The sequence below is a fragment of the Lactuca virosa genome, chromosome 3 (assembly GCF_052849685.1).
Source record: "Lactuca virosa cultivar CGN04683 chromosome 3, Lactuca_virosa_CGN04683_v6, whole genome shotgun sequence".
NCBI lineage: Eukaryota > Viridiplantae > Streptophyta > Magnoliopsida > Asterales > Asteraceae > Lactuca > Lactuca virosa.
Genome location: NC_136428.1, coordinates 54,299,756 through 54,443,934, shown reverse-complemented (window position 1 = coordinate 54,443,934; position 144,179 = coordinate 54,299,756). Strand labels below are relative to the sequence as shown.

Below are 144,179 nucleotides of genomic sequence, written 5' to 3'. Positions count from 1 at the left end.
TTCCCCATATTGGGTATTGAAGATTCTGCTTCCCGTAAGTGGGTTTGCTTTGCTTCCTTTTTTTTGTCGAATAATTCGGGTTTGTTTTAGGCTGGCGTTTACTCGAATTGGGGGAAAAAGTCGAAGATGACCGTCTTTCTAGGGTTCTGAGAGTTAAGGTAACTGATTTGTCAAATTGCAATGATTTCTTCATATCAAATGTGGTACATGTCAAATTCAAAACCGATTAGCATTTCAATGCAAAATTTACACAAACTTTATTGTGTTTGTTACACCGTTTATAAAAGACTGATTCAGCTGGCAAATATTTCTGCAAAAAATTTCGAAACCAGTATCAATTATTCGAGTTGTTCGACTTCTCGACTCAAAGGAAGTAGATAAGAGCAGATGATGCTAATCAGCTGATCTTTTCATGGTTTTTCTGATTGTGTATAGTTGAATTTTCAAAGGGTGAAGAGGAAGATGAAGAGGGGGGTAGATGAGAACAATAAGGGACCCATGTTTCCAAGACTCCATGTAAATGATACCGAAAAAGGAGGACCACGAGCTCCTCCAAGGAACAAGATGGCGCTATATGAACAGCTTAGTATACCCTCACAAAGGCTCAGTGGTGGTGGACTTTTGCCAGTTAAACCCACCTCAACTGCCAATTATCCCCTGCCACCATCATCTTCTTCCCAAGTGAGTTAAAAATAACTCCATAACTTATAACATCTCTTTAATCGTCTAATCTAAGTGATTATTGTATGATTGTAGGGTGGAGTGAGTGGAAGGGGTTCGTTTTTCCCACTTCATCAAACTCCTTTGCCACATGTAGCTGATAAAATTAACATTAATCGGTATTCTGACTTAAACAATCAACTTGTGCAACAAGAGCAGAGAAAGAAACTAGAAGATGATGACTTTAGGGTCCCGATCTTTGTTCAACAATCTGGAATAAACCCTGATTGTAGTGGGAATCATCAAAACAAAGACAATGAAGGTCTCTCCCCCTTCAGTGCAGCCTTTTCAGGTCGTTTCACAAACATCCAAAGAAATAACTCTCAAGATTTACCCAAATCTGCCTTAAATCAATCATCCAAACCAGTTCAATTAAAGGAAACAAATGGTTCTTCAAGTTTTGATCACAAAAACGCTTTAAATAATTCTATCAGATTACAAAGTAATGGGAATTCACGGGAAGCTGACAACAATAACAGTGTCTCAGTTGAGACTATTAGGGCTGTGGGATATGGGAATTCTTTGTTGCCCATAAGGGATGTTCAACAAGAAATGCTGAGAAGTCCTAATGATCTTATCAATGGTGATGCTATTTCTGAGACTTCAATGGTTGATTCTGTATCTGGAGCTGATATTTCTCCTGATGATGTTGTTGGAGTTATTGGCCAGAAGCATTTTTGGAAGGCAAGAAAAGCTATAGTCAAGTAAGTGTTTTTCTCTTTCTCTTTTTCTTTCTCTTTCCCTATTCCTGTTTGTTATTTAAATCTTATTAAAATAAGATCATCTAGGTTTTATCTGTTCTCTCTTTGATGTACTAGACATGTTGAGGTTCTACATATACATATGAAACAATGGAAGAAAAGTATTCCTTTATCTTGATGTTAAAGATTTCAATATATATAGTTATTATATACACATGTATTGTTAACTTACATTTACAGAAAAATCATGGATATCGTATAAACATGTCAAAATACCTTTCAAGATGGAATTTGAATTACATTCATCTAATGAGTTTTGCACTTTTTGTATCGTGTGGTATTTGCAGCCAACAAAGATTATTTGCTGTTCAACTGTTTGAGCTGCATAGGTTGATAAAGGTACATACATACATACGATCATATACTCATACATTAGCAATTTAGCAGTGTTGAGGGTTTTGACTGTTGGTCAGGAAGTTGACCATATAATGTAATGCCAACAGGTTCAGAAACTAATTGCAGGATTACCCCAGCCAATGGTTGAAGACGATACATTTATAGGAAAACCACAAAAAGTTTCTCCAATTCCTATAGACCATGTCCTGAAATCATCCACACACATAATAATACCAAAGGTCAAAGATTACCATGAAAAGTCAAAGGAGGACACGAGGGAATTCTCAGCTGAAAATGGTTTTGAGGAGACACACACACAGGCATCTCTTTCTTCTGTCCAGAACAACAGTGGGCCCGGGCCCATGTTTTCAGGGTACCACCCGTTACCACCATCTGACCCAAGAATGGGTCCATGGGGCCTGACTCATCAACATCATCCACCTGGACATCAATGGCTAATTCCCGTTATGTCCCCCTCTGAAGGACTTATTTACAAACCTTATTACCCTGGAGCACCACCACCCATGTTTGGTAACTATCTATTTATAAAAAAATAATTAATCTTATCTTTTTTACTTTTTCTAAAAAAAAAATCTTAAATATATGTTGATAGCAGGTCATAACATGGTCAACCATGGGGTCCCACAGCAGCCTCATTACCAATGGCCCACCGGGTTCGTTCCTCCGCCGGCACATGGTTACTTCCCGCCTTATGGCATGACAACCATGAACACATCTGGATCTGGTGGTGGGGATATGGATATGAATATGAATATGAACCACCCCCAGCCAAGGTACAAGTCAGTAGATGCGTGTAACAATAATAGTGAGGTACAAGTGAGTAATGCAAGCAGTTTTTCAAGTGATAGAGTAGAAAAGCGAGATGTGCTTCCTCTTTTCCCCATGTGTTCTCCAGCAGTTGAGGGGGAGGGGAGTCGGGTTATAAGAGTTGTACCCCGTAATGCACAGTTGGCGAATGAGTCGGTGGCCCGCATTTTTCAGTCTATACAGGATGAGAGAAAGAGACAGGATCCGGTTTAAACTTTAAAGTGGTTTTGGAATTTGGATGGATGTTGTTCTACTTTTGCTTTGGATTTGGTACATGTTTTCAATGCAGTTTTGGAGTTACATATATATACACGATACATGTTAATTGTTAAAGGTTATATTACGTGAGGTGATAGAGGTTAAATGATGGAGATGAATGTTATGTGTCATTTGTTTTAGGGTAATTAATGAGTTATGACATTTTACAATCTGTGTAATGGGGAAAAATAGATGAATACATGATTGTATGCAAAATGGTTTGCAGATGTTATTGTTATACTTTCATAAGCATAGCAACTGTTTATTTTATTTATTTATTTATTTATTTTTGTGTATAGTTTTGTTAATTTGAAACATGTTTGGCCAACGACTTGTAGACTTGGTTCCTTTATGTATATGAGTTGATAATTGATAGATATAAATCAAAAACTTTTTACGTGACCATAGGACAAGATCAGACAACGAAAAGTTTTAGATATAAAAAAAATTCTTGAAGACAATCTCCAATATTTTGTGTGTTAAGTATGACTATCTTTATATGGTAAATTCTAAAATATAATTAATTTTTGTGAGATCAAAATTATGATATTTAATTATATTTATATGATGATAAATCTTTGAAACGCTTCAATTCTTATTGGGTTTAAGATACCGATCCAATTCGAACGGATCAATTCAGTTACAAACAGATCAACTATATTTGATATCTAATCACAATTTGATTGGATCTGTTTTGAAATTTCAAAATTCAAGTGGACTAGATCAGTTTTTTGATAATCCTGAAAATCAGTAATCAAACCGATCTCACGTTCACCAAACTGGATATCCAATATTATCATCCAATATTCAATTATCATCCAACGTTATATACAACTAATATTATTTAATAAATATCCAATCATCATCCAATTGAACTTTAAAGGTTAAACGGTTTTTTTTCTACAATATTTTAATCTAACTTTGAACATTGGTAATTGAAATTGAAGTGTCATTTACTAGTCTTATTTAGCATAATTGTGTATGGTTTTAGTTTTATTTATCATAATTATATTTGAATGTTATCGAATAGAAATTGGATTATAATTGGTTGAATAATGGATAAAACCAATTCAATCTAATATCTAATTGGATTGGTTCTGTTGTATATAACGAACTAGATTGGATATGTTGCCAAATTATCATCCAATGGATAATTGGATTTGGATCGGTTCCATCAATATTCAATGGATTTCAACCGATGAATACCTCTAATTTATGACATAAATAAGTAACAAATTATCTTAAATCTTTTTGAAATTACCATTCAACTAAATACACATTGTCGGAAGGTAACAACTTTTATTTTTGTTTTTAAAAAACCATTGTAACATGGAATGGTAGATTTTCCCGACTACAATGGTCATTTACAAATAAAAAAAATAAAAGTTTGTTAACTTCTGAAAACTTTTAGTTAGATTTTATTTTTAAAATGATTTAGATAATTTGTTACCTCGTTAAGTCTTTATCCCTAAATCATATTTAGATGTTTTCGTGTGAGGAAATGAATCATAATAAAAACTAATATATCAATTTCATTAACACACACACACACACAAAGTCATATTATTTAATTGGTATTGATCAAAAATTAATTTTTGATGATACGATTCTCAAGGGCGAACTCAAATAAGGAGGGGCCCCACCAGTCATAGTGTTCACTCTTCCCCATAAGAATAAGAACAAAATTCATGGGGTTTTTTATTCCTTAGTAGCTTTGACAACATTTGTCTCTGTGTGAGCCCTCGTCTCATGCTCCTACTACCTCTTAACTTCAAGTGGGAGTGATGGACGAGTGAAGATCGCCAACTCTTTCTTCCCCGTGAATTTACTTCAATTGAAATCGGACGGACCGAATTCTCCCTTTGAGCATAGCATGCTTTTGGGGAGTAAGTCACTTAATATAGTATATTATGTGAGAATCGATTCTTACATCACATCAAAATAGCATGTCTATATACTTATCTACAGGCAGTTCTTCTTTTTTACCTTCCATTCATTTTGAAAGAGAAAGTTTCCTCTCACCTAAAGAATGGATCAGAGAACGACGGCCTACGCATTGCAGCCACAACTTTACTGGCCAAACTAGTATAGATTTCGGAAACTCCGGATCCCCCCAGTTGAAGACTATCACCCACAATTAGAACCGTCTAAAATAACGTCTATGATGGATCGATTACGAATGTCTCGTCCCAGAAGACTATCACTCAGGTTTCACTAATCGAGCAACGCGGTTATTTCGCGGAATAGAGATTTTTTTTTTTTTTTTTTTTTTTTTGTGATCCTCCATGGTTGAAAGAAGAAAGTATAATATGGTGTACCATGGGTTTTCAAATCCAAATCCTAAATAGGTCTTACCGAAGCTTGTGAACAATTAATACAAACACTATTTAGATGATAGGCATAGAAGATGTGTAATGTATCAAGATTTAGTTGTCTATATTTATTTATTAGATTAGATGTCCATATAACCAAACAATTTTATTTTCACACAACGTACGTTATACATTTAAGTGTAGTATTATATATAAGAGTGTTAAGTTATCTACTTTTATATCGATTAAGAAAAAAAAACAGTCCAAAACCAAGGTTCTGATTTTCAAGTAACGATTATCAAGTAAAAAAGTTAATTAAGAATAAAAAACTGAGAGAAAATAAAATTTCTATTTTTCCAAATGGGTTCGAAAATAGGCTTGATCTAGCCCACTTCAGTTTGGGCTTAAAGCCTGTTCCAATGAATACCCTAATTATATAACCGTTTCATCAATGCAATTGCATTCTCGATGCGACTTCGCCAGCAGCAGCAGAACAGCGATTGTGGTGAGTATTTTGTGTATCTTGTCTCCGATCTAGGGTTTTCAGGTTCTGCTTCCTTTATTGCTTCATATTCTGATTTGATTAATTTTTGCTGGTAGTGAAGATTAAATTACGTTTAGGTGAAAACCAAGTTTTCTGTAAAATTGCCCAATGAACTAGTACTACACATAGGTATAAAAAATTACCTTCCTTTATAGTGGAAGCTTGATTTACATTACAAGTCGATAGAAACTAAGTTATCAATCTGATGAATACAATAGTAAACCCTAAGTTTTTAATTGTAAATTCATTGTAATTTGCATTTTCAACAGGATTTTGCAAGGAGACGTGAGTTTTCTTCATCCCATTTACACTACCAACGAAAATGGCAACCCAAATGAGCAAAAAGCGAAAGGTTGGTCTCATTAATCACTGTCAGAATTTGAAATTATATATATTTTTCGTAGATTTTTGAGTGATCTGTTTTTGTAAACCAGTTTGTAGCTGATGGCGTGTTCTTCGCTGAACTGAATGAGGTCCTAACAAGGGAACTTGCAGAGGATGGTTACTCTGGTGTTGAGGTTAGGGTTACCCCTATGCGCACAGAGATCATCATCAGAGCCACTCGCACTCAAAACGTTCTTGGTAAAGTTCTAATCACGTTACTTTTAATCTATCTGCACATTTACATGATAAATATAGTGTGATGGCTATATGCTTATTGAATATTGAACCTCATTTTTCAGGCGAGAAAGGAAGAAGAATAAGGGAGTTGACCTCACTTGTTCAAAAGCGATTCAAGTTCCCAGAAAACAGTGTGGAGCTTTATGCTGAAAGAGTTAACAACAGAGGGCTTTGTGCCATTGCCCAGGCTGAATCTTTGCGTTACAAGCTTCTTGGAGGACTTGCTGTCCGCAGGTTTGTGCACATTATAAAGATTCAAACTTGTTCCACTTATGCTGCATTTCTGTTTCTCATATGCTAATTCAACTGTTTTCAGAGCTTGCTATGGTGTTCTGAGATTTGTGATGGAAAATGGGGCAAAGGGTTGTGAGGTATGTAAACTTTTTGTTAGTTTCATAGTTTCAGTTTTAACACGGTTAACCACTTTCAGGTGATTGTGAGTGGGAAACTTAGGGCTCAGCGTGCTAAATCAATGAAGTTCAAAGATGGATACATGGTGTCATCTGGTCAACCTGTGAAGGAGTACATTGACTCTGCTGTAAGACACGTGCTTCTAAGACAGGTAAGAGACTGCAAAAGACATGGATGCCTTTGTGATTCATCATACATTACATTGTAGATACCATTAAATAAGTTGTAGTAATTATTGTGTTTGTGTTGACAGGGTGTTCTTGGTATCAAAGTGAAGATCATGCTTGACTGGGATCCTACTGGAAAGCTTGGGCCAAAGACACCTTTACCTGATAATGTTATAATTCACATGCCTAAGGATGATGTTGTTGTCCATCCACCAAAAGAGGTGGAGGAATACAGGCCACCACTTGTGATTGCTGATGAGCCCATTCCAATGTCTGTTCCCGTTGGTGTTTAAAGCAGCATGAGATGATTAGAGAGAGTTGTATGTTTGAGCAGATACAGACGGTATCTGAAACTTTTGCTAAGATATTTTTTCTTTCTAGTTTTCATATGTTTTGAGGTTGATGGAATTCTCATATCTATTCAAATTTTGTACTCTTCTTCAAATGACCTTTTTACTTTCTAGTGTATTGTGATTAACTGATTACTAATGCATATATGGCCATATGGGTGAACAAAAGACCTAGGCATGACCTATAATGGGCTAAATCAATCAGCGCCATTGTATCAGCTATTCCAGTTTCATCTATAATGGGCTACTTCTAAATTAGATTTGTTATTAATATAATTAGCCCAATACTTATTGGTTATAATAAGCCCAAATACCCAATAAACCATATATAAAACCTAATTAGAAAGTAAAAAAGCCGTTGTTTTCTTTCTTCATCGCTCTTTCTGTTTTGCTTTATTTCTTTTATGTTGTGCATATTTGGACCAATTTGTGTTTTAATCATTTTTGGAAGCAATCTGGTGGAACCATTTTAGTTTGTTTGAGTAGACGTATTTAGTCGTACGGGTTTTCAATTTTGTCTAATTTTATGGTGAAAGTGCCATTGGCAATTAATTACGTGATAAGTTTCACTAAATTGTGTTTTTGAATATGGATTATTAGGCTCGGGGGAGTGGGTGCGGTAGAGGGTGCACTCTCTTGCCACATCAGCTTGGAATACCGACCACAAACTACGGTTTTGGTGCGGTAGAGACCGCACTGTGGCACTCCAAGAGAGCGCTCCTCTTTTCTTATTGCCATTCCAATTGACCGTTGAATGGTCAGATTTTTTTAAAAAAATATTTTTTCTTTTCTTTTTAAACCTTTTAAATTGAGTGTGGCACCATTCATTGGGTGTGACATCAAACCATATTTTTATGGTAAATGCTGACGTATCGCCTATGTGGCACTGCAGTTTCATAAGGGAGTGTGACACCATTCACTCCGGCCTTAGTTAATTTGTTAGCATGTTAGGAATTAAGCTGTAATGTGAATTTATGATCTTACGTCTTGTGAAATTAATCTGTTAATTTGTGTCCATTTTTATGAGTTTTTAGTTTTTATGATATTGATTCTATACATATTAATAGTATTAATACTCTAATATATATATATATATATATATATATATATATATATATATATATATAAAAGAAAAGTTCAATAGAGAACCATAATTATTGGTTCTTCAAGGAACCAAATTTTTTTTTTTCAATTTCTAGAGCTTATTCTTTATCGAAAAAAAAAATCTAAAAATATCTAAATTCATATATTAACATTGTGAATGTGAAAAATATTTTTCGGATTCACCATGTGAATCCGGATTCACATTGTGAATTTTCAAAGATTCACAATGTGAATTTGACGTAAAAACAAAAAAAAAATCGAATTTGATATCATTGGAAAAAGGATAAAAAGTTATGAATTTTTGTATTTTTAGTTTTTTTTTGATAAAAAATAAGTTTTAAAAGTTGAAAAAAAGATTGGTTCCTTGGTTAATTATGGTTCTCTATTGAACCTCACCCTATATATATATATATATATATATATATATATATATATATATATATATATATATATATATATATATATATATATATATATGTCACCGTTGTAAAAATTCCGACTAGGTCCCGATTAATCCCTAGACGCTACCCGTCCGATTAGAGGGCGCCTAGCGATTAATCTTTGCCTATAAATTGAGTGAAGCAGTAGAAAACGATAAAATTTTAATACTTTGAAGAAGTTCTATCTCAATAGAAATCGTTTAAGGAATGATTAGTATTGTAATAATCATATTAACCTATTTTATTATAATATTAGTGATATTTATGAACTTTGTTATGACATTAATCATATTTAATTTTTCAACATCGAATTAGTAATTAATGGTCCCCGATGAATCCTCCGATTAATCCCCGTCTAGCCGATTAATCTTTTATCCCCAGTCCAACGACTAGCTAACTTCGAACGTTACGGCTATACCACAGTTATAACCGCGATTTCAAATAGCGATCTGTGACCGTTAGTAAAATTTTGACCGTGATAACTGTTTAGAGCATGACCCATGACTGGTTTAAACCTTAAAACAGCCCCAACCAAATCTTAGTTCTTGTTTGGTTGCCTCTTAATTGAAAAATTAAGTGGCATGCTCTTTATTTTTCAAATATAGATTGTTTGGTAGCCTCTTAATCTTTTCGGTGACTCTTAAGAATTCAAATATATAGGCATATATTTGAATTAAACCAAAAGACATTTGACTCCAAAGAAACCATAACATGGGATCCCTTTTTTTAGATAAGATACCCATATATATTTTGAGACCTTTGGATATTGACATTTCTTTATGCTTAAATCATATATGGTTTTCTGAGCTGCATGTATGTGTTGTTTTTTAGACTGTTGCTGATGTTTTCATTTGCTGGTGATTTGAATAAGACATGATTTTGGTTTTTGGTTATTGGTTTTTTATGGTTAAAAGTCAACTGTTAAAGTCAAGGTCAACAGTCAAAGGTCTCACAACCGATCGCCACAGTGTGGTTAGGCTTCTGCCACGTCGTGGTAACCTCGCGATGCCGCCCCTCACCACATCGTGGAGGTCCGTCCTCCACGTCGTGGGAGCTGCTCTGGCCAACTTAATTCATTAAGTTCTTAATCCTTTAACTCACCCATCTATACTTTCCAAAAGTCTTTCTTACACCAAAAGAATCATAAAAATTGATGATATATAGATATGCATGTCCTATGAAAGTCTTGAGCTCAAGTTAGGGCACAAATGGTGAAAAAGATGTCAAAACCTTATGCATGAGTTCAAAACTCTACCGAACTTTAGATCTAACATCTCTAACCACAAAGGGACCCTAAAGATCCATAAAATTGCCAATTTTATGGAATCTCAACACTTCAAGTAGTCTAAACATGGAGAAAAATGCATGAAAGTCTAGATCTAGGCACATAGAATCATAAAGCTTGGAGCTTGAATACTCACAGAGGTCCAAAGTATGTGCTAGAAGATGATGATGTGGCTTGCAAGTTGGATCTATGCACCAAAAGCTCTTCCTTCATCTTTAAGACACCAAAAACACCCCACAAGCTCACAAATGTCAAAATGGAGGCTAGGGTTTTCTTGAGGGTGAAAGGAAGGTGATGGATGCTGAGGGTGTGCAAACCCTAGCCTTCATTTCCCTTAAATATGGTCATAAACCCCGAAATTAGGGCTTAGCATAAAATGGTCGTCACGTCATGGCCAATATATTGTCACGTCGTGGTGCACAATCAAACAACGCGTTTCCATCGATTAATGCCACGTCGTGGTACTATTATCACCCGACGTAGCCATCAAATATCCTTTCTTTTAAGCTTGAAATCCATAACAAAAAAAGAAGTATATACCTTGAACTTGGTGTTACATAAGTAGTCCAATCCACAATACAGTTAAAAGTTAAAACTCTTGCATACTATCCCAAAACCAACTTAAGTATGATCTTGGGGCCTGGGGCTCACTGATACTTGTATATAGGCATAGATGTTAGGGTCTTAGGAAGGTTGTGGTCGAGATATGGATTCCTACTGGATCGCACAAGTTTGCTTCCCAAACTGATATTTCTACCATATGTCCGGGTTACAAGAAATCTAGTCCAGAAAATCCAAATGGACACTTACGAATCTAGGCACAAAAATATAAGCCAAATTGCAAATTCTAAGATTGCTTGAGAAGGAGAGTCGAACGGTGTGTCACGACTCAAAGAGAAGAGTCGTATTCATATTTCTCACACCCCCGAACCAGACGGCGGAAACGTCCGAGGGCTCGCGTGACTTAAATTCAAATATCATCACAATGAATATACATGAAACATAACACATTCATCACCAAACATTACATAGTACAACTGGCATTGTTTACATCAAGTACATGTTTTACATTACATGATCCCAAAATATAAAGTGTTTGGTGATTAGCAACTACAAAAGAAACTTTCAACACACTGGATGCTTCCTCGTTCTAACGATTACCTGAGAATACAAGTTATTTTGAAAACGGTCAACATATATAATGTTGGTGAGTTCATAAGTGTGTCTGATGTAAAATAGTTTATATCGTTCGTAAAACCCAGAAAATCCGATATTTTCTGTAATAAAACTTGTCATGAAAATGTGTGTGATGATCCTGTAAGTATATGCGTGAATGATTTCAAAACGTGTACAAATGAGAAGTTTTGCATTAGAGTTTTTGAAAGTACGAATGAGTAAGATTGGTTTCCCCGGAAAACCCGATGTTTTCCGATAAAAGTTATGATTGCTTTGTATTATTGTATCGTCACATCGAATGAATATGATTTCCCTTGATTTCTTAAATGATATCGGATTTCTATGTGAGTCGTTATAACCATGCATGATAATGACTAGTTCGTCTGTCTTGGCATTCTAATGAACACCGAAATTGATCTTAAGATTTTGTCACCCTAGACCGGCCGAGTCTAACTGTAACGAACAATTTATGTGTGGGGGAGTCACCCCCGTATAGATCTATACACAAACTCTCGCTCTCCCTCCAGGAGACTTTGATTACAACTACAGACTACGACCGACACTTATTGGTGTCACCCGTTATTACTCACTTAATCCACATAAATTTGATTAACCTTGATTAATGACCTGATTTCAGTTTACTTGAAGTGAAGGTAAGCCTAACAGACGAGGAGAATAGGACTACTAGGCCCTACTAATTTCGTATGTTATTTAAGGCTGTCGAGTATACAAAAGGCGCGTTGGCCCATTTCGCATGTGATTTATTTGGACCTTACTAGTAATGCTAATGGGCCACTGAGGCCCAATAGCATGTAAAAACGATTGAGGGTCCCTTAAGCATGTAATTGGGTCACAGGAGGCCCAATAACATGTATTATTTATGTTGGGCCCAAAAGTCATGTTAATGGGTCACGAAGGCCCAATAAGCATGATTAGAATCTCTCAAGCCCAACTATTAGAATGTTTACTTGTTTTATGTAGTATTTGGTTGCGAAGTTGTTTAATCGATATGTCGTAAAAATCACGAATTTGTTTTATAACGATTCATAGATTTATAAAAATAGTTATTTTTCTATTTAAAACCCATAAGTTATAAAGTTTTGTATATTTTGACCCAATTATTTTATTATTAACATAATTGACCAAAAATATTAGTTTGACCTATTCAGCCCTTATTTTGGTAAAGTTGGCGCTTTTTAGCCCTTTTATGAAAAATGACATATTAGGTCCTTGAACTCTTTTTCTTGACATTTTTGGCCTAAATACTTAATTAAATAATGTTTTAAGCCCAAAGTTTTATTTTTGGACAGTTTTAGCCCCTTAGTTAAAAGATTTGCATTTAAATCCACACTTTTCGCAATTTTTACACTTTTTACCCAAAATCCAAAAACTTTACATTTTTAATCCTTTTTGGCAAATAAGGTCATTTTAACCCCTGAAATAGATTTATTTACTTTTCTACCCACTATTTTGAGAAATTCACCATTTCAGCCCCTTAAAACCATATTTTTCGCAAATTTGGGCCTATGGGTCGAAAAGCCTAAAATTTTAGCCCAATAGGCTACAATTTACATTTTTAGTCCTTTGAAAAGCATAATGTTCATAAAAACTTCTATTTTAACTGTTTTGACCTTTTGAGCCTTGTAAAAACCGTAAATGACAACTTTTTCCCCCAACTTTTGTTTATTTGACAAAAATAGTCCAATAATGAGTTTTATGTTGTAACATGCTTATTATAAACCTTATATGGTAGTTTTTCTTAGCTTGTTAAGTGTAATACATCCTAGATCACATATTTTTCCTTCTTGAACTATAGATCTCGAAATATCTTTCATTTTTGGCACATATTTACCACATAAACACAAGAAATCACACATAACATACAAATACACATAGATCTACACATTTTACTTGTATTCTCCCCCATAAAACATGTGAAAACCGAAAATAGAGGGGTATGAACTCACCTTGCTTAGTTGTTTCGGTTTTTGAAGAAGATAAGAAGAAGACTTTTGGTCCTAGCAACACCTTGACGTGAATCTCGAACTTGAGGTGATTCTAGGAGTATGATTACCACAAATGTTTAAGAGAAGGGATCTAATCATGAGAAAAGAGTTATATAATCCTTGGATATGTATAACTTACCAAGAAGTGATGATATTCTCTTGAAATCCTCTTGACGCACAAGCAAAATTTCGAGATTTTGGAGTGGGAAGGAGGAGAATACTTGAGAGAGTTTGGAAGAAGTTTGATGTTGTGAGTGTGTGTGTTCCTTGTGCTCTCGGCCGAAGAAGAAAAGGAGAAGGGAAGAGAGAGGTGATGAAATGACTATCATGGATATATGTTGGATCTTTGCATGGAGATATGGGGTGTAATAAGGAGGTGGCACCTCCAAGGTCAACCCTCCCTAATTACATCTTTTTCCCTTTTTTTTGTTTTCTACTTGGGCCGAGAGAGAGAGAAGGAAGAGAAAAGATTTGGGCCTTAGTGTTTGAGTTTCGTAATGTGAAGCCCAAATTGATAGTTTTCGGCCCATTGGGCCTTTGGAGTGGATTACGGCCCAATCTTGCATGAAAGAATGGATTTGTGGCTCTTTAGGGCTTATTGGATTGTTATGGCCCAATAAGGCCCATTAAAGGTAAACTAGTCCATTTTAGACTTATAAAGCCCAAAAAGGTTAAGTCTCATGAAAATGGGTCCAATGAGAGCCCATTTAAGATTTCTGAGCCCAAAATAGTCAAATTGGAAGTTTATTGGCCCATTAGACCCAATAAGGAAATCCTAGTCCATGTTGGACTTAAACCGGGACTTCTAGGGTTTTCAACTTTACTTGATGAATCTAGGTTTGAATGTGCTTCCATAGGTTGAACTTCAAGCATAACATGAATTAGGGTTTACGAGTTTACAGTAGATAATGTTTACAAGAGTACAGAATTTCCTAGCTAGAATGCTAGTTGTGACATCATCCATAGAGGGAATTTCGTCCCGAAATTCTCTTTTGAAGCTAGAGTTGAGAACCCGAGAATAGGTGACTTTTGCTTCATCTGGTCTTCGCGTTCCCATGTGAATTCCGGTCCACGTTTCGTGTTCCACCGAACCTTCACTATTGGAATGCGACTTTGCTTAGTACGCTTCACCTCCCTGTCCATGATTTCAACTGGTTCCTCGATGAACAGGAGATTCTCGTTGATTTCGATTTCTTCTAACGGGATGACGAGAGTCTCGTCGGATAAGAACTTTTTCAAATTCGAAACATGGAACACGGGGTGTATGCTGCTGAGCTCGGTAGGTAGCTGCAGTCTATAAGCCACTGGACCAATTCGGGCAAGAATCTCGAATGGTCCAATGTACCGTGGGTTTAGTTTTCCCCGTTTCCCTAAACGGATCACCCCTTTCCAGGGAGAGACCTTTAGTAACACCCGATCCCCGACTTGAAACTCCAAGAGCTTTCGCCGTTTATCAGCATAGCTCTTCTGTCGGTCTCGTGATGCTTGAAGTCGAGCTCTGATTTGAACTATCTTCTCTGTCATTTCACGTATGATTTCTGGTCCTGTTAATGCATTGTTTGGTGTATGTCCTCTTTCTAGCTGAGTGTCGCCTACCTCAGCCCAACACAACGGTGATCTACATTTACGACCATATAATGCTTCGAAAGGAGCAACTTTGATGCTTGTGTGATAACTGTTTGTTGTACGAAAACTCAATTAAAGGTAAGTGGGTATCCCACGACCTTCCAAAGTCCATCACACATGCTCGAAGCATGTCCTCAAGCGTTTGAATGGTTCGCTCACTTTGACCATCCGTCTGTGGGTGGTAAGCAGTGCTCATGTCGAGTTGTGTTCCCATAGCTTTTTGAAGTGACTGCCAAAAGCGTGAAGTAAATGTACTATCCTGATCTGAGATGATAGATATTGGCACTCCATGGAGTCTCATAATATCCTTGATGTAGATTCTAGTTAATCGCTTCATCTTGTATGTCTCCTTTATTGGCAGGAAATGGGCGGATTTTGTCAACCTATCGACTATTACCCATATGGCATCCATTCCATCATTTGTCTTGGGTAATTTGGTCACAAAGTCCATGGTAATCATTTCCCATTTCCACTCGGGTATTACCGGTTGTTGTAACAGTCCCGAAGGGCTTTTGATACTCTACCTTCACTTTAGCACAAGTGAGGCACTTGCTAACGTAAGTGGCAATCTCTGCCTTCATGTTAGGCCACCAATAATATTGCTTAATATCCAGGTACATCTTATCTGATCCCGGGTGGATGGTGTATCGTGTCTTATGAGCCTCATTCATGACTACTTCTCTGAATCCCCCAAGTTTAGGGACCCAAATTCGGTTCATGAAACAATATGTTCCGTCCTCCTTGACTTCGAAGTTCTTTTCCATTCCACGTAACGCTTCGCTTGTTCTGTTTTCTGTCTTCATGGCATCGGACTGGGCTGCTTTGATTTGCGAGGACAGATGGGATTGAATGGTTATTGAAAGAGTTTTCACACGATGATTTGAGTATTCTTTCCGACTCAAGGCATCAGCTACCACGTTAGCCTTGCCTGGGTGGTACTTGATTTCGCACTCATAATCGTTTAGCAGCTCAACCCATCTTCGTTGCCTCATGTTTAACTCCTTTTGATTTAAAATGTGTTGGAGACTCTTGTGGTCAGTGAAAATAGTGCACTTCGTACCATAAAGGTAGTGCCTCCAGATCTTCAAAGCAAAGACCACGGCTCCTAATTCGAGATCATGGGTGGTATAATTCACCTCATGTGTCTTTAGTTGTCGGGATGCATAAGCTATCACCTTCCCACGCTGCATGAGTACACAGCCTAAACCCTGATTCGAAGCATCGCAGTAAACTACGAAGTCCTCAGTTCCCTCTGGTAAGGATAGTACTGGTGCACTACAAAGAGCTTGCTTTAGAGTTCGGAAGGCAACCTCCTGCTTTTCTGTCCATTCAAATGGTACGCCCTTCTGTGTAAGCAGGGTAAGTGGCTTGGCTGTTCTGGAGAAGTTCTGAATGAATCTTCTGTAATAGCCTGCGAGACCTAAAAATTGACGAATCTTTGTGGGTGTCGTTGGGACCGCCCATCCTTCTATGGCCTTTGACCTTAGAAGGGTCCACATGTATCCCTTCTTGGCTGACAACATGACCTAAAAAGTTTACGCTTCGGAGCCAGAACTCACACTTAGAGAGTTTTGCATATAACTTTTCGGTTCGTAGGGTTTCAAAGATTTGCCGGAGATGTCGACTATGCTCCTCTTCGCTTCGAGAATAGACCAGGATATCGTCGATGAAAACGATGACAAAGTTGTCGAGGAATGGTCGCCAGACTCGATTCATCAGGTCCATGAATGCGGCAGGGGCATTCGTTATACCGAAGGGCCTTACAACGAATTCATAATGTCCATAGCGGGTTCGGAAAGCGGTTTTGGGAATATCCTCTTCCCGGACCTTGAGCTGGTGGTAGCCGAACCGCACATCTATCTTAGAGAAGTAATTTGCTCCCTGGAGCTGGTCGAATAGATCGTCGATTCGTGGAAGCGGATTGCAATTTTTGATAGTGAGCTTATTCAGCTCTTTATAATCGATACACATCCTAAAGGATCCGTCCTTCTTCTTGACAAAAAGGACCGGAGCTCCCCAGGGTGAGAAGCTAGGTCGGATGAATCCTTTACTCAAAAGCTTGCTGAGTTGGCTTGACAGTTCTTGTATCTCCGCAGGAGCCAACCTATAGGGTGATTTGTCAATGGGCGTAGCTCCCGGCACCAGGTCAATTCGGAACTCGACTTGTCTTTCTGGGGGTATCCCCGGAAGATCTTCAGGAAAGACGTCCGGGAAGTCGCAAGCCACTGGGATGTCTCGAATATTGACCTCTTCCTTGGACTTATCCACTATGTGTGCCAGAAACGCCAAGTCATTCTTTTGTAGATACTTATGTGCCTTAATGCACGAGATAAGACGAAGGTTCGTATTGGGTTTATCTCTGTATATAATTAGGGTTTCGTGGTTAGGGAGACGAAGGCGAACGGCCTTCTCGCAACACATAATTTCGGCATGATGGGGGCTCAACCAATCCATGCCGACAATCACATCAAAACTCCTAATAGTTACAGGCATCAAGTTTATTTGAAAGGCATGTTGATTTAAAGTTAGGGTACATCCTACATAGATTTCCCCAGCTGATTCTGTTTTCTCATTAGCCATTTCCACCGTAAAGGTTTCATTAAGCTTTTGGGGTTGTTGTTTTAGCAAGTGTTCGAATTTATGACTCACAAAGCTTCGCTCTGCCCCGGTATCAAACAGAATGCATGCATATGAGTGGTTAACGAGAAACGTACCGGTGACGACAGCGGGATCCTGAACCGCTTCTCCTTGTCCCATAGTCAGCACTCTTCCTGCTGCTCCTGTCACCTAGGTGCTTGCATTTGGACAATTCCGCCTGAAATGTCCGGTCTTCCCACACCTATAACAGGTATAAGTGGCTCCATCCTTTGTGTTGTTGTTGTTGTTGTTGTTGTTGTTGTTGGGCATCTGGTTTTGTGGAAACTGGGTCCTACAATACTTTGCTGTATGACCCTTCCGGTTGCATCTTGTGCACATCATCTCTCTGCATTCCCCGTAGTGATGGTAGTTACATTTGTTACACTTGGGAAGATTCCCTGTGTACTGTTTCGGAGTATTCGACGTGGATGAGGCTGGAGCATGTGGTGCTGTGGTAGCCTGGGTTGCTGCATGGGCAGTCACTGTCTGTTGCTTCTTGGATGATTCTGAGTTCTGTTTACCTCTTCTTTTGTTGTTCTTCCCTTTCTTACTCTCTTCTTCCTTCTTAACATCCGCTTCCACAATCTTAACACTCTTCTTGCTGCCATGATCATACAGTTTCTTGGCCAATCTTTTAGTGCTATCAAACGTCTCAGGGTTTGCCGCAATGACATTCCCTTGGATAGGTGCAGTCAATCCCCAGATGAACCTCTCAATCTATTTCCCTTCCGAGGTGATCATACTCGGACACAGAAGGGATAGCTCGCTAAACCTGGATATGTATGCGTCGATATTAGAGTTTTGAACTGTCAAGTTCCACAATTCTTTTTCCATCTTTTGTATCTCGCCTCTAGGGCAGTATTCTGCCAACATCATTTCCTTCAGTTCTTCCCAGGGCATCGCGTTTGCCACTGGAAGGGTCATGGATTCGATGTGACCGTTCCACCAGGAAAAAGCTTGATCAACAAAGGTACATGCTGCGAACTTGACTTTGCACCCATCTGGACACCTGCAAATTTCAAAGACGGATTCGATTTTCTCAATCCACCTCTTTAGGGCTATGACACCTCCCGTTCCGTTAAAGGTTCGTGGCTTGGCGTTGGTAAAGTCTTTGTAAGAGCAGGTCTTGGTAGATCCTTGATTTATTCCGTTGTTTGAACTTCCAGCTCTGCCCGTTTCCTCCACCATTGTTCCCTTGGTGGATTTGCGCCATGGCTGCTGTGACTGCAACAGATACAGTTGCTTGAAACGCAGCTGAGTTGACTTCCGGTGGTGTCGGTGGTTGGTTATTTCCGCGGTTTGGCCTTTGAGGCATCTTGCTGTTACGGAACAGAAAGATGTTGAGTATGTACTGTTTTTAAGTTGGGAATTTCGTGAATCGGTTTGCGCATCTAAGTGTTTCGATCATTTACACTAAGCAATAAGAACACATAACAGATAACAACATCACAAATAAACACATAATATTTTCCACTAATATTATCCGCACTTTGATACATGAAAATTTGTTCGAGAGAGGATACATAGAATTCAGCAGCATAACGACTCTATGAGTAGTGTAATCACTTAAACATAGCGTCGATAGTACATAACAAACATAAGAGAACATAGCACTAGTAGGGTAAAGCTGGTCCTAACACACTAGGAAGCGCCCAACGGTGGCAGCGAGATCATATACCGAAGTGTTGTGCCAACAATTGGGCCATCTCAGTCATCTCTCCAATGACTTCATCTCTTTCCTGTTCGGCCTGCACCGCTCGTGCTTCCATGGCGAATAACTGTTGTCGTAGTGCGGCAGCCTCAGCCTCCGGAGAACGATTCTCTCTCACGGGATTTCCTGATGGGGCAGGGTGGTTCTGCTGTGTCTCGCCAGTAGGTGGTGTGTCTGAGGCTTCGTCTGTGCCTCTTTCTTCCTCCATATCGTCATCAGTCCCATCAAACTCGTAGTCGGTGTCCGTGTACTCGTCGGGTCCAACACCGTGCGCTCCCCCTTGCTCTTCCTCAGGGTCGTCCTCAATCATACCGTGGTTCACCAAGACTTGGTGAAACTGAATGCCCTGATGCTCCTATTCCATGGTGACTGTGAGGGGGAACACGTAAGGGGGGGGGGGTAAATAATCTATTATTAATCCTAGAATATTTTTAGTTGTTATAAAAATTGGGTAGATGCATTCTTCTTGTTCAACAATAGGGTATGCCTTAGGTTTACTGACCATCGCGATCGTTCCAGGGCATGTGATAGTTGTACTACGAAGAAATCTAGTTGATCAGGCTACATTCATCCCTAATACAACTGTGAACAATCCTGGCTTAACTGAGATGTCAGGTTCTCCCAATCATCTTATTTGATTTGTTATTATGTTCATTTTTCTAAGTCGCACAAATAAGAGTGTTTATTAGCACATTTTATTTGTTTTGTTCAGAGTTATTTAGTCCCTCTTTGGGTATATAGTTGCATATCAATGTGTGGTTATATGTGCTAGTTCACTATAAACAGAGCTCTGATACCAACCTGTCACACCCCCGAACCAGACGGCGGAAACGTCCGAGGGCTCGCGTGACTTAAATTGAAATATCATCACAATGAATATACATGAAACATAACACATTCATCACCAAACATTACATAGTACAACAGGCATTGTTTACATCAAGTACATGTTTTACATTATATGATCCCAAAATATAAAGTGTTTGGTGATTAGCAACTACAAAAGAAACTTTCAACACACTGGATGCTTCCTCGTTCTAACGATTACCTGAGAATACAAGTTATTTTGAAAACGGTCAACATATATAATGTTGGTGAGTTCATAAGTGTGTCTGATGTAAAATAGTTTATATCGTTCGTAAAACCCAGAAAATCCGATATTTTCTGTAATAAAACTTGTCATGAAAATGTGTGTGATGATCCTGTAAGTATATGCGTGAATGATTTCAAAACGTGTACAAATGAGAAGTTTTGCATTAGAGTTTTTGAAAGTACGAATGAGTAAGATTGGTTTCCCTGGAAAACCCGATGTTTTCCGATAAAAGTTATGATTGCTTTGTATTATTGTATCGTCACATCGAATGAATATGATTTCCCTTGATTTCTTAAATGATATCGGATTTCTACGTGAGTCGTTATAACCATGCATGATAATGACTAGTTCGTCTGTCTTGGCATTCTAATGAACACCGAAATTGATCTTAAGATTTTGTCACCCTAGACCGGCCGAGTCTAACTGTAGCGAACAACTTATGTGTGGGGGAGTCACCCCCGTATAGATCTATACACAAACTCTCGCTCTCCCTCCAGGAGACTTTGATTACAACTACAGACTACGACCGACACTTATTGGTGTCACCCGTTATTACTCACTTAATCCACATGAATTTGATTAACCTTGATTAATGACCTGATTTCAGTTTACTTGAAGTGAAGGTAAGTCTAACAGACGAGGAGAAGAGGACTACTAGGCCCTACTAATTTCGTATGTTATTTAAGGCTGTCGAGTATACGAAAGGCGCGTTGGCCCATTTCGCATCTGATTTATTTGGACCTTACTAGTAATGCTAATGGGCCACTGAGGCCCAATAGCATGTAAAAACCATTGAAGGTCCCTTAAGCATGTAATTGGGTCACAGGAGGCCCAATAACATGTATTATTTATGTTGGGCCCAAAAGTCATGTTAATGGGTCACGAAGGCCCAATAAGCATGATTAGAATCTCTCAAGCCCAACCATTAGAATGTTTACTTGTTTTATGTAGTATTTGGTTGCGAAGTTGTTTAATCGATATGTCGTAAAAATCACGAATTTGTTTTATAACGATTCATAGATTTATAAAAATAGTTATTTTTCTATTTAAAACCCATAAGTTATAAAGTTTTGTATATTTTGACCAAATTATTTTATTATTAACATAATTGACCAAAAATATTAGTTTGACCTATTCAGCCCTTATTTTGGTAAAGTTGGCGCTTTTTAGCCCTTCTATGAAAAATGACATATTAGGTCCTTGAACTCTTTTTCTTGACATTTTTGGCCTAAATACTTAATTAAATAATGTTTTAAGCCCAAAGTTTTATTTTTGGACAGTTTCAGCCCCTTAGTTAAAAGATTTGCATTTAAATCCACACTTTTCGCAATTTTTACACTTTTTACCCAAAATCCAAAAACTTTACATTTTTAATCCTTTTTGGCAAATAAGGTCATTTTAACCCCTGAAATAGATTTATTTACTTTTCTACCCATTGTTTTGAGAAATTCACCATTTCAGCCCCTTAAAACCATATTTTTCGCAAATTTGGGCCTATGGGTCGAAAAGCCCAAAATTTTAGCCCAATAGGCTACAATTTACATTTTTTAGTCCTTTGAAAAGCATAATGTTCATAAAAACTTCTATTTTAATTGTTTTGACCTTTTGAGCCTTGTAAAAACCGTAAATGATAACTTTTTCCCCAACTTTTGTTTATTTGACAAAAATAGTCCAATAATGAGTTTTATGTTGTAACATGCTTATTATAAACCTTATATGGTAGTTTTTCTTAACTTGTTAAGTGTAATACATCCTAGATCACATATTTTTCCTTCTTGAACTATAGATCTCGAAATATCTTTCATTTTTGGCACATATTTACCACATAAACACAAGAAATCACACATAACATACAAATACACATAGATCTACACATTTTACTTGTATTCTCCCCCATAAAACATGTGAAAACCGAAAATAGAGGGGTATGAACTCACCTTGCTTAGTTGTTTCGGTTTTTGAAGAAGATAAGAAGAAGACTTTTGGTCCTAGCAACACCTTGACGTGAATCTCGAACTTGAGGTGATTCTAGGAGTATGATTACCACAAATGTTTAAGAGAAGGGATCTAATCATGAGAAAAGAGTTATATAATCCTTGGATATGTATAACTTACCAAGAAGTGATGATATTCTCTTGAAATCCTCTTGACGCACAAGTAAAATTTCGAGATTTTGGAGTGGGAAGGAGGAGAATACTTGAGAGAGTTTGGAAGAAGTTTGATGTTGTGAGTGTGTGTGTTCCTTGTGCTCTCGGCCGAAGAAGAAAAAGAGAAGGGAAGAGAGAGGTGATGAAATGACTATCATGGATATATGTTGGATCTTTGCATGGAGACATGGGGTGTAATAAGGAGGTGGCACCTCCAAGGTCAACCCTCCCTAATTACATCATTTTCCCTTTTTTTTTGTTTTCTACTTGGGCCGAGAGAGAGAGAAGGAAGAGAAAAGATTTGGGCCTTAGTGTTTGAGTTTCGTAATGTGAAGCCCAAATTGATAGTTTTCGGCCCATTGGGCCTTTGGAGTTGATTACAGCCCAATCTTGCATGAAAGAATGGATTTGTGGCTCTTTAGGGCTTATTGGATTATTATGGCCCAATAAGGTGCATTAAAGGTAAACTAGTCTATTTTAGACTTATAAAGCCCAAAAAGGTTAAGTCTCATGAAAGTGGGTCCAATGAGAGCCCATTTAAGAGTTTTGAGCCCAAAATAGTCAAATTGGAAGTTTATTGGCCCATTAGGCCCAATAAGGAAATCCTAGTCCATGTTGGACTTAAACCGGGATTTCTAGGGTTTTCAACTTTACTTGATGAATCTAGGTTTGAATGTGCTTCCATAGGTTGAACTTCAAGCATAACATGAATTAGGGTTTACGAGTTTACAGTAGATAATGTTTACAAGAGTACAAAATTTCCTAGCTAGAATGCTAGTTGTGACAATATTTGACAATTAGGGTTTCCGTCTTTAGAATTAGTTAAGTAAATCCCATAAATAAATGCATGATAAATGGTTTCTAAAACTAATGATATTTGTCAAGCTTACCATAATTACCCACTATTAAGGGATCTACCCCTTAGACTCCGCCAGAGGTGCTGCCCCTAGGACCCTGCAAGGGGGCACGATCCCCTTGACCCTCCATCATTTTATCGTATCGGCTTATAATTTGATCTTATATATGTGCACTCCACACTGTAACATCCCATTTAAAATAGAATAATTAAAATAATAAACCCGGAACCCCGAGAAGTAATTTTACTATTATTTTATGTTATTATTGTCCAAAATCAGATAATAATTAGTGGGGTAAAGTGTAGGTCCGGGACTTATTTTGTAAGGATTTTTGAAGAAAGGGGTTGTTTGGTAAATGTTGGGTTTAGATTGAAAAGATTTTGGAAGCTGGGGGCTGAAAGGTAAACTTTGGACCTATGTTGGAAAGATTTTGTAAAAGGAGGGGGCTGTTGGGTAAATTGCGGATTCAATTTGAAAGGAATTTCTGGAGTTAGGGTAGAAATGGTAACATTTGGATTAAATTTGAAAGAAACGGAGATGGAGGGGCTGATCTTGTTATTATGGAAAAATGTCTAAGAGGGACGGGGTATTTAAACATTACCCACCCGGTAACCCTAACCCTATATGCTTTAAACCTCCAGCCACCACCTTAAGCTTCAGCGTCCATTGTCGCTACCTTCCTTCGTTGTCAAAGTCGTGAACCACCACAACGATGCCACCACGGTGGATACCGACGAAACCAAGATCGTTAAAGACCGACGTCTTGAAGACCGTGTGAACCGAGGGAGAACCGTCGAAGATCGGGGATGGAATTGTAAACCGTTGCTGCTTCTGTTGAAGAAGACGGTGCCGTCGGTGATGTCGTGAACAACCAAGATCGTTGCAAGGGTCACCGAAAGACTGTGAGGCGAGGTTGTTGCCACTGTAATCGGTGGTTCTTGCACCACCATCCTTCTCCTTCTTCTTTTCGTTCCACCAGCCGCCGATAGTCGCTGCCGCTGCCTGTTTTACGGTGATGTTACCGTCGCCACCCACCACAGGTGGGTGTTGGTTTTATTTTCCGGGCAAGGATGTGCGTGTACTGCTGTTGTATGGTGTTAACTCCGTGTGTGTGTGTCGTGTGTGGGTGGTTGTCTCAGTCGGATTTCACAAGAGGGCCACCACCACCACCGTGAGGTAGTGGCTAGCACCTCCGACCACCACCTTCCGCCACATTGCGGCCGTGTGTGTGTGTGTTATTTATGTGTGTGTAGCTTAGTGTGTGTGTGTTTGGATATGGTGTTGTAACATTGTAATCGATCGGAATAGTAAGAAAGCTCTAAACCACCACCGTAAGGTAGTGGTTGCCGCCTCCTGCCGCCACCAGCCGCCGTGTTGGGTGGCGGTGTGCCTAGCTTGCGTATTGACCCTTGGGATGCTTGGACAGAATGGGCCTAACAAAACCCTAGTGGGCCCAAAGTGACCTAAAAGCCCAACCAATTGACTAATGGGCTAGTATTGGGTTGGAAAACCCTAATTAGGGTTTGGAAAACCCTAATGACATAAAACCCTAATTTTTGGGAATTAATCGGGACACACACGGGAATTATTTAATAAACTTGAAATATTAAATAATAATCATTGGCAAATTAACCTAAGGCAATATTGGACTTAATGGATTAAGTCCTTAATGGGTTAAGTAAGAAACATTTAACCCTAATCGTCATTTCATGTGAAAACCCTAATTTCACTTAGGCCTTGATTTGGGCCTTCCTATTGGGCCTTGGTGGTTGGACTATTGATGGGCTATCCAAGAACAAGTAAATGGACCAAAATAATTGGATGAGTTTTAGGGTAAGGCCCATGTAAAGGACTTGGACCCAATTTGGAAAATTGGGCCATAACTGGGCCTTTATGATTATGAGATATTGGGTCATTAGTATACCAATAGTTTGGACTAGAATTAATGGATGAGCCTTAAGGAAAGACCATGTAGAGGTCTGGGCCCAATTTGGAAAATTGGGCCATATTGTGACAACCCGAAATTTCTATTCTGTATAACATATCAAGTCAATAGAAGTCAAAACAATTACTGTTAAATTTTCAGACTTTTTGGAATGAGTTTGAGTATTTTAGGATTTACACTTTAGGAGATATTAGGAGAGAGGATGCCTTAGGGTTATAGTGCAACACTGTTATTCCTAAACTCCAAGAAATTGGAGTTTACTGCCTGAATAAAATATTTACAGCCAAAAACCCTAAAATTGAGAGAATATATATGACACTTAGTCATTTTATATCATTTTTCCAAATTCTCAAGAACAAATATCAAATCCTCTCAAGTATCATCCAAGTTTTATTCAAGATCTTCAATCTAGTAAGTGTTTCTAGCCCTTTTAAGTTAGTATATCACTTAATCTAGTGATTTAACACACTTCTATCCGTTAGATCTTTCCAAAAGATCAAATCTTCAAGTTTCACCAAGAACACCAAGAACACACACTAGTGTTCTTGGACTTTTGGCTCATTTCAAGCTTCTATATTGTAATTACTTCTATCCTAGAGTATGTTTAAGCTTGCTACACTTCATTATAACAAGAAAACACCCAAGAAACACCAAGATCAAGGTGTTTACGGTCTAAGATGTTCTTGGACCGTAAACCCTAAAAAGGGTACCAATGTGTGCCCTAGCTTACCCTAAGCCTTGGTAACTAGCATAGATCCCTTCATTGATATGTTAAGGACTTGAAAACATCAAAATACGATCATCCATAAGGGTTTACGGCCGTAAACCCAAAGGGAAATGGTATTAGGGCCGTAAACTCCATATAGGAGTGAAATGGTGCCCTAACTTCTTCCTAAGGCTTATACTTCATGAGGAAACACTTCTAAGGACTTAGAAACCTTCAAAACAACAAATGGTCAAAGGGGTGTGAGTTTACGGCCGTAAACTCATGGGTTTACGACCGTAAACTCATGTGGTTATGGTCAAGAAACCGTAAACTCATGAAAGGGGTTCCCTTGAACCCTAAACCCCATAGCTTGGTCCTACAACACTTAGATGCAATCCTTGGGACTTATAACACTTATATAAAGTGTTTAACTTGTCTTAGGATGTCTTAACTTTATAAATTAGTTGTTTAAAGACTAACTGAATACATATATGTGTATTTATATGTTAAATAGGATCATTGTGTGTGTACAAGTCTTCACTTGACACCTAACAATCCTATTTCTTCAGTTCATCCAAACCACTCACTACAGGTGAGTTCATACCCCTTAATTAACCTTTTAAATGTTTTTAAATGCTTTTATGGGGGGGGGATACAAGTTGAACAACTATAGTTATTATATCAATCACCTATGATTAATAACTACCAAACAAATGGTTTTCTTACTTTTCAAACTGTTTATCAAACTGTCTTACCTCAAACTACTTTACAAACTCTTTTACTTATCAAATACTTTTACTTAAACTCTTTTAAACTTATATTCTGTGTATCTATATAGATATAATTATATAAGTAGGATTGAAAGGACTTAGGACTGCTAGCCTACCTTACTTCCTGTTCCTTGTTTGGTTGTGGACTTAGGGTATCAAGGTTAGTTGTCCGAAGGTCGTTTGAATCCTAGTTATATATTATGTATATGTATATGGATATAAAAGGTTATTTCTTTCATTTAGTTACATGCCCTTGGGTAGCAAGGGTATACAAACATGTTCATACATTGCTAGTAAGCTACCATAGGGGTAGTTTAGGAAGATACTATTACTAGAACAATGAAACATACAATGATGTCAGTTCATACATGAGTCAATACATACTATGATGAGAAACAAACATAAAACAGAGTGATGAGAAACAAACATAATACAGAGTGATGAGAAACAAACAATAGACACTATGATGAGAAACAAACATACAGGCTAGACAGAGAAAGAACACAATACAGCTAGCACACAAATCACATAACATTTACATTAATACATTTATGTGAGCCATTAAACAGGGCATGGCACTACCTGCCATGACTGTTTTTGTATCAGAATCTCCTTAATTGGGGAGCGTATGAGTTTGTGTATAGATCTATACTGCATTGACTATCCTATACCTTGCTGCTCGCTACAGTGGGACTTGCAAGTCTACGGGTGCCAAACATCATTTTTACGGCATCTTACATTGTCGTTTTACTATTGAGTCGGTAGCAAGATATAGGCCGATCACATGTTACCTTAAAATATTACATTTGGCTTAAGGTAGTTAGTACAGCAGTAGTTACTTAATACAGCACTACAGTACTATAACATTTTCCCTTACATTTTACTTTGTGTTATTCACACAATAAACAATGATGAAAAACTATATTTTTGGTTAATGATAGTCGGATTTGGGAAAATACACACTTTTACAAGAGATACACACACAGACACTAGATGCCTTGGTAGAAGGCTACTTTTAGTAGGAAACATAGGGTTTTCTAGGAGAGTTCAAACAAATACAAACTTTTTACAAACATATACAGTACATTTTACAAAACATCTTACAAATGCTTTCATACAAACACAGACACTAATATACTTATGATCTCACCCGCTTTAAAGCTGATAAACTCTTTCAAAATAACTTGTATTCTCAGGTCACCAGTAGACAGGTACCGGAGCCAGGTTTTGAGAAGATGGAGCTCGTTCCAGACTCATCTTATATTTTGATGTATATTGTTTTGGTGTCTTTAAAACTTGACAGAACACACTTGTATGAAAATATATTATTAATGCAATGGATGATGTTGTTGCTTGTTTACTACTTGCATTGTTGTGATACTGTACATGACGTCCTCCACCCCAGAACATTTCCGCCGTTCATAGGTTTTGGGGGTGTGACACATATGTTGGGCTTTGGCCCATTACTTGACTATTGGGCCTTTAGAGTGTGACTTGGACCTTGGGCTTGGAACCCAATTATTAATTGGGTATTGTTTGATGTTGGCAGTTCGGGAATCTGTCAACCAGCAGCTGGAGTTTCTTCCGCGGGACTTCAGCAGTGCCAGGTGAGTTATCCTCACTATACTAAGGGGTCTAAGGCACCAAGGCTGGCCCATTGGATATGATATCCTAGCAGTTGGTAGTATGTTGAGTATGAGTTAGTGTTGCATGCTAGTTGCTATGCCAGTTAGGTAGATGTGTAGGACTACTTGTGTTGTTATGTGATTATCTGTATGCGCATTAGTTGTGTTATATGTTGACATATTATGTGGGATGGGTTGAGGTCATGTTGCTCCATGCGGTAACCAACAAATCCGGGAGCATTCCAGATACGAGCTGAGGGAGACTCGTACTGTGGGCTCGGGAGCATTCCAGTTACGAGCTGAGGGAGACTCGTATTGTGGGCTCGGTGGCAATCCAGATGTGAGCTGTGTGCCCGGAAGGCAATCCAGACTCACACTGTAGGCCCAGGGGTAATCCAATCTGTAAAGCTGTGGACCCAGTACATGCTGTTATTTGTATATTTGTTATGTGCAGTGTATCGGTATTTTGGGAGAACTCACTAAGCCTCGGGCTTACAGTTTCAGTTTATTGTTTCAAGTACATCAGATGATTGCAGGAAGACAAAGGCGTAATTATACATCTCCTCGTTTTTTTATGACTATGTTTCTGGGATGCTCTGATATAGAACTGTTTTGAAAACAAATTGGTAATAACTGTTGGTTTCTAAATGTTTTAAAAAGTTTAAATTTGGCCTAATTTTTATGGATGTTACACACACACACCAAACATATAATATATCGACTACAAATTATAAACCCCTTAGCTCACATATTAGTTTCTATTACACAATGCTTGGTGACACTAAAATCAATAGATACATGAAAAAAAAACTGATAAGTATATAGTAGTGTACATGAAACATCAGAATTCGATTCAAATTGTACCCATACGGACATCTGATACAAGAGGATACATACATAGATACGCAAAAACACAAACAAAAAATCCCACCCACGAGCCACCAAGCTTTTTTTTTTAAACTCAAATCCATGATATAATTACGAAGGTTGCATAAACAGTCAAAGCAAATCTTAATTTTTTTTTACAAAAGTCAACACCCCTCCCAACTGCACTTCCCCTCTCTTATCTGCCACCACAATATCGTTAAACCAACATACGAAGAACAATCAGCAAGTAGAGCTAAAGTTGATCATAAGAACTCAATCTTATTTGCCAGGAAAAAAAAAACAGAAAAAAAAAAAAACACATGTAACCACCAACCTTCAACCCCATCACTCGTTTGTAGCATCAAAACTACCACCACCGCCGCCACCACCACCACTACCACTACCACCACCACTAGTTGTGTTTGTTCTCTTTCTGTCTCTCCAATTCTCCCCCCAAACTTTAGCCTCGGCCACCGCCCGCTCCCTCTCAAGATCCCGATTCCGGCCTCTGCTACTGGTATTGGCCGGACTGTTCCTCTGAGAATCAGAATCCTCCACCACCCCCCATTTCCGGCCAGAGCCACCACCACCATTACTGGTTTCACCATCCGCAAGATCAGCACCACGGGTGTTGATCTCTCTCAAAGACTCCCTCTTTCTGTACTCAGGTGAGTTCTTGTAAGTGGAAGGCGAACCATGGGCCCGAGGCATGGAGGAGTCATCAAGACCACCATCACTGGGGTTCCTCCGGTCAGCTCGGCTCCTGGGTGTACCTGAGCCGCTGCCTCTGGCACTTCTCTCGGCTCGAGCCGCTTCAGGGTCGTAGGGTTGAGAGGCTAAGTATGTTAAAGCAGTCACAACATCACCAATCAGAGGTCTTGTTGCAGCTTGTTCTTGTAAACACATTGCTGCAACTGCAAGTGCTTGGTAAAGTCCCCTCACTGGATAACGCCCTTGCAATAATGGATCCGCCATTTTTGGAAACTTCCTCCTGTCCTTGAAAAGTGGTCGTGCCTACAATTTTTCCATAAATACGTCAAACACATAATTCTTAATACATTAAGCCAGGTTTTTTGGCTTAACCAATTAAGTTGTTCTATCCAGATTAAGTAAAAAAGAAACACCCTTGTATAGCTATCCAAATTAAGTGCTTAACCCTTTAAGTCCATTAAGCAAAAAAGAAATAACCTCTCAGAGTCTCATGCAGTACAACCTGTTTTGTCATGTCCTGTAACAAACGGGGCCCACAGGAAGGAGAGTATTATGAGTTATGACTTACCCAAGCAACAAGATTGTGTTCTCCAGGAGCACGGGTATTGTCGATGGCTTTTCTTCCAGTTATAAGTTCAAGGAAGACAACACCGAAGCTGTAAACATCGGATTTCAAGGTGAGCTGACCTGTCATGGCATATTCAGGAGCACAGTAGCCATATGTGCCCATCACCCTGGTGGAGACATGTGTTTTATCGCCAACTGGACCGAGTTTTGCAAGCCCAAAATCAGATAATTTAGGGTGGTATCCTTCATCAAGAAGAATGTTGGATGATTTTAAGTCTCTGTAGATGACTGGAGGATTTGCTTTGTCATGTAGATACTCTAAACCTTTTGCTGCACCAGCAGCAATTTTCATTCTTGTGTTCCAGTCTAAAGGTTCTTTGTCTGGTGGAAGATCTGAAAAAAAAAAAAAAACATAATTGTAAGTTCTAAGTAAGTTTGTTTATATACATATGATCATTATTGATCAAGCTTAATGAGAATAATCAAATGTGGTCCTTTTGATCAACATTTTGTTTTTATGCAACAATATTAAACTATCTGCAAAAGTTAAAAGTTAACAAGATACAACAATCATCCCTAAACATTTACAAATATACTTTGCACATGATTTAGTATCGTTGATGTTTTGAACTAACATCAGCACATGGTTAACATAAATGTTGATGAGATGTCTCAAGAAAGTCAAAGTGTAATTAACTAAAGAAAAAAGTGGGGTACTTTCTACTTTGACATAAGTGAGACAAAGAGAAAAGTATGTTGCTATTTCATGACCATATCTCCAGAAACTAAGGCTGACAAATAGAAAATTTTAGGATGAATATGAAGAGAAGCTGCAAAAAGCAAGTCATGGTAACATATGTCCTTAAAAGCAGACCACATATGACTATTCAATATATAATTCTTGTAAATAGTACACTACTCTCACGCATGTCTATAAAGTGAACAACAGTTTGATTGTTCGGTAAATTATAAACAGAAAAAAGATTATCAATATAAGTACAACTTAAATAAGACTAAGGGTAGAGCTAGTTTCTTCTCTAGGTCTACTATTCAACTAAATGAAACCAAAAGATCTTTAAAAATAGTCAAAATCACCATGAACTCAAGGAAAAGCAATGGAATCGGATTATCATATATAGTCTCTAAATAAAAGAAAGAAAATTACGAAATCAGCAACTTTAGTAGCCGATTAAGTCATCAATGAGAATATGCATACATAACAAGTGAGGTACTTATTACCTAAGCAATAAGATAGCCTAACACAAGCAACTCACAAAAAACAAAAATAATTGACAAATGGAAATCAAGGGTCAACAAAACATATATAGGGTCAAACAGAACAGCAACTGGTGGATGGCTATTTTTGTCAAAGGTGATGCTTGTTGTGGAAGAGTGCAATAGATTTGGTAAATCCTTAAATAGTTCTATGTTGCCTAAAATGATTGCTAGTGGTCTGATTATGGTGCAAGGCCCCTGTTTCTATTTTTCCCAATGAAGTGTTGTATATAGATAAAATATGCTTTAAATTTTGTGAGAAAATCACGGCAAATTTGGGGAAATGGAAGAAAAAAAAAAGGCAACTTTGTAAAAAGTAAGGGACAAATGGGAAAAACCCTCTTTTTCTCACTTTTCATTATTTCTGCATTAAGTAAAAAAGAAACATATATAGCTTATACAGGACTAAGTCCACCTGTCCCCATCGATTCCATTAAGTCAAAAAGGAACAACACTTGAGCAGGCTTTTCCTTCTTATTATTAAGGCTTTAGGCTCTAATACAATGTAAAGAATGGTTCTAGAAAAGCTACAATGTGATCAACATTCCAAACCCTTGTAACTGGAATTTTCAGTTTCCATCCATTCAACCTGCTGTGAAAAGCCAAGCTCAAAGGGAAACACTTGATAAAGGTACTAACATTGATGGATTTCAAAATAATACTAAGAGAAATGAGAAATCTAACCGTGTAAATGATCTTCAAGTGATCCCAAAGGCATAAACTCATAAACTAGGAGGCGTTGATCTCCATCTGCACAATAACCTATCAAATTCACAAGATTTGGGTGATGTAACAGGCTAAGCATAAGAACCTCCACCAAAAACTCTCTATTCCCTTGAAGACCATTTCTATCAAGCTGCTTCACAGCAACTACCTGCAAAGTAAACAACTTCTTTTCAGAATGCCGACAACAAGAACAAACCATTCAACATTTAAGCATGTTATAAAAAAGACATGATTTTTTTTTTTTTCAAAATCACCTGTCCTGTGCTATCCAAACGACCTTTGTAAACACGCCCAAAACCACCTTCTCCTAACATAGACTCAGGGCGAAAGTTCTTTGTTGCTGCAGCAAGCTCACGAAAAGTAAACGTTTGTGCTGCAATGTTTGCTGTTTGTCCATCTTTTGTAACCATCTGGTCCTTCTTAGGATCCAAACTAACACGGGATTTTGATTTTCCTATAACAATGATGGAATTAGACATCCCCAAATTTTCAAGCAGATCTTTGGAGATACATTCTTAAACAGAACCATTGTTTCGAACCAATTCAGAATCTTGTTGAGACCCAGTTCATCGAATCAAAAAACTAATCGACTCAACAGATCAGACTAGAAATTGAAGATGAATAGAAGAAGAAAGAATACATAAAGAAGGAGAATTTGAAGATGGGAAAGTGTTTTATTACCTGAACTAACCCTATTGACATGATGAGATTGATGAGGAGCCGAACCTTCTTTCCCAATATCCTTTTTAGACACTTCCTTTACACCATTTCCCTCTTTGTTTGATGAATCAAAGCATGGAAAACACCCCATGCCAAAAACAAACGAACCCACAAATTATATCTGATGGGTTTCTATATCCCCAGCCTATAATCTATACATAGGAAATTATACAAATTAACTATCTTTCAGCCTAGAGGAATCGACATCGAAATCGAAAACGTTCTCTCTCTTCTCTCTCACTAGGATTGCGAATGAAAGATTGGAGGCCATGAGCTAACTCATGAGTGACCGATCAACAGTAACTTATTTCTCACCCAAAAAAAAAGCAGATCAACAAATCGAAGAAACTGAGGAAAAGGAAGGGAAAGAAAAATAAATTAAAGAAATATAATAATAATATCCAGTATATGGGTTGTGTAGAAAGAAGAAAGGGGTGGAAATAGAATCATCTTGTAAGTGAAAACTGAAAAAGATGGGTTTTTTGTAAATTTGGAGCGGTTAAGAGAGAATTAGGTGAAGTTGATTTTGGTGTAATGTTGTCGAAATCTACGGACATAAACAGTGTGGAGTGTGGTTTTGTTTTTGGGTATTTCTTTCGCATCTCTTTTTGTCTCTCGGAATACGAGCAAATTACGGGTTCGGGTCATCATTAACGGCTCCGGTCCGATGGTCTTTGTGTTGGGTGGTGGGGTGGGTCCCACACGGTATGTGCTTTCACACTTTGTATTGCTCACCATACATTCACTTTAGTTTTAACCATGCTTCAAACCTTATCTCGTTCCGTTTAAATTTCATTTGACAAAATTGTAGGAATGGTCCGTCTGGTTTCAAAAAAGTCATAACTTTAATATAATTTTATATTTTAAAGTAAATTACATATTTAGTCCTTATGTTTTTCCCAAATTTATATTATTTGATCTTATTATTGAATCTTTAACATGACTATCCATGTGATTTGAAATTGTTGCACTGGACATCCATGAGGCAAATTCTGTCTGTATTGGTCTATTAAAGGCGAGTACAATGACTTTTATACCTCTCATTGTTTTCTCTATTTTATTGACATTTTCTACTAATGCGGGGACCATTTCTAAAATAGCTTAAAGAAACACTAAAAAGTATTATTCTAGTCGCCGACACCCATCAAATTGGAGGAAACCACATCACCATATTTTTTCTCTCTAGCTTTCAACATCTCTGTCGTCGGCAGCTATAGCTCCAACGCTCCGGCACCGCCCTGGAATCCACACCCTCTCTAACCACCAACACCTTGAAGCAAATTTGTCTTCCTCTCCCATTAAAACTCGTCGGTTATCTATGTATCTTTCACCTCCTATAACTGCGGCTCCAACACTCTGGTCGCCAAAACCTACCTCCCATATCTCTTGCTTTCTTCTTTCGACTTCAGCTCGGTAGGTTTTCAATTTTGGGTTGCAATTTACGGATAAATCGGTTTTGGTTTTCAAGTTTGTTCATGAGTGTTAGGTTGTAAATAATTTAATTTGTGGTTTTCATTTTCATATTTTGGTAATTGGTGGTTATGGTGGTGGGGCTGGTGGCCAGTGGCGGAGCCAGAGTTAAAGTAAAGGAGCCAGAGTTAAAGTAAAGGGGTATCCCAAATTTTTTTCGGGTTGCCCAAGTTTTTTTTCCGGGGTACTTGGGTTTCCCCAGTTTGGTTTCGGTTTTAAACCTAAATCTTAATCGAATCCTTAAGTAACCTCAAGTCTTGTTATATAAATATGAAATTGAAGTATCTTTTTGATACTTGAATCGATGTAGGAATCAAAGTAGATATCAAATGAAACATGAGGATATCAGGTTAATATAATGGAAGAAAATGACTGAATTTACATTTGTTTGGCGATGTAGGATAGAATAGTTGAAAAAATAAAAATAAAAGGTAAACAAAGAACACATAAGGAGAGAGATTTGATCCTGAGGCCTCTACTTCTATATACCAGCGCCTTATCCAGCAAACCACATGTGTGTTTGTGTTTATAAGTGAAAGGGAACGTATATATACACTATATAAAACGAAATTTTCCTAGAAAAATTACACTCTCGCAAAAAAATTGAGGGGTATCCCGGACTACCCCGGGCTCTACATTGGATCCGCCCATGCTGGTGGCGGTGAAAGATGGTGGTGTTTATAATTTGATAATTGGTTGTTTTCATATTTTGTAGGTATATTTTTCAGTTTTTTCTTTGTTTTAAAGCTAAAAATGGTGGTGAATAGTGGTGGTGGTCACATGAACACAATACTAGTGGTGGTATTTGTGATAGCGGTGATGTTAGTGATGATTGAGTCTTAAATACGAAACTGATCGGTAATTATAGTCTATATCTTATGATTTGTAGTAATTTAAACAAAAAACTATGGTTTTGGTGATTGGTGATTATGGTGGTGGGGATGGTGGCAACATTCATGAATTCAGTGGTTGTGGTGGTGGAGTTGATGTTTGTTCGATGGTGATGATTAGTGATGGTGGTGGTTGTAAATGATGTTGGATGGTGATAGTGATTAATGGTGGTTGGTGGTTGATGGTTAGCGGTGCGATGGTTGATGGTGATGAACAAACATGGCAGACAAATAAATATGAAACAAAAAATAACAAAATATTGAATAGAAGGACAAAGCATGCATTCTAAAGAGAACTAACAGCTTTGTTTCTAATATTTTACGGTTTAAAAATCATCCGTAAAATAACTGCAAACCATAAGGATGAATCATGTCAAAAATTCAATAGTTAGACCAACAATGTAAGTTTTGGCAAAGCACATGAACTATTACATCAATCATGTTAGCTTATGGTTTTAGTTTGTTACATGGTTAGTCTTTCGGTCGTTAAATCTAATTTTTGACCTATTATATTTTTTTAAAATAATCATTTTGCATTTAGACCAAATTTGAAAAAAAAAAAAAAGAATAAGAAGAAGAAGAAAAACACAATAAAAATTATTTAAGTAATTTGTTTGATTTTTTTTTAAAACGGCAAAGTAACTAACTTAGTTCTAAATAACCACATATGTTTTCATCGAGATTTGAACTCATGACTTCTTATACGAAAGAGTCACTCCATATGGCTAGACGGCTAGGCCATTAGCCCTTTGATATGTAATTTGCTTGATGCTTTGATTTTTTTCATCCTTCATTCTAGATTACATTCCTTCTTTCCACTTTTGTTTCAACCAAATTCAACATGATTTCACTTGTACCGTCATTTGTAATTTTATCCCATTTATTCCATATGTACGTAACACCATTTACTAATTCCATTCCTCATTTTCGCTTAGTTGTTTTGCTTGGTATATTTTAAATTGATATGATGATGTCTTCTTTGCTAATTACGCAGATAATGATGTATACTTTGCAAATTATAAAGATTATTCCCAGGGAACGACGGTTATTGGTTTTGTTTAAATGAAAGTCCTAATATTAAACAAGGATGCTTTGTTGTCTTTATTTTGAACAAATTTGATAGGATTGAGAATGCCCAGAATTTTAATTAAAACATCTATTTTTGTTAAAAACTATAACACCAGTTTTAAGGTAAATTTTAAATTTAATAAAAATAAATAAAGAACAAAATAGTCATAATAAAAATTAATTTAATAATTTTATGAATTAATTTTATATTTAAAGTTAAATGTTGAGAACTTAACGGTCCACTTAATATGTTGTGAAAATTCTATAGTTGATCATGATTTTACCCAACTAACACCCTAAAGGATAACCTGGGTTAGGGGATTTGTAGCTAGGGTTAATCTAGTAACTTCAGGATGTTGAATAAGTGTTTGGGGGCAATGGTTAAAAATAAAAATAAAAATTAAAAAAAGACCAGAGGGACTAAATATGATCAAATGTCAAACTTTTGAAGATAAGCCTCAGACATCTTTTTTTATTTTTATTTGAAAGAGATTGAGGTTGTAAGGGGAAAGAATGATAAATTTGAAAGAAGCACTAGAGCTTAAATACATGACTAATTTTAATGGTGGTCAAATGAAAAAGGAGAACTAAAAGGATTAAATATGATTAAATGTCAAACTTTTGAAGATAAACACCAAACATTTTTTCTTATTTTCATTTGAACGAGACTGAGAGAATGACACATTTGAAAGAAGCATCACTTAAATCAATGTCTGACTATGTAGTTATTGCGGTCAAAATTTCAATAGCGGTCACATGCCGTTAGTTGCGATCACGGTTATCGTGGTGGTATAACGGTGCTATAACGGTTTTTAATATTACATATAATTTATAATTTTATATTATATTTATATAGAATATATATATTTGAGTATTAATATTATAAGTCTATATAGAATTAATATCATCAAACCTAAAAAGTCATATAAAAACATAACATAATATTCGATTATAGTAATATGAAAACTAGGTAGTGTCAAAGTGTTAAATAAAGTTTAATCGCATTGCATGGGTTCAATATTGTATTAGTAGGTTGTGGTTGATTTAAGGAGTTAAGTCCCAAGTCGTAGCCTCATAGGTGTGGGTCGATTTAAAAAAAACATTAACGGAGTCCGACCATAGCAACTCAAGTCGTTATGAGTACAGAAAGAGATGAGAAAGAGAGTTGTCGGTAGACATAGTTGCTTTGAATGTTTTTAATTATGTTATATGTTCGGGCTTTTTAAAATGAAAGTGTAGTGAGATCATTAAAACCAGTCTTTCGTTGACAAAGTAACCAAATGGCCCAAAATGTGAACGAAAATGGAATAACGCCCATAGCGCCACTATAACTGTTATTGAAATAGCGGTGAATAGCACCGCAAATAGCGGTACCGCAAAACGAAAACCCTAAACTGAAAATAGCAGTTATTGACCACCGCAAAACGCTATAGCGCCATTATAGCACCGCTATAGCGCACGATTGATAGCTTAGATGTCTGGTTTTAAGAGGTAATCAATTTTCATTCATCTTTTCTAAATCTTTGAAACGTACATAAATCCGTGTAACATCCGATTATCAGGTATTTCCATTTTAGTGCTTAACCTAATTAAAGTTTGCACATTTGGTTCCATGTGGTTGGGTTTCACATTTCAGCCCGTATGATGGGCGTACATGTGGGTACGCGCAACGTACTCGTGAGAACGGATCGTGGAAGCCATGCTAGTACTTGTATTACAAACTCAACAATAGAATATGGTGTTGTTGCAATAATGGTTGTGGGTGAAGAGGTATAATGACTAATGAATTTAGATTACGAGGTTCCATCATGCTCAAACCTAGTTGCACATATTATCAATTGTGATAGTCCTGTCACTTTGGCAAGTTTAGACACTTGAGTGTTATATATTAAATGATTAAATAATTATTCATGAATGGTTTGATATTGATTGAGTTTGTTAAAACACAAGAGATTAATCATGAAGTTATTGGGAGATTGTGTAGGTATCACGATAATCCTATTGAGGGGTGTAACACCCATAAAAATCATGCCAAATTTGCACTTTTAAAAACATTTCCAAAACCATTAAATCATTACAAACTTGTTTTCAAAATATAATATATCAAAGTTTCCCCAGAAACATAAACAAAACATGAGGAGATGTATGATCACGCCTTCACCTTGCCGCGATCCCCTGATGTACCTGAAACAATAAACTGAAACTGTAAGCCCGAAAGCTTAGTGAGTTCCCCAAAATACCGATACACTCCACATAACACATATACAAATAACAGCATGTACTGGGTCCACAGCTTTGCAGAATGGATTACCCCTGCGCCCACAGTGTGAGTATGGATTGCCTTCCGGGCCCACATCTCACATCTGGATTGCCACCGAGCCCACAGTACGAGTCTCCCTCAGCTCGTATCTGGAATGCTCCTGAGCCCACAATACGAGTCTGGCATGCCCCACCTGGCCCTCAGCTCGTATCTGGAATGCTCCCGGGTTTGTTGGTTACCGCACGGAGCAGTATCACCTCAACCCATCCCACATAATATGTCGACATATAACACAACTAATGCACATACAAGTAATCATGTAATAATAACATAGGTAGTCCTACAGATCTACCTAACTGACATAGCAACTAGCATGCAACACTATCTTATACTCAACATACCACCAACTGCTAGGATATCATATCCAATGGGCCGGCCTTGGTGCCTTAGACCCCTTAGTATAGTGAGGTAACTCACCTCGCAAGTAGTGCCGAAGTACCGAAAACCTCTGATCGCTGTCTCACCGGAAATCCCGAACTATCACATAATAAATACCAAGTCATTACACAACATTACAGTCTTGACTAAGTGTCCATACAATCCATCATGTCCATTCCATTTATTGGTCCAAGGCCCAATACTAAGTCCATAATCTTGAAAGTCCTTATACAAGGCCCATTATTGGCCCAAATTACCAAATTGGGCCCAACTCCCTAATTTGGCCAAATCCCAAGATCCAATATCCAAAACTTGGTCCAAAATATCTTATTCATAAAGTCCAACAAAGGCCCAAATCCAATTAGTCCATAAACAGCCCAAAACTCTAAGCCCAATTGTCAACGGCCCAACAGAGGACGTACGCGGGGCGTACTCGTCCAGATGTTGACCACCATCGGGGTGGTTGACCCAGTACGTTGGGCGTACTGGATTTACGCTGGGCGTACTCGACAGTTTTTCAAAACCTTATTAAGTGCTTAATGGCTTAAGCACTTAAGCCCAAACTTCAGATCCAAAGACCTAACATGCCTAGGATCCATAAAGTCATGAACTTTATCACTTTGGACGTCCATAAAGTTCTTAATGCTTGGTCTTAATCCATTAAGACCTTATTTTTCCATGTATGGGACACATACAACTAATTGGACCTTATTTTTTATCACTCAAGGTCCTTTCAAGAGTCTAGAAGGACAACCCTTTTCGTCCAAATCACATCATGCACCACCTTATGGCTTTTGGGACAAGAAATGCTTCTATTAAAGTAAAATGGTGTGATCTATGCATATATACATATAGTTTGGAACTTTATACCTTCTGGAGCTTCTTGGGCACAAGCTAACTTCAGATCTACAAGCTTGATCTCTTTCTCCAACTCTTTGATGCAATAATTTCCTCTTAAAGCACTCAAGAACACACTCAATAATCTTAAACACACAAAGGAAAGGCTAGGGTTTGGGGAAGACGAGTATAATCTATGGAGGCTGAGGTAAAGGAGGTGTTGGTGCTCATAATGTTGCTTATATAGGCCCCAAACCCTAAATATTAGGGTTTCACCCTGGCATTAGTACGCCCAACGTACACAAGTGTACGCCCAGCGTACTAAGGCGGACCTTAGTACGCTTAGCGTACTCTTATGTACGCGCAGCGTACTCCCTCTTGGCCCAAGTTTGCAAACTTAGCCCTTAAACTTATCTTGGCTCTTCACTTCCAACCCCCAAGGACTATAAATGACAAGGTAATGATAGAAGAGGGTTCGATAATACCTGTCAAATCTCAGGATGTTACAAGGGGACTATGCTATACCATATATATATATATATATATATATATATATATATATATATATATGGTATAATTAACTACAAATTACATAATTTATAGATTTTACTTGCTTTTGAGGGTATAAGCTAAATTTGTAGTAAAATATAATATATAATATTCAAATCAGGTTTGATAGTGACATTTAATACAATTTGAGGCTGCACGACAGTTGAAGTATACATGATCTCTTTGCTGACAATATATATGTGTTTTTTTGTCGGACAAGTAATTTTATAGACATTGTTATATAATAAAGACAATATTTCATGAACTGATTATTGTGGTTTTCAAAAGGTACCAACTACATTACAAAATGCTACACCATTAGTTCTTAAGGTTTCTAAAATTTACATGGTTGGTCTTTTTGACTAACACCGTTAAAAACACACAAAATAACCAATTTACCATTCTTTTTGGGGGAAATGTCACTATGACCCAATAAACTAACACCTTTTGTTTTAAAAGTTCTATGATCTCTCTCTCTTTTTTTTTGCATCTTAGGGGTGTAAACTTGATTTTAACCTGTTAAATGATATCAAATGATTTTAAATGATATCAAATGATTTTAACTTGATTTTTTTTTTGCATCTTAGGGGTGTAAACTTGATTTTAACCTGTTCCCGCCATATATAAATAATATCAAATGATGTGGCTTGCTTATTTCCACCATGGATTCCCTTTGCCTGCTGACAATAGGACCCATAATTTAAACCACTTCAAAATTCAACCATCAGCTATGTTTACTGTACTCCTCTATTCACCTTCATCTATGACACTCTCCTTAACCACCAAACCGCCACCACAGCTAATATGCTTTTGCCCCCGACCAACTTATCAACCATCGAAAAATCGATACCATTGACTATGCATCCATTACACATAATCGTTTATGATTCGGGAAAGATTTCAATTGTAGCCCTAGTTTTACCAGATCTGAAGGACGGAAACGATGACGGTGATGCTTGTTGATCTGCCACAGACGACGATCATGGTTGTTGATTCGCTACAAAACGAAGACGACGATGGTCGTGATTCACCACAGACGAAAACGACAGCGGCGCTGGTTGTTGATCCGCCACAGACAACGGCATTGGTTTTTGATCCGCTACAAACGACGGTGACGATGGTTGCTAATCCACCACAGATGGTGGTCGCTAAGAACCTAGTCATGGTCATGGGACAAGTATTGAAAGGTTGGTTTTTGTTTCACCCCTTCACTTCCAAACAACAGGATTATTGGTTTGATTTTTGTTAGAGACGGTGGTGGTTTGGATTAATGTTTGATTGTAGATTATCTGAATTTTCCTGGGCTTTTTAGTGTTCTGGGTTTATTAGATTTTCAATATGTGTTCACAATGATGGTGGACGGTGGTGGGAGAGGTAGGTGTCCGATGGTGGTGTTGGTGGTGACCTGAAATCTTTCATGTAGGTGTAGATTGATTCCACTACAAATATTTCACATCCTTCCCATATTATGATTCAGGATTTTGCTGCAGAGTGATTCCGAATAGTTGGAATTACCAAGTTGCAATATCTCTGCTACCATTAATGTTTTCTTCATCGTTGTTAGCTTCTGGTAGTTGTTAACATCAGGTGGTTGTATATGGTGGCTTCAGTGGTTATGGATGGTAGTGGTGAAATCATTTAATGAAATGGATATTAAACTTGTTGACTGCAACAAGTTAAGAAATTCAAAATTAAGGACTTTTTAAAACTTAAAAATCAAGTATACACCCCTACGATGCCAAAAAAAATGGACCTTTTAAAATTAAATGTGTTAGTTTGTTGGGTCATGGTTACATTTCCCTTTCTTTTTTGTATTTTTTTTTCTTTTTATAAAGACAATTTGTGTAACATTGTAACATTCGGATTTTTAGATATATCATTGTAAGAGTAAATTCTGAGATTTATGGAGCGACTCGACGAGTTGTGAGTCCAACTCGTCGAGTAGAGTCGAGTTATCCGCGTGTGTTTAATGAGCGGACTCGACGAGTCAGTGTGCCGACTCGCCGAGTTGGTGCTGTGTGAGGAAACCCTAAATTCCCGGGGGTTGAGCCTATTTAAGGAAACTTATAACCTCAAATGCGCCTCACCAGCTGCCCAACTCTCCTGTGTGAAACCCTTAGCGGCCATTGAAGATAAGAGAGAGTGCTTGAGCTAATATCAAGTGTTTTTGGTGAATCTTTGGAAGGAAAGGAGTGAGCAACAAGCAAGGAACGAGAAGAGGCTATGGGATCTAGCATTTCTTCACCTGGAGCTTTTGTAGAAGGTATAAAGTCTACACCTTTCTCATCTTATTAGTTGGATCTCATGAGTTTGAGAAGTTAGGGTTTTCACCACATATGATTTGGGACTTCGAGAATACTAAGTTATCAAGAGGTTTAAACCTCAGATCCGGACCTTGTGAGGTCCCTAGATGATGGGTTTCGAGCAATACATCAATCCTATGGTGTATATGCAAACCCTAATAGCTTTGGATCTAGTTTGTCTAATGAACATGCAATTGATAATCCAAAGCCATAAACCCTAGATCTATCATATAAGAACTGAAATAAGGGTTTAGTAATTACCTTTGATTGTTATATAGTAATAACAATCAATTCCTTGCTTTGATTGGCTTTAGAAAGCTTAGTGCCTCAAGTGTTGCACCTCTAATGGAGTCACAAACACCACTAAGCAACTTGGATGAAGAGGGAGGAGAAAGGAGGCACCAAAAACGGCTGGAAACCCTAAAGGAATAGTTCACCACGTTTTTGGGGCTTAAGGGTCCTTTATATACATGTAGGCTATTAGGGTTTACAACTAGGAAACCCTAATCTGGTTGCTTAAGCCCTAAGCAGCCCATGGACTCCTTTAACATATCCCTTGCACGAATTCCTTATGGGCTTCCCATAGAATTCGTCCAACCTGTATTATTTAGGTAATCCATAGCCCAATTGCAATTATCTTATAATTACAAATCCAGCCCCCTAAGTTTAATTAATCTCTTTTAGCCACTAAATTAATTCTTAATTAATTCTTGACTAATATTAATTAAACAATATGATTTCTCATTTAATATATTATTCTTATAATATATTAATAAATCATAATTAAACCTTTTTCTCCTTAATTCATCCTACATATTGCTATGGTGAAGGCAACCCAAAAGGACCATGCTCATAATCGGGTCAAGTACATACCAAAATAGTTATGGACTTAGACATTAATCTAACACTAGATCCCAAAGGTCCCAACTTTATTCATCCATGAGAGGAGTATGGTGTTTAACACCTTGTGAGAACATGTATTGGTACATTGGAGCAAAACCACCATGCATGAGCGTAAAGATCGAAGCTTTACGTGAGAATCGAGCCTTAGGATGGTAGATCTAGTGTTTAGAGTGATAGATCTGCCTTAAATCGTCTGAATGAGAAATTAGATCAAAGGGACTCGCCGAGCCCATGAACTGACTCGACGAGTCGGTTAGGGTTTGTCCCGACGAGCTGGACCGTGCAATAGCTCGGTGAGTTAGGGGTTAACTCGACGAGCTAGACCTTCACGAGACTTATGAGGAACGAGTGGACTCGACGTGTCGCATTAGTGCACTCGGCGAGTCGGGTCAAACATGGATTGTTGACTCGAGTTTGACTTCTGATGACTTTAGGGTTTGGTCAACATGAGTAATGGAGACCATGGAGGGGTAAAATGGTATTTTACCCAATTCAAGAGTTAGAGAGAGAAGAATAACATTTGGTTATTGAGAATCGAGAATCGAGTATTAATTAGAGATATTTACCCTATGTGTTAGGCAGTGGCTAGTTCGAGATTTGAGTTCGAGGGTGATTGCTTGTTGCTTGCAAGGTGAGTCTTCTCACTATACTTTACCTAGAGTGGTACTTATGTGTGACCTGAGGGTCTTATGTGCCTACATTGAGTATTATGTTATCCTGCTTTATGTTTTATGCTGTGCATTATGTCTTTGTGATTTATGCCATGCGGAGCTTTACAGACCGGACCAGAGGGTCCAACGAACTGTGGGACTGGAGGGTCCCACTGAGACACATTGACCGGAGGGTCTTACAGTGATATAGCCTCGAGTGGCTAATGAGCTGTGTGTGTGGTATTTTGGGGAACTCACTAAACTTCGTGCTTACCGTGTTATGTGTTATGTGTTTCAGGTTTCTCAGGATCGCGGGAAGGCACATGTTTGATTGTACACACCAGTGAAAGAGCTATGTTTTGAGGATCCTGGATTATTAATCAAACAATTATGGAGTCGTGTTTTGTAATTTAAACCAATGAGATTTTTATGAAATGTGTTATGAGAATTATGTGATTTTAAAATGAAAATTTTGTTTGAAAAATTACGGTGTTACAAGTTGGTATCAGAGCCTTGGTTTGAGGGATTCGGATGCACCTTCGGGTAAGTCTGGACTCAAACTGAGCATTTGAGAAAAGTTTTCAAAAAGAAAAGATTTTTTTATAACGAGTAAGAGTTTCTAAGAGAAAACGAGAAGGAGCAGTGTGTACAATCAGCCAGAGCCCGAACGGTGATTTCCCAAAGTACCCTTACTTATTTGTGTTATAAGTTATGATTGAGATATTAGTAATGCATGCTAGAAGGTAGGCTAGGTATTTCATATTTTAGGGCTAGAGATGCCTGATTTGTGATGCCTTAGCCTAGAAATTATTGCTATTTGTGATGTGCTTTGAGTATGTGAGGAGTAAGAGTATCCAGCAGGAATCTTTTAGAAAGAACTTTGAGTAGAGGAGTAATCTAGGAGAGATACCTAGATGAGAAATTGAGGGGTCTATTGAGGGATTAATGAGATACCCGTGAGAGGTAGGGTTGCTTGAGTTTAGTGATACCTTTTGAGTGTGAGTAGAGCAAGTGGAGTTGTAGCCTAGAGTGGTTTTGCGTGTTGGTGGAGATTATTCGATGCCCGAATGCTGCTTGCTTTGTGCTTTGTGGAACTCTTGATGATGGGAGTCAACTACCGAGTTGGCGGAGAAGTGTGAGAACCTAAGAAGAGCCTGAGAGGTGACTTTAGTCAGAAGAGTACGTTGATAGAGGAGAGTATTCGCTATATAGCGACCATACATATCGGGATTGGTGATCAAGGAGGTTGAGCATCTACTTAGGAAATCTGGGACGATCCGTGTGGAAAGTATGGGTAGATGTGGCAGGTAGTATGGGCCCGTACTACTGAAAGCAGAGGACCCGTACTCTAAACAGGAAGAATCCCAGAGGTTCTAAGTAGCAGATTGAGAAGTGATAACATGGTTCGAGTACCATGATTCATAGCAGATTGAGAAGCGATTTGTAGCAGAGTGGGGTACTAACATGGTTCGAGTATCATGATTCGTAGCAGATTAAGAGGAGACTGCATGGTTCGAGTACCATGATTCGTGGTGGCTAGTGCTTCTGGCATAACCAGTTATCCCATTGTGATTGATTAGACTGAGAACAGATATGATAGAGTGTGGGGCCAGAGGGCCATGTCGAGCGAGTTTAATGGAGCATACCTGGAGAGGGAAATCGAGTTAGTTTTGAAGATATTTTCTTTGGTAAGATGCCAGTTGGAGTCGCAAGACACATGGATGAGTAGCAATGAGATTTTATGGAGAGTTGCGGCCTGAGTTGAGCAATCAGCCGATAGTTGAGATGTCACTTTCTGTGACGAGAGTTGCACTGTTTCCGCTTCATGGGAGAAGCAAAATAAGATATTGAGTTTCCAGTTTCAGAGTTGGAGGTAAACCCTGTGGGTTAGCATAGGGTTTCAACCTTTTCACCAGAGTGTTTGGGCAGTATGGTTGCTGCGAGGTATTCCATATACCACGGGAGAGCTATTAGTAGAGACTGAGATAAGGACAAGGAGATGTCTTAGTCGAGTCAGGCATACTTTTAGCAGCAGTTTCAAGTGATCAAGAGGAGTATACTGGGGCGGTAGCCCTCGTTGTCTACATTGTGTATCGACTGTGAGAGTAAGGTCACTTTCTTTTATGATGGCTTCTGCGATGAGAGGCTGGTTGTGTTAGGTTTTGAGCATTCTAACACTCCTATGGTGTACATGCAACCCTATAAACCTTGGATCTATGTTTTCTCTATTATACATGTAAATATTAACTATTCCAAGGTTTCATCCTAACTAGCATATTATGAAGCACCTATACTACAAAGTTCTAGTTAGATGACATACCTTTTGATGTAGCTTGATGTCTTCAAGCTTTAAGAGCTTAGCCCCAATAGTGTGGAAGCCTCAAATGGAATCACAAATCACCAAAACACCTTGGAAGAACTTGAGAGAATATGTATGCACACTAAAATCGGCTCACTCTTATTTTCACACACTTGTGCCCATTTTGTGAGCCAAGGACCCCTTTATATATTATGGAGGATTAGGGTTACATCCATGTAAACCCTAATACCCATGACCTTTCATTTACATAGGATCCATGGGTTAAAAGCTCCATGGACCATCCATGAAAGCTTAGCCCAACCTAAATGAACTTGGCCCATTCCATATATATAAGAGTCCATATTTAATTAGTTCTTTTTGATCACTTACTTAAGTCTAAATTAATTCTTGATCAATACTAATTAAATAATATGATTCCATATTAATATATTAGAACTTATAATATATTAATATAAATCATAAATATACTATTCTCAAAAGACTATCCATATAAATTGTGCCGGTGAAGTGCAACCCAAATGGACCATGCCGGGTCGGGTCATGTATATACCAAATATAGTTATGGACTTAGACATTAATCCAATAGTCTCCCACTTGGATAAGTCTAAAACTATTATTGAGTATGACTTCAAAACCTAACTGGCAATCGTAGCTCTTAAAGCCGCTGTCGAACTCTGACCTTGTCAATGACTTGTCCATTAGATAAGGGATCATATATTCCTCCATTCTAGATATCATATGGACTGAGACATGGATTATAATCATTCTCTCTGTCCATTTGTTGTTTCCCGATTTTCGATTTATGATGACTGACTGATTGAACAAATCAAATCAGTCCTGGCTTGGCCAAGCACTCACATGTGTCATCGCTAAATCATCGAGGGGCCCACAGATATCGCTTTTATCCCGAAGGTAAAAGGAATGGATAAACTTCGACTCATATGGCTTGTTCTACTACTTGTTGAATCATACACAAAGGCACGTTTTATAACATCGAGTTACCAATGCGTTTTCGTGCAATCAATGTATAACCAACTCATAGTAACAACTCATATCTCTAGGTTTGAAGAATATAAGATATTATCGTCTCATGATCACTCGTGATAAAATCCATGAAGTGATTCAAATGAGCGCGGGTTGAATCCAATACTCAGAACTTATGAGCACTCATGAGTGTTGTAGCACCACTTTGTCCACCAACTTGGACCTCTACAAACCAACCCATGACAGTCTTGATTCATATCTACTTCCAACATATGACCGACTGTGGATGGTTTGAATAACTTAATCATTCAGGAAGAGCGACTTAGTTATTCTGGAAGTCAAAACATGCAAAGTGAAACAGAAGAATAAATTAATCAAATATGGTATCAAACCCTATGAATATAAATAAACACTTTTATTTATCACCATACTGATTACTCATTATTCATTGTTTCGGTTTTATCAACTTTATACTTGAATTAAAAACACTAGTTGTCCCATGCTCCAAGCATGTACACTAGCTTTGACATGTACTCAGAAATCAGTTGGACTTCTAGAAATCAATACTTTATTGACTTTCTTACCAAAGTTCAGATTTCTGGTTTGCATCGGAAGATCATCGAGTGTTGCGTTGTACGAATCCAAGAGTCAGGTGTAATGTACCTGGTGAGACAGTCTGTAGAATAGATGGTTGGTGTGCCAAATGGTGATGGTTCGAGCCCTGAGTGGGGGAGAACCGGGCATTGTATTGAGAGTATCATTGGTTTATTCAATAGCGGTTAGAGGACTGGATATAGTGACCTGCGGTGTGGATACAGGAGTCCAGGGTTGTTGGTGATCAAGGCGAGGTGCAGAGCGAGATAATGCATGTTGTACGTGTTTAGGAAGGAATGAGTGTCTCCACGGCAGGTGGTCATTGGTTGGAAACCTTGTGGTGGTTAGGAATTCTTCGAGGTTGTAATGGTAAATTCGAGGTGGGTGGCTCGTAAGGATGGTTTCGGCGGTGGAGAATTTTTGGTTCAATGTATGGGTTGTTATATGCACTCTGGGAAGGGTAAATGTTGATTGGGCAGTCAACTTCAGAGTCGGTATGAGTATTCTCGCATGGGTTTTGAGCCATAGAGGATGGGGTTTCGGATGGTCGTCAACGGGTTCCTGACATTGACGATTCCTCCGTGTGTCAAGTTGTGAGTTGGAGTATTTCGAGGTTGCGAGCTGTGCAAGTGGAAGATCAGTGGATGAGACAGGACATTGAGATTTTGAAAGAGTGTATTGTGGTATCCGAGTATGATGTCGTGAGTGGAAGATCAGTGTATGAGACAAGACATCATGAGATTTAGTGATGGTGTATCGGGGTATCTGAGTATGACGCCCTAAAATTTTGGATTATTCTGAGATTTGAGTTTGCAAGTGGAGTGCCGAGTGACTATTGCTCCAGTGGGAACCCATCAGTTAATTGTCGCCAGAACGAGAGTGTCTAAGGGTGTACCTGTGTTGAGAAAAGTGTCTTGCTTACAAGAATTTACATCAGGAGCGGTGGTGCATAAGCTGAGTAGGTGGGTGCACCTATCTATGTTGGGGTTGGGGAGCATGAGTTAGTGAACTCAGTGTAGTGATGATATGATGATGAGATTATGAGGTGATAAGAGAGCGAGTAGATCCGAGTAGGGGGGGGGTGATCACTTAGGATTATCGGGGAAAAACCATGAAGTGATCCCATGGCGAGTCAGTGAGTGAGAGAGTGTTGTAAGACTACGGGGAGCCGTAGCATCCATGAGTCAGTGAGAGAAAGGGTATCGTGTGACTGCGGAGAGTCGCATCATATGTGAGTCAGAGAAAAGAGTATCGTGTGACTGCGGAGAGTCGTAGCATACGTGAGTCAGAGAGAGTATTGTGAGACTGCGGGGAGCCGAATCATTCATGAGCTAGCGAGAGAGAAAGAGAGAATATCGCAAGACTGCGGGGGCCGCAACCTTATTAGTCAGGGTATGATGCAGAGCGGCTCCTAGGCATGGGTAGCCTTACCAGAAGAGTTTGTGAGAACCTGGGGGCCGAACCAAAGGCGAAACTGGGATCTCGACGGTGGTCGAAAACCGTCATGTTTTGAGATAGAGCAGGGTTGTCGCGAATCGGACGGATCGAGGTGTAATACGTGCGTATAATCGTGGAGCATGGGTCATGAGTGGAGTGCTAGATTGGGATGAGTGGTTCCAATTATGTGTCGGATCAGACTCTGGTGGGTGAATTTAGTTCTATCTGTGTAGAGGACGAGCAGTTTGAGATTTCGGGTGGATCTCATTCTGAGGGAGATGTGTTTCCGTCTGATGTTTTAGACTTGAGTGAGCTAGTTCATTGGGTCGGGAAGGACCACGAGGCACACGAAACTAGTAGGTAGTAGACGACAGGGGTTGGAAGAGAGGAGACTTCAGATAGTGTTGTAGTATTCGCTTTGGGTAAGGCGAACTTCGTGACTTGTGCGTCACGACGGGCCGAGATGGTCACTGTGAGAAGGAAGCCGATAAGTCGTCTTATTGGGTGTATAGTGGGTAACCTTTGGAGGTTCAACTATTGGGTCGAGAGTCGATTTAGTGCTCAGTGTTGAAGGTGTTATGTGGAGGGAGACGGGACTTATGCTCATAGAGGTCCGAGGACACCTCTGAACGGGCATGATCTTTTTCTTGTATTAAGAACAGAGTATTGGGGTACGTTTTGTTCAGATGGGTTTTGATTGTAGTTCAATGAGCGGGTCCCTGGTGTGATGTGACCCTTTCATCCCTTGGAGTATGATCTGGATTGTTTAATATGTCTGGTATGAGTGATCGGTAGCCAATTCTTGGGCATTGACTTGTTTTTATCAGTCGCAACGAGAGAATCAGAGGGACAGTGAGTTATCGAGGACTGTTACTCGAGGAGCGAATAACATGGTGATGTCTTGAGAGGGCGATTTGGCAGTGAGACATGCCACTAGAGTTTCCAGATTCTGGAGAGTCAGAAGAAGGTTTCGTAGCGGCAAAAGGGCGTGTCCTTTTCCGGGATGGGAGTTCCTGTTAGATTCAGGTGTCCATGGAGGAAGTTAGCTGTGTGGTATGAGATCATTTCGGTGGTGCTCTCGGATTTTGGGTTCGATCTATGTGTTGTGGAGGAGCGATTTCGAGGGAAAAATCTAATTCAAGTTGGGGAGAATTGTAACATCCGGATTTTTAGATATATCATTGTAAGAGTAAATTCTGAGATTTATGGAGCGACTCGACGAGTTGTGAGTCCAACTCGTCGAGTAGAGTCGAGTCATCCGCGTGGGTTTAATGAGCGGACTCGACGAGTCAGTATGCCGACTCGCCGAGTTGGTGCTGTGTGAGGAAACCCTAAATTCCCGGGGGTTGGGGCCTATTTAAGGAAACTTATAACCTCAAATGCGCCTCACCAGCTGCCCAACTCTCCTGTGTGAAACCCTTAGCGGCCATTGAAGATAAGAGAGAGTGTTTGAGCTAATATCAAGTGTTTTTGGTGAATCTTTGGAAGGAAAGGAGTGAGCAACAAGCAAGGAACGAGAAGAGGCTATGGGATCTAGCATTTCTTCACCTGGAGCTTCTGTAGAAGGTATAAAGTCTACACCTTTCTCATCTTATTAGTTGGATCTCATGAGTTTGAGAAGTTAGGGTTTTCACCACATATGATTTGGGACTTCGAGAATACTAAGTTATCAAGAGGTTTAAACCTCAGATCCGGACCTTGTGAGGTCCCTAGAGCCCAAAGGTCCCAACTTTATTCATCCATGAGAGGAGTATGGTGTTTAACACCTTGTGAGAACATGTATTGGTAGATTGGAGCAAAACCACCATGCATGAGCGTAAAGATCGAAGCTTTACGTGACAATCGAGCCTTAGGATAGTAAATCTAGTGTTTAGAGTGATAGATCTGCCTTAAATCGTCTGAATGAGAAATCAGATCAAAGGGACTCGCCGAGCCCATGAACTGACTCGACGAGTCAGTTAGGGTTTGTCCCGACGAGCTAGACCGTGCAATAGCTCGGCGAGTTAGGGGTTAACTCGACGAGCTAGACCTTCACGAGACTTATGAGGAACGAGTGGACTCGACGAGTCGCATTAGTGCACTCGGCGAGTCGGGTCAAACATGGACTGTTGACTCGAGTTTGACTTCTGTTGACTTTAGGGTTTGGTCAACATGAGTAATGGAGACCATGGAGGGGTAAAATGGTCTTTTACCCAATTCAAGAGTTAGAGAGAGAAGAATAACATTTGGTTATTGAGAATCGAGTATTAATTAGAGATATTTACCCTATGTGTTAGGCAGTGGCTAGTTCGAGATTTGAGTTCGAGGGTGATTGCTTGTTGCTTGCAAGGTGAGTCTTCTCACTATACTTTACCTAGAGTGGTACTTATGTGTGACCTGAGGGTCTTATGTGCCTACATTGAGTATTATGTTATCCTGCTTTATGTTTTATGCTGTGCATTATGTCTTTGTGATTTATGCCATGCGGAGCTTTACAGACCGGACCAGAGGGTCCAACGAACTGTGGGACTGGAGGGTCCCACCGAGACACATTGAACGGAGGGTCTTACAGTGATATAGCCTCGAGTGGCTAATGAGCTGTGTGTGTGGTATTTTGGGGAACTCACTAAACTTCGTGCTTACCGTTTTATGTGTTATGTGTTTCAGGTTTCTCATGATCGGGGGAAGGCACATGCTTGATTGTACACACCAGTGAAAGAGCTATGTTTTGAGGATCCTGGATTATTAATCAAACAATTATGGAGTCGTGTTTTGTAAATTAAACCAATGAGATTTTTATGAAATGTGTTATGAGAATTATATGATTTTAAAATGAAAAATTTGTTTGAAAAATTACGGTGTTACAAACATCCTCTAAATAATATCTAAACTTGCCATCTATGAACGTTTTTGCCTCCCCTTCCATTTGGTTATCTCATTATTCTTTCTTCAACGACCAATCAATCCACTAAAAAATCAATGTTAGATTTTAAAAAAAGGTTCTAGATTAAATTAGAAACGTGATTTTGTTGTAGTACATACCTGTTGATACTAGAAACTTAGGCATTTTGACCAAACTATTGATGACGAGCTGGATTTAGAGGAAGTAAAAGAAATCATAATGGGGAACTACCTTCATTGACTGTGTTGGTGCCGAAATTTTTTTTGGCAAAAGCTTAGGGGGCTAGCAAAAAGTTGATGTGGCATGTGTCAACACCAATCCCCCTCTAGCCTAAGAATCAGCGGAATAGCTTAGCAACCTTGTCCTGGAATTGATACCTTTTAGAAACAACAAGGGCCATTTTTAAAATTTGTCTACAATAAACGGTTATGTTATGACGAACTTATAAAAAAGTTTATGGTATGATGCAATTATTTGTACTTTGGTATTGTTTGCAAGTTGTGGCGAGCCCAAAAAAAAGTTGTTACGATCATCAAATACCGAATATTGTACCGCTTATAAATACAATTCACCGTTCAAAACCGCCCTATTAGAAGTCATCTGGTAGATGAACACCAAGCACACGCCATTGATTCTCGTCCTTATCACTCCAAAGCTTCCAATATTAATCTTCCGTTTTTACGTTAGCAATTGAACGAAGATAGAAAATTCTCGGAAAACTAAAAATTTCAATCCAAGACTACAATTGGGGCAACATAATCACCAATTTGTCATTGCAATTCATCCCCATATCTCGAGGGCTGCCAAGGCGATCTGGGAATTAGGTTTGTATTTGTGTTTTACCCTGAAGCAGCGTATTTAATTCTTGTTATATTTCATAATCTTCAACCTTTTGTTCTTGTTTGGTTTGTTCGTTTGTTTTCTGTCTACAACGAGGGTTTTGGATTTTAGATCAATCCAACACTTGTTTGACGGTTCTGGAACTTGTTTGCAGTTTATATGGAGCGAAGACGGTGGGTGACGTTGCTGATTATCATGTGCTTATTTGCTGGTTCAACTGGCAGAGGTAATAATTGATGTACCTTACTTAGGTTCTGATTTCTCGGTGCCCTAGTGTTTGTGTTTCTAGCTTGTTCATTATTGGTTTATAATGACACAAAAAGCTACCTCACCAAGGTTCTTTGCTTCTTCAGAGATGGGGTAGGGAGCCTTTATACACAAACTTTCATTTGCCTTTTGGTGAGGGGCCATGTAGGTGACAGTACGAAGACTTTCTGTAACCTCAATTATTCTTTTCCATGTTTTTACCCTTTTTGAGTACACTAGGGTTAAAACTTTATTCAATTGGATATTGGGGAATGAGAGTCGATAACATAAGAGCAACCACCATTGATTATGTATTTAGAATCTTTTTTTTGATCTGTAGATGTCTACATCTCTGTGTTGGGGTTTCTTTTTGCTCAGAAAGTACCACGAATTTACTTATTCATTAAGTTTTTTTTTTTTTTTATGGACACAGGACTTGAAATCAAGAATAAGGTTCCCTCACCACTTTACAATCACACACTCGCCACAATTCTGGTGGAATATGCTTCTGCAGTAAGCTCAACATGACACTATGGGATATTATGGAGTAATTAAGTTAAGTAGAACAATTAATGATAAACCAAAATGCAGGTTTACATGTCAGATTTAACACAACTTTTTACTTGGACCTGTTCAAGATGTGATGGCCTGACCACGGTACTTGGCAGTTTATAATTATAATACATGAAAACTGAAAAACAGTACTCTTCAAATTATGCTGATTTTGTTGTTATCTTGAATCAGGGTTTTGAAGTTTTAGAGCTGATTGTTGATGTTGAGAACTGCCTTCAGGCCTTTGTTGGGGTTGCAGATGATCTTGATGCAATTGTTATTGCATTCAGAGGCACTCAAGAAACCAGGTGTTTGTTTATTGTTATTTGATGATCTTTTATTTATAGATTATCGTTTCTCATGAAGACTGGCATGGTTACAGTATACAGAATTGGATTGAGGACTTATTCTGGAAACAGCTTGATTTTGAATATCCTGGATGCACAGATGGGAAGGTGGGTGTTTTATTTTAGTAATGTTTATGCTATTGTGAATTTGTGATGTGATGATGATTGGTTCATCTTTTGTTGTTTCAGGTGCATCATGGGTTTTTTAATGCTTACAATAATACAATTGTGAGGTCTGGAATTCTAGATGGTGTTAGTAGAGCAAAAGAGATGTATGGAGACCTCAAGATTATGGTGACTGGGCATTCAATGGGTGGGGCCATGGCTGCTTTTTGTGGGCTTGATCTTGCGGTAGTAATAATAATATATATATTTTTGTTGGTGATATATAATATGTTTTATCTTTTGAAGGTAAATTGAAGAATATATTTTAAAAAATTAAAAAATAAAATAAATGCAGCTGATTTATGGAGGGAATAATGTTGAGGTGATGACATTTGGGCAGCCACGAATTGGGAATGCTGCATTTGCATCTTATTATAGTGAAGTTGTACCAAATACATTTAGAGTGACACATGAACATGATTTGGTACCACATCTGCCCCCTTATTATCAGCACTTACCACATAAGACCTATCATCACTTTCCAAGAGAGGTAACCTTAATTCTGGACTTGTTCCCTTCCCTCACTAGTCTTATAACTAAATAATTAATGCATTCTGATTCTTGCAGGTGTGGCTGTATAATCTTGGATTTGGATTTCTTATTTATGAAGTTGAGAAGATATGTGATGGATCTGGTGAAGACCCTGATTGTAGCAGGTAATAATTTAGCCACACCCGTCATTGATATATATATATATATATATATATATATATATATATATATATATATATATATATATATATATATATTGGTGGATAGGTTTTGATGAAGAAATGAATATTTCAGATCAGTATCTGGAAACAGTATATCAGATCATTTGTCATACTTTGGTGTTGAAATGGGGTGTGATACATCAAGCAAATGCAGGATAGTGATGGCCCCTAGTCTATCTTCTTATGGAAAAGTAGATGACAAAGGGAATTTTGCCTTGTCCAGATCTCCTCCTTCCAAGTTTATCTCGAAAACCAAATCACAACCACAAATGAGCGACCATTGATTCATTAGCATTGCATATTATTACCAAGCCAATTGCTGTGCTGTGTTATGTGTGGGTTTTTGTTGGGACATTCATTGTAAATATTTATCTATGTACAGTTCTTGATAATCTTTGATGTTATCGACACAATTGTGAATCTCTCTCCCTCTCTCTCTCACACACACACACACCATGCTTTAACATTCTAAAATATAAATAATGAGAATGCAAAGATCACATAAATGATCTTGATGCAATTGTTATCGCATTGAGAACTGGACTTGAATGTCTGCAAGTCTAAAATGGTTTTCTTGAAATAAATGTGTAAAGACGTCATCAATGAGAACTTTAATGGTATTTGTATTTATAAAAATTGTCTTCAAACTCCAAAGATGAGACCTTTAATTCGTCCGGTTGTAATTTGAATTAATGAGTTGGGACTTTTTAACCCTTTTCACTACTACAATATTGAACGCACTAAATGAAATCCTCGAGAGCATTTAATACAATGTTATTGTATTAAATATAGTCATATATGTCAAGGGGCAAAAAGTAAGCATCTCTATGTTGTCCAAAAATAGTACAACACCTCGCCTCATAGTCTTCATTAAGGTTTGATTTTAATGACGCTTCTGATGACATGGTCTGTGTATGTGATATGTCAACTCATTCGGTAAAAAGTAAAACCAAACCAAATTTTGTTCATACATACAATTTGTCCCAGATAACACTTGACAAAAAAATAAAAAATAAAAACAAACCCTTGAGGGAGGCTGTGTAAAAACTATTTACTCACTCAACTCAACTGGTTAAGTACTCATGATGTTCCTTTCTGTAATTCTGTTTAATTAAATCAAAAAAATAAAAGTATAACATCATCTTAAGATGCTTTTACATTCACCATCTTTCACCACTTTATTCTTTTGTCCTTGAAAACATGCCAAGCTTGATTCTTGATGAACATTGAAATTTGAAAGGTGCTCTTCCCTACCTACCTCTAACCTCGTAGCTAGCAACTTTGAATTTAGTGCAAAATGTAGATGTAACTCTAGCAATATCAAGCTGTTGTGTCATAACACATGTCCCCACGAGGAACTTTTAGTGATTGTCCAGCCTTTTACCTGTAACAAAACAATTGTGTAGGTGTAAAGAAACTATGTTAAGTCACAACCCTCTAATAAATTTGAGTTTGAGTGAAAACCAAATGGGACCTACCTACCTGGAAGCAATTGCAGCACGATTCCATGCATCATATATACCATACTCTTTCACCCTACACAACCACCAAAAATTTTAACAACTCATGAAACAAATAAGATGACAAAGGTGTAAACAAAAGAAAGACATAATGTTTATAAATGTCTCTCCTTAATTTAACCAATTTTCCCATTAGGTTATATCATGATAGGTTTATATCAATTTTGACATCAGGTTTACTAAAATATCTATATCTATGTGTTGTTGTAGATTCAAGATAAAATGTGTAGGTAGTTACTTACAAGTATAAGTCATTGGGATCAATGTCTTGAAATATGTTGATGTAGAAACGAAAACCATCAGGGCTCACATCTCTGCATAGAAAACCTGACGAGAGCATTTTTTTTTTTTTGTTAGATACTATGCTATTGCTACTAAAATCTAACAAAATGACTTGTTTCCAAAATCCAAACCAATAACATACCTTTGCTCTCAGCAGCAAGCAGATGCTCCTTGGCCATAGCTGGAGCAATTCCAAGCATCCTTGCAGCATCAGTGGCACTGATCCCAGTTTGCAGGGCATCAGGATTTTGTACCAGTGTTCTGATTCTAGAAAATACCTACATTTATTTTTCCACAAGTATAATTCTCAAGTAAACCCTCACAAGCGACATATCCTTTATAACCAATGTAACATGTAAAACGACTTCTTTACCTCTTCATCACTGTGTGACTTATTCTGGATCACCATCACCCCACTTTCAAACTTCTTAAGCATTACTGGACTGCAATAAAAATCAACATAGTAACTGGACTTAGATAAATACAGCTTAATAAGTCTTGATTCTAAAACAGAATGAGATGCAAGGCTACTGTAGTTTGTACATACACATTAAACTTTTCCCATAGTGAACATGCACGAAGCAAATCATCAGGTGAAATCAACTCTGTAAGGAAAGAAAACAAGGAATCAGAAGTGTGTTGTTCTTTGATATGAAGAGATTGAAATACCAGACAGTAAAGAACCTGTTCCACGGGCACGATTGAAGAGACAGTAGATATCTATGAGATTCATTATTCCCCCAGCTTTCTCTAATGGAATTTTCACGAAATCAGCCAACTAAGTTTATAATGAAGAAGATGAAGCACTGTCAAATTTGGAAGTTATCCACTGTAATGAAATTATATGTTTTTCTGACGACTTAAAAGAAGATGTAAAACCTGACGAGATAACTGTTGGTGGTACAAGGCCCCAGCTGACTCTTTTGTAACAGGGGAGATAATACCAACACTTAACAACCACTCCTGCATCTCTTCTTTGGAACTCATCTCTTCATCGTTTGTGGCATTGGTTTGAGTACTTGAGGAGGAAGAGGAAGAAAGAAGTTTTTGCCTCATCTTTTCAGCTAGTATCACCATGTCTTTAGCTTTAGTCTGAAGAACAAAGTAACAAACAATTAAAACTCAACTTATATGCACTCACAATAGTTATATGTTCAAAACCATGAGATGTCGTTACATACCATGAGAGCATTCAAGTCCTGAAATGCATCCTGCAAGCTCTTATCAGTACTCTCCCACATTTCTTGCTCCTTTCTCAGTATTCCGGAAACCCCAACCACCGGCATTTTCAACGCGAATCCTGTATCGCTGCTACTTGATCCACCACCATCACCCAACACAACTGGCCTTGATTCACCTTGGCTAGAAGCCGAAACTGCACCTACCCATGCTCTTCCCCTCCAAGCCTCGTAGAATTTCCCCACAAAGGAATCGGGATCCGATTTCCCTCGAAAAACTAATGTAATTACAGCGGATTTAGAACCCCTCTCCTGTACTCTTCCATCAGGCGTAACCGATACCTGGAACCTAACCCTAGGACTGGCAAACATCCCCTTAATGGACTTCTTAGACTGAAATATGTGAGTGACGGCAGCAAGAGGAACTGCCACCGCTTTTGATGTCGGAGCGGATGTAGTTGATTCAGGGTTAGGGAGCCAGAGGAGACGGTAGGTGGTCAGAATGAGAAGACCGGACTTGAAAATCGGCAAATTGGGGTTTTCTTCATTGACCAAGTCGACGGTGGGTTGTAGGGAGGACTCGACCTCGCCAGGCTGAAGAACTGGGCGACCGCTACTGGTGGTTTCCGCCGGCAGCAACCAGTTTCCGGCCATCTTCAATTAAACAGTCGGTCTCAGGTGTCGCGAGTCAAACCATTTAACCACGAGACTGCATTCCATAAATCAGATCAGACTGTTCCTTTTAAATTCTATGATTTAGAAAATATCTATTTATAAAAATATAATTTTAAAACCATTTATGATCTCATATTAAAGATTTATAATCAAAATTCACATATATTATAATTTATATGTAACATCAACGTATTCTAAATGTATTTATATTTCAAGAAATACATCTTTAAAATCAATATTAAGATGTTATGCTATACGTTTAAAATCAGATTGCTAAACAATAAATTTGATTCATCATAAACCAATCTTTATTTTAGACAAATGCATTTCTTATTTAATTAAAAATTTAAAGTCCTTTGATAAAAAAAGTGGCTCTTTTCTTAATGATTTTGTGCCGTTTTATAATTTTGAAAAAATTATAAGACATTTGTATATAAGGAGCAAAATAATTTGCGGGAGAAGGTTGTCATATTCATACATACTGTCACGTTAAAAGGTTTTAGTGTCACGTTTGAATTGATTTTGAACATAAACATGGAGATGAAGAAACTTGAAAAAAGCACCCGATTTTAAAGGAATCGAATACACTCACATAAACTGAGAGAACTTATCCAAAAACATGATATAATATTTTATTCCACTATGACTATGAATCGGGGGATGTCTATATATCAAAGTAAACAATTTCAAAAGGAAAATGAACAACATATTAGAATAAATAAAAAGAAAAGTCTAACATGTTTGTCTAGCTGACATGGTTGACAAATTGCATTAGACATATTATTATTGCATGAAACTGAATAACTCGATAACAAATGTTGAAAAGTTGGATTGCCGAGATTATCAAGTCTTTGATGCCAAAGCAAAGGTCCACAAGTAGCACGAGCTTGATATGTGGAGGTGGTGACTAGGTAGAGTTCTCCACTGCTGTCACATTGGTGGAGGGGTTGACGAGTTCAATAATCTTTCAAGAAAAGCCAAATTCTTCAAATCCTATATAATATTTGTTATCACGAGTAAAACGATGAACATAGATAAGATTTTTAACAATTTGAGGAGTAACAAGAAATTTTTTTAAGTGGAGGATGATGAGAATTAGTTGGAAGAGTGGAATGTCATGTTTTAGTCATAATTATTGTGGATCCTTCACCGACCAATACATAAAAAGAGTTGCAATTAGGACCTATGGTCTCGAGAATACCTTAGTCCCGTCCCAGTGGAGGTATGAAGTGACATTGGAATCTATGTATCCTAACAGTTTGAAGGACCATTCAAGGACATGGCGTTAAAGATGTTTGATCATTTGGGTTTGAACCTAGAACCCCAAACCAAGTCCATAAAGGTGGTACGTTTGATTAACTTGAGAAATATGCTTGACTAGATGAACCTAAGGACTTATTAGACAAAATTACAATAATATAGACTAGAGGGTACTTATATGTAATTGTTAATATCATATATATGTCTATGTAACCCTATTACGTGATATCAATACAACATACAACTTACGGCTCTTTATGGTATCAGAGCCGAAAGATTCTTGCTCCCCACTCAATCCAATAAACAGCTAGGGTTAGCATCGATCTTCTTCACCATTCTTCTCAGCGATCATGGCTCTTATTGCCAGCTTCACAACCGATGAAAAGAAATCCCACTACTCCCACAAGTTTGCCTTCAACCTCACACCAACCAACTATGGCTACTGGAAGAATATGATACATCCTTTTCTTCTTGCACACAAGTTGTTCGATTATGTGGATCATGCCCACCCAAACAACTCCCACCTGTTGCTGCCACTGCTGCTGATCCCAAACCAGAACCACGACACAATCCAAATTACTCAATTTGGATCGCCAATGATGCGCACATTCGCATGCTGATCATCTCTACCATCTCTGAATCAGCCTTCCGTCATGTACAAGGTGACACTTCTTATGATCTGTGGTCCTCTCTAGAACATGCCTTTGCACCGCATTCATCTTCTAGAGAATACACTTTAAAAACTCAACTCTTGCGGATTGAGATGAAAGGAGATGAGACTCTTGATGCTTACCTTAACTGAGCACAAGAATATGCTGATGCCCTAGCCGCCATTGGTGAACCAGTCAAGGATAAAGACCTTGTCATGCTTGCTGTTTCTGGTCTTCGCGATGAATACAACGGTCTCAAGTCCACCATCACCGCCCGCCAATGTCCCACTGCCTTCACTGAACTTCACGCATTGTTAAGTGATCATGACTTTATGATTGCAAAATCCCGACAGCCTTCCATTCAAGCCTTTCATGCCACTCAAGAACTCACAAAACACACCAATGATTCGATGGCTTCTCTCGCTGCTCAACTAGGACCGATAGCTTCTGCTCTTGGTCTCCAACTTCAACCAATCTCGCCCTCCAGCACACTACCAGCCACCTCTCAAGCTTTATATGGTTCTCGACATCCCCCCACCTATAACCGTGGAAACAACAGAGGGCGACGTGGCTCTTACCGTGACACCAACAACAACCGTAGTAACAACAATCGTGGTGATAGTACTCGCTCCTTCAGCTGGGCCTCCAACCAGAATACTATTTTTGGCACATGCAACCGTTGTGGTATTGGTCACTTACCATCTCAGTGCCCCAACCGTGATCCCTCCACAATCCGCAACAGGCCCACAGCCAACTTTGTTGACAGCTCCGCCTCCATACCCTCCACATCAGCCACTTGGTATCCCGACACCGGTGCCAACAGCCATGTCACGCCGGATCTAGCAAGCATGGATGACAACCGCGCATATCATGTCCATGACAACCTCCATGCCGGTGATGGTAAGGGACTTCCTATTCTTCATATTGGTTCATCTCGCTTTCACTCACCAAATAAAACGTTTCATCTCTCAAAAATTATTCACGTACCCAACATCACAAAACATCTACTTTCTGTTCAACAATTTTGCATTGACAATAATGTTTTCTTTGAATTTCACTATACTTTTTTTGTTTTTAAGGACGAGCTTACACGCACTATACTTCTCACGGGCCCCAGTGAGCAAGGTCTCTATTCCCTTCGTCTGCCACAACTTCGATCCACTCATCACCAAGTTTTTTCTGCAACTCGTGCATCTTCCACAACTTGGCATAGACGACTCGGGCATCCACACCAACGTCTCTTTCAATTTATGATTTCTAGTTTTTCGCTTCCTGTTACAAATAAAACTTTACCAAGTTTCTGTTCTTCATGTCAACTAGGCAAATCATCAAAACTATCTTTACCTGTTTCTTCTTTTCGAAGCAATAATATATTAGATCTTGTTTATTGTGATGTTTGGGGTCCCGCTCCTGTTCTTTCATCAGATGGCCATCGTTACTTTTTATTGTGTGTTGATCATCATACTAGATATATGTGGCTTTTTCCAATGTCTCAAAAATCTGATGTTTACAATCTTTTCAAAACTTTTGTCACGACAGTTGAACGATAATTTTCTACAAAACTAAAGAAAGTTCAAACTGATTGGGGTGGTGAATTTCGCAACACGTCCTCCTTCCTTACATCACTCGGCATTGTTCATCAACGATCATGCCCCCATACTAGTGCTCAAAATGGTTTTGTTGAGCGACGACACCGACATGTCGTCGAGACAGGTCTTACCTTAATGGCTCAATCCAGCATTCCTCAACGCTTTTGGCATTTTGCCTTTGAAACAGCCGTTTACCTCATCAACAGGATGCCTTCTCGCACATCCCACAACGAGTCTCCATTCCAACATGTTTTTAAACGCCCACCTGATTACTCGTTCCTTCGAGTCTTCGGTTGTTTGTGCTTTCCTTACCTACGACCCTATAATCCTCACAAAATGGATTTTCGATCTACTCCTTGTCTCTTTCTTGGATACAGCTCATTTCATCATGGCTACAGATGCCTTGACTTATCTTCCGATCGGATTTATATAGCTCGGCATGTCCGCTTCGATGAATCTTCTTTTCCTCTTGCCAAGAATCATATTCCATCTCACCCACCCGACACTCAACCCTCGAGTTCACCCCATCCATCCACAGTTCCTATCTCCCAACCGTCACCACCTTCACCCTCACCATCACCTACATCATCACCTACAACCTCACCTAAATCTACATCAGCACCTACACCCCGTACTCGTCCCTCCCACCTTTGCCAAAACCCAAAACAAAAGGTTCCCTTTCAACCGAGTGCTCATCACACCACCACCACCACCTCCATTACTGAACCAACATCCTTCTCTATTGCCAATGAATCTCCTGAATGGCGCAAAGCCATGGAAGACGAGTACTCTGCATTACAAAACAATGTTACTTGGTCACTGGTACCTCCGGTACCCAATACTAACATTATTGATTGCAAGTGGGTTTACAGGTTAAAGCGAGACAAGGATGGAGTTGTCACTCGCTACAAAGCAAGACTTGTTGCAAAAGGTTTTCGTCAACAACCGGGCATCGATTATCACGAGACTTTCAGCCCCGTGGTTAAATCTACAACCATTAGAGTGGTACTCTCTCTTGCCATTACCCAAAAATGGTCCCTTCGACAGCTTGATGTTCAGAATGCCTTTCTGCATGGCACACTTACCGAAACTGTGTACATGAAGCAACCACCAGGCTTCATTGACCCAAAGCATCCGAACCATGTATGTCTGCTTCACAAATCGATATATGGTCTTAAGCAGGCTCCTCGAGCTTGGTTTCAACGACTTACACAAGCTCTGCACCGTCTCGGATTCAAAGGCTCCAAAACCGATCCTTCTTTGTTCATTTACTCCCACACCGGCATCACTATTTACATGTTAATTTATGTTGATGATATCATCATCACGGGTAACAACAATGATGTCATCAACAAAATTATTACACAACTCAGTGTCACATTTGCCATTAAAGATCTCAGCAATCTCTCATATTTTTTGGGCATTGAAATTGTTCCCCGGGGTTCTGACATCATCCTCTCTCAACGAAAATACATTATGGAACTACTACAAAAAGTTGGCCTGTCAGAGTCCAAACCAACTCCATCTCCGATGACTACCTCCATTCCTTTGGCAACTAATGACAGTCCTCTCTACTCTGATCCTGTGCGGTATCGCCAGGTCGTCGGAGCCCTTCAATATGTTACATTGTCCAGGCCCGATATCACATTTGCAGTTAACAAGGTGTGTCAGTTCATGCATGCTCCAACTGATAATCATTGGTCCGCGGTCAAGCGCATTCTTCGCTATCTTCATGGCACTGTTGCTTATGGCATGTTAATTCGCCAAATCTCCAACACCCGATTACAGGCTTTTACTGACTCTCACTGGCAGGGAACCGACAATTTGACTGCTTTCTCGGATGCTGACTGGGCTGGTGACCCAGATGACCGTCGGTCCACGGGGGGATTTGCTATATATCTTGGTTCCAACCTAATCTCTTGGACCGCACGAAAACAACGTACTGTTTCCCGATCTTCCACAGAATCCGAATACAAAGCCCTAGCTGACAGGGTTGCTGAGCTCACTTGGCTTCAAGCTCTTCTTCGTGAACTTAGTGTTAATAGTCCCTCATCTCCCGTTTTGTGGTGTGACAATCTTGGTGCAACCTACCTTTCTGCTAATCCAGTCTTTCATGCTCGTATGAAACATGTGGAGGTTGATTTTCACTTTGTTAGAGAAAAGGTTACTAAAGGAGAACTACGAGTTCAACACATCAACGCATGATCAAATAGCTGATATCTTCACAAAGCCGCTGCCAACTCCAAGATTTGTATCTCTTCGATCCAAGCTGCAGGTCGTTCCCCGTCCTTAGCTTGCGGGGGCGTATTAGACAAAATTACAATAATATAGACTAGAGGGTACTTATATGTAATTGTTAATATTATATATATGTCTATGTAACCCTATTACGTGATATCAATACAACATACAACTTACGGCTCTTTAGGACTAGTTGTGAGGCTGCTGCTACCCGTAATGGGTCGATTGGTGCTCGAAGTGTTGTTGTGTGTTGGAGCAACTGCTGTTGGGCTAGTGATGTTGTTGGTAGCGAGGCCCATCGGCAAGCATCGGTAGGGTGGGTCGAATATCCGACGATGTCCCAACCACTTCCTTATCCGTTTTGATTTGTCGATAACTGATGATCACCACCATAACCGCAACCGCTACGCCCATGACCATGACCACCGTAGTTTTTTCAACACCTGAACGACCACCACAATATCCTCCACGAAAGTGGTATTATTAGATATGTGTTCGGTGGCAAGAATAGTTGAGGATGACGATTGATCTGAGTGGTTTACCTAATCATTTGACTTTGTACTTGATTAATTTGTTGTTCCTCAAGCAATAACATGGATCTAGTCTCCATAAACAATGGAAGAGGCGATCGCTGAAAAATAAGGCTTGAAACATAATCAAACATAGGAGACGAGTCATTTATAGTTTTCTTCACAAGATTCTTCTTGGAGATAACAACATCGATGTTGTCAAGAATATCAATAAATATTATGGGGTTCATTGTCAAGTTGAATAGATTTGACGTCTTTATTATCACGAAAGAGTGTCTCGGTTTTTCCACACTTAAAAAGCCATTGTGTTTTTCTTTAAGATCATTATGAGGAGGGGGGGTTGAGATATTGTTCCATAAATCCTCATCATGACTGCATAGTCAATGCGGTTCCATTTGATTTGTCCGGTGGAGTAGGTTTTGTTGTTTGGTTCAAAAAGATGATCAAAGACCCCGAAACTGTTGCAATTGGTTTCAAATAATTCTCTCCAAACATCATAATTAAGACGGCCAAGATCAAGAATATACGCTTTGATGTTCGTAATTCAATAGGATTTTTATATGGTTGTAGATATATTAGAAGAATGAAAGGAGAAAGATCGGAAGAGAGTTGTTGTCAGCAGTAATGATGGTGGTGGCTAAGGTAAAGCCAAGGGAAGGGAGGAAGAAAAAAAGGAAAGTATTTTGGGATAAGATAACATGATTTGCTTTGATACCACTAAACAAGTATTTCTTCATAACCGATATTTTTACATTGATGACTTTAAATAGAGTTACATTAATACATGGGCTAATACGAAAGGCTATCTGATGGCCCTAATATATACAACTTCATATAAATACAAATGTTATATAACGACTAACAAAATTACCATATTATCTTTTTACAAAAATAATACTAAAAACAAATGTAATTGACGTTACTTCACATCTAATAAAGTTTTTTACACAGAACTTTTAGAAAATCTTCAAACAAATTCTAAAATCAAAAAAATCAACATCAATTCAAAACTAAAGAAGTTCTCAACAAACACACATTCATCGTCTCTTTCCAAATGCAATTAGTTGAAACAAAAATAGTAGATTAAAAAATTTGTTGTTTTTAAATCGCAAGTCTTATTATGTGAACTCAATATACTACAATTCTACAAACACTCCATTCACCCTTGAAAAAACCCCACCATTAGAAAAACCACTCCTATACACAAGAATGATGGCACTTCTAAAAGCATTCCTATTAAATGTAAAATAACTCAAAATACTAATAAACTACAACGTAGTTCATGTAAAAATGGCAGTTGATAAAAATTGCAGGTCATTTAAAACAGAAGAATTATTGGAACATGGTTTGCACAGGATCAAACACACACCAATACTTACAGTAAGAGTAACAACTAAGATCCAAGGTGGTCAATTTTCTGTGTATTACTCATTCATAGAAACAGAAAATACATGCATACCACTACAAATAGAAGATAAACTCTACTCTATTTATACTATTAATCATGCTAACAAAAAGGAAAACTAACAGCTAAAAAAACACAAAGATAGGACTACTCAGTCCACGTTGATGAAATCCCACCAAACCATGTCTTTCATTAGACTAAGTCCTGATTATTCAACTTGTGCATAAAGAAACCATTCAAATCCGTACCCATGACCCAGCTTAACCCATCAAGATTACCCAACAGAATCTTGCATAAAATAGTATTGAATTTCTTAAAACCTCAAATCACATCCCAAGTAAGTAAGTAAAATTGCAGGTTTTAGTTTATCCCAACTAATTAAAATCACATGTTTAGCTATTTTCAAGATACAATCAAACAAAAGAAACTTCAATGTTATACAAAAACAAGTAACTAAAGTTTCATAGAATTAACCGGAGAGAACCAAATGTAGGTTGCAGGATACATCAATATAATTGCATCAAAAGAATGTGATCCTGTTTTGTTAATTTGCATTTTCAATCACCAAGAATGTATAAAAATTAAAAAAATAAAACTGGTCAATTTATTATATATAGTCTTTGTTCATCTCTTCAAAAATCCCATTGCCTGATACACATTACTGAGAGTAGAATCTGCTATCTCTGCAGCTTTGCTTGCACCTTCTGCTAAAACCTCATCCAAATAACCTCGTTCTGACATGATTTCCTCATACCGAGTCTGCAAAAAACAAAAATTTTAATCTTTGAATCATAAAGTAAAAGCTAGTAATGGAATAGGAACCTGGATTGGATGGAGATGATCAATTAAAGCATCAGTAAGAACAGGTTTAAAAGTGCCCCAATTCATGTCATGACATTCCTGTGCAACTTCCTGCAATACAAAATCATCAACAAACATAACAGATAACACTATTTTTTTTTTTTTTTTTAAGAATATGAGAATAAAAGTAATTAGTTTAGTTACCTCCTTTGTCCTGTTTGTAATGATTTGGTATATGGAAAGAAGATTATTGCATTCAGGCCTATCACCATTGTCAAACTCCAACCTAATTTACCATAAAGATCTTGTCACTTGTCATATCCAAAATAATAATAATAAATTTTTTCTCGAAAAAGATCTAGATCCCTCACCCAGGAAAAGAATCTGTCTTGCAACGCTTAATCTTGTTTGCAATTGCCTATAAAAATATCAAAACCAAAAATTATATAATAAAACATTTGACATTTCTAATTTCTATTTTCTAATTAACAACTGTAGCAATAAAGTCTGGCCACTCACATCTTTTGAGTCGAGTAAATTAATTCGAGATTGATCTGAAGTAGCAGATTTCGACATCTATATAATAAAAACATTAAAGGTAATACAAATATATACTTAAATCATTGCAAGATACATATTAGGGTTTAGGGTTTAGGGTTTAAGAAATACCTTAGAAAGACCATCAGTAAGGGACATGACACGTGCTCCAGTTGGTGGAATTAAGGGCTCAGGAACCTTAAAGATTGAACCACCCCGCCTGCAAAATCAATAAAAATTAATTTTAGTCAATAAGTCAAGGCATCAACTAACTATCTGGATTATTATGCCATACTTACCCTCCTAATTTTTTCCATTTCCTACCACCATATAAATGATTAATCCGTTCAGCCAATTCTCGTGTCAATTCTAAATGCTGCTTTTGATCCTCGCCAACTGGGACTAAATCAGACTGTAAAAATATAACTATGGTTTCTGTTTTCTAATTCTATGAATGAATATTGGATAATGGAATATGGTAAAGTCAATGATGAGTCAAAACCTGATAAAGAAGAATATCAGAAGCCATCAACACCGGATAGGTCAAAAGACCAACCCCAACATTTTCATCCCCCTAAAAACAATAACAAAACCACCATCATTAATTTCAAAAAACAATCTTGAATTAGCAAATTATTGAATTTTATTTTCATCATCCCCTTAATTTTGGATAATTGGCATGAAGAATATGATTATGAATTGTAGAGAATGAGCTGCATACAACAAAGACGCACCGCCTTACGCGATTTCTCTTTGAATTGAATCATTCTGTTAAGCCAACCGATTGGTGTGGCAGCACTCAGCAGCCACATCAGCTCTACATGGGCACGAACATGAGATTGAACAAATACAGAAGCCTGTATGTATACACACATTTTAAATTTAGTTTGCAACATTAAATTATTATTATTATTATTAAATTATTAAAGTAAGCAATAAAAAAAAAAGACCTTTGAGGTGTCCACACCACATGCCAAATAAAGTGCTGCGGTTTCTTTAGTTGCTTTAGACAGTTGTTGGACATCATAAGGTAGAGTTATCTGTGTTTTTGTTACAAAAACAAATGAAAAGCACAAAGTGATGAATATATAAATTATGATTAGTATGCATAAATCAGATGTCCTAAAATGCTTAGTGCACATACCGCATGGAGATCCACAATAAAGAATAGCGTCTCATACTTATCCTGAAAGAAAAAAGAAAACATTTTTTTTTTAAATAAATGATCGGTTAATTAATTCTTCAAATCATATAGAAACATTTATAAATTAATGAAACTGGTACCTGTAGTGATACCCAATTTTTTATTGCACCAAGATAATTCCCAAGGTGTATAGATCCTGTTGGCTGGACACCTGATACGATTCTCTTTCTGTAAAATACATTTTTTGGTTCATAGATTTAGTTAAGGATATCTGGGAAGAAAATATAAAACAGCAATTTATGGAGATTTAATGTAGTTACCTTATAGAGGTGGAGGAAGTCTCTGAAATGACAGGTTCAGGGGTTGCAACACTGCAATAGCATCTTTGGCTGCTAACACCTCCAACAATTGGAATATGATTCTCTTGAGTCAAATGTAGTCTTCGTTGTAATTTACTTGAAGTGCTATAGGACCTGTTTCAAAAAATCAGTTTATTGGATCATTTGGGTAATGGTTATGTTCAAAAGTCACCTTTAGACTTTTTCAAACATCTTCCTCTCTCAGAGACAATATGTCAAACACATGGAAGGCATAATACTAAATTTCAGAACTAACTCACTGTACATGCCCTATTCAGCTCATCATTGTTTTAATGTTAAGAATAAAACTTCACTGGCAAAGATGATACAAAAAATGACACATGTGGGTAGAGAGATATGTATCCAGAAATGGTTAATTGAGCTACACAAAGTGATGTTCACCTTAGGTACCAGCAATAAGCCATTGCTCTACTCCAATTGTACTTTCTATATTCAAGAACAATGAGTGGCTACCCGTAAACGGAGCAGACAGAAATTCACGGTTTAATATCCCCAATTTAAACCTCATCAAAATCAGGAATGTGGCAATAAACCCATCAAAAATTTGAATTTAGCATACATTCTAACTTGTCCATAGAAAGTTTACAAGTAAGACATTCATGACAGAAATCATATCTATTTTGCGATTAAGAATGAAACTCGTTGCATGTAACCAAGTCGGTACAATAAAGAGAGATAAAGAAAGGGTGAAATACATGAAGCGTGGACAAGTGCTGGAGAGATTGACGAACTGAGAAAGAAGGGAGCGGCCCATCTTTTTTCACTCGAGACTCTCCCTGTCGAGAGTTCAATTTACAGATATGGTGAAGATGAAAACCAAAGAGAGTACTGCTGGAGCCTGGAGGTGTGACTAAGGTTTGAGGGTGTGAACATTTGCAGCCCTGAAGTTTGTTATTTTTACATTCCAGTCCCTTTTTATTTTAAAGATTTCCAGAAAATGAGCTTCTTAGCTTATCTCCAATTCATTGAAGTTTATGCTCCAACTCTTAGACTATCCCCAGCTATGGAGAGTGGTCACACCTAAGCCACCGGAAGAGTGGTCACACCTAAGCCACCGGAAAAGCGCTGCTAACTCTGCGTCACGTAGGTATTTTACCATTCCACAACCAATCTACTAGGTTGTGGAAATGGTGTTTACCGGTGTAGGGATGTCAAAAACCCCCGTGGGACCCCGCTCCCGCGGGACCCCAATACCATACAGGACTAAATTTAAAAAAAAAAACGGGAGCGGGAGCGGGGGCGGAGGCGGGGGCAGATTTAAACCCCGTTTATTTTCGGGACCGGGGTCGGGAGTCGGTATTTCCGTCCCGTACTCCCGCGGGGGCCCCGGTTGTACATTTATATAAAAATATGTATTTAATATAAAATACATATACAAAATAGAATTTCTAATTTTAGGTTTAGTGTAGGTTTCACTTTCCCATTTCCAATTAATTGATGTTGAAGATGTAGCGAATTGATCATATATTTTTGGACATGTAAGTATTTTATATTTGTAATGTTGGATTTGTCATATTTTATATTTGTAAGATTGTTGGAATTATCGTTTTGTAATGTTGGATTCATAATGTTGGATTTTTAATTTTTTAGTTTCTAAAAGATTAGGTTTTAAGCTTTTAAAATTAATAAAAATAGTTTTTTAGCCTAAAAAAACAGTTTTTTAGCAAAAAAAAAAATCGAATCTTAAGCCTATAAACCGGGGGAACCGGGGAACGGGGGCGGGGGCAACAACTGATTTCGGGATCAGGGGCGGGGACAGCTATTTCCGCTCCCGTTTGGTCCCGTTGACATCCCTACACCGATGGGTTGGTAGTGAAGGAGCAAAAAGAAGAAGAGAGAAGGAGAGAATGTGAAGGACCAGATTCATAACCAATCAAATGCATCGTCTTCATCCGTCTCCATGGCCATTCCATAGCCAAGCCATCGGACACCGGGGCGGTGTTTACGCGTGACTTGGTTATCCATGTCAGCATCACGTGTTTTCTTCTACCCCCATACCGGATAGCCTTAGTGAACAGCTCACCGTGTCTCACCCTAAAAAAAATTTAAAAAAAATAAATAAATAAAGAAATGAAATGACGTGAACGATTTGCCCCCACAACCTAGTTCACTATATCTCTCTTTTTTTATTTAATTTATTTTATAAAAAAATAGATGTTGTATTAATTTTAAAAATAAATAAAATATACTCCTAAAATACATAAATAAAAATTCCACACAAAATGAGACTATTGTTGATATATTTTTTGATCATTTTTAAAAATAAAATAGTGGATTGGGTTGGGTTAAGTTGCTAATGTGGATAAAAATTTATGGTTAGTTAGGTTATGTATGTGGAAGATAGAGAAAATAGTTTTTAATAGATATTTGGGTTGAGTTGAATTAGGCTGGTTTTAAAGTTCAGTGAATTGCCAATGATGATACTCTTAAAGTTCAATAGATTGTTACATAAGGATTTTATTATATCATTTTATAAATAATACTAACATGTAAAACTAGAATTTTATGTTAATTAGAAATTAAAAGTTACAAATTACAATTTATTAATTAAAGATAACAAGTTAGAAATTCAAAGTTACGAATGATAAGTTAAATAAAAAAATACTATGTTATCGAGATGATTTAATCATACAAGTTAGAACTTAAAAGCTACCTGATAATGCAGTACATCATGTTCTTCAACATGATTTAATGGAACCTATTTGATAACGTTTTATTAATATGTAATTTCACTATGCCGTATTATGATAAATAAGATGTTATCGTTTTAAATATATATATATATATATATATATATATATATATATATATATATATATATATATATATATATATATATTGTTTAGAATTATAATATTAGTTAACTTAATAAATTAAATTATTGAATATAAAATAAATCAAATTATAAATATAATATATATCAAATAATAAAAATATATAGTTTCTTTATGACAAAAAAAATATTTGCTTTTCTATGACAAATGGGTTATGTTAGATTGGGTAAAAAAATACAAAATCTCATTCCACGGTTTAATGGGATTAAACTCTCATTCATTGAACTTGATCCACAATGGTGGGTTTAATGTATTGAATGTCACATCATCAACCTTTTGCTCATTGAAAGCGCCATTAAATCTCCATTGGGGATCGCCTTACCACGAGTCGAACTAAATCTTATATGTTAGTATTTTTTTGTCAAACTCGAATTAAACATATTTTACTAAATGTGGCTCTTAAAAATATTTCCCAACCTTCAAATCAAGTTTTTGTTTTTGACTCATTTAAGCTCTCAAATTTAGCTTGTATTTTTCTAGAGCCAAGCTCAAAATTTTAGGGAGAGTCCTTAAGTTATTGAAGATTCCTTGAGTCATCAAATCAAGTTCAAGTTCATCTTATCTTAGCTTGTTTGTATCCACATTTCCAAACTAAAACTAAAGAACAATCTAGGTACTAGTTTATCTGTATATTATTTACCTGTTTACCTTTGTCCCAATTTACTTTCAGATTTATTGTTTGAATCAGTTTTTCTCTTATGTCACACACCACTATTTATTTTTCATTATCTCCCCACGTTTCATATGCATGAAATCATTGAGCAAGAGTTCAGGGTTTTCCTTATGCCTGAGATAGCAATGAAAGCAATATCACTACCCTCGGTTAGATGTTGCCTACATTTTATCCTCACCATATTCTTATGGGACTTGTGTATTGTTATTGTTGAATTTATTATTGGTGCCTACAAAATTGATCGTGATTTTTAATTTTTAGGGTCAAAATAGTCATTAAGAAAAAGCAACTTGTTCTAATCTTTTATTCTTGTACTCAGCAATAATCACTGTACAAACATAGCACTACCCAAGTTCTGAAATGTAATAAGTATCCATATTGTGAATTTGGAATGCATATATGGAGATTTATTAGAGTGAATAGATATAGCTCAATGTCATTTACAGTGTGCATCAAAGAAAGAAAGATCAAGTACAAATTTGCCAAGATACAAAACTAAAATACTCTAATTTGATTGTCTTCTACCATGCTAACATTTTTACAGTCTTTGTGTGAAGCAACTTTGAAACTTTTGTTACTACAGAAACCAAGCTACCAATAATCCCCACAAGAACAAATCCCATCCTTGAAATGATGAAACCGATGCAAATCCCGAACTATAATCTCTCTTTTCTCCACAAGTGATATAAATTTGGTGGCATTATGACAATCACCACAAACACGAAGGTTTTTTCTTATATGAATAGTCTTACCTGGGCGTGTATTCAAAAGCCCATAAGCAATAGCAAGCTTCTCACTATGAACACTCACCATATGTTCTTCAACATCATCTTCTACATCACGCATCAAATCCATATCAGCCACATATCCAGCACCCTTAATCTTCTCAATCAATGTTTCAAGAAAATCATATATCTTTTTACTATCAGAATGCCATGAACTCCCAGAATAGAAACTATGAACCTCATTCCCCAAATCAACAGAGCTAAATCCAGGCGTTTTAACAATCCCTTTTCTTTCCATTTTTGTCCTGATTTCATTCACTTTGTCCCACATTGAAACAGATGCATATAAATTTGCAAGAAGCACGTAATACCCACCATCAGTTGGGTTTAATTTAAACAATCTTTCTGCTGCCATTTCCCCAAATTTTACATTTTTATGAATCCTGCAAGCTCCCAACATTGCACCAAAAATATTAACCCCGGGCTCAACGGGCATCTTTAGAATGAAATCCCATGCTTCCTGAAGCCTGCCCGATCTGCCCAACAAATCCACCATGGCTCCATAGTGATCCATTGTAGGGTCAACCGCGTATTTTTCTTTCATAATGGAAAAATATCGAACCCCTTCTTTGATAAACCTTGAATGGCTGCAAGCTGAAATAATACACAAAAATGTTATATTATTTGGCTTTATGTTTTCATTTTCCATTTTGTTGAACAATTCAATAGCTTCTTTTCCACATCCATGTGTCCCATACCCATCGATCATAGCATTCCATGTAGTTATATGCTTTTCGTCCATCAAATCAAATAGCTTTCTAGCAATACTAATGGCTCCACATTTAGCATACATGTCAACAAGAGAAGTCTTGACAAAAACATTTCTGACAAGAAAAGATCTTATCACAACTCCATGGATCCACTTTGCTTGTAGTAAGATTGATGATTCTGAAATGGCTGAAATGATGCTCACCATGGTGAAAGAATCAGGCTCTATGTTTTCAAGTTTCATGTCACGAAAATGATTTAAAGCTTCGATTACACGACCATTTTGGGCGTACCCGAGTATCATTGTGTTCCATGAAACTCTGGTTTTTTCTTTCATGTTTTTGAATAGTTTACCTGCAATTTCGATTTGTTTACACTTGGAATACATGGAGATTAATGAGTTTGTGAGGGGAATGTCGTTTTGTAAGCCGAGTTCATTGGCTAACCGATGAAGGAATTGGCCACGGGAAAGATCGCCGGAATCAGCACAAGCATGGAGAGCTGCCATGATGGTGACGCCGGTTGGTTTGATTCCATCGTCCAACATCTTCTGGAAAAGAATCAGTGACTCCATGGAATCACCACTTTCTGCATAGCCATCGATCATTATATTCCATGAGACCACGTTTCTAACACTCATCTTGTCGAATATAACGCGTGCAGTACTTAAAGATCCGCATTTCAGATACATATCAAGTAATGCTGTTGAAACATTTGAAAGGCGTTCGTATCCTGACCTAAAAATGTAGCCATGAATTGATTTTCCGATTGTTAAATAGCCAAGATTACCAACAGCAGGGAGTACTGAGATTATGGTGATGGGGTCTGGCTTCAGTTGTTCAACTTGCATCTGTGAGACCAATTCAATTGCTCTCCCTGCAAAACCGTTTTGAGCGTATCCAGCAATAATGGTGTTCCAAGACACCAAGTCTCTCTCAGGCAATCTAACAAACGCCTTGTGGGCATCATCAATCAACCTACACTTTGCATACATGTTGACGACACAGGTCATGGCATAAACATCGCCTTCGTGTCCGTTCAAAATCAATTGCGCATGAACCTGTTTCCCGTTCTTAACGAGACAGTTTTCGCCACAACCCTTTAACAAATACGTAAAATTGTACACCACCGGCTGCACGCCGTCTTCTATCATACGACAATAGAACGAAAGCCCGTCAAAAATGGAAGAATTCTGAGCATACCCTTTAAGCATTGTGTGATAAAGAGCATCGTTTTTATTTTCGATTGGTTCGAAAACACGGGTGGCTTCGGTTAAGCTGCCGTATTTGCAGAACAAGCTGACCAGTTTCGTTTGAAAAAGATGTTCTTCATAGAGACCATTTTTAATAATAAGAGGGATGATTTGGTGAAGTTCTTCCATGGAAGTGCAGAGTTCCAGGAGAATTGCTGCTGGATGTTTGTAAACATGAGCTGGAATGTGGGTTCTTTGAGCGAGTGTGTGTTGGATGCGAGAAGATGACGGTGATAAGGAAGATCGTGGTGTCGTAGAGAGTGATGCGACGGGAAGTAGCTGTGAACTCATCACGACTTTTGGTTAATTCGTCACTTTGAATTGCAAGAACAGTTGATTGTTCTTCACAGACAAAGATATGAACACAAAAATCTTACCCGGAAACGGGAATTTGAAAGGCCGCAAAAGCAATTTCCCAATTTTTACAAATCTTCAAGCAACTTGTCATTGTACGTTTTATATATTTTTTTCAAGTAAATAGTTATATACAAAAATTAATTTTTCCTTTTAAATCACTTTTAACTTTTCCAAAAAGTTAGAAAAATCTAAAAGTTGTTCGGTAAATGGAAAAGTCCTTTTAAAACCAACTTTTACTGATGCACAAAAACTAGCATTTGCAAAAGTCATACATCCGTGACTTTTTGTCTTTTTGAACTTTTGAGGCTGGAAAAGCAAAAAGGAATATCAAACACTTTTTAAACATCTTTTGGAAAAAAAAGTCTTTTACAAAAAGTCCTCTTACAAAAAAGACTTTTCCCTTCAAAAAGGAATCCCAAACACCCCTTATATATTTATACTTCAAAATCATATCAATTACAACATTTTGTGAAGTTTAGATTTTTTTTGGAATGTCAAACACACACACTTTATTCTACTTCTAAACTACATCTATAAATGTCCACCACACTTGAACACACACTTTGTGGTGGTCGAGAAACATTCACCAACAATTGATACCGCTAGGGTACAAACCCTTTGCACCCAATCATTTGATATATCGGAAAAATAATGGTTGTGACGATTAATATCTAATAAAGAACCAATTCGGCTTCATAAGTGAGGGGTAAAAAATTGAGGTAATTCACATTTCCAAATGTCGTATAGATAAATATAAAGAATAAGTGGGTACTTTCATACGGTGTTTGTTGATATTGGGAATGCATATGATAGCATGCCATGTGAGATGATTTGGAGGACCCAAATAGATGGATTCCAAGGAAATATGTCATGGTTATATATTGGTTACCAAGGATTTGTGACTGAATTCTAGTAGGTCTTTCCCGGTGAAAAAAGGTGCTCCCATGGATAACACTTAGCCCATGATATTTTCCGTGGGATTCAAGGAGGTGTGTCATGGTGTATGTTTTTTTGTCGATGATATTTTGTTGTGGCATAAACAAGGGTGAAACTAAATGTTGGTTGGATATCTGGAAGTCGGAAAATGATAATAGATTAGTAAAGTTAAGGAAGAAGTAAATGATGACATTACTCAACACATAAATGTGAGATGGTTAAAGTGTACGCCAACTATAAGAATATTATGTGAGAAGGTCATCTTTTAGACCAAATGGAAAATCCATAGAGTGACAGATACGTCAACTATGTCGTATGGCTTCGAATGTTGGCTAATAAATAAATAAAAACACAAGAGAGAATGGAAGTTACGGAAATAAGGATGTTATGGTGTACATGCAGTAGAACAATGTTGACCGAATGTGGCAATCAACAATAAGTTAGGAATTATGTTTGCCACCGGAAATTGAGGGAAAAAAGATTGTGATGGTTTTGACATATCAAAAAGAGACAGCTGACGGCCACGAAAAAAACGATGCATATTGTTATGGCTGATAGGACTAAGAAGGAGAGAAGATAGTTTGAGGTTATCGCATGAAAATGTTGACACTTTCTAGACACAGGGAATGAAGACATAAAATTAAAATAATTAAGTAATGTATGTCTTAGTTACTTATACTATTGTTGTGTGTAATTTAGTAACTATCTTCATAATTCATTTCAATTTTTTTTTAAAACAACAGTGGTGCAACGGAGTATCTTCGTGACACCATGGCACCTAGTCACGAAGACTCGAGATCAAAACCTCTCCAAGGAGAATAACCACCCCCGGTCTTTGCACCCAGTTTTCCTTTGTGGGGCTGCACGCATTAACTGGGATCCGAATTCGGCTACCGTTCTAGGAAAAATCTTCCACATGTGCTCGCCAGGAATAGAACCCCCAACATTCAGTTATTACTATTAGTATTATTCTTAGTTTTAATATTGAATCATGCACACTTCTTAATGTCCAAGGTCTAAGTATGGAACCAAGTTCTCTATCATTGTTAACTTCTCTTCTCTACATGGAAGTAAAACTATCTACATCTTGCGTCTTCTTTACCCATGACAATATCAGAATTGGGCATAGTTATATTATTCTTCCATCATCCTTATGTTATAAATCAACCATTAAAAATGGATAAATTATCAATATATCATTTTACTCAAATATGCAACTATACAAAAATAGCTAGTTTCTTAACAATGGTTTGCAATAGAAAGTCTCAGAGAATAATTATATTATTCTAAAATATACATATGATGTTGAAGGACGTAAAAGAAGATTGGAACAAGTTGGTATAAAAAAAGGGGTACATGCATCCTCTAGGCAGTCCATGTCAAATTCAAGGCCCATGGAGTGGGGGTAAATCATAGAACATTATCACTATTTTGGGGGTGTGTCATGGTTTAAACAATAGGCCTCTTTTGTGGAATTTCTCACCTCAACAGGTAGGCTCCCATCATGGGGACTAAGTTCATATAAAATTATAAATGCTGTGTTGGTTCACCCATTTGTTGGTGCTGTGATTCATCAAGTTTAGGTTAAATTAGATGAAAGTCAGTCATAATGTCTCCTTGATGGCCTGACGCAGAATCCAAAACATCATTTACAGAATTTCTCATCCTCAACATGCGGAGATAACTTTCTTTAAAAATAAGGTTTGAAATTGTGTTTACACCAAATCAAAGTTTCTATTAAAACAATCGTAACAGCTATTTAACTAGCAAAACTGTCTCTTACTTGGTCCGAGTTTGATAAAAATAGACTAGACATAAAGAATAATATAGCTTTCAACATTTCATATCAGAAAAGTGGTTTATTTGTGTTATGTTGTTTGGACTCCAATTAGACCATGGAAAACCTTGCAGCCATTGAACTATCTCCTATAATTGTTAATCACCGTCCTCATTGCCTATGTTACCATTTGTGTCTTCCCAACAATCCTCCAATCTGCATGTTGAACTAAAACATACATGATACATTACAACTATATTGGATAGAGAGGATGATAAAAAGGACAATCACGTCTTTTGTACAAACTAGAGATGAGAGTAAGTCCCTATTCCACCTTTTTGGGTGGGACAAAATTTACACTTTTTATCCCGTTGACATCAAAAGGGCTAAAGCTCTATTTTATATTGTTGGGGAAGTGTAAATCAATTACTATTCAATATTTATATTGTTTCTTTTCGTTATCACATGTTCTAAGTTGATATATTTATTGCTGAGATTCTCATCAATATTTATAGTGCATGCCACTTTGCTCTTATTTACTATTAATTCGAATAAAAGTATGTTGTAGTTTCTTGCATTTGACACTTTCTAAAGTAAACATTATGATGATATGCTTAAATTACCTTTCTTTTTAAAGTCATTCTTTTTATTTGTATTTAATCAGGGGTAAAGGTGTCCAAAAACTTCTATTCAGACTTAACAACACAGACATGAATCAAGATGGACATTTAAAAGAACCCTATTCAAGTCTTTTCAGTACCAATCTCATGAAGAAATAGCAGAAGCATTGACCTAAAGATTAACTGAATCAAATAACTTACCAAGTATCTAACCTTCAATTGTACGCTTGAAAAATGAAACGATTTATGCCTTTGATTTCTTTCCTTTTGTTTCTTTGATAACAGTGGATTGAAAAGGCAAGAAAGTCTTGCCACCCATGAATCCCTGTAGCACTGTTGGCACTTCAACACCATCTTCTTTCTGGTAGTTCTCAAGTATACAGCATATAGTCCTCTCTGTTGCTGTGAGGGTAGAATTTAATAAATGACAATACTGCTTTGTCTCCTCATTACTCTACACAAGTCAAAACATACCTCAAAGTCAACAGAACATATTTTCTAAGTTACAAATACAATTAAAACCAACCTTCTTTTGCCCATATCTAATCTCCAGTTTTCTTGATTGATAATCAGTGCAGTTTGAGCACGAAACAAGCTCTCTGTAAGTACTGGATGCAGGAAACCATGCTTCTAAATCATACTTCTTTGCAGCAGCATCGTTTAAAGCACCAGAAACAACAGACACTACCTGATATGGAAGTTTCAACATCTGATAAAACTCCTCTGAGTTTTTCATCATTTCTTCATGCATGTCCCATGAATCATTATCATTAGGGCTGGTGATGCAGAACTGTTCCAGTTTCTCAAACTGATGAACACGAAAAATCCCAAGAGTGTCACGCCCGTGTGATCCAGCTTCTTTACGAAAGCAAGATGAATATGCTGCATATTTTAATGGCAGCTGTGTTGGATGGATCCAATCATCCATGTGATAAGCACAAAGTGGCTGTTCAGCAGTAGCAATCAAGTATTTGTCATCTCCTTCACCTGTTACCTTGTAGAGTTCTTCATCAAATTGTGATAATTGAGCACATTTGGCCATGATATCTTTTCTCATGAAGAATGGAGTCTGCAACAGTGTGTAACCCTTCTTCTCCAAGAAATCAAGGCCAAAATTCACTAGAGCTTGATTGAGACGCACACCATCTCCTTTTAGATAATATCCTCTACCACCAGCAACATTAGCACCTCTTTTCAGGTCTGCAATTCCAAGAAGATCGACAAGATCCACATGATTTCTCAGTTTTGCTTCATCCCTCTTCTCTCCCCAACTCCTAACTATCTCGTTATCTGCCTAAATTTGTTCTTTGGTTAATCAAAATAGAATGGATTACCGAACTTGCAAAACGTAATTTGTCATGTAGAACATCTAGGGTTCCAATATCAAGACGTCAAACAAGCATAATGTATATTGAAAGAATACGCACCTCATCGTTGCTAACGGGAACAGAGTCATGAACAATATTTCCAACCAGATTCAGATTTGAATGCAATGCTCTTTGGGCCTCCTGAACCTGTGCTTCTTTCTTCGCAGTCAATTGCTTGTTTTCCTCGGTATCTTTAATCAATGAAGTCGCATCTTGTCCTGCAATTCTGAGTTTGGCGACTTCTTTGTTGATCTTGTTGAAATCCTTTCGGAACTGTTCCAGCTCGAATTGACGGCTTTTCCATTCTTCATAAAGTTGAATGATTTTATCAACAAGTTCAACATTAGCAAACCGCCGTCGCTGAGATTCGCGTATAATCTCTGGATTGCGCCTGAACAGATTTACTCCCAACATTATTTAAGTGTCTCTCTTGTTTGCATATATGGAGATCGAAGAAGAACAAGAAGAAGCAGAGCTGAACCAAGAACAGAGACCGCTTTAGGCCGGAGGAGTGTTAGCTCCTGGCACCAATGTTAGTATTTATTCTTAGAGGGTTTTTGTTTTAGCTTATTTTTCGGCAGTTTATATTTTGGGGCAAATGAAAAAATTAGTAGGTTATGGGTTGAAGAGTAGGTGTCTCATAAAACATAAACTCAATCCAACCCATATAATATATGGGTTGGCGGGTCAGAGGTTGGTGGGTTAGAAACCTCAACTCAACCCAACCTATATAACTCATTTAAGTTTATGGATTTGTACGTTCACAAGTTAGTGGGTCGAACTCAACCCATATAACCCGTTTAATAAATAAGCAATACATTTTTAAAAATAAGGTTTTTTCAACATAAAATCATAAAGTAATTAAAGTAATTAACATAAAAACATAAAGTCATTAACATCCAAATAAAATTGAAAAATGAAAACATTCATACAAAGTTGATGTATTCTTCGTTCATGACACGTGAGTATCTAAAAATGACGACATTTGTTTTTTCTTTTTTGATCAGGGAACCACAAACGCATATTAGCCACATACGAATACGGAAGTAATACAATGAACTGAAGTATTACGAATACGGAAGGAAAGCATATTTCATTAATAATTAAATATATCTATTTTTTTAATTGTAATATATATATATATATATATATATATATATATATATATATATATATATATATATATATATATATATATATATATATATATATATATATATATATATATATATATATATATATATATATATAGGTTGACGGGTTGACCCGCGAACCCAAACAAGTAACCCAGCCCAACCCATAAAATAAACGGGGTTGGATGGTCAAAAATCTCAACCCAAAACTCGTCTATTTTCGATTTGGGTCAGTGTCGGGTTACGGGTTGGTCAAGAGTTGTCACCCCTGCTTATTAGCTTAAGCTTATGAGCTTATTTTACATAAAAATAAGCCAATTTTCATAAGTCATTTCAATTCAGCTTTTTTTTCAATGCATGAGCTTATTTATGTATATTTACGTATTTACCCTTATTCTTCTTTCTCCAAAACACCATAACTCTCTTTACCAATTGTGTAATGTAAGCATGTCAACTTTAGTCATTTTACAAAAAATAACCTAACCCAAACAATATTTTGAAAAGAGCTTATTAGCTTATAAATCATAAGCTAATTCAAACACTTTTTTACTTTATAAACTAATAAGCTCATTAGTTATTAAGCTATTAAGCTCATAACCTTAAGCCTAAAAAAATAGGCTTACACAAACACCCCCTTAGTATTACTATAGCACTCCAATTTCTTTTTAAGAGTAAATTACACGATTCATCCCTGGTTCTGGTATCAAGTTATACGTTTAGTCTCTAATTTCAAAAAATAACTCGGACCATCCTTATAATGTTTTTTTCTCAATCGGACTGTCCTTGGCGAACATAAAATGACTACTTTACCCTTTTTCATTTCATTTTTGATATATTTTTGATTTATTTGTTATTAAGAATTAAAATAAAAAAATAGGCTCACCACCATAATCATCAACCCGAAACCTGCCCCCCCCCCCCCCCTCCATGTAACGACCCAAATTTTTCAAAGAAATTTTCCATTTTTAATTAATAAAACACATTTGCATAAACTATGAAATCCCAACATAATTGTTTTCAAATCAGCATTCATTACAACTTATTTAAATCATCAGAGTGTCCCCAAAACATATCAGTGAAAGAGAGATAGAGTGCATGTCGCGCCATCACGCCTTGCCCTTGCCCTTGGGCTCAGATTTACCTGAAACAAATCAACAACCTGTAAGCGAAATGCTTAGTGAGTTCCCCAGAGCATACCACACACAATACACATACACATATCCTGTTAGCTAATTAAAGCTACATAGATATCACATAAGTCATGCATACATAAAACCTGTAAGAATGTCATGGGCTACCCCACATGGTCTTTACCTAGGACTGCCATGGGCTACCCCACATTGTATTACATCCAATGCCATGGGCTACCCCACATGGTCTTTACCTAGGACAGCCATGGGCTACCCCACATGGTCTTACATCCAATGCCACGGGCTCCCCCCCCCCCCCCCCGAGGTCTTCCATGCAAAACATACATTCACATGACATACCAAAACACAAGATGACTAACACATATATCATAATCACATAATGGGCCGGCCTTGGTGCCTTAGACCCATGGGTATGGTGAGAAGACTCACCTCTGCCTGCTGAATACAAAAGTTGTTCTCCTAACAGTCCGTAACCTCCCGAGCTGAATAATAATATTAAACAATGTTAGGACTTTAATTAATCAAAGGAAACCCAAACTCCAAACCCTTCCATAAGGCCCAGTTATCCATCCCTTGCTAATGGGCCCAAAGTCCAAGTCTGAAATCCTTAATGGGCCTCTTGGCCCAATAAGGACCAATCAATATGTCCATGGCCCAATCAACCCTCGCAACGGTATCGGAACTAGATCAACGCGAAACCTCTTGCCCAACACATTCAGGACACAGCCATGATATACCCTCGCAGCACTAACGGTGCGATCGTCAGCAATCTCTACCTCAAACAGGGAATCCAAGGTTCCCCGCGTCCCGAAACTTCTTGCTAAGCGCAAGAGACACAAATGATCGGGTAGCTCCCGAATCAAACAAAACATGAGCTGACACACCATTGACCAAATAGGTCCCTATACATAAACACAATGCACATATAAGCAATACAAATTAATAGAGAGTAGGGAGAATAAATACATACCAGTCACGACATCTGGCTCTACCCGAGCCTCCTGGTAGTCAGCTGGAAGGTGCGGCTTCTCGCCGCTGGAACATCCGCCTTAGCAGGGCGGCCATCTGTGATCCTCATTGGGTGGTGCAAACTCCAAATCAAATCGTCGGACAAACGCAACCCATGTCATCTCAGCCACCCCGGCTGGTCCCACCTGTCTAGTAACCTCGCCCCACCAATCCCGGGCTCTGTCTCTCAACATGCAAGAAGCAAACCCAACCTTTGCCACATCTGGGCAAGAACTCGTGCGTTGGGCGTTTTCGATATCCGCCGCCCAGCGTCGGCTGACAATGGGGTCCCTGACCCTGAAAAACTCTGGCGCCCCACACGCCTTGAACTCCCAGAACGAGGGAGTCTGGGCCCCAATCTGGCCCGCATCAATCTCAGCCCTGAATGATCTGAGTCTTTCCTCCATGATCTCCATAATGCCCTCCTTGACCGTCCCAAAAATGATTGGGGTAGCGTCAAGGATGCCCTTCGTAACCTCGGCTGCAATGATATTGCGCAGTCCCTCATCAATAGGCTCAGTGCTGCTGCCGATCCAGACCCCGATCCCGATCCAGACCATGATCCTGATCCCCCTGCCCCAAATCGTGTCACCACCATGCTGAACTGAAATGTCATAAACCATAATAATCAGGACATATTATATATAGGGGATCTTCCCACACCGGTCCTCCTTAGAGCTGTCAGATCTAGCATTGGTTCGGGTACAGGTCCTGTGCTTTCAGTAGTACGGGCCCAATACTACCTTCCACACCTACCTGTACCTTTCCCCAAGGCTCTACCTGATAACTCCAATTCGTCCCAAAATAAATCATAACCCACAAACCACTGCATAACCCAAATCCCAGGCTGTCCTAAGATTTGCTCTACCCATATCTATCGGACCAATCATAACAGGTTGCTTTTATGCAGGCAAATTATACATAGAAAATGATCAAATAGACTTTCGAATAAAATATTTTACCCTAGGACCACAACCAAACAAGGAACAGGAAATAAAACCAAATCAATCATTCTGAGGCTATAAGCTCCTAACCGTATACAACTTTAAAAGCATACATATAGCAAGTCTCATACGATCATCAAGCTCAAATATCAGTATATCATGGCTAACACATTGGGAACTACTTACTTGGCTTGGCCGATCGCGCGCGTTGCACTCTCTTCTTTTCATTTCTTACAAGTTTTTAACTTTTATTTTGAAAACAATTTATCATTTCCTTAGTTTGAGTTCAGACACACCCGAGAGTGTGCCCGAATCCCTCAAACCAAGGCTCTGATACCAACTTGTAACGACCCAAATTTTCCAAAGAAATTTTCCATTTTTAATTAATAAAACACATTTGCATAAACCATGAAATCCCAACGTAATTGTTTTTAAATCAGCATTCATTACAACTTATTTAAATCATCAGAGTGTCCCCAAAACATATCAGTGAAAGAGAGATAGAGTGCACGCCACACCGTCACGTCTTACATCCAATGTCATGGGCTACCCCACATGGTCTTTACCTAGGACAACCATGGGCTACCCCACATGGTCTTACATCCAATGCCATGGGCTCCCCCCGAGGTCTTCCATGCAAAACATACATTCACATGACATACCAAAACACATAATGACTAACACATATATCATAATCACATAATGGGTCGGCCTTGGTGCCTTAAACCCATGGGTATGGTTAGAAGACTCACCTCTGCCTGCTGAATACAAAAGTTGTTCTCCTAACAGTCTATAACCTCCCGAGCTGAATAATAATATTAAACAATGTTAGGACTTTATTTAATCAAAGGAAACCCAAACTCCAAACCCTTACTTAAGGCCTAATTATCCATCCCTTGCTAATGGGCCCAAAGGCCAAGTCTGAAATCCTTAATGGGCCTCTTGGCCCAATAAGGCCCAATCAATATGTCCATGGCCCATAACATATGATATGACTCATCATTCCCAAAATACAACCATACCCAATAATCAAATGAGGCCCAATAGCTCAAAGGCCCAAAACAGATTCGGCCCAACTGTGATGCGTACGCTCGGCGTACCATCCTGGTACGCGCAGCGTACTGGGGTCTTGGGACTACGCGCGGCGTATATTGGGTTACGCCCAGCGTACTACCAGTTTAAGCACTTTCTCCATTAAGTGCTTAATACTCGTTTCCTTTACGTCCAAAAGCCAGATCTAAGCTTGTTAAGACGTCCTAAGACATAAAGTTGGCAACTTTATGCCTTTGCATGCCTCATATACACCCAACACCTCCATTAAGACCTTTTCAAGGTCTTTAACCCATGCATGAGGCCGATACTTCCTTCAAGACTCCATTTTTATGATACTAAAAGACCAAGGGACCCCATATCTGTCATTCCCATCCTCTGGAGTTGCTTAACTCACCAATGGAGGTCCAAAATCAACCAAAAGGGACAAGATAGAAAACCCTAGCTAGATCTAGAGATTTAAGATGAAAGATCCAAGCTTTTTACCTCCAGAAGCTTTGCAAGATGACCAAGATGCAGGTTCTTGAAGCACCAACTCATCCCAAGCTTGCTTGACCACCTCTTCTTCTTGGAATGAACACTAAAAGGGCCACAAATGCACTCTTTAAAGCTCAAAATGGTCTCACAAGTTTCTCTGGAGTGTAAGAACATTCTAAGGCTGTGGAGGCTCTCTAGGGTTAAGTCCAAGGGACTTAAGGTCGCCTAAATAGGCCTCATGTCCGAAAATTAGGGTTTTGGACTCGTGGCACGTACGCCCAACGTACTTCTGGTACGCCCATCGTACGTCCAGCTCCACCGCGACCATCCATACATAGTACGCTAAGCGTACACTTAAGTACGCTCAACGTACTTATAGGACCAATTATGATAAAATGTAAATTCTAGAGGGTTTCAAGTCGTACCAGATTTAGGGTGTTACACCCCACCCCACCCTTCAATCATTCATCGGTTCATCTTCTTCACCTCATCTTCTATTTGACAGATGGGTCATCGAAGCTAGAGAGATATGGTTCGTCAGAGCCACCAGTGTCGTCGCGAGAACAATCGATCTTAGAGCTACCGGGAGAGTGAAATAGAATATCGTCAGTCGTCTCCACCTATGTATCACCTGCACACCACCGTCTTTGCACCTTCGTCGCCGTCTCCACATGTATATTGTCGATCGTCTCCACCTACACATCGTCATCTTCCCACCATCGTTACAAGGTTCCTCTCACCACCATCATCACAAGCAAAGTTGAACCAAGAACAAAGACCTCTTTAGGTTGGAGGAGTGTTAGCTCCTAATACCAATGTTAGTATTTATTCTTAGTAATAGCCACTCCCAACACTCCAATTTCTTTTTAAGAGTAAATTACACTACTCATCCCTCGTCCTAGTGTCAAATTATACGTTTAGTCTCTAATTTCAAAAATTAACTCGGACCATCCTTGTAATGTTTTTTTCTCATTCGAACCGTCCCTGGCGAACATAAAATGACTACTTTACCATTTTCATTTCATTTTTGATATATATATTTGATTTATTTGTTATTATGAATTAAAATAAAATAAAATAAAATAATAGCCTCACCGCCACAATCTTCTACCCGAAACACCCCCTCCCCCCACCCTTCAATCATTCATCAGTTCGTATTCTTCACCTCATCTTTAATTTGACAGATGGGTCATTGGAGCTAGAGATATATGGTTCGTCGGAGCCACCAGTACCGTCTCCAGCACAATCGATGTTGGAGCTACCAGAAGAGAAAAACATAAGATTGTCGGTTGTCTCCACATACGTATCACCTTCACACTGTCGACTTTGCACCTTCGTCGCCGTCTCCGCCTGCACATTTCCATCTTCCCACCATCATAACAAGGTTCCTTTCATCACCGCCGACGTAGATCTACACTCCAAAAATGACACGATCTTCTCATCCATTACTTGAAGATCTTCTCATATTTACTTAGAGATTTATCCATGAATAATCACTTCACCCCCACTTGGGGTTCGAACTCTCACCAGCTGACGCTCACAGTCTATCATGGCCCCATTGGGCCCCAGCCAATTCATCTCGATGATCACCTTCAATCCCCGCAAAGGAATCAGAACCAAATCGATAGAAAACCTCTCCCCAAACACATTTAGAATGCTCCTCCGATAAACCCTCACAGCACTCACGGTGCGGTCATCCGCAATATCCACCACAAGTGGTGAATCCAAGGTCCTCGGAGCATCCCGAAACTTCTTGTTGAGCGCAAGGGATACGAACGATCGGCCGATCGGGTAGCCCCCAAATCAAAGAGAACATCGGCCGAAAAACCATTGACCGAAAAGGTCCCTATACAAAATCATAACATCATAAGCATAATCAATATGATAAACAAGTTGGAATAGATTACATACCAGTCACGACGTTTGGCGCTGCTCGGGCCTCCTCAGTAGTCAGCTGAAATGCGTGGCTCTTCACCACAGGAGCCTCCGCCTTGATCGGGCGGCCATCTGTAATCCTCATCGTGGCGGGCGCAGGCGTCGCCACAGCTCCTCCTCCCCTAACCAACCTCGGACAATCAACCTTCTTATGACCGGTCTGGTTGCAGTGGAAACAAATCAAGCCCTTCTTGGGGCAATCCCGACTCATGTGACCCGACTGGCCACATGTATAACATCCTAAGCCCGCTGGTCGGCAGGCTCCACTGTGCGGCTTACCGCACTTGGCACAACGACCACGGACCCTGCTGGGAGGATCAAAGGTCTTAGGCTTCTTGGCCTGACCTACTGCTGTCTGAACCTGCTCCGGATTCCGCTTCGTGCGGAGCTCCAACTCAATCTCCCATTCCCGGGCCTTCTTCTCCATCTCATTCAGGGTCTTGCACCCAGAAAAACTCATAAAATCACGAATATCATCTCTCAGCATGGAATGATACCTGGTGTTCTTCATCTTCTCATCCGCAGCGTATTGTGGAACCAAAAGTGCCCTCTCTCGAAACTTGGCGGTGATCTCCGCCACAATCTCGGTAGTCTACTGTAAATCCTAGAACTTTGTCACCAAACGTTGCACCTCAATGGGTGGTGCAAACTCCCGATCAAACCTCCTCACAAACTCCTCCCAAGTCATCCCAGCCACCCGGCTGATCCCACCTCATGGGTCACCTCCTCCCACCAGTCTCGTGCGCGATCCTTCAACATACATGATGTGAACCCCACCTTGGCCGCATCGGGGCAAGAACTCATGTGTTAGGCATTTTTCATGTCTGCCACCCAGCATCGGCTAGTGATGGGATCCCGAACCCCGAAGAACTCAGGCACTCCACACGCCTTGAACTCCTTGAACGAGGGAGCTCGGGCCCAATCTGGCCTGCAGCAATCTCGGCTCGGAAGGACCTAAGCCTCTCCTCCATGATCTCCATGATGCCCTCCTTGATGATACCGAAAATCATTGGGGTAGCGTCAAGGATGCCATAAGTAACCTCGGTTGCGATAAGATCGTGCAACCTCTCATCCATGGGCTCTGCACCGGATCCCGAACCTGATCCTGATCTTGATCCTGAACCTCGTGTGATCATCACCATCCTCAACTGAAAATATCACAAATAACCAAGATAAGGAATTCGAAAGGGATTCCTCCTCACCAGACTCCTAAGAACTACCAGGTTTATCATTGCTTCGGGTACAAGTCCTGTGCTTTTAGTATTATGGGCCCAATACTACCTTCCACACCTACTTGTACCTTCCCCAAGGCCATACCTGATATTCTTAAATCACCCAATCACAAATCATAACTCATAAACACAACACTAACTCTTATCCTAGACTGTCCTAGGATTCTCAACCCTCACCAAACCAGAAATCCAGATTAATCATAACAGGTTGCCCTATGCATGCAAGTTATACACAAAGAGAATCACATAGACTGTCAAATAAAGCTTCTACCCTAAACCACAACCAAACAAGGAACATGAATAAGGCAGACTCCCTCATTCTAGGACTATGCAATCCTAAACATGTACAACTTTGAAAGCATACACTTAGCAAATAATCCATACAAGCATATTTCCATATATATCATAGCATGACTAAAACATTGGGAATACTTACTTGAGCTCGGCCGATTACATGCATTACGTTCTCCCTTTTTCTTACAAAATTGTTTTCAAGAAATTAAACTTTGGTTTCTTTTTGAAAAGCAATTGTTACCATTCCCTCAGTTTGAGTTCTGACACACCCAGAAGTGTGTCCGAAACTCTCAAACCAAGGCTCTGATACCAACTTGTAACGACCCAATTTTCATAAAATTTTTAAACTTTTATTTTCATAACATCAACCATAGTAAATATAAAAATCCCAATACATATCAATGTTATTTTGAAAAGTCGAAGTACAAGGAGCTAATTGTGAAAACTGATGGGTTTTGAGCACTACATCAGTCCTATGGTGTACATGCATACCCTAAAGCTTTTGGATCTAGTTTGTCTAATGAACATGCAATAACCATCCAAAGCTTATAAACCCTAGATCTGGCATACATATTTCAAAATTATCATATAAGATCAGATCTAGATGATTACCTTTACAAGAATGGCTTGAATCTTCTTGTCTTGGAGCTTAGAGTCACGAATGTCACTCCTCTAATGGCTTACAAACACCACAAGCAAGAGAATGACTTATGAGAGGGAGGAGGAGCACCAAAAACGACTAAGATCCCTTAGGGATTACTTCCACGCATTTTTGGGGCCTTAGGGGTTCCTTATATAGTGAGGCTATTAGGGTTTTGAACTAGGAAACCCTAATCTGACTGCTTAGGCCCTAAGCAGCCCATGGACTCCCTCATTAGAAGCCTTGGACAAATTCTAATGGGTTTCCCCATAGATTTAGTCCACTCCAACTTCTATAGAGTCCATTAGCCCAATATTCAACTATCGCACAATTGACAGTTCTAGTCCCCTTTATTTAATTAATGTCTTTTAGCCACAAAATTAATTCTTATTAATTCTTGACTAATATTAATTAAACAATATGATTTCTCCTTTAATATATTATTCATATAATATATTAATAAATCATAATAACCTTTCTCTCTCTCCATAAATCATCTTATCAAGTTGCTTTGGTGAAGGCAACCCAAAAGGACCATGCACAACCGGGTCAAGTACATACCAAATATAGTTACGGGCTTAGACACTAATCCAACAGTCTCCCACTTGGATAAGTCTAGTAACTATAATGCAAGTACAATCCGATTAGCAATCGTAGCTCTTAAAGACGTTGTCGAACTCTGATCTTATCAGTAACCTGTCCTTTAGATAAGGGATCATATATTCCTCCATTCTAGATATCGTATGAACTGAGACATGGATTTTAATCATACTCTCTGGTCATGTGTTGTTTCCCGATTTCCGATTTATGACGACTGACAACAGACTACAATTGAACACATCAACTTAGTCCCGGCTTGCCCAAGCGATTAGGGGTGTCATCACTAAATCATCGAGGGGCCCACAAATATCGCTTTTATCCCACTTTGGGTAAAAGGAACGGATAAACTTCGAATCAATGCTCGCTTGTACCTACTCATCAAATCACATACAACAATATGTTTTATAACACCAAGTTACTGGTGCGTTTACATATTATCAATGTGTAACCAACTTGCAGAATACAACTCACACGTCTCAGTTTCAAGAATATAAGATATCGTCTCACTAATCACCCGTGATAAAATCCATGAAGTGATTCAAGTGAGCGTGGGTTTAATCCAATACTCTAATCTTATAGGAGCACTCATGAACCCTGCAACAAACTTTTGCTATGTCTAAAACACTTTAGACAATCTACAGTCAGATTCATGACAGTCTTCTTTCATACCTACTTCCAAAGTATGATCGACTGCGGATGGTTTGAATAATCTTATTATTCGGGAAGTCAAAACATGCAAAGTGAAACACAAGAATAATCGAATCCAATATGGCCCCAAACTTTTGAGTATAAATAAAACTCCTTTTACTTAGTCACCATATTGATTACACATTATTCATTGTATAATGTTTCGGATAATCAACTTATTACTTGAATTATAACAACAGTTTTCCCATGCTCCAAGCATGCACACTATGTTTACCTATGATCTTTACTTTGTGAAACAGATCAACTGAACACATTTCCAATGATACTCATTTCACAATTTCCAATCCTTATCATTAGTGTAAGAATACCAAATTCTTGCCACTATTAGAATATGTTAGATTCTAACATTTTATGCAACTATCGTTTTGTAATCTTATTGCACAAAAGTCACCAAGACTTTGCCAATGAAATTACAAAGTTCTCTATTGGAGATTGCTACAAGGCAATTCCATAGATACGAAGTCTCACATTCAAAGTACATTCCTTTGAACATCCTTCTTGCATAAAAGTTTCTAATCTAGACATGGATTCTCAATATCTAACTCCCAATATGAAACATTTCCATGTTTTCCATATGACAATATCTAATCATAATAATATCATTATGGTCCATTCATTACTATCAGTGGCGAGTCTAGAACGTAAAACCACATGGTTCACTATTTTAATAAAACCGATAGAAAATTAAAAAAAAAATCAAAAATACTAGTTGCGAGTTCGGATCGGGTCAAAATGTAGCAAAAAAAAAATTCTTACAATTATACCCGACGATGTCTTATATCTTGATATATTGTCACACTTATATCATTATTAATACTTTATAATATTGAAAGTTTGAAACAATAAACAAACTTATCGTGAATCATGGAACAATAAAAAAAGTGAAAAAAAAATCACTATTAAGTATTAACAAACATGCTAATGGAATAAGTATTAACAAGCAATAATTTAAAAAAAAAACAATAGTAATCGAATGCAATTAAACCTAGTGCCTACATTAAACTAAATTATTATCATTAATTCATGATTGTGGTGATTGTGGTCCACGATGAATTTAATGCTCATGGAATTGAAAATGGAATTTCCACATATTTTATTTAATGCTCACAAAGTTAACAAAGTAGAATAACTTATCGGCGGTTGCAACATCCCATAGACAAAATTGGATCGACAACTGTGAAGGGTTGAAACGTCATGTGCTGTGAAACGACCTTGCTAATTTGTGGTTCACGTTTATTATTATTATTTTTTAGTTTAACTTGTATTGGGCTATGAATATTAGATTATATCTTAAAAAATATTGGGCTATTAAAGTATAGAATGTGGGCTTTAAAAATCCGATTTATACATTTTTCTTTGTCAAAAATATTAAGGTGGTTCATTTAATTTTTTTTATGTAGGTCACAAATTTTAAGTTATATAACTCATTATAAAAAAAAAAGGTGGGTCAAGTGACCCACCATGGTATCAAATAGCCTCGCCACTGATTACTATACTTCCAACTGCTCACAAGCGACCAATCCTTAGCGAACCTTAGATTGTCTTTGACAGTTGTTTAATTATTTTAGTCAAATCCGGTTCTAGTCCTTTTTCCCTCTTAATGCCCTAGGCATTTGGAAAATTTGGAACGGTCGAATATTACAGCATATGCAATCGATCCTATACCCGAAGCGTATGGGACACGATTCATAATGAAAAAACGTGATACTTTACCAGTTCCTTGCTATAATATTGTCATATATAGAATCTTTTTAAGTTGAATCTTTTCAACATAACATCCATATATGTCCTTTGACTAAATTTAATTAAAATTTCTCGATCCAAGCTTTTAGATTTTGAAACGAAGTATAATATTCTCTCCATTAATTATAGCAAAACAACTTTTCAACCCCTGCAACTTTGCAAAGTGAAACTGTTGTTTTCTATAATTAATATTGCTAACTTGCAATACTTAAAATAATAATCATGCTCCCACTAACATGATGATTATATTCATACAAGCATAACATTTATGCTCCCACTAGCTTTGACATGTATTCAGAAATCAGCTAAACTTCTAGAAAACAATACTTATTGATTTCCAAAGATCATATTTCTAATACGATACGCTTCGACAATTTTTTATCTAAGCTTCTAGAAAACAACTTATACACCTTTCCTTAGATAGCTCACATGTATGTCTAAACAATTCTAGAACTTATAGCAATAAGTCTCGAATGTTCAAACTAATTACCAAATCTCACAATTCGAATTATGAAGAGGGATGCCGTAGTCATAATCGAATTTGAGAATGCAATTTACATAATCGCTATCTTATTAAAATCTTCCTAGTGAAAGCGTTTCCTCACAATCATTTTCATGAAGGAGAGAAACCTTATGACACTTATATTTTATGGTGTATGTATTCCTATCCATGTTAATTTGTCATAACCATAATCATAAGATAATGTTTGTGACAAATCCAAACTCTTATGGACAGAACTTGTTCATTCTTTATTTCTTGCCATCAAGGGTCCCACCATTGTTTCCAAGTCTTTTAGCAGCTCACCCCTACCTATCAATGTACTTTCCATTGATCAGGATGCCTTGCCTCTATGCAATCAGTTGAGAACTCATAAAACTCATATGCATAGTTGACTTAAACTGGAATGGCACAGAAACAAAAATGTGTCAACACGATAGGTTACAAACCTCAAGTCGTGTGCTAGTGTTTAACAATAGGTTTACCCTTGATTAGTTCTTGAAACTTTTCAAGATCATTTAGACTCCCACTGACCTCTTGACATATAAGATTCTCTTGTCAAGAAACATTTCTTGACAAAACAAATATTCAAGAGTTAGTGTAGGTCCTTATCAAGGCAAATACTACACACAATTGGTCTTAGTTGGTCTTTGTCTTATCCAAGACATCACAACTTACCAATTTCAAACGTGCAAGAGCAAGAAACATTTTGTACTTCACATTTGATGGGTGTGTTAAAATTTATTAAGATGATGTCACTCAAATCACCATTTTGGAGTACGACTCTAAAACTTGATTTTGGAACGAAGTATGATTCACCTATTGATTTAACCATTTCAACATTTTCCGATTCCTCTTCTTAGCCATACTAGTGTACTAAGGTGTCCTCAGAGGATCAATTGTGATACGGTTTGAAAATCACTAAGTTAATCATAAAATAGATACTTAAGTACTCTCCCATCTTTTCAGATTGGAGAAACTTTTATCTTTCTGCCTAATTGATTCTTCTTATTCGTTCTGCTATTCAATGAAACATTTTCCAATGATTCAGAATCATACTTAATCTTTTAAGTATAATCACATTTACTAATCTTTTAGCAAATCATGACGAACATTTTATCGTTCTTTGTGGTAGACTTAACCAGTGCACAACATTGTGTACCAGATCTCCTAGTCCTTCACTTAACTCACATACTTATGTGAACACGGAATTAGTCTTAATTTCCTAAATACGAAGTTTCTCATTCTTCATACAATACCAGTTGCATGATTCCAAGTTTCTGTCCAATTGAAACTTGGGCGATGAGAATCTTTCCTTATTTGGTAAATTTCTGACATTACCACAAATAACACAACTAAGAATCAAATCCATTCACAATATTGCTAACAATAGAAACATTCAATGACCAATTTTCATAAAATCCATCGCAAGGAAACATAAATAAGATAAAATCAAAATTTATTTTATTGCGGAAAAAATCTTGTCCTTACAATGCGATTACAAATGAAAACTATGTAAATATTATTTAGCAATCTATCCTAACTCTAAAGTAGCAGCTCAAAAAATCCAATCTTCGAATCATGCGATCGAAATCCATTTCTTCATGACCAGATTCAGCTCACTTCTTTCTTTTTAAGCTTCTTTTTTTCTTTGATCATCCAAAACACCAAATATAATCTTATCACATTATGTATTAAGAATCCAAAAGGAACTTAATAGAGTTAGATAGTGGATTTTACCTGAAGTAGAGTCATACTTCTTGACTCTCCCATCTCTTAGATCTCTCAGGTAGTTAGGGCAGCTTCGTAACCAATGTCCCTTCTCTTGGCAGTAGAAACACACAGATTCTTTGGGAATGGCACAAGGGACTATCTCAGACTTAGCCTTTCTCTTTCATAGAGAAAACTTTTCTGGACTTCCAATGTTGCCATTGTCCATAGAAGGTTGGGAGATTGATTTTCTAGACAAATTTGCTTGACCAGTGCGCCAAATCTTCGTTGATTCATCAGTAATAAGCAAATAAGTCAAATCAATGAGGGTCACGTCTCGGTCCATCATATAGTACTCTCTAATGAATTCACAATATGATTCGAGAAGTGACTGAAGAACCAAGTCAACAGCCAGCTTCCTAGAGACATCGACACCCAACATTCCCAATCTATAAATATGCAACTTCATATCAAAAACATGAGCGCATACCGACTTTCCTTCTTCGTGTCTTTTTGCCAATAGGGCTTGAGTGACCTTGAACTTTTCAAGTCTTCGAACACGTGGGTCAGGGATAATTATTGGAGGAGGTGGAGGAAGTGAAGCATGATTTCCATTTCCACAATCCAATCGTGGAACATCATCTTCATGTTGAAAACTTTTTCCAACGGATTCAGGAAGACCATAGTTGTCATGCTTTGACATCTACAAAACGGGAGAAATTCAAGTTAGTTGATTGAGTCCTTAATAAAACACCCAAATGAGATATTAAGGCTAGGACCCAACACAATATTCTACAACTTGTAAGAGGGATGTCGTAATCCAAATTGCAGAACATTTGAAGGTAGGTAAATGACGATTTACCAATTTCCACCATGAAAAACGAAAATTGAAGGTTTAAGTTTTAAATGAATTGAAACTCCTAGATCTTTTTGAGATTCATTGAACTTTTCAATGGCATGTTTAATCTCGGTTATGCCCTTCATCTGTGACTGGGATGCCGAGGATCACAAATAAGGTGTGAATAACCACGCGAATGTACGTGGTGCCCTCAATGTTACAGTCACCTAATCGACATGCCGGTTAACCAAACACGCTCCATCGATCTATGACAAACATCGAGTCACCCTTTGCCACCAATGCCAATCCCAACTTAGTGTGTCGGTTAACCACACACGCTCCACTAATTGTCTCGGCAAGGGTACAAAGTGTAATTCCATCGAATTGCATCGAATTCACTTTTCCTAAAGTAACTAAGATTTGGGAATTTATAAAAGCGTTTAGTTACTTCGTATTTCATTATACTTATAATGGAAGGTTGTATCCTATCCTACCAGTTCGGCTAACGACCCTCCACTAGTCAAGAGTGCGGTGGGTAAGAGTGGATACTCATTCAATCGCCATTTTATAGACAATTTCCTTAAACACCCCTTAGAGACTAGCTTCGTGAATGAGGCCTACTAACGGTAAGACTGACTCTTTACTCATACATATATAATATGTTAAACCTTTTAAATGTTATATAGTATAAGGTGTATTTTACACTTTTAAAATACTATGTGGTCTAATTTAATAAATTATACTTTTAATTAATTAAATGTAAACCAAATTATTATGGATTTATTAACTCTCTTTTAACTATACACTTAATTAACTTAATAAAACCATAAGGGTGTAATTTGAACTTTTCAAAAACTAGGGTTTTAGAATTTAATATTTCAAAATTAAACTTTTAATCAAAATTTTAAATTCCAAAACTTGAGGGCAAGTTTTGAACTTTTCAAAACATTAGGGTTTAGAATTTAAATATTTCGAAATTAAACTTTTTAATAAAAAATTTTAATTCCAAAACTTGAGGACAAGTTTTGAAACTTTTCAAAACATTATCAAGAACATTCTAGATCAAACTACAAATAATAACAATTAAACAGTTAATTAGTGATTATCTAAATTTGACCTAATTCAATTTCTTTACAAGATAATTCAAAAACAAAATTACAAATAATTAATATTTATCTTATAAAACAAGTAATTATCTTAGTTTTGACAATTATCTTCTATTTTGGTAAAGATAATCACCAAATATTGATAAAAGTCGGATTTTATTAATGAAAAACATTTTTGGTAATTATCCCACAGCAAAATAGGTCAAAATCCCGCAAAATCAGCCATCTGCGACTCTGACTCATCGAGTCAGCACTGGACTCGTCAAGTTCCTAGTGAACTCGGCGAGTGCAGTCATGGACTCGGCGAGTCCAGCCACCAGAAAGCATAATTTTGCGATTTTAAGCTTGAATGATTATGAAATACATCAAATACATTATACAAACAGCCTAGTCTCTGATACCACTGATGAGTTTTGAGCACTACATCAGTCCTATGGTGTACATGCATACCCTAAAGCTTTTGGATCTAGTTTGTCTAATGAACATGCAATAACCATCCAAAGCTTATAAACCCTAGATCTGGCATACATATTTCGAAATTATCATATAAGATCAGATCTAGATGATTACCTTTACAAGAATGGCTTGGATCTTCTTGTCTTGGAGCTTAGAGTCACAAATGTTACTCCGCTAATGGCTTACAAACACCACAAGCAAGAGAATGACTTATGAGAGGGAGGAGGAGCACCAAAAACGACTAAGATCCCTTAGGGATTACTTCCACACGTTTTTGGGGCCTTAGGGGTTCCTTATATAGTGAGGCTATTAGGGTTTTGAACTAGGAAACCCTAATCTGACTGCTTAGGCCCTAAGCAGCCCATGGACTGCCTCCTTAGAAGCCTTGGACGAATTCTAATGGGTTTCCTCATAGATTTCGTCCACTCCAACTTCTATGGAGTCCATTAGCCCAATATTAAACTATCGCACAATTGACAGTTCTAGTCCCCTTTATTTAATTAATGTCTTTTAGCCACAAAATTAATTCTTATTAATTCTTGACTAATATTAATTAAACAATATGATTTCTCCCTTAATATATTATTCATATAATATATTAATAAATCATAATAACCTCTCTCTCTCTCTCTCCATAAATCATCCTATCAAGTTGCTTTGGTGAAGGCAACCCAAAAGGACCATGCACAATCGGGTCAAGTACATACCAAATATAGTTACAGGCTTAGACACTAATCCAACAAAAACACGGAGAATGCATGCCTCGTCATCAAGTCGGGCCCTTGCCCTTATTAATAGAAGTACCTGAAACATATAAATAAACTGTAAGCACAAGCTTAGTGAGTTTCCCGATCACACAAATCATATAATCATATAATGGCATGCTCATACATATACATACAAATTGTCATGGACTCCCTCCATGGTCTTCAATGGAATGTCATGGGCTACCCCCATGGTCTTATATCCTCATGCCATAGGCTCCCCCATGGTCTTCACATAAACCCATACATAAATCAAATAACATACCATTTCTCATTCAATACAAACATATCATATCAATTAATGGGTCGGCCTTGGTGCCTTCGACCCATGAGTGCGGTGAGAAGACTCGCCTCAATACTCACACGGAAGCTGACTAGGTCGAGATTCCAATATCCACTCTACACAACCCTAAAATATAAACAATTTCCTTAATTGAAACTCAACATGCCCCAAAACCCATAAAGGTCAAACTTGGTCAAAAACCAAGGTCAAAGGTCAAAGTCAACCTCCTGAGTTGACCCAACTCGCTGAGTTGTCTCTTCAACTCGTCGAGTTTCCCTATTGTCTGATCAGATCGTGAAAAATCCCATCAACTCGTCGAGTTCACCAATGAACTCGTCGAGTTGGCCAGGAATCCAACCTCTTAATGCATTAAGTTGTTTCCAACGGATCCAAGGGCCCCAAACCTCATATCTCTTCCAAAATCATATCAAGAAGGGTAAAGTTTCTAGCTTTACTCTCAAGAACCATCCAAAAGGTGTCAAACTCAAACCCTAGGTTCTTTAAAGAGGGTATTGACCCATTTAGCCCTAAAACTCCCATATCAACGTCCCAAAACACAAATCTGATGTCCCAAGGTTGGCAAAACACGTAAAGTTTCCAACTTTACGTCCATGCATGGTAGAACACACTCTAAGGCTCATTAATGACTTAATAAGGGTCTTATTGCATAAATGGGACATAGGGACCAATAAAGTTTGCAACTTTAAGACAAGAGATATCATGAAGGGGTCAGATCTAGCTTAACAACCCCTGGAATCCACATCTTCTTGGACAACTCAACCAAGACCCCAAAATCATGTTTAAACTTCAAATAAGGAGATCTAGATGAATACATGACAAGGTGACGACTTTATACCTCAAAAATGTTGCCTTTGAAGAAGAGTTTATGGATCTAAGTCCCTTCCTCCAAGCTAGATGCTTCCCTCTTCCAAGTTCCTTTCAAGAATCACTCTCTAAGCTCACCACACACAAGCTTGCAAGATGAAACACGAATATGGGGTTTTTTAGACATGGAGGCAGGTAAGGAGGCCAACCAAAAGGGTTTAAGTCCTTTATATAGGGTGCAACACCCTAAAATTAGGGTTTCATCTTTGGTCGTCAACTCGTCAAGTTGGGACTCCCTAACTCGTCGAGTTGGATCCTTAAACTTCGCGGCCAAAAAGATTCATACACGACGAGTTGGAGCTCCCCAACTCGTCGAGTTCCAGCCTAAATCCTTAAATTATTGAGAAATTAATAATACCTGGACCAATCATTACAAAAAACTAGAGAGATATAGGAATCAAAACCTAAAATTCTATGAAACGTGAAAACTATAGAGGAAAAACAGAGTTTTAAGTGATGATAATGAAACTAATCACCTAAATGGTGAAAAGGAAATGGAGGAACGGTGGGAATAACAACGGAAGATAGAGGTGGCAGGCGGTGAAATCGATGGATTCATGTTCATCGATGCTTTAGGTGACCAGTGGTGAAATCGACATGAGGTGAGGGGGAAAAGGTAGAGAGATATTGCCACTAAAATCGATATCTTCATCTTTGTATTCCTTCTTCCTTTTCTCTTCTCATTCTCCCCATCTCCGATCTCTTCTCGTTCTCCCCTCTTTTCCTTTGCGATCAATGGTAACCGAGGTCAATTTCTCACTATACTTTGTATTGTAGTATGTATCCTTGTATGTAGGATGTTGGTATGTTGTAGTGATCTGTTAGATTGGTATATCTGTTATGATTACTTGTGCTATGTTGGTCAATTGTGTTATCGATTTATATATATTGACATATTATGGTTGGTTGGGTTGAGGCGGTCCTGCTTTGTGTTGTAGACCAAGATACATGAGCGGTCCAGGTGTACTGTTGGCCTGATAGGCGGTCAAGTCAGACTGTAGGCCCAAGGGAGCGGTCCAACTATATATTATAGGCCTTGCGAGGCGGTCTAGTTAGACTGTAGGCTCGGTAGGGCGGTCCAGACATCCTATAGGCCTTGGGAGGCGGTCCAGGCAAACTGTAGGCTCATATGTGCATGTATTGTATGTGTATTTTTGTGTGGGGTATTTTAGGGGAACTCACTAAGCTTTGGCTTACTGTAACACCGTAATTTTTCAAACCGATTTTTTTCATTTTAAAATCGCATACTTTTCATAACATATTGTATAGAAAACCCGTTTATTCAAATTATAAAGCACAACTCCATTAATAATCCAGGATCCCCAAAACATAACTCTTTCTCTGGTGTGTACAATCAAGTCGGTGCCATCCCGCGATCATGAGAAAACCTGAAACACATAACACATAACACGGTAAGCACAAAGCTTAGTGAGTTCCCCAAAATACCACGCACAACAACTAGCCACTCGAGGCTGAAACTCTGCGAGACCTTCCGGTCAATGTGTCTCAGTGGGACCTTCTGGTCCCATAGCTCGTTGGACCCTCCGGTCCGGTCATAGCTCGTTGAACCCTCCGGTCCGGTCTAACTCGTTGGACCCTCCGGTCCGGTCTGGTTGAGCCTTCCGGCCTCATAAATCGTCGGACCCTTCGGTTCAGTCTGTAACACTCCGCATAGCATAAATCACAAAGAAATAATGCACAGCATAAGGCATAATAACACAACACTCAATGTAAGCACATAAGACCTTCCGGTCACACATAACTACCACTCAAGGTAAAGTATAGTGAGAAGACTCACCTCGGCTAGCAGGTGAGCAAATAACCTCGCGCTCGGATCTCGAACTAGCCTCCTCGTAACACAAAGGATGAATATCTCTTATTAATTCTCTTTTCACGACTCAGATAATCGAAGGCGGTTCTTTCTCTTTCTAACTCTTTAAAGTGGGTAAAAGACCATTTTACCCCTCCAAGGTCTCTATCACATATGTTGACCAAAACCCCAAAGTCAACAGAAGTCAAACTCGAGTCAACAGTCCAAGTTTGACCCGACTCGTCAAGTGCACTCCTGCGACTCGTCGAGTCCCCTCGTATCCTCAGAAGTCTCAAAAGTCCAACTCAACTCGTCGAGTTGACCCCCAACTCGCCGAGTTATCGCACAATCAATCCATCGGGACAAACCCTCGTCGACTCGTCGAGTCAGTTCATGGACTCGACGAGTCCCTTTGATCTGATTTCTCATTCAGACGATTTCAACCAGATCTATCACTCTAAACTATAAATCTATCATCCCAAGGCTCAATAATTACGTAAAGCTTCGATCTTTACGTTCATACATGATGTTATTGCTTCAAAACGCCAATACATGCTCTTCATGAAGGTTTTTGCTCATCAACCCTCATTTGGACCACTAAAGTTGAGGCACCTAGCCTCCAAGGACCTCACAAGGTTCAGATCTGAGGTTTCCCACCTCAGATCATGTCTCACTTAGCTCATAAGCACAAAGGATGGGGTGTTAAACCCTAAAAACTCCCAAGATCATGAGGTCCAACCAAAATAGAAGAAAGGATGCAAGATTATACCTCATACAGCAGTCCCATGTGAAGAAATGCTAGATCCACAGCCCCCATCTCGTTCCTTGCTTGAATCATGCTCTTTTCCTTCCATAAAACCCACCAAAATACTTGATTTCATCATAAGAACTCTCCCATGGCTCCAATGGCGATTTAGGGTTTCTCACAGGAGATATGAGGCGCATCCAAGGTCATAAGTTCCTTTAAATAGGCTCTAACCCCGGAACTTAGGGTTTTCTCTGCCCAGTACCTACTCGGCGAGTCCATCCTTGGACCCGTCGAGTTCGCTCATTAAATCCACGTGCTCACTCGACGTGACTCGGCGAGTTAAACCTTCGACTCGTCGAGCCCCTCCTAAATCTTCAATATTGAAACACGAACTATTATACCCGAAATTTCGGATGTTACACTTACAGTTATGGATTTAAATGTTGTAGGTACTTCAGATGATCAGTCAAGACGAATGCGTTATCGTACACATCTTCCTGCTAATTAATGAGATGATATTCACACTCTGAGTTTTTTGGTTTTGTTTTGAAACAATGATTAATTACTTTATGGGTTTTATGAAAATGTTTTTTTATGAAAAAATTTACCATTGTTTTTGGGACATTACATTAATCAACTAGAAATTCATTCAACATTCATACTTTGTACACACTAAACTGAAACTTAATATGGAATTCTCAAAACTTCATACATGAAAGTTGTAATTCCAGAAAATTAGAGAGATATAGAAATCAAAACCTAAGTTGCGTTTAGTTGCGGAAAAATTGACCGTTTTCCGAAAAAAAATTTCAAGAAAAATGAGAATTTTGAAAACGCGTTTAGTTCGTCAAATTTTCTAAATTTTTCACGGAAAATGAAAATTTTCCGTTTTCTAAAATTATAAAAAAGTTGGAAATTTTTGGAAAATCAATAATCATTGTTTTCCACATTTTTCTAATTCCAAAATTTTTCTAAAATATAAACACACACCCACTCTCACCTCTACCTACCCTCACCTTAACACTCCTAACCTACCACACCCCTACCTGCCCACACACACCTACTCCCAAGCCCACCCCCACAAACACACACACACACACAAACACACCTACCCCAACCCACACCCACACCCCCTATACACACACACACCCACAAACACACACACACACATACCCACAAACACACACTTACCCCAAACCTCACCCACACCCACACCCCCACAAACACACACACATAGAACCACAAACATACACCCACCCCCACCCCCACAAACACACACACACACACACACACACAACCCCCACCCACACCCCCACGAACACCCACCCACCCACCCACCCACCCACACCCACATCTACTCCCCCCCACACACACAACCACCCAACACCACTACTACAATCACCAACCTACCATCACCATTACCACCACCACCACTACCCCATCACCAACATCACCACCACCGTCGCCGCTATCACCATCTCTTCCACAATTGTCGTCGCCACCACCACCGTCGCCATCATCGACACCACCACTCCCCCCCCCCCACCGATGCCCCCACCCCCAACCTACCACCTCTACTGTTTTCTAAAAATGAAAACCGATAGAAATATACAAATCTAAACGTGTTTTCTAAATTTTCCAATGAAAACTGAAAACGGAAAACAAAAACTGAAAATGAAAAACAAAAAACGGAAAATGAAAATTATTTTTCCATAACTAAACGCAACCTAAAATTCTATGAAAAGAGAAGAAGTATAGAGAAAAACAGAGCTTTAACCGAAGATAATGAAACTAATCACCTAAATGGCGAAAGGAGGTGGAGGAACGGTCGGAATAGCAACGGAAGTTGGAGGTGGCAGGCGGTGAAATGATGGGTTCCTGTTCATCAATGCTTCAGGCGACCAGTTGCGGAAAAAGTTCTTAAAGACCCATTTACCTGCTAAGAAGGTTAAAATGGTTTTCTAAGGTTTTTTATTAAAAAAAAAATAGTTAGGACTTAATGGTTAATTTGTTTAAAGAGTAAATTACACGAATGGTCCCTGTGGTTTGAGGTAATTTACGTACTTGGTCCCTAACTTATTTTTTAACTTGGGTCGTCCCTATAGTTTGATTTTGCTTCGCGTTTAGTCCCTTCCATACTTGAAATGACTATATTACCCTCACTTATTTCTTTTTTGATTATTTATTTTTATATATCATTATTTATAATTCTCTTTTGATTTATTAATTTATATATATATATATATATATATATATATATATATATATATATATATATATATTACAACAATGGGCCCACCCACCCAACCCCAATTCATCACCTCAACCATCACCATCGTCTTCTCCGTCCAACAAGGCCTCCACCTACATTGTCGAAAAAACCCAAATGTTCAACTTCAACCCTCCATTTCAACAGGAAAAAACCCGTAAAATTAAAATCCTGATTTCTACCAATTCACTAAAGTTTCAATATTCAAATCAAAACCCAATAATGAAATCTAGAATTCTTGAATCATCCACTAGAAAAATTATTGAAACCCAATACTTGAACTAAAGTTCTAACAAACGCAACCACCATTTCCCTAACTGAAAAGCTCGAAGACGGAGAGGGGGAACGCCCCTTTTGAGCCTACCTGGTCTGGTCCTCTTCTCCGACCACCCCATCATCGGAGACTTCATGGGTCGAGTTTTTCTGGTGAGAAGAGGACAAAGACGGAGAGGGGGAACGCCGAAGATGGAATAAACAACCACTTAACCGAAATTAGGCCCAACCATCGAATCAAATCCATTTTCCAGCTTCACCCTTTCCAATATATCAAAATTACGCCTAACCTAAAGTTCAGATGAAATCAAAATCCTTTCCAATCGAGATGCGGAATCAAATCCATCGAATCATCAGATGAAATCAAACCTAATGGACAGAGCTTGAAGTCTAGCTTACCTTCCGACGCACCCTCTTCTTCTGGTCCTTCACCTCCGGCGAACCACCACCGTCGTCTTCATCTTCATCGTTGATCTTGAGTCGAGAAAATAGGAACGAAATGCTTGTAGCTTTTCAGCAAGAAAAGAGGAGGCATCGATGAAGATTTCAGGAAATTAAAAAGAGATCTGATAAGGTGGGGTGTGTAGTGGGCGGCAGAGTGGCAGTGGTGATGGACTCTGATAGAATGGTGGTGGATCTCTGGTAATTATATATCAACAAGTGCCGGTGATTCAAGTGGTGGGTGATAGTCGAAGAGGAGAGTTGAAGTCTTGAAGAAGAAGAATGGGTTGAAGGAGATCGTAACCTTGCTTAGGTTTTAGGAAAATGTTTTATTTTTTTTTCTTTTTTTTAATTTATTAATATATAAATCAAAAACTTAATTATAAAATAAATATATAAATCATAAAATTAATTAGGAAAAAAATTATTAAGGGCATAATAGTCTTTTTAAATCATACAGGGACCAAACGTGCAACCAAAATACATTTTAGGGACCATCCGAGTTAAGAAAAAAAATTTAGGGACTAAATGCACAGATTACCACAAACCACAGGGACAATCATCAACACAAAATCAAATCTATTTTCCACCAAAGGAGATGTAAATTTTGAACTTCAAAAACATAACAAAAGGAAGTTATTGGATTATCATTTATGAAGCTAAGGCACTGTTTCGTTTGTACTTAAATCCTTAATGAATTAAGCAATTAATTGGACATCTATATATTATTGATTCTATTATACTTAATATGGACACAATAACTTTATTTGTTGGAATGTAAAGGTAAAATGGTAATTTATATTCATTAGGACAATTTATTCAAAGAAACAAATCATATTTATGCAAGACTTTATCTATACAGACATCATTACCCATTCAGCCACTTTCTTAAGGACTTAATGTGGAAAAAAATAGTCCTTAACAGTAATAGATAGAAAAGAACACATAAATGAAAGGGGGGAAATGTCGATTACATACCCCAGCTTCACCTTGTATGGGCTCAAATACATAAAAACTATCAATGATTCATGAACTATATGATAATATTAATAATATTTAAATTTCCTTTTGAGTACAGTTTCACAACTTGCTTGCGACGTTTGATGACAATAGGCTCGGTCACTACACTATTTTCAATATTATGAAGAACCATTTTAGACTGCAAGGTACCAATATCAGCATCATAAACAATGAAAAACCAGAACATAATACACATTACAAACATAATTAAAACTGAATGAAAGTTTGAAATTCAAGCATTAGTACTAAATTCAAATTCAAAGCAATTCAAATTAATGGAAAGTATGAATGCCGACAAAAATTGATGAGCAACTATAACCAAATTAAGGAAAAAATGAAAATCAGATAAAAGTAGCACAAAGCAGAAACATTGAAGATAAACAAAAATCCAAAGTTGGTATTGGATTAAACATGATTCAATAACTTACATTAGGTGGCTGTTGTTGCTGATTGTTTTGATTGGCCGAGTTATCCTCCATTCTTGATTTTAGGAAGCACTGAAAATGGTATAGCAAACAGTGTAACACTGAATCTCATCGATTCTATGCGGTAAGCTCGCCAAAAAATCCAAGTTTGAAGTAATATGAAAATATAAAAAGATTGAAAATCAAGCAAATATGTTTAAAATCCATTATTTTTTTTCTTGCTTCTGCTTTAGGTATAGCCTTTCTTTAAAATCCATTATGTTTAAAAAACCTCATGGCCTTGATCCAAAAGCTCCACAACAAAGTCATATAAAACCATACTATTTGGAACTCAATACATTCACGTTTTCATCCTTACTCTTTAGTTTTAATTTTTATAGAAGAAACCCAAAAGCACAATTGAATAAATAGGTTTTAAAAAAAATAATGATAACATATAAAAGATGCAAGAAACTCTAATGCGATTACCACTAGTAAGTAGCATAAGAAAAAAACATAGATATAAAAAATGGTACCTGGTGATCAGAGGAGAAAAATTGGAGATTTAATATCAACACTAAACAAATAAAACTAAAAACAATGGTCATTATAAAAATAAATAGGTACAGGAAAAGCATAATCAATATTGAAAATTCATATACCGCCATATTTACCTAACAACCCCTTATAAATCTCGTTCACATCCTAAATTTCCATAAAAGCTGCCAATTTTAAAACCTCTTCCTCAAGCTTAATTATACCATTCACCTATACACAATAAAAATGTACAAACCCACTACCAGTCACATACAATTGGATGATAATAAAATAAACGCAGGAAATACAACCCAAACATTAAACTTTTATGGCAACAGATAACTATTTAAATTAAACCTCATGTGCATCTCACCTGATTAACTGCAGAGTTGGTTAAAATGTCGAGATATGTTTTCTTCTGGATCCCAAATAGCTGACATGGACACGATGATAACTGAGAAAGAACCATTCAAATAAAGTTTTTTTAAGTTATTCGAATTAAATGAGATAATATAAGGTGGTTAGTAAGACATAATAAGCATCTATAAAATGAGACATTTAGTATCAAAGAACAACACAGATATGAAGAAGATGAAGTTTTACCTATATAGTAAGTCCCATTTCTTTCCTTGCCCGAGAACAGGGAATCACATTCCATCTGATTCATCCTCTTCCCGTTTTCCTTCTCCATAAAACCTTCAAATTTCTTCATGAAAATTATAGATTATAAATGGCTGATTTATAGAACAATACAATCAAATTAACGATTCAATCAATTTAGAATTCCGAAAATTAGAATTCAGATGTAAAAACCTAGAAATTTGCAAACACGGAATTAAAACATAAGTGTGTTCAAGAAATTTACCTTGGATGGCTTTTCTTCAAACGAATAAACTTTTGGAGTCAAATATAATATTGCTATTAATATACCCAAAGTTCAATTCAAATCAAGCACAAGGACCAATTCTTCAATGCTGCATCTCTATGAACATAAATATAAATGTGATTTAGGGTTCATAAACCATGGATTCGATTGGACTTTATTGTTATAAAATAAAGTTTGTATATTCATACCTGCGATTTCGATCACTAAATTCAGGGATCTCAGAAACGCTAACCGATCTAGGAAGCTACATGGAAAGATAAATGGAAGATCAGTTAGTTATCTAGACTATTAATACACATTTCATCAAATCAAACATATGTAGATCTCGTGAAAAGGATTTGATTAAGAGTACAATGAAACAGAAATCAAACAAGATCTGAGAATTAGAACCTTTGCGGAATTGGGGGTTCTTTGCCTGAAGAAATCTTCCACCGTCTTTGGATGATCACAATCTGTAAACCACAATCATGAACATAACAACATAAATCAATAAAAACCGATGTAATTTTGACTTTTGAAGTTCGAATAACATAACAGTTACAATTACAAGATCAAAGTCATCGTAAATTCTTAAACATAACCCGAAAACATTAACAATTACAAGTTACAGTAAAAATCAGCAAATGTAATGGAATCGACTGCATATCAAAATTACCACCAAAAAGATCTGAAAAGAAACAATCCATTGCATATGAAAATCACTAAACAGTTAGCATGTATAAGAACAGAAGAACAAAAAATCACCAGGGCGGCAGAACCAAGCTTCATCATCAACAGGAGCATCATGATTGGAGAAATCAATCCATTGAGGAGCGTAAATGTCTTCATAAAGCATGTCCTTTTCGAACTTTGAATCCTTCCAATCGATCACAGCTACATCCATTGATGGATTGGAGAGAGAAAGAGAAAAAGAAGAAGAAAATGAGTTCATGTAGACAATTTGTAACAGTAGAAGAAGAACACATAGGATCGATTCGATGTATATATGAAATCGATTCAATGTATATATGAAATCGATAAGGTTACAAGTATCGATTGAAGGAAAGGAATAAGGATTTATCGAGTCTCATGGGAATGTCGATATACGCTCTTGGGTGATTTGGCTGATTGTCTATAGAGAAAACCTAGGAATGAAATGTACCTAAGGCGCGTGTATGTTCTGGTATCGATTGATGAAAAATCGTCGGAGTGGCGGACGTGGGAGGGATTGCACCCGGATATATTGGCATCGATTTTCTTGAGATTGGCAGTGGAAGAAATATCGAGGTGTGTTCCGCTGGTGTGCAAATCGTGGATGGAAGTAGCGTCGGGCCCATACTGTTGGATCGATATCGATATCCCAGCCTGGTGTCGGCGTCGCAATCGCAGTTTACGTGCGGTTAACCGGGCGGTGAATAAGTTGATACGACGGAGCAATTTTACGGTTGAACGACTGTTTGTCTACCGTATGGGATCATCCGGATTCTTGTCCGTGGTTAACTGGTACGTTTTCGCATCATTTCAATTTGTGTATGCACGTAAGGTGTATGATTAATTGCCCCTTTTTCTTGCAGTCCATGTCTGAAAGTGCTTGAAGTCCCATTGAGTCGATTCACTGACACTCTGGTACTGAATCATCTAAAACCACTGCCAAATCTCAGAGTTTTGAATATCAACTATTGCTCCAAGATCAGTGCCAAAGGCCTTGCAGCATTCGGTAACCAATGCAAGTCTTTACTTCACTTGAAATGAAACCTTCCTCCACAACGTTATTGGCCTATTAATAATTCTGAAGCAAAAACCATAGCTGACACCATGCCAAACCTACAGCGTATTGAACTCTGTTTTGGTAGTTTTAGTGATTGGGGGCTTTCTGAAATCCTTACCAAATGCAAGTCACTTAAACATCTTGACATTCGTGGGTGTTGGAATGTGAAGTTGAATGGTGATCTCAAGAAGATGTGTGGAAAGCTTGAGTGTTTTCAGATCCACCCCAGTGACTTTTCTGAGCAGGATTAACTTCGTTTGTTTTATCGTTATTGGAAGGTTAATGAGAATGAGACTGATCTTTTCGTGGAATTACAAGCTTACTGGAATGAGATTAGGATTCGATAATGAGCAAGTATGCTTGAGTGTTCCCGGAGGACTTTCTTTTTAACTTTTGAAATTACTTGTTTATACTTAGATATTACAACTATTCCAAAGTCTTTTTGTATTTTAAATTATATTTCCAGCAATTCACCCCACTCATGTGTTTTCTCTCTTGCAATAATTAGTATCATACATTAGACTTCAAGCATCTCCAATGTCATATAAGGCTATATGTGACAACCTGAAATTTCTATTCTGTACAACCATTCACTTCAATAGAAGTCAAAACTGTTTCTGCTAACTGTTAAGCATTTTGGAGTCAATTTGAGTGTTTTAAAGTTAGTACTTCAAGAGATAACAGGAGAGAGGATACCCTAGGGTTTATTGTGCACCAATAAAGTTCCAAAACTCCAAGAGTTTGGAGTTTACGGCCTAAACAAGGTGTTTACGGCCGTAAACCCCAATGGGTATAAATATGGCACTTAGCCATTTTATTCACTTTTTCACATTTTCAAGAACTAGAACTCATTTCTCTCTCAAGTATCATCCGACTTTTCTTCAAGATCTTCAAGAAAGTAAGTGTTTCTTGCCTTGTTTAGTCGATATTTTCCTTAATCTAGTGATCTTACATGATTTCATCCGTGAAATCATTCCATTTGTGTAGATCTTCAAGTGTTCTTAGTTTCACCAAGAACACCAAGAACACACACTAGTGTTCTTGGACTTTTAGCACCTTTTCAAGCTTCTACATAGTAAGTACTCTTACCTAGGCTTGCTATAAGACTTGTTACACTTCTAATCATCAAGAAAACACCAAGGAAACACAAGATCAAAGGTGTTTACAGTCCAAGATGTTCTTGGACCGTAAAACCTAATAAGGGTACCAAAGTGTGCCCTAGTCCCTTACCAAGCCTTGGAAACTAGCCTAGACCCTTCCTTGATGTGCTTAGTACTTGAAAACATCAAAAGACCATAAACCATTTGGGTTTACGGCCGTAAACCCAAAGATAAATGGTCCAAGGACCGTAAACTCCACAAAGGAGTGAAATGGTGCCCTAAACACTTCCTAAGGCTTAAACATGAAGTAGGAATGCTTCTTATGATCCTTATAAGCTTCAAATCACAAAATGGTAAAAGTATCATGAGTTTACGGCCGTAAACTCATGGGTTTACGACCGTAAACTCAAAGGGTGATGGTCACAAAACCGTAAACTCCAAAGGAGTTTACCCTTGAACCCTAAACTCAAATACAAGGTCCTACCACCCTTAGATGCAATCCTTAGGACTTATAGCACTTAAATCAAGTGTTTTACATGTCTTAGGATGTCTTAAACTTGGTTAATTAGTTTTTTTATGATTAATTGGATACATATATGTGTTATTATATGTTAACTAGGATCCTTGTGTGTGTTCAAGTCTTCACTTGACACTTAGCATCCTATACATTCCGTTCATCCAAACCACTCACTACAGGTGAGTTCATACCCCTTAATTAACCTTTTAAATGCTTTTATGGGGGGGGGGGGGGGGGAATACAAGTTGAACTATTATAGTTATTATATCAATCACATGTGATTAATAACTACCAAACAAGTGGATTTCTTACTTTTCAAACTGTGTTATCAAACTGTTTTACAAACTCTTTTTCATATCAAATACTTTTATTAAACTCTTTTAACTTATATTCTGTGTATCTATATAGATATAGTTATATAAGTAGGATTTAAAGGACTTAGGACTGATAACTCACCTTACTTCCTGTTCCTTGTTTGGTTGTGGACTTAGGGTATTTAGGTTATTTGTCCGAAGGTCGTTTGAATCCTACTTATATATTATGTATATGTATATAGATATAAAAGTTCCTTCTTTCATTCAGTTCAATACCTTTGGGTAGCAAAGGTATACGCAAACATGTTCATACATTCAAACAACATTACTAGTAAACTATAATAGGTATAGTTTAGGGAGATACTAATACTATTACTAGAACAGTGAAACATACAATGAGTCAGTTCATACATGAGTCAATAACAAACAAACAATAGGTACTATGATGAGAAACAAACAATAGATACTATGATGAGAAACAAACAATAGATACTATGATGAGAAACAAACAATAGAATACTATGATGAGAAACAAACAATACATGCTAGACAGGGAGAGAACACACAATACAGCTAGCACATACATATACTATAACATTATTACATTTATGTGAGCCACGTAACGGGGCATGGCACTACCTGTCATGACCGTTTTGTATCCAGAATCTCCTTAAGTGGGGAGCGTATGAGTTTGTGTATAGATCTATATTGGATTAACTATCCTACACCTCGCTACAGTGGGACTTGCAAGTCTACGGGTGCCAAACGTCATTTCTTACGACGTCTTACATCGTCGTTTTTCTATGAGTCGGTAGCAGGATACATGCCGATCACATGGTACTTTAAATAACAATTGGTTTAAGGTAGTTAGTACAGCAGTAGTTACTTAATACAACACTACAGTACTATTTCATTTTCCCATTACATTTACTTTGTGATCTTCACACAATAAACAATAATGTAAAAACTATATTTTTGGTTAATGATAGTCGGATTTGGGAAAATACACACTCTTACAAGAGACACACACACAGACACTAGATGCCTTGGTAGAAGGCTACTTTTAGTAGGAAACATAGGGTTTTCTAGGGGAGTTCAAACAATTACAAACTTTTATAAACTTATACAATTACAGACTCACAAACACTTTCATGCAAATACAGACATTAATATACTTATGAGCTCACCAGCTTTAAAGCTGATAAACTCTTTCAAAATAACTTGTATTCTCAGGTCACCAATAGACAGGTACCGGTGCCAGGTTTTGAGAAGATGGAGCTCGTTCAAGACTCATGTTTTATTTGGATTCATACTTTTGGTGTCTATTTAACTTGACAGAACACACTTGTATTAAATCATATTATTAATGCAATGGATGATGTTGTTGCTTGTTTACTACTTTGCATTGTTGTGATACTGTACATGACGTCCTCCACCCCCGAACGTTTCCGCCGTTCCGGTTTTGGGGTGTGACAGATTGGTATCAGAGCATTGTTTATAGTGAATCGAGTGTATCAACCCATAAAAGATATACGAACTATAAACACAGCGGGATTAAAATACTCTGATAAAGAGTTTATACTTTTAAATAATAAAATATTTAACCAAGTATACATACCTGCATTCATACTAAAACCAGTGTCACTAGGACAGAACAAAAGTATTACGATTGTTGGACAACACAAGTAGACTTAGAGACATATGGTCAACCCTGGGAAGATGTAGCCTGATCAACTACATTATCCGAGGAGTGACTAGCATGTGACTAGCATGTGCCTAAGTGTGGTTGTGAGGTTGCAACAAGTCTAAAAACTTACCAACACTACTACAATGAGAACAGTAGAACAGAACATAAACTTAAAATACTATAGGAGTATTTTGTGTTACTTTAATTACTTATCTGAGAACTAAAGGTCTTTATTAGTATATTAATAGTTGCTGAGTGGATACGCTAAGGTTATATGTATCTAGGATATCGTAGACTTAGAATCTGTGATCTTTGCTTTACTTCCTGTTCCTTGTTTGGTTGTGGGCTTAGAGTTAGGGTCACTTATTCGAAGGTCTATCATGTCTTGGTTACATATGACTGGTATGCACTACGCAAATGTTGAAGTAACTGATAAAGGTCATCTTATAATTATCTAATTAGTGCGTCTATTTAGTTATTTCTTTATCTCTTTTCTCGCATAGATATCATGGCTGGATTCCATATCCCCGGAGACTCATACTACCCCAACAACGGCAATGCAGGATAGCTGGGAGAAGAGCCAGAAGATGATCACCCAATCACATTGGATGATCACGAAGCTGAAGGCTTTTCTGAGGATTCTGACTCAGAGCCAGAAGTCAACAACCTACCCCCAGCTGCTCAAGACCCAAACCCAAACCATCGTCCAACATTTCAAGGACCCACACCTCTGTGGGCCACAAACTTGAATAGATGGAGTCAGGAACAGGGTCAACCCATTCCCTACAACGGAGACAGAAGCTTCTACAACCTCACCGAGGGAAGTTCAGCTGACAGGGTCCTACCCATCATGGTTCGTAGGATTTCTCGGAACACGGAACAAGGTCGAGCGACTATCGACCGAGTCATAGAGATTGACGCCAACTCTGGCGTTAACACAGTCCGCATTCGCCAGCTAGAGTCTGCTCATGAAAGGACTCAGGTCCGTAATGCAGTTCTGTAGAGGGAACTTGCTGAAACCCAAGCTGAAGTCAGGGAACTTCGAGCTCAACAAATAAGATCTGAAAGGCGTATGAGGGACATAGAACGTCTTCTGTCGGATTCAAGAACTCACTCTAGTAGTTCTCGTCGCCGATAGAGTCTCGTCGACTTCTCTTTTGGATATAATCTAGTTTGTGTAAACACTCTAGGCTAATTTCCTAACTTTGTAAATCTTAGACCTGTTAGGTCTTGATTAGGTCGTAGTTCTGTCAAAATTTTCCCATATTGGTTGATGTAAGGCCTACTTCTAGGTCATTTTTCCCGAACTCATTACATCAGTAATTCCAGTATTATTGACAGATATCTAATCTCATGGAAATTATTATCCAAATGCTATCATCTGTTAATTCTAGATCTACATTCAATCATGTTATTCAATTGTGATGTTGGACTATGGAGAGTTAGTCCATGAGTCATTCTCATCAATTTTCCTATTAAATTCTTATCAATATCTTCGTCTTTGGAAACTTATAGTTGAAAGATGCCTCCATGTCGATCGACAAGACGCGACCCCCCGATAACTGCAACACCACCTGCTCCTCAATTCGACACGGCAGCCCTGAATGCTGCTGTAGTTGCGGCTGTGGCTACAGCCATGGCTAAATATCATTCATCTGGTTCCACTGGAGGAGGAACCCCTGTTCACTCTACTCATGGTGAAATCCCTGTGCGCTTGAGAGAGTGCTCCTATAAGGACTTCACTAACTGCAAGGCATTGTCCTTTAAAGGGATTGGCAGAGTCATTGCCCTCTCACAATGGTTCGAAAAGACAGAGTCGGTCTTCGAGATCTGCTCCTGTCCAGAAGGGAGCAAGGTCAAGTTTACTACTTGCACCTTTGAGGCAAAAGCCCTAACATGGTGGAATTGCCATGTCAAGTCACTATCCCTTATAGTGGCAAATGCTATGGGCTGGGAAGCTCTGAGAGAGCTAATGGTTGAAGAGTAATGCCCGAGGGGCGAATTTCTTTTCAAAAATCGACTTAAGGTCCGGATATCACCAACTACGAGTGCTAGGGGAGGATGTTCCGAAGACAGCCTTCCGAACTCGTTATGGGCACTACGAATTCGTAGTGATGCCGTTCGGATTAACAAACGCGCCCGCAGTATTCATGGACTTAATGAATAGGGTGCGTCGTCCTTACTTGGATCGGTTCGTCATCGTCTTCATCGATGACATACTTATCTACTCTCGTAGCAAGGAGGAGCATAGTCAACATCTGTGACAGGTCTTAGAAACATTACGTTCGGAGAAGCTCTATGCGAAGTTCTCGAAATGCGAATTTTGGATCCGAAGAATCGAATTCTTAGGGCACGTGGTTAGCAAGGAGGGAATACACGTGGACCCTTCCAAAATCAAAGCCATTGAGAGCTGGTCAGCACCGAAGACGCCTACAGAAATTCGTTAATTTCTAGGCCTCGCTGGCTACTATCGCACGTTCATTCAGAACTTCTCCCGCATTGCGAAACCTCTTACAACACTGACCCAGAAAGGCGTGGCCTTTGACTGGGAAGAGAAGCAGGAGAGAGCGTTCCAAACGCTCAAACGAGCCTTGTGCACCGCGCCAATACTATCCCTCCCCGAAGGGATAGAAGACTTCGTTGTCTATTGCGATGCGTCAAATCAAGGGCTCGGATGTGTTCTGATGCAGCGAGGTAAGGTCATCGCCTATGCCTCGAGGCAGCTGAAGACACACGAGGTCAACTACACCACCCACGATCTTGAACTAGGAGCAGTTGTGTTTGCTCTGAAGATCTGGAGACACTACCTATTGTTGGATTAATGTCTAAGTCCATAACTATAATTGGTAAGACTTGACCCGACCCGACATGGTCCATTTGGGTTGCATGGCATCATGCATTTGGATAGACTATAATGAGAGAAATAACACTTAAGGTTGGTTAATATATTATAAGTTCTAATATATTAATAAGGTTATTTAATTAGTATTGATCAAGAATTAATTTGGAATTAATTAAGTGATCAAAAGGAGACTAATTAAATATATGGGTTGATTGTGTAAATCATTCATTCTTATATATGTGGGCTTGTGATCCAAGATTCCTTATGTTGGACTAAGTCCATGGGGTGACCCATGGATACTCCATGGAGGTTAAAATCCATGGAGCATAAGGAATGGGTAAAGTTATGAGTTACATGGTGTAACCCTAATAGCCACAATATAAAAGAATCTCATGGCTCAAGAAATCGTGCACTAATGTGTGAGTGTGAGGGCTAGACGATTTCAAGGAGTGTTCAAGTTTCTCTCAAGTTATTCCAAGTGTATTTGGTGTTGTGTGAACCATTTGAGGTGTCACACTTGGGGCACTAGGCACTCAAGCTTCATGAAGACATTCTACATCAAAGAGGTATGTATTCTATCTTGTTATATTTATTATTTTGTATGCTAGATTAGGATAATACCTTGGATGTTCATAATGGTATGTATAATAGAGAAAACATAGATCCAAGGTATTTAGTGTTGCATGTACACTTAGGAGTGTTAGAATGCTCATAACCCAACAGTGGTATCAGAGCCTAGGCTTGTTTTCTTGTTATACTTGCAAAAGTAGCTGAAAAATCGAGTTGGATGCATATATTCGATTGTTTTGGCTGGAATTGGACTAGGAACATTACCCTAAGATGTTTTTGGACTTATAAACTTGTTTTTGATGTGGTAATGTTCATGCTAATCCAATTTCTAAGATAATTGTCATAATTTCAAGATTTGTATTAGTTTGTATGTTCATGCTAATTTCTTGAAGATTGATGATTTGAATTATCTTGTTCTTATGAGGTTCTTAGATTAATAGAAAAGTTGTGTGAAATAGTTGTTTTCAATCCATTTTAATCTAAGAGTTGATTCCAAAGTGTGTTTTTGTAACTTGTCCTCAAGATATATGAAAAGTCACATTTAAGAATCATAAAACTCATAAAAGTTGGCAAAGGTTACAAAATGAAGAGTCTAGTTCTAATTAAATGGTTTTATGACTCCATAACTTGTCCTCAAGTTATGGAGGTTCAAGAGTCTCTTCATTAAATTTTTTTTAAAAAAAGTGTAACCTTAATTAGTTCCATAAGTTACAATAAAAAAAAGTTATTTTTTTTTATTAATTAGTTTAAAGTCTTCCATAACTTGTCCTCAAGTTATGGAACTTGAAGAGTTTTTTTTTTTTAATTAAAACTACTTTAAACTCATAAGTTATGGAATTAATTAGTTTTGAATAGTTTCAAAACTTGCCCTCAAGTTTTGGAATTTGAAAAGTTTTCACTTATGAATACTTTAATTCCAAGTTAGCCCTTAGAATTTTAAAAGTTAAAATTCAACCCTTATACTTTATAATATTATAAGTTAATAATATTTATATATATGTATAAGAGTAAAGTCAGTCTTACCGTTAGTAGGCCTCATTCACGAAGCCGGTCTATAAGGGGGGTATAAGATTACTGCCTATAAAATGGCAGTTTAATGGGTGTCCACTCTCACCCACCGCTTCCTTGACTGGTGGAGGGTCGTTAGCCTAACGGGTAGGACAAGGACTATAATTCTCCTTTCATTAAAAGTATTAATGATAAATACTAAGTAACTAAAATCTTATTAATACCCAATCTTAGTTACTTAGGAAAATGTGAATTTGGTGCTAACCCATGAAATTACACTTTGCACTTTGCTTAAGTCGTTAGTGGAGCGTGTGTGGTTAACCGGCACACTAACCTGGACTTAACAAGGTAGGCAAAGGGTAACTTAATATTTATCATAGTATCGGTGGAGCATGTGTGGTTAACCGGCACACTGATTAAGGGGTAAATATTAAGGGTACCAAGTATATTTGCATGGTTATTCACACCTTGTTTTGTGATCCTCGGCATCCCAGTCACAAAACCTGAAGGGCACACTCGAGATTGAAACATGCCTTTGAACAGTTCAATGAATCTCAAAGATCTAGGACTTTCAAATCCAATTAAAACCTAATAAATTATTTCGTTTTTCATGGTGGAAATTGGTGAATCGTCATTTACCTACCTTCAAATATTTTATAGCTTGGATTACGGAATCCCTCTTCTAAGTTATAAAATAGTTTGTTGGGTCCTAGCCTTAATATTTCAAATTGGGTGTCATATTAAGGACTTTAAATCAACTATCTTGAATATCTCCCAAAAAGATGTCTGGTCTAGACATTTATGATCTTCCCAAATCTCTTGAAACAAGCTTTCCTAAATGAAGATGATGTCCCATGGATATCATACTTCTTTCACCTCCTCCAATTATTCTCCCTAACCCACAAGTTCCTAAAAAGTTTAAGGTCACTCAAGCCATATTGGCAAGGCAAGGTCTAGGTGTGATCACATCTTGGAGATGTAGTCACATATTGACTAGCCGGAAGAGTTGGGTGTCAAAGTCTTGAGAAAGTTGGTGGCTCAACTACTTTCTAAGTCACATAGTGAGTTCTTTTGGGAATCCTATGAAACAGACTAAGACAAGACCCTTAATGATCTTATCTATTTGCTAAGATCAACTTCCTAAAACGCTATGGACATTGACAATGATGACACTGGATATCCAGTAAAGCTCTCTCTTCCCAATGGAAAGGGATCGGCCATAGTCAACTCTGTTGACCAAATGGTAAAGAGAGAGGCGAAGTCTGAGATAGTCCCATTATCAAGGATCCATAGGTAACTATTGCCAAAGGAAGGGGCATTGGTTACGAAGCTGCCAAATTTACCTAAGGATGTTAAAGTCAATAAGTTTGGCTCTACTTCAGGTAAAGTCCATTGTCTAACTCTATTAAGTACATGCTGATTCTGATCGCGAAGATGGATTTCAATCGCATGGTTCGGTGATCAGAATTTTGGGCTATTACTTAAGAGTTATGATATTTATATTGCTTAGGAATAGATAACAACAAGGTTTTCATATGGATTGTAAGGATAAGCTTTTCCGCAAAGTTTTAAAATAAAAGAAAAAGGTTTTGATTTTATTTATTTTAAGTATCCTTACAATGGCATTTGTGAAAAGTTGTTGCTTATAAGATTCCATTGATAGCAATATTGGAAAAATGGATTTGATTCTTTCGGTTGTGGTAGTGTCTAATATTACCAAATAAGGAAAGATTCTCATCACCCAAGGTTCAATTGGACCGAAACTTGGAATCATGCAAGTTGTATAGTATGATGAATGAGAACTTTCAGCTTGGAAAATTAAGACTAATTCCTTATGTGAATAAGGAAAGGACTAAGGGATCGAGTACACATTCTTGTGCACTGGTCAAGTCCACCACAAAAGATCAAGAAGACTATTCGTCATGATTTACTTAAGTTCAGTAAATATGGTTATACTTATAAGTTTAAGTATAAGTCTGTAGCATTGGAGAAGTTTCAATGTGAGACAGAACGAATAAGAATAATCAAAGTATGGTAGAAAGATAAAAGTTTCTCAAATCTAAAAAGATGGGAGAGTACTTTAGTATCATGTTTATGATCATCTTAATGATTAAGATACCATATCACAATTGGTCCTCTAAAGTCATCTTAGTGCATTCTTATGACTAAGAAGAGGAGTCATGAATTGTTGAAATGGTTAAATCAAAAAGATGAGTCATACTTCGTTCCAAAACAATTCTTAGAGTCATACTCCAAGATTGTAACTTGAGTGACATATCTTAAAGAGGGTTTGTTAACACTAGTCAAATGTAAGAGTAAAAGGTTATCTACTCTTGTACATTTGAAATTGGTAAGTTGTGATGTTTTGGATAAAACAGAGACCAACTTAGGCCAATTGTGTAAAGTGTTAGTCTTGATAAAGAATCCGCACTATCTCTTGAATATTTGACAAGGGAGTCTTATATGTCAAGAGGACAGTGGGAGTCTTAAAGCTCTTGAAAGTTTCAAGACTTAATCAAGAATAAAACCTAAAGTCCTTCACTAGCACACGACTTGAGGTTTATAACCTATCGTGTTGAAATTTTTGTGCCTATTCAAGTTGGCTTTGCATAGGAGTTCTGAGAGTTCTCAATTGGTTGCACAACTACTTGGAAGCAATGGCAGGCACCTGAGCTGCCAAATGGCAAGAATTTAAGATTGCACAAGTTTAATCAATATGAGTTTGGATTTGTCACTAACCTTGTCTTGTGATTATGGTTTTGACAAATCCACATAGATAAGAACACATACACTATTAAATCTAAGTGTCATAAGGTTTCTCTCCGATTCATGAAAATGATGGTGAGGAAACACTTTCACTAAGTAGATTTTAGCTAGATAGCAATTGTGATATTTGCATTCTCAAAGTCGTTAGTGGAGCGTGTGTGGTTTACCGGCACACTAACATGGAGTTGTGCGAAGTGGCAAAGGTCTAAACAATTGAGACTATGATTACGGCATCCCTTTTCATAGTTCTAAAATTGTTTAGACACACATGTGAGCTATCTAAGATAGGTGTATGATTTTGATAAAGTTTTATCAAAACAATCTAGTATCAGAAATCTGAACTTTGGTAAGAAAGTCAGCTGATTTCTGAGTACATGTCAAAGCTAGTGGGAGCATAAGTGTTATGCTAATAATCATCATGTTAGTGGGAGCATGATAATTATGACAAAGGTTGCAAGTTAGCAATGTTAATTATACAAAAACAAAAGTTTCAATTCGTGAGGTTGCAGGGGTTGAAAAAGTTGTTTTGCTATAATTAAGGGAGAGGAAATTATACTTCATTTCAATTCTAAAAGCTTAGATTGAGATTTTAATCGCATTTAATCAAGGATATATATATATATATATATATATATATATATATATATATATATATATATATATATGAATTTCATGTTGGAATGGCTCAACATAAGGAAATTCTATATATGGGTCCGTTATTTGCGTTCTAAAATTCGATTATGATTACAGCATCCCTTTTCATAATCTGAATTTTGAGAATTTGGCAAATTGAAATGGAAATATTATAGCAAAAGACTGGTTTAGTCTTTATGTGAGACATCATGAATCGTATCCCATATGCTTCGGATATAGGATCGATTACATGTGCTATATTCATCCTTTCTAAAATTTTCCAAATGCCTGGGGCATTATGAAGGGAAAAGGTCTAGAATTGGATATGACTAAAATGATTAAGCAATTGTCGAGGACAATCTAAGGTTTACCAAAGATTGGTTGCTCAAGGACAGTTGGAAGTATAATGTTAATTCTGGAAGGACCATATTGACATAATCTGTAAGGAGGCAACTCTTGTTCATAAGTGATAGTCAAAATGGAATATGGAAATGTTTCAAAGTTAGAAATTATTCAATATGTGTAAGATTAGGAAACTTAATGAAAGAAGGATGTTTCCAAGGAGCTTATCTCCTTTGGAATGCTCTGTAATGATTGTTGTCAAGTCTTTCTGACTTCGTGCATAATCATTAAGAGGATCAATGCATATAAGTTTAGAATGCAACAGATTTCAGTAAATGGCATGAATTTGGAATTCTTGCATTTGCAGTAAGGATTTGGGACTGTGAAAAGAGGATCATTGGAGTGATGTTCAATTGATCTATTTTACAAAGTAAAGATCATAGACAAACATAGTATGCATACTTGGTGTATGGCATGACTAGTGTTTAGAAAACATAGTGTACATGCTTGGAGCATGGGACAACTATTGTTTTAAATTCAAGTATAAAGTTGATAAAACCGAAACAATGAATAATGAGTAATCAGTATGGTGATAAATAAAAGTGTTTATTTATATTCATAGGGTTTGATACCATATTTGATTCATTTATTCTTCTGTTTCACTTTGCATGTTTTGACTTCCAGAATAACTAAGTCGCTCTTCCTGAATGATTAAGTTATTCAAACCATCCACAGTCGGTCATATGTTGGAAGTAGATATGAATCAAGACTGTCATGGGTTGGTTTGTAGAGGTCCAAGTTGGTGGACAAAGTGGTGCTACAACACTCATGAGTGCTCATAAGTTCTGAGTATTGGATTCAACCCGCGCTCATTTGAATCACTTCATGGATTTTATCACGAGTGATCATGAGACGATAATATCTTATATTCTTCAAACCTAGAGATATGAGTTGTTACTATGAGTTGGTTATACATTGATTGCACGAAAACGCATTGGTAACTCGATGTTATAAAACGTGCCTTTGTGTATGATTCAACAAGTAGTAGAACAAGCCATATAAGTCGAAGTTTATCCATTCCTTTTACCTTCGGGATAAAAGCGATATCTGTGGGCCCCTCGATGATTTAAAGATGATACATGTGAGTGCTTGGCCAAGTCAGGACTGATTTGATTTGTTCAATCAGTCAGTCATCATGAATCGGAAATCGGGAAACAACAAATGGACAGAGAGAATGATTGATAATCCATGTCTCAGTCCATATGATATCTAGAATGGAGGAATATATGATCCCTTATCTAATGGACAAGTCATTGACAAAGGTCAAAGTTCATCGACAAGGTCAGAGTTCGACAGAAGCTTTTGAGAGCTACGATTGCTGATCGGTTCCTGAAGTCATGCGCAATAATAGTTTTAGACTTATCCAAGTGGGAGACTGTTGGATTAATGTCTAAGTCCATAACTATAATTGGTAAGACTTGACCCGACCCGGCATGGTCCATTTGGGTTGCATGGCATCATGCATTTGGATAGACTATAATGAGAGAAATAACACTTAAGGTTGGTTAATATATTATAAGTTCTAATATATTAATAAGGTTATTTAATTAGTATTGATCAAGAATTAATTTGGAATTAATTAAGTGATCAAAAGGAGACTAATTAAATATATGGGTTGATTGTGTAAATCATTCATTCTTATATATGTGGGCTTGTGATCCAAGATTCCTTATGTTGGACTAAGTCCATGGGGTGACCCATGGATACTCCATGGAGGTTAAAATCCATGGAGCATAAGGAATGGGTAAAGTTATGAGTTACATGGTGTAACCCTAATAGCCACAATATAAAAGAATCTCATGGCTCAAGAAATCGTGCACTAATGTGTGAGTGTGAGGGCTAGACGATTTCAAGGAGTGTTCAAGTTTCTCTCAAGTTATTCCAAGTGTATTTGGTGTTGTGTGAACCATTTGAGGTGTCACACTTGGGGCACTAGGCACTCAAGCTTCATGAAGACATTCTACATCAAAGAGGTATGTATTCTATCTTGTTATATTTATTATTTTGTATGCTAGATTAGGATAATACCTTGGATGTTCATAATTATATGTATAATAGAGAAAACATAGATCCAAGGTATTTAGTGTTGCATGTACACTTAGGAGTGTTAGAATGCTCATAACCCAACAGTGGTATCAGAGCCTAGGCTTGTTTTCTTGTTATACTTGCAAAAGTAGCTGAAAAATCGAGTTGGATGCATATATTCGATTGTTTTGGCTGGAATTGGACTAGGAACATTACCCTAAGATGTTTTTGGACTTATAAACTTGTTTTTGATGGGATACTCATTTACCCATTGTCGAATTTTCCTACAACAACAGTTATCACACGAGCATAAAGGCTGCTCCATTCGAGGCCCTCTATGGCCGAAAGTGCAGATCCCCTCTGTGTTGGGCTGAGGTGGGTGATACCCAGTTAGCTAAAGGACGAGTTCCTGAAAGCACTCTCACGGGTCCGGAGATCATTCGGGAAACGACAGAGAAGATCGTTCAGATTCGTGAACGATTAAAAGCCTCTAGAGACCGACAGAAAAGCTACGCTGATAAACGAAGGAAACCGTTGGAATTCCAGGTGGGCGACCGTGTTCTATTGAAGGTCTCACCCTGGAAGGGCTTGATATGCTTTGGAAAGCGTGGAAAGCTAAATCCAAGATACATAGGGCCTTTCGAGATTCTCGCAAGAATCGGCCCTGTAGCTTACAAACTTAACTTACCACGCGAACTCAGTAACATACATTCTACTTTCCACGTCTCGAACTTGAAAAAGTGTATGTCCGACGAGACTCTTGTAATCCCACTCGACGAGATCGAGATCAACGAGAGCCTCAACTTCGTGGAAGAACCTATAGAGATCATGGACCGGGAGGTCAAGCAAACGAAACAAAGTTATATCCCGATAGTGAAGGTTCGCTGGAACGCCAAGCGAGGATCTGAATTCACTTGGGAGCGAGAGGATCAGATGAAACTGAAATATCCTCGTCTTTTTACTTAGTTATTTGTAACTACTTATTTGCTTAGACTCTAATTTCGGGACGAAATTCCTTCTAACGGGGGGATGATGTGACAACCCGAAATTTCTATTATGTACAACCATTCACTTCAATAGAAGTCAAAACTGTTTCTGCTAACTGTTAAGCATTTTGTAGTCAGTTTGAGTGTTTCATTTTTGTTGTTGTTATCGTTTGTCCATTTATCTGTTCTCGTTTTTTGTTGTTGGTTTTATCTTGGTATTAGATCATATGTTTTGCTTGATTATTGGTATTGTGGATCCAAAAGATTATTTTCTTCGGTCTATTAGTGTCCAACTCGATGACTAGAAATATCATAATCGAAGTTATGTAATAAATATCCCCCCCCCCCTGAGAGACATATATGAGATATTGGTACTGGTGTAATAGGTAAACCATCAGATGAAAAAACTGCTAATTATGCAACATTATTGGATATCTGAGAAATTGATAAATTTAAGATTATCACTTGGATAAATAATTTTGTAGTCGGTTAATTGACACCCATTGGCGAACTAAGTATTTAAAGTTATAAAATAGATTGTGAAAAACATATAAAAACAAAGAAAAAAAATGATGATTTGCAAAAAAAAAAACATGAAAACTAAGTAAAATAGTGAAGTTGTAAAAATAGATTGTGAAAAAAACATAAAAAAATAGTAAAAAATAAAGTTATAAAAGATAAATTGTGATAAAAGCATGTAAAAATACAATAAAAATGACACGTAAAATAAAATATTAAAAAAATGAATGAGCACAATTTAAAATTTTAATGATTAATTATTAGCATAAGAGAAGTTCTTGCATCTTAAATAAATAAAAAAAGAAGTTCAATCACCTTATATAATTTTTTTTGTTGATCATAATAATCACTTTTATAAAAATTAATAATGACAAATTTATTGACTAGATCAAACGACCACTATATCAAATGACCAAATGTGATTTTAATCCTTTAATTTATATTGTCCAATATTTAAAGGTGGGAGTCCAAGGTGCTTGTTGCTAAATTTTTTTGTTGTCGCATTTTTAATATGGAAAAGGAGTGTATTTCAATTCAATAATATCATTGTTTTAAAACCAATCTAGATTATGACCCGCGTTAAACGCGGGGAAAATGAATTAAATACATATCATACTAATAGGTGGTATTGTCTTAGGTGAAATTTTAATAAAAAATGTTAGATTCATTTTAGAGTTTTTGAACCAAACTTGTTAAATAAAAATATTTAATATTTATATTAGAGCAATTTGATTTTTTAATACAATAATTTTTAATATAAATGATCCACATGGTCTTTGTTTTATCTCAACATGATGCGACTCATTGATTAAAACATGTTGTATAGTAGCTTTATGAATTGATTTTTTTCGGTGTACCAACCTCTATGGAGGCTCATATGACTCTTTTCATATTGGTCATGTAAAACCAAAAGCAACAATAAGTTGTTATATGTACCAGCAACGTTAAATTTTACAAAGAAATTTGATAAACATTATAATTAAAGTGCATTGCTATAACCATAAACATCAAATTCAGACATTCTAATTTGATCAATTTCTAAAGTATTTTTTCCTTATAAGAATTAAAATATGATTTTTCAGGCTACACCCTATCACATATACATATCTTTCGATCAAAGAAATTATTACAAAAAACAAAAAAACAAAAAAAAAAACATGTTATGAACAAAAATATATCATTAGTTTCATAATTTGCCAAATGTTAACACTAATAAATAATAATGAACTTTCACAAATCTTGCATTTTGGTCACTGCATCCAACTAACAAATGAAATTCAATTTAGAGGATTGATTCAAGAAGTGCATACTTGACTTCTTGTAGCTGAATTTGGGAAATGCTAAGACCTACTGAGATATGAGGGAATGGTCTGTGAGACTACAGTTGGTTTCTGGAGGCCAATACAAATTCAAAATCGTTAGCACATATCTTTCCTACCTACTTTAATTATAAAATTTAGATCAAACTTGTCAAAATCAAATCACAAAAAAAAAAAAAAAAAAAAAAAAAAAAAAACTCAGATATGTAACCTAGCAATCAAACAACATATTTTTCATAGAAATAAATATCACAAATCTACAATTTACACTTTATATAATATTCTTAAATTATATCTTACATTTTTATCTTTAATGATCATTAACACCTCTTTCTGCCCTATTGTTGTGACACAAAATAACTATAGAGTACACACATAGTTAATCGTACCGACAACAATCAATGTTTTTTTCTGAGAAATATTGATGTAAGTTTAAATTATATAATAAAAAGGTAAAATGAAATATGAGGGTAAAAATAATCCAAAAACTATTTGACATAATGTATATTTCATAAATGAAAAGTTAAGTATATAAACCCCATCTACTTGTTGGAGATCAAACTTATGAAGAAAAATCGTTATTTGCAGAGTAGAGGATGGAGGACGAAGCGTTTCTACAATTAGCAGATGTGATTTCTGGACTGGATTTGACAAGAAATCTTAACAATAAAGAAGATGTTATTTTTGTTGCTTTAAAATAGGATCATTGATGAAGATCCTAGTCGTAGTGAAGCAATTTGTGACGGAGAAACGTTATGAAACGATGCATAATAAAGTTGGTATAAATGTATATTCATTTATAGTAAACGGAATAATAATATTTTGAATTTTTTTAAAGTGTAAGTTGTTAATCATAGTATGAACAAACCTCTATAATAAGATATTTTTTCCAAATTGAATAACAACTATCATACGAGTTTCTTATTTTCCAAATAGTCAGCAAATTGTTGTGTATACCCATCCCATAGTGTTACATTTATTTGTTTGCTTCTACAAAAGCCAAAAACATAATAAATATACAATATAAAATGACATTATAAAGTAAAATTTGACACAAAATTTCGAAAAGTAAACATACTCTAGATATTCCAAGCTCAAATTGACTCTCTTTGATAATTTATTTTTCTTGTTCATAAGGGTTTCCATTGGGAAGCATGTCACAACATCTCCAATAACATCTATTATATAAGATAAAAAAATGGAAGATTAGTATAAAAGTTTCGTTATGGTGAGTGATGGTAAATAACAAAATATCGATATATAGATCGTTAGATTGTAACATATAAAGTAACCAACAGGTGTGTTCTCATTAAAAACACCATCCAAAATGGCGTTGAAGTTTGCAAAATAGAATCCATAAAGTAATCCAGTCCACTGACTGCATGGTGTAAATTTGGTTGTGATATAAATATTGATTTTGTTTTCATTATCAACAAAACTATTTTCGTTTTGATTAATACCAAGTTGTGGATTTTGGATATAGTAACAACCATCCTCATGAAACAAACTTTAAAATCTTTTAACCTATCTATTAGTAACCCCTGTCTCGATCTTCCTTCCCTAAATGCACAAAAAAATCAGTTTATATATTGTTATATGTGGTTCGAATGAAATTGTAAGAAAATTCATAAAAAAAATGTTATTACCTGTTCATCAATGAGAATCATATTAGTTTTGTAAGTCTTTGTTGAAGATCCATAAGCAAGATGTTTCATGAGACGGGTTATTCTTACTCTCATGGTAAATTGACTTTTTGAAACATCAAGTTGGTCTATGAAGGTAATGTTGCTTTGAGCCATGTTTCTGTTTGTGAAAAAACTAATGATTGTTAAACACATGTGACCCAACCAAGTAATTAATATGGACCGGGTAAAATAGGCAAAACAAGAACAATTCAAAATCATAGGATCGGAGTGAAAATATAGTTTTAGGGACGAAATTTATAACTTTTGACATAACTCAAGGACGCCGAATGTAATTTAGTCTAAAACATATAATGTAGAAGGTCTTTTGTATGTAATCAAAATCAAAATTATAAAAATAAAATAAAATTCTTATCATCCAAATATGAGTGATGTTATATATATACTTTTAAAAAACCTCATAATGCAAACTTGACAATAAAGTAAGAATAAATAGTTTTTGTTGATGCTCATCAGAAAACATATCAAGGAGTAGAAGGGGGGCATCAGTGGTAGGGGTAGGGGTATTTCAGGTAAATAGAATATATACATAGATGTTGGTCTGACCTCATTCATCATGCAAATAAAATTCAATGTAGATGAGTATTTTTTTATATGGTGTATAGAAATATACCAGTTCCATTCATTGATATATACCATTGTATTTGATTCATGATTGCATTTGATAACCCTCACATATTAAGAACATCGATTACACAAGTTTCAGGAATGTTGCAAACAAATGATATAACGTTGATTATACACATACTCGTAAACAAACATAGGTGAACACATTAAAAAATCGATATAAAGGATATAATTTTGTTTTTGTAACTAAATGAATGAAACTAATGTGCTTAAAGTTAGGGGTGTTCAAAAGTATCCGTATCCGAAATTCCGATCCGAAATTCCGAAATTCTGAATCCGAATTACCCGAAAAATCAGATATCGGATTTTTCGGAATCGGAATTGGATAGTGATTTTCAGAATTTTCGGATAATTCGGATATCCGATATCCGAAATAAAAATCCCTCAATTTTAATATTTTATTATTTTATTTTTATCCTTTTACTTAGAAATTAGAATAAAACAAAAACCCTCACCTTTTCTTCTTAATACAATTTAGCGATTCACGAGATTCACTAACCCTACCCACTTCAAACTTCAAATCGTCGATATTCGATACTTCATACTTCGCGTTCTAAATTCGAAGGCTCAACCGCTCAACCGCCATTACACCGGTGTTGAATAGTGTGGCGTCGTTTCCGGTAGCGGTAATCTCCGACATCTCCGTTCAAATTGATGTTTCTCAGTTTCTGATTCGTTCGATTGTGTGGACTTTCCAGCCGGAGGCCTGAAGACCTTTGCGGTGGTAGTCGTTGATTGTATTCTCAACGAGTATCAGTGTATCGCTAGCTCCTTACCCAATTCAGTTCACCACTTGCCCTTACTCCTTACTTCCTTAGTTGATTGCTTCTCGTTCCAAGCTTCTTAGGGGTTGCGAACTTGCGATTCAATTCACAACAAGTTTCAGGTTTTGATTGCTTCCGGTTCCAAGTTTCGATTGATACCTTCGTTTGACACCAAGTTGCGATAAGCACTTAGCGACTTCAGTCTTCAGATTCATTGTTCCAAGCAACAATACTCTTCTGTATTTCACTTCCTTAAGGTTAGCTATTGCCTACCGATCCAACTTCTTATTCTAATTCGTTATTTCAGTTATTCATTATTTGGTTAGGTTATTCATTAGTTTGTTTAATAACCAAAAACTCAAAAGTAGCAACTGTTGTTACAGTGTTGTTTACAGATTTTTCAGATTTTGTAGTTTCTATGGACAATATAGTTGGTGATGCAAGCAACTCAGATTGTGAGTTTGTGTCTGAAAGTGAAGTGGGCACAAACACAAACACCAAAGAGAAAACTAAATAGAGACACAACAAATCAAAGCAGAAAAAAGCTTCTAAACCACCTCGTGCACCCAATGTAAGTGAGTCACCCTCTATACCTACAAAGAGAAAAAGATCCCCATGGTGGAAACATTTTCGAGATACACTTGATCCTGATGTTGCGGAGTGCATTTATTGTGAAAGACATATCGGTTGTGCAAGTAAGAGTGGGACTGCCCCTTTGAAAAATCATGTTAGTAATTGCAAACAATGTCCTTTTAACATCGATAAGAAACAAAAACTCATTGACCTAGAGTCTCGAACACATGTTAGTGATGATGGTTCGATTGAAACTTTAATTATTCCTAAGTTGTGGGAGTTTAATGAAGATGTTATTAGGAAAGAACTTTCATACATGTTGATAGTTGATGAGTTGCCTTTCTCTTTTGTGGAGCGTGAAGGTTTCCGTAAGTTTTGCAAGGCTATCAATCCACATTTTGTTGTTCCTTCACGTCCCACCACAACTAGAGATTGTTACAGTTTTTTTATTGATGAAAGGAAAAAGTTAGTAAATGTCTTTAAAAATCTGTCTTCACGAGTATGTCTAACCACAGATACATGGACTTCAGGTCAAAATTTAAGTTACATGTGTTTGACAGCTCATTTCATTGATGATGATTGGAATTTACATAAGAGAATCATAAATTTTTGTCTAATCGTTGGTCATACCGGAGTACTGATTGGAAGGGCGGTTGAAAAATGTTTAATTGAGTGGGGGTTAAAAAATATCTTGACTATAACAGTGGACAATGCTAGCTCTAATTATGTAGCTATTAACCATTTGAAAAATGTTCTTAACCATTGGGAATGTGGTGTTATGAAAGGGGCTTTTTTACATATGAGATGTGCGGCTCACATCTTAAACTTGGTGGTCAGAGATGAGCTGCTGGATGTCAATTTGTCTATTAAAAAAATCCGCACTCTTGTAAAATATGTAAGGTCATCTCCCGCTAGGCTTCAAAAGTTCAAAGCCGCTGTTGAAGAAGAAAAGATAGAAAGCAAGAGTCTTGTTTCTATGGATGTTGAAACACGTTGGAACTCAACATTTCTGATGCTTGAAAGTGCCATGAAGTTTAAAAAAGCTTTCTCAAACTTGCTTCTAAAAGATTCCAATTGTGCGAAAGAGCTAAGAAAGTGTGAGGGTGGTTTGATTAACGATAAAGATTGGGTTATTGTTAATAGTCTGTTGCCTTTTTTGAAGATCTTTTTTGATGCTACGAAAAGGTTTTCTGGTTCTCGTTATGTGACTTCAAATGCTTATGTACATGAGATTTTTGGAATTGGTAATGTTATTGATGGGTTTGCCATGCATTCTGATAAGTCCATTAAGTCCATGGCACTTAAAATGCAAGCAAAATACAAGAAGTATTGGGGGGACATAACAAAACTTAATCAGTTTTTGTTCATCGGTGTAGTTCTTGACCCAAGACGCAAATGGCAATATATTGCATGGCTTGTAGAAGAAAGCTTTGAAGAAAAGAAAGCGTGTACTTTTCTTTCAAATCTGGATTCCAACATGCGGGTCTTGTTTGATCTCTATAATGCTTCCATGCCTCAAAAAGAAAAGGATGAGGAGGTGTCATCTTCTACTTCTAAAGCTAGTCCTAGTTCTATGTGGGGGCACGAGGTAGTCATGGATATTGAGGAACTTATGACTAAACGTTTTGAAATGGCTATGGGGAGTTCTGAAACCATTTTGAAGAAAACAGAATTAGACAAATATCTAGGGGAAGACCGTGAAGCTATGGATGCCAACTTTGACATTTTAAAATGGTGGAAGATTCAAAAATGTAGGTATCCTGTTCTTGAAAATATGGCCAGGGATTTGCTTGCTATTCCAGTTTCTACGGTTGCCTTCGAGTCGGCTTTTAGCACAGGAGGACGGGTGCTTGATTGCTTTCGAACATCTTTAACTCCTAGAATGGTGGAAGCCTTAGTATGCACACAAGATTGGGTGTGTGATTCTCATGATGCAATTAATGTTGATGACATATTGCTTGAAATAGAGAAAATAGAGGATGGAGGTTAGTATTAAATTCACAAAGTTTTATTTTTTATTTATATTTGTAATGTTTTCTTTTTTATTTTAATTCACCGGTTTGAATGACTTAACTGTGGAGCAACCCAGTATCATAATTGATGAAACAGTTGATGAATTAGCTGAAAACATTGGAGGTATTATTTTATTAAAGTTTCTATACATTAAAAAGAATTTAAAAATGTATCTATTTGTCTACCCCGATTCTGTTGTCAAAAAAATTAACGCTTAATCTGATTTTTTTTTTACTTCCTGCCATCAGATTGGAGGTTTACAGAATCTGATTAAACTCAATTTCTGCCCAGATTATACATGAATCAAGGTAATCTTAAGTAATAAGTAGGGCTGTAGGGGTTGAGTTGTATCTTGTATGATATTACATTGATGAACATTGAATTATAGTATTTACTGATACTCTCAATCTGTCACTTTTGTCTTAATTTTAATGTTATTTCTTTTTATTTTTTTAGGAATGGTGTTGAAGTGCTAGTTGTTTGTTGCATTGCTGGAAGCTAGAAATAGTGAATGAATATTTTGAAAAGTTAATTGTGTGTTTTAAACTTTGAATTGTTTTTTGGAATCTTGTTTGTGTGCTTTAAACTTTGGATGTTTTTTAGTTCATGAGGGTAACAAATACACTAGAATGTTATATTTTGTCATTTAAACATTTGAATTAGTAATATGTAATGTTCTTTTTTTATATTGCTCACATTTGAAAAAAAACAAATATGGAAGATTGCATTTTCGGATATCCAAACTAATATCCGATTCTGTATCCGAAATTTCGGATATCCGAAATTTCGGATACGGAATCGGATATCAATATCTAGTTTTCGAAATTTTCGGACATCCGAAATTTCGGATATCCGGTATGAACACCCCTATTTAAAGTAGATTGATTAATTTTTTTATGACCTCTCAACAGGAATACAGTAATAACATGTAATAAGAACAGAGTAAATGCAAGAAATTGGAGAAGAAGAAGGAGAACAAAGTAAATAAAGAACCTGGTAAAAGGAATTGGAGAAGAAGACCGCTGAAGAAAACACTGTAAATCGTAGGACACAATCCAAAATCCTAAGAATAACAACTTCAATGTAATCGTATATATAGGGTGTTTTTGAATAAAAAAATAATTATCTTCCAAAAAAATTGGGATCCTAAGATATCATCTTGGAGATTTTCGGCTATTCATTTGGAAAAAAAGGAAGATATCAGTTATACCGGTTAAAAATTTTAAATTAATTGATTTGCTTATTTAATGAGTTTTAAAATTCAAACCAATATCTCAAATTGATTCATTTTATGTGGGATATATTGGGAGATAAATTATGAATAATATTGACCTTAATTTTGACACTAAAATATTTTGTTGATTTAATGGGATCTGATTAGATTTTATAGGTTAATAACTAAATTATTGATATGCTTATTTAATGAGTTTTTTCAAAAAAAAAAGTTAAACGAATTTGAATTTTAAAGCCAAATGTTATAAATAAGGGAGTTAAATTAGGAACAATATTAATTAGAGAAACTGATATCTCGTATATAAATGGAATGATGTGCTTCAATAGATAACATAATTGATGAATTTAAAGATTCTATAATTATTAAAGATTCTATAATTAAATGTAATTGTGTTTGAATTTTTATTTGGGTAAGATGATGTCAACAATTTGATCTAAGGGTAAAAAACATAGGATTGAAATACAATCAAGGGCCCCGATTGCTTTAGTGGTGAATTAATGGTTCTCTTTTAATAATATTTAGAGATTTTTTAGCTGACACACGGGTCAACCGGTTCAACAATTGGGTCCGATTTTCAAAATTTTCATACATTTTATACATACCTACATATATTAAAAAATATTATTTTTATACATGTTATGTTCGTTTTTTTAATATATATATATATATATATATATATATATATATATATATATATATATATATATATATAGAGAGAGAGAGAGAGAGAGAGAGAGCTAGGTTCGAGTGCTTAAACTAATTATTATGTGGATGTATGGTTGATTGTAGACCAATCAAAATTTTAAAAATAAATAAATAATCAAACAATTAAATGAGGGTAATTTAGTAATTTGATAAATTATTTCTACAAATACACTCCTATAATTATGGTAATTACTTTGACCTAGTTTTCTCCCTTTTTAAAACAATCAACAACTCACTGTATTCTATCTCATTCAAAATTACTGATTGTCGATGATCCTCCCTAACCCTAGCTCCAAAACAGATAAAATATACCACGGCAAGTTGAAGTGCGAGATAAAGCGAACGCCCGCCATCGTCATTCCCCTCACATCTCCCTCTTCCCCGTCTCCCTAAAATCACCACGTTAAATCCATTCCCCTCATGAGAAGTCGACGCACGCTTGTCCGATCGAGAAAAGGCATAGAAATCCTCTGGGATTTGTTGCATAACTCGAAAGGAGAGGAATGTCAGTGGTTTGGTCGGAAATGCATGGTGGGAGCGGCGGTTTCGAGCTTTTCCGGTGAGTGCTTCATCATCATCGGTGACTCTTCATCTCCTTCATCTTATATCGTCGTCGGAGCTGCTTTTGTTGCCGCTGTCTTCCCCATCTTCCACCTAGCCGGAGACGCCTTCAACATCCTTCTCATCTCTTATTAGTTCCTTTTATCTTCTATTCAGATCTACCGTCCCTTTTCCCCTTTAACCATAACCACATTCGCTCCCGATCAAACCCTAATTCTCCATCTGTTTCTCAAATTTCAGTATTTTATGCGGGATCTTATAATCTATAAGGTCCAAGTTTCTAATTTTGGACGCAATTTCAACGTTGATTTTCAAAAATCCGGTGACGGCAATGGGGATTTCCGGTTTCGGGGTGACGATAATAGGAGTAGTTCTTTACAGTGAGGCAAGGAAAAGATCTAAAGTCACAGTTCACTGACAGCCAAAAAGAAAATTCACCGGTGCACGTTCTTTTCCTCTTGCTGTCATTTGATCATTGATGCCTATTTAATTTCATTTCTTTCTCAACTTAATTGAAGGTAAAGAACATCACACGATTAGATTGTATAGTATTTCATATTACTGTATACCATTCATTTACAGAACATTCCCCTGTTTCTGTTTGTACCTTTTTACACATTATCAGCAACATGAAGTTAGAATACAAATTTCCTGAATTGAAAGATTCTTGAAATGATATTATTTGCCTCTTTATAGTTCTATGTATGTAGAAATTAATTACCTACTCGATTTAGTAAAACATGGATTTGTGGTTATGCTATAGAAACTATTGAGTATGTTCCAATTCATCTTTACCTTTAATATGAGAATAAAATAATATTATCCCTCTAAATGTTTGGAGATATGTATATTGTGGTCCGATGACACAATGGGATGGAATAAAAGAAAGGATAAAATGTGGTTATGGATACGTGTGAAATATGTGAAATAAGTTGTTTATTTTTATTTATTTTTTGTTTCATTTTCATTGTTGGTTGCTATTGTTGTATGTGGCATATTATTTGTGTCCTTTAACAGTGAAGGAAGTGAAGAACAAAGCTCCATTTGAAGTTATTGTTAAAAGATAATATGGACAAATGGACTCTTCGAGTTTATCAAGGAAAAGAAGGACCTCAATTTGTTACTATCTTAAGGTACTCTTTTTTTTCAATTATAGTAACTTCTTATGGTTTTCTTTTTCTGTAATAAGCAATTGCAAGATCTATGTCTCAAGTTATGGATGGACACATATATTCTGTCAGTTGGTATGTAGTGTATTCTATCAGAATGTTTGTTATAAATGTTTTCCATCAAAATGTGTTTATATGTATATAAATAATTTGTTAGTTCTAGTCTTCAAATTACAAACAAATTGGTTCACTTGTTCAGGATTCTTAAAGAAGACCAAGTGATGTGGACTTTTTCTAGAATCAAATGAGTTTGCAAAAAAAAATTCTCAAGTGTATTTTGGATTCGAAAAGAAGATCAAAGACATTTTGGATTCTGGAAGAAGATCAAGTGTATTCTGGATTCCGGTAGAAGATGAAGTCGTTAGAAGAAGAAGATGATGATTCTTATAACAATTTTAAGAATGTTGTGATGATAATTAACAATTTCCAAATAAATGTAATTTATATTCATAGTTGTATTCTTTAAGAATGAATGTAATTAATGATTTTAGTAATATTGATAACATCAGAATAAAATGTTTTTTTAAGATAATCATAATCACATTCTGTTACAATCTCCAAATTAATAGAATTATTATAAAAAAAATCAGATTTTTAAAGTTTAGAGAATTAGTTATTCCATAAAATATGCAAGTTTTATTTTTTAACTTTATTTTAATTGACTAAAATACCATTATCATGAAATTAGATGTTATTTTCATTTATCTTTAATTCAATAATATGTATTAATCACTTTTTTAAAATAACTAAAATGATTGGTCCATAATCAATCTTACATCTACACAATAACCTAAGCATATATATATATATATATATATATATATATATATATATATATATATATATATATTGTTTTTTCAAAGTATTTGAGTTGTTATTGGCCTAGACTAGATGCCTAGATGCTTCTAGTGGTGTTTTGAGTGACAATTTTTTTGCTGGAAATTTGGTAATTTAGAAGTCTAAACATTTTAAAAAGCATAATCGTTTGGGTTAACCCAGGTTCCGAGTCAATGGTTCGACCTAAGTTTTTGTAAACTCATCCAATTCAATCTCAATCACAAATAGACAAAAATATGTTCATGGTTGACCCATTTTCTTCACCAAGTTGCGGTCCAACCGATTGACTAACTGGGTCGATCCAATTTTAAAACATTGAATGATAGCGTCCTACTCTTTATAAAAAAAGGAAAATAATTTTTTTTATGTTTTGATAACAAATACAAATATTATCATAAAAATAAATGTACCACAAAAACAAATAATAATAATACCAACTACCAAATGTCGAAGTATCAACTTTTTTGGTTTGGGAGTCCAATTCGTATTATCCGAAATATTAAGATATTCAAATTAAGGATACCTATTCATATAACTAGTCATATATCCGAAAATCAATATTTGTATTCTTTAAGGCTAACATGTATGATCACCGCTAATCCACTAGAAAAGTGTTGTCACCTATGTGTCAAGTCATCTCTACTACATGTTCCCTACCAAACCACTAGCTCTTCGAAATAGTTACCACTCCATATATATTTTTTTGACATTAGATTAAATAAAAAGCATAATTAATAAACATAAATAAATATTTTACATTACATAAAAAAACCCCATTACATAAACCTAAATTACTAAAAAAACACATAAAAATATAAAAATATAAAACCTAAATAACTAAAAAAAACATAAAAACATAGGAATTTAAACCTAAATTACTAGAAAAACATAGAAAATTAAATATAAATATCAAAAACCTTAAAACCAAATTTCCATATTTTTGCGAACTTCTTGTTGAATTTTTAGAAACGTCATTAGATTTCCTAGGTCGAGATCCGGTTGGAGCTTTGTGTTTATAATTTGAAGATCGGTAATTGCTATTTTCCGGCGACGAGTTTCCTCCATTGATTCAAATAGGGATGAGCTTTTGAACCGGACCGGTTCGGAACCGGAACCGATTTCTTTATATTATAAGAACCGGGAAACGGACCGTCGGTTCTAGCACCGGTTCCGGTTCCGGTCCCGATTTTTTGGTTATTTTCAAACTATAACCGGTTAAAATGTTGTAGATGATATGTTATCTTTCGGAACCTGTAAATGATTCAATATTTAACCAAATTATGACTTTTTACATTCTAAATTGAAGATTACATGATGAAAAAAATCAAGTAATTCCAACTTCATATGAGTGAGTTATGCACATTTAAAAGCGGGACAGATTCCAAAAAATAAAACAAAATGCTGAAACAAAAAATACGCGACATGGATATGCTGTCTTCTGAGATCTATAACTGATTCAATATCTAACCAAAATATGTGTTTGTACAGTCTAAAATGAAGTACAAACACCAAATTACCTGCTGGAAAAAAAATGAAGTAATTTCGACGTCATATGAATGAGTTATGCACATTTAACAATGCGGGACAAATTTAGAAAAACAAAAAAGTGTTGAAATATAAAAAACGCAACATAGATATTCTTTCTTTCGGGGCATGTGTCTGATTCAATATCTAACCAAAATATATGTTTTTACAGTAAAAAATGAATTACAAACTCCAAATAACATGTTGAAAAAAATCAAGTAATTCCGACTTCATATGAGTGAGTTATGCACATTTTAAAAAACGGGAAAAATGTCAAACCGGTTCCGATTATCGTAAAAATGGAGAACTGGTAACCAGACCTTATTACCAATTTCGGGTTTGGTTCGGTTCCGGTTCGGTTCTGGTTCGGTTCCGATCCGGTTTCGGTTCCGGCGGTTCTAATGCTCATCCCTAGATTCAAATATGCCATTAAACTTGGTGCAAGCCGCTCGTAGATCACGCAAGTTTCTGTTGAGCGTGTCGTAGGCCCGTTCCGTTTTCCTTCTTAATAGCGTGTGAAAGTGCTCTAAAACACGATTCCAAAAAATTTCTCTTGATTGTGCGTTGCCTTTTATCGAGTCACACGATATGAAAATCCAAGCTTTCGCCAAAGCTTCCTCCTCTTATTCGCTCCAACCCGTAGCTCTTTTTTTACCTTTTCCTTTTGGTTGCCTTCTTCGAGATGGCTGTTGTGTTTCTTGGACCCTTTCGTCGTCGTCATTGTCAAGATTTGTAGTTTGGGATTGATATAATGGGACTTAAGATGGTTGTGTTTGGAATTGTTGTGGTTGAGAAGGTTGGGATTGAAATTGTTGAGAATGTTGTTGTTGAAAAACTTAGAGTTGGGTTGAGTGAATTGTTGTGGTTGTTGTTGTTGGTAGAATTATGGGTGGTATGGAAGGTTAGTGAATTATAACACCCATTTCCTAGAATGGATCTGTGGGTGATATAAAGGAGTCTAAGGCATGGTTTTTGAGGAAAACCATATGCCATTTTGTGGCACATAGAGTGTCACGACGTGGCATGCAAGATGAAGAATGCGTGTTTTGGGTAGGCACCACGACATGGCAAGAAAGTGGCCACGACATGGCGAGCACTGCAGCCCAAGCCCATGGATTTTGAAGGTTTCTTCCATATTTAAGCACCGCAACTCCCACTTTAGGGGATCCTCTTCAGCCTCCGTCTTCCCAAAACGAAATCCTAGCCTCTTTTCCATGGTTATGAGCTTGGTGGCTTAATATTGAAGTGGTTCCTCTTGTCTTGGTGAAACTTGTAAAGAAAGGAACTCCTTCTTGGTGCAAGGAGGCATATAACAAGTTTAGATCCATCATCTTCTTCAAGTTTATGGACCTTTGGGAGTTAAAAAGCTTGCAGCTTGACCTTGTTCTTTCAAGATTCATGTTAAGATGTTTATTGAGTGCTTTTTGTCCCTTCTTGGAATCTCTTGGAGTTTGGGGAAACTCCAGAGCTTATTATAGGACTCTTGTGGTCATGAAATTTTGTTACTGGAGAAAAAGGGGTCTTAGCTTGAGTGTTCTTGGTCCCATGTTCAAGTTTTGGTCTATTAAGAGCTTAATGGACTTAGGGTTTAAGATCTTGCCTTGGAGTGGAGTCCTAATGGATAAAGTTTGAAACTTTATCCATTAAGTCATTGAAAAGAAGTAGATCTGAAAGTATGAGCCTTGATTTGTAAGGATTAATCTCTTAATGAGAGAAATGTCATTCTGCCAATGACCACGATGTGTCCAATGGATAGCCACGACGTGGTGAAGTTTAGATCTGCGACTGTTTTGTCCTTGCATTCCCACGACATGGCTAAGGAGGGTCCATGAGTGTAGTTGACTTTGACCAAGTTGACCGTTGACTTTGTGGACCCTTGACCATTGACTTTTGACCAATTTAACTTGGGGTCAAACTTGGAAAATTTGGGTTGTTGATTGAGGATTTATCTGTCTAGGTGTTAGTCGGTTCGAGGGATTGATCACTGCAAGGAGTTAGAGTGCTACTGTGCTTCTTTGGTTCTGCGATTCAGGTGAGTTTCTCACTATGTCACGTATCCTACTGTATATCCTATGCATGGTAGGATAGAAGTACCGTTATAGTACAAGTATGGTAGTGTCCGAGATAACTCCTTTGTATGTATATGCAGTTTAGGACACTTGGTGTCTTGGTATGCCAGACTGGTAGGGTTTTGCCTATTAGTTGTATAATACAGTTGGGATTTATGTTTGGATAGGGTAACTAGGGTAAGCCATTTATCAGGATTATATATGACTGGCCACTGAAAGACTTAATTGAGAAGTGGTTAATGACAAGGTAACTATGGAAGGTTATTTGCTAAGGGTATGGATGTGCTAGTATCTGTTATGTAATTTTGTTACATGGTTAGGTGGTAATGATACTTGGGTTCTATGTATTTTAAGTTGGTTAGCCTGAGAACTCTTGGTCTAATGCCTGATTGTGATGTTCTTCTCTGATTGTTCGCTCTCGGGTGGGTCATCTATTCGAGTGTTTATCTAATCCCTGACTACATATGACTTTATGTATGGTATAGAAGACCAATATCTAGCTCTTGGTAGTATAAAAGAAATACTAGGGTATGCCCCCTGGCAATTATAAGAAAGACCACGGTGTGGCCCCTGGAAATTATTGGAAAGACCGAGTGGTGGCCCCTGATAATTATAGGAAAGACTAGGGTGTGACCCCTGACAATTATAGGAAAGACCAGGGTTTGGCCCCTGACAGTTGTATATAAGATCGAGATTTGGCTCTTGGTTGTAACATCCTGAAATTTCCGATTAAAAATTCCATTTTAAACAAATCAAACCCATTCATTCATTATCCCAAAAAAAATGATTATAATAAAAGTATTCTCAAAACATTAGAGTAAAATCATAAACATTCAATGCAAAATAAATCTCCAGGCGATGCAGTGCGATCAGGCCGACCCTCCCTTTTGAAACCAAAAATACCTGAAAACATTTTAAACATAAACTATAAGCACGGAGCTTAGTGAGTTTCCCAAAATACCCCATACCATACATACATAACAATACAAAACTAAATTGGGTCTATTTCACCCCATCTTGTCTCTTTCAACCGGTACTTGGTCTATTTCACCCCTTTCGGTCTCTTTCAACTGGTAGTGGGTCTATTTCACCCTCCTCCAGTCTCTTTCAACCGGTATTGGGTCTATTTCACCCACCACAACTAAGCATACAATCATATCAGCGAGAGTCACAAAGACAACAAGCACATACATGAATATTAGCAAATGTCACAAAGACAACTATCATCCTACAAACATAATCTAATGGGCCGACATGGGTGCCTTTGACCCATGAGTACTGTGAAGAGACTCATCTGAACTACTCAATAGAAGCCCAAAAGCTACCTTAGCATCAAAATCGCCAACCCAAACTTCCTAAAACCAAACTGATACCAATCCTTAGTCTAATACTCAGTTTTACCCAACTGGTCAAAAAAGTCAACAAGTCAACAAGTCAAAGGAGGTCAACACAGACTGAGTACGCCTAACGTACTCAGTCACTACGCTCAGCGTAGTACATCCCTTCCTGATTACGAGGCTCCAACCTGGTATGCTCATTGTACCACTAGGTATGCCCAGCTTACGACCAGGTACGCCTAGCGTACTCGACCAATTCCATTTTCCTTCATTAGGTGCTTATTCCATTAAGATCTCATGTCCAAGGCTCAAATCTAGTCCCAAATAATATTCTAAGTCATAAAGTTTCCAACTTTGTGACTTTCTATGGCTAGAAGGAGTCCACACACCAAAACCCTAACTTAATACACAAACCAAGGCATCATAACTCTTGTATGGAGGGAAGAAAGGGACCAAGATCACATCTTTATGGTTCCTAATAGCTCCATAATGGATAAAGTTTCCAACTTTATCCATTGGGATGGTCCAAATAACCAAGATATAGTCTTTAAGTCTCAAATAGACCAAAAATGCATCTTTCTCAACTTAATTAATTAAGTCCAAGTCTCCAACCTTCATATCTGAATCAATATGATGTTTAGATTGATAAAGTTTCCAACTTTATCCATAACAAGGTCACAAACTTTATGCACTAAAGTGACCAAAAAGTGACAAATATGAAAATCAACAAGATCTATGAAACTAATATAGAAACTAATGATCAAGTTTGAAGCTTTTTACTCACAAAGGTCCAGAAATGATGTAATCTTGCTGGATCTATACTTGAATCCTTCTTCCATACACTTTGCCACCAACTTTTTCTTCAAGATCCCACCTTCTAATGGAGAAATAAGCTCATAAATGATGACAAGGCTAAAAATAAGTGAGAGGAGGCTAGGTTTTCGAGTTAGAGGCTCAAGAGGATGAAGGCTCATGATAGGAAGGACCCACAAGGGGTTAAAGACCTTAAATAGGGCTCAAAACCATGAAAAAAGGGTTTTTTACTCTGCAGAGGTACGCCCAACGTACCTAAAGTTACGCCCAACGTAACGCCCTAAAAACGCATTCCTTTAGCCTAGTACGCCCAACGTACTAGCTAGTGTATGCCCAACGCACTGCCAGACTCCCTTATTCCAGCTTAACTTCAAACATCCATAACTTCTTTGTTTCAACTTCGTTTTCGACGATCTTTATATCCATGGAAAGGTATCGATGAGCTCTACAATTCTATCTTGATACTTATGAATAAAAAAAATCTCAAACTAAAATTCTTAATTTATGCAAGAAGCCTGAAACATAACTTCCCCATTTTACCCCTCAGCTTCCATTGAACAATCCATGGTTTAAATCACTTGTCCAACATCATATACCTCCAATGGAGTCTAAAATCCATTTCACTGAAGCCCAAGGCCTCTATTTGATCCATTTATTATCCACAAACTTGGAATAAGAACTTCTCGAAACAGGATGTTACGTTGGCATTGCAAGGACAAAC

The 144,179-nt window shown here is 37.3% G+C and overlaps 9 protein-coding genes and 1 long non-coding RNA gene across 20 annotated transcripts in view; 4 read left to right on the top strand and 6 right to left on the bottom strand.

Moving 5' to 3' along the window:
• LOC145165725 (protein EARLY FLOWERING 3-like) overlaps positions 1–3,152 on the top strand; it is a 3,395-nt gene extending 243 nt beyond the window's left edge. For 2 of the 4 annotated variants that reach the window (XM_079084551.1, XM_079084552.1), the window contains exons 2-7: positions 91–158; positions 436–681; positions 757–1,424; positions 1,769–1,820; positions 1,925–2,348; positions 2,431–3,152. In XM_079084551.1, coding sequence (XP_078940677.1) covers positions 463–681; positions 757–1,424; positions 1,769–1,820; positions 1,925–2,348; positions 2,431–2,858 — 1,791 coding nt within the window. In that variant the 5' untranslated portion in view covers positions 91–158; positions 436–462 and the 3' untranslated portion in view covers positions 2,859–3,152. Of the gene's footprint in view, positions 159–435; positions 682–756; positions 1,425–1,768; positions 1,821–1,924; positions 2,349–2,430 lie in introns of all 4 variants that reach the window. The other 2 variants (XM_079084553.1, XM_079084554.1) reach the window with 2 other exon arrangements.
• A 2,489-nt stretch (positions 3,153–5,641) lies between these two features.
• Positions 5,642–7,403, top strand: LOC145165724 (small ribosomal subunit protein uS3z-like). 2 transcript variants are annotated; one of them, XM_079084548.1, is made up of 7 exons: positions 5,642–5,720; positions 6,029–6,111; positions 6,194–6,341; positions 6,443–6,614; positions 6,697–6,751; positions 6,811–6,942; positions 7,045–7,403. In XM_079084548.1, the coding sequence occupies exons 2-7, from the start codon at positions 6,082–6,084 to the stop codon at positions 7,249–7,251; spliced, it is 744 nt and encodes a 247-aa protein (XP_078940674.1). In that variant the 5' UTR covers positions 5,642–5,720; positions 6,029–6,081; the 3' UTR covers positions 7,252–7,403. The 2 variants fall into 2 exon arrangements, with proteins under 2 accessions (XP_078940674.1, XP_078940675.1); XM_079084549.1 differs by lacking the exon at positions 5,642–5,720 and adding an exon at positions 5,868–5,888.
• A 21,828-nt stretch (positions 7,404–29,231) lies between these two features.
• LOC145165723 (serine/threonine-protein kinase PBL27-like) lies at positions 29,232–33,871 on the bottom strand. Its single transcript, XM_079084547.1, has 5 exons — positions 33,264–33,871; positions 32,837–33,036; positions 32,541–32,730; positions 30,583–30,974; positions 29,232–30,317 (listed from the first exon to the last, which is right to left on the bottom strand). Exons 1-5 carry the CDS (start codon positions 33,391–33,393, stop codon positions 29,649–29,651), a joined length of 1,581 nt encoding a protein of 526 aa, XP_078940673.1. The 5' UTR covers positions 33,394–33,871; the 3' UTR covers positions 29,232–29,648.
• Positions 33,872–53,379: 19,508 nt separating this feature from the next.
• LOC145165721 (lipase-like) lies at positions 53,380–56,171 on the top strand. Its single transcript, XM_079084546.1, has 10 exons — positions 53,380–53,710; positions 53,881–53,952; positions 54,406–54,485; positions 54,564–54,629; positions 54,717–54,832; positions 54,907–54,979; positions 55,061–55,222; positions 55,332–55,526; positions 55,604–55,692; positions 55,823–56,171. Exons 2-10 carry the CDS (start codon positions 53,886–53,888, stop codon positions 56,031–56,033), a joined length of 1,059 nt encoding a protein of 352 aa, XP_078940672.1. The 5' UTR covers positions 53,380–53,710; positions 53,881–53,885; the 3' UTR covers positions 56,034–56,171.
• Positions 56,172–56,686: 515 nt separating this feature from the next.
• On the bottom strand, positions 56,687–59,458 carry LOC145165720 (EAP30/Vps36 family protein). 2 transcript variants are annotated; one of them, XM_079084545.1, is made up of 9 exons: positions 58,733–59,458; positions 58,431–58,643; positions 58,236–58,329; positions 58,099–58,156; positions 57,925–57,994; positions 57,694–57,829; positions 57,512–57,596; positions 57,228–57,285; positions 56,687–57,133 (listed from the first exon to the last, which is right to left on the bottom strand). In XM_079084545.1, exons 1-8 carry the CDS (start codon positions 59,381–59,383, stop codon positions 57,228–57,230), a joined length of 1,365 nt encoding a protein of 454 aa, XP_078940671.1. In that variant the 5' UTR covers positions 59,384–59,458; the 3' UTR covers positions 56,687–57,133. The 2 variants fall into 2 exon arrangements, with proteins under 2 accessions (XP_078940671.1, XP_078940670.1); XM_079084544.1 differs by having other exon boundaries at positions 57,232–57,285.
• An 8,071-nt stretch (positions 59,459–67,529) lies between these two features.
• On the bottom strand, positions 67,530–70,792 carry OVA4 (Nucleotidylyl transferase superfamily protein). The gene is made up of 14 exons (XM_079084543.1): positions 70,637–70,792; positions 69,882–70,034; positions 69,702–69,789; positions 69,562–69,603; positions 69,368–69,457; positions 69,152–69,274; positions 68,920–68,991; positions 68,717–68,829; positions 68,550–68,637; positions 68,400–68,456; positions 68,252–68,298; positions 68,085–68,166; positions 67,902–67,991; positions 67,530–67,838 (listed from the first exon to the last, which is right to left on the bottom strand). Exons 1-14 carry the CDS (start codon positions 70,693–70,695, stop codon positions 67,704–67,706), a joined length of 1,239 nt encoding a protein of 412 aa, XP_078940669.1. The 5' UTR covers positions 70,696–70,792; the 3' UTR covers positions 67,530–67,703.
• Positions 70,793–73,809: 3,017 nt separating this feature from the next.
• CRR22 (Pentatricopeptide repeat (PPR) superfamily protein) lies at positions 73,810–76,603 on the bottom strand. Its single transcript, XM_079084542.1, has one exon. It carries the CDS (start codon positions 76,482–76,484, stop codon positions 74,040–74,042), a length of 2,445 nt encoding a protein of 814 aa, XP_078940668.1. The 5' UTR covers positions 76,485–76,603; the 3' UTR covers positions 73,810–74,039.
• Positions 76,604–79,134: 2,531 nt separating this feature from the next.
• Positions 79,135–81,815, bottom strand: LOC145165717 (serine--tRNA ligase-like). 2 transcript variants are annotated; one of them, XM_079084541.1, is made up of 4 exons: positions 81,311–81,815; positions 80,410–81,177; positions 80,085–80,337; positions 79,135–79,479 (listed from the first exon to the last, which is right to left on the bottom strand). In XM_079084541.1, the coding sequence occupies exons 1-3, from the start codon at positions 81,662–81,664 to the stop codon at positions 80,128–80,130; spliced, it is 1,332 nt and encodes a 443-aa protein (XP_078940667.1). In that variant the 5' UTR covers positions 81,665–81,815; the 3' UTR covers positions 79,135–79,479; positions 80,085–80,127. The 2 variants fall into 2 exon arrangements, with proteins under 2 accessions (XP_078940667.1, XP_078940666.1); XM_079084540.1 differs by having other exon boundaries at positions 79,135–79,491; positions 81,311–81,814.
• Positions 81,816–107,149: 25,334 nt separating this feature from the next.
• On the bottom strand, positions 107,150–110,925 carry LOC145165716 (uncharacterized). 5 transcript variants are annotated; one of them, XM_079084536.1, is made up of 11 exons: positions 110,236–110,925; positions 109,839–109,967; positions 109,485–109,546; positions 109,283–109,338; positions 109,074–109,190; positions 108,812–108,914; positions 108,582–108,662; positions 108,346–108,439; positions 108,208–108,262; positions 107,696–107,764; positions 107,150–107,406 (listed from the first exon to the last, which is right to left on the bottom strand). In XM_079084536.1, the coding sequence occupies exons 1-5, from the start codon at positions 110,408–110,410 to the stop codon at positions 109,151–109,153; spliced, it is 462 nt and encodes a 153-aa protein (XP_078940662.1). In that variant the 5' UTR covers positions 110,411–110,925; the 3' UTR covers positions 107,150–107,406; positions 107,696–107,764; positions 108,208–108,262; positions 108,346–108,439; positions 108,582–108,662; positions 108,812–108,914; positions 109,074–109,150. The 5 variants fall into 5 exon arrangements, with proteins under 5 accessions (XP_078940662.1, XP_078940664.1, XP_078940661.1 ...); XM_079084538.1 differs by having other exon boundaries at positions 108,208–108,248; XM_079084535.1 differs by having other exon boundaries at positions 108,208–108,439.
• A 22,328-nt stretch (positions 110,926–133,253) lies between these two features.
• Positions 133,254–133,775, top strand: LOC145162415 (uncharacterized). The gene is made up of 3 exons (XR_013739093.1): positions 133,254–133,332; positions 133,458–133,517; positions 133,666–133,775. It is a non-coding gene; the product is annotated as an uncharacterized LOC145162415 (long non-coding RNA).
• Positions 133,776–144,179: the final 10,404 nt, after the last annotated feature.

Coding starts and splice junctions, on each gene's coding strand:
- LOC145165724 (XM_079084548.1), top strand. CDS start 6,082: ATGGCAACCCAAATGAGCAAAAAGCGAAAG. Junction 6,752..6,810: donor ATGGGGCAAAGGGTTGTGAG/GTATGTAAACTT, acceptor AACCACTTTCAG/GTGATTGTGAGTGGGAAACT. Junction 6,943..7,044: donor GACACGTGCTTCTAAGACAG/GTAAGAGACTGC, acceptor TTGTGTTGACAG/GGTGTTCTTGGTATCAAAGT.
- OVA4 (XM_079084543.1), bottom strand. CDS start 70,695: ATGGGCCGCTCCCTTCTTTCTCAGTTCGTCAATCTCTCCAGCACTTGT. Junction 69,604..69,701: donor AAAATTGGGTATCACTACAG/GTACCAGTTTCA, acceptor TTTTTCTTTCAG/GATAAGTATGAGACGCTATT. Junction 68,638..68,716: donor AAATGGAAAAAATTAGGAGG/GTAAGTATGGCA, acceptor TTGATTTTGCAG/GCGGGGTGGTTCAATCTTTA.
- LOC145165717 (XM_079084541.1), bottom strand. CDS start 81,664: ATGTTGGGAGTAAATCTGTTCAGGCGCAATCCAGAGATTATACGCGAA. Junction 81,178..81,310: donor TTCCCGTTAGCAACGATGAG/GTGCGTATTCTT, acceptor GAACAAATTTAG/GCAGATAACGAGATAGTTAG. Junction 80,338..80,409: donor TTAGATATGGGCAAAAGAAG/GTTGGTTTTAAT, acceptor TGACTTGTGTAG/AGTAATGAGGAGACAAAGCA.
- CRR22 (XM_079084542.1), bottom strand. CDS start 76,484: ATGAGTTCACAGCTACTTCCCGTCGCATCACTCTCTACGACACCACGA.
- LOC145165720 (XM_079084545.1), bottom strand. CDS start 59,383: ATGGCCGGAAACTGGTTGCTGCCGGCGGAAACCACCAGTAGCGGTCGC. Junction 58,644..58,732: donor AGGACTTGAATGCTCTCATG/GTATGTAACGAC, acceptor TTTGTTCTTCAG/ACTAAAGCTAAAGACATGGT. Junction 58,330..58,430: donor ACCAACAGTTATCTCGTCAG/GTTTTACATCTT, acceptor TTATAAACTTAG/TTGGCTGATTTCGTGAAAAT.
- LOC145165716 (XM_079084535.1), bottom strand. CDS start 110,410: ATGGGCCCGACGCTACTTCCATCCACGATTTGCACACCAGCGGAACAC. Junction 109,339..109,484: donor GAACCCCCAATTCCGCAAAG/GTTCTAATTCTC, acceptor CTTTCCATGTAG/CTTCCTAGATCGGTTAGCGT. Junction 109,191..109,282: donor TTTAGTGATCGAAATCGCAG/GTATGAATATAC, acceptor TTATGTTCATAG/AGATGCAGCATTGAAGAATT.
- LOC145165723 (XM_079084547.1), bottom strand. CDS start 33,393: ATGGGGTGTTTTCCATGCTTTGATTCATCAAACAAAGAGGGAAATGGT. Junction 32,731..32,836: donor GTTTGGATAGCACAGGACAG/GTGATTTTGAAA, acceptor TTTACTTTGCAG/GTAGTTGCTGTGAAGCAGCT. Junction 30,318..30,582: donor AACACAATCTTGTTGCTTGG/GTAAGTCATAAC, acceptor GAAAAATTGTAG/GCACGACCACTTTTCAAGGA.
- LOC145165721 (XM_079084546.1), top strand. CDS start 53,886: ATGGAGCGAAGACGGTGGGTGACGTTGCTGATTATCATGTGCTTATTT. Junction 54,630..54,716: donor GATGTGATGGCCTGACCACG/GTACTTGGCAGT, acceptor ATCTTGAATCAG/GGTTTTGAAGTTTTAGAGCT. Junction 55,693..55,822: donor GAAGACCCTGATTGTAGCAG/GTAATAATTTAG, acceptor TGAATATTTCAG/ATCAGTATCTGGAAACAGTA.